At 39.9% G+C, this 144,179-nt stretch overlaps 3 long non-coding RNA genes across 3 annotated transcripts; all 3 read left to right on the top strand.

The window, feature by feature from the left end:
• The first annotated feature begins 56,313 nt into the window (after positions 1 to 56,313).
• On the top strand, positions 56,314 to 115,494 carry LOC114643367 (uncharacterized). The gene is made up of 3 exons (XR_003714769.2): positions 56,314 to 56,602; positions 114,391 to 114,497; positions 115,464 to 115,494. It is a non-coding gene; the product is annotated as an uncharacterized LOC114643367 (long non-coding RNA).
• Positions 57,802 to 59,604, top strand: LOC127527172 (uncharacterized). Its single transcript, XR_007934474.1, has 3 exons — positions 57,802 to 57,821; positions 59,173 to 59,232; positions 59,572 to 59,604. It is a non-coding gene; the product is annotated as an uncharacterized LOC127527172 (long non-coding RNA).
• On the top strand, positions 62,355 to 67,202 carry LOC127527170 (uncharacterized). Its single transcript, XR_007934472.1, has 2 exons — positions 62,355 to 62,396; positions 67,121 to 67,202. It is a non-coding gene; the product is annotated as an uncharacterized LOC127527170 (long non-coding RNA).
• Positions 115,495 to 144,179: the final 28,685 nt, after the last annotated feature.

Raw genomic sequence — 144,179 nt, forward strand, 5'->3', positions numbered from 1 at the left:
TAGTGATGCATTTTACTTAATAATTAATACACAAGTGTTGAGAAATTACTGCAAAAGACTGTTTTGAACACTATGAAAGCTACTGCCTTTGTCTCAGTTCAGGCATATCAGCATAAAATGTACAGATGAATCCTTTAATTGGGCTGAAGTGTCTTAATGTGAATTAGTGGTTAGGGGTTAGTGATATGGTCACTGACAACATGCAACTGTGCAGGTTAAGTTGATGAAAGTGTTCAAAAATGTTTATTTTGACAGTAAAAGGATAGGACATTTCAGTATAATGTGCCAATTTCTCTCTTTGCCCCCCTGTTGCAATGAGCCTGACATAAGAAATTGGTCTATTCATTAAAAATTAGAATAGAAAAACATTATACTGAAGCAAAATTCTGTTTAAAAATAATTAATGAATGTCATATTTTTAACAAAAACTGACTAATATTTGAATGCAATTGAGCTCAGTTCAGTTTATCATCACAGTACCCTAAAGTACATTGAATTGTATTTATTACCAGCCATGCTAGCACATCAGGGTCCAGTTTCAGTTCAATGGCCTTGACTCACATAGCAGAAGGCATTGTTTGTACATGGATAACATCAAATATGACAAAGTGACACTGTATTTACACACTTTCTGTACATTGCTGTTCTGGCATTGCTGTTTAGCTAAAATCTTTTTTTACTGTATATGCCCTTGCTAAAAATGTTGCTTAAAGCTCTAATAATTTGCAATAATAGTGGGTAAAGAATAAGATGTTTTTTAAAAGTTTTCATGAACTAACTAATCACATTTAGCTACTATTTTTGGTTTGCTTAAACATATAGCATTGAGTGAATTTACATCTTTTCTTTTGCAATAAAGGATGAGTAATTTTCTTACATAGGTGTAACCACATCTCAATTATGCTATCGGCTAGTTTTGTGCAAATTTCAAGCTAATTGTTTTCATTGCGTCACATTCAAATGCGACACGAGTTATGGGTGAGTTAGCCATGGTGCCTCACACCTCCAGGGTTCTGCGTTTGTATCACAGCCAAGGCTGGTCTTTGTGGTGTTTGCACCTTCCTCCTATGGCTGTGTGACTGTTTTTCCTTTGATTCCCATTTTCTTCCCAAAGCATGTACATTTAGTTAAATAACATGTCGACAGAATGCGTGTGTGGCGGTGAGTGTGGCTTGTGATGGACTGGTAGTTGGCTCCTGTGTGAAACCTGATGCTTGCTGAGATAGGCTCCATCCTCACAAACCAGAACTAGACACATTGGGTTTGATAATGAAGATGTAGATGTGTTAGCTATGCTTTGATATAAAGCTTTGAAGATTTGAGTGAGCACCTCTTCTATGTATTGCAGTTAAGATCATAAGGAGAATAAGGAATCAATCAATCAATCAATCAATCAATCAATCAATATCTCTCACTCTCTCTCTCTCTCTCTCTCCTAAAACCTAAAGCAGCTTCATTTATAAACCTACACCCCACCCATAACCCATGTGTGTCATTAATAAGCAACTTAAGTGGGTAATTAGGGCAGGACTCAACTAAGTTAAACATCAAATTAGAGTCTACAGTAGGTTGTAACAACACAAAGCTGCTGAAAATGTTCTACAAGTCCATAGTAACCAGTGTGGTGTTCTATGCTGCAGTGCACCAAAGAAGCACAGTGCATGAACAAACTTATCAAGAAAGCCTGATCCATCACAGGGAAAACCCTGGACACACTGGAAGCGGCTGTGGAAAAGAGGATGGTGGCAAAATTAGATGCCATCATGAAAAATCCCCTCCATCCCCACTAGAAGGCGTCTTCTTTCAGTACTTTTAGCCACAAGCTCATTCCTCCACGGTGTGCTAAAAGAAACCTCTGGGGGTCTTTTCTGTCTGCTGTTATCAGGCAATTCCTTGCTTCCTCCAAATGAACTCTTTAAATTCATTTTGTAATTTCTGCACAAGATATGTTAATTATTGATTGATTGTATTATTTGTCCTGTGAGTCTGTCTCCTTATTTTCTATGTTTCTACTGCTCTACACATCAAAATTTCCCCTTGGGTTAAATAAAGTTTATCTAATCTAATCTAATTTCCTAAAATGCATAGGGGTGTGTGTATGTGTGTGTGTGTGTGTGTTAGATTAATTTACATTTCCCAAGTGGACCTATGGGTTAGTGCATGAGTGGCTCCTGTGGTGGACAGGCATCCTACCTGAGGTTATGTTTTCTGCTTTGAGTTCACTGGACTCAGGATCGGCTCTGGCCTCCATGATTCCCTGAAGTAGATTAAGTGGCTTTCAGAATATTCTGTGTTTTTATTGCTGTACTGCCTTAAGTAGTGCACATAAAATCTTTTGAAATCACCTTTTTAATCAAAGTTTTAAGAAACGTAATTTTTTTTTACATGTTTTTAAATGTAGAAAAATTTGGCAGCTAGAGTATCCCACCCTTGTTACAATGTAAACGAGTTCTTGAAGATGATCAACGTCTTTGGCTATCCTCTACTAACATTGCACACAAATTCTCTGTAATTGCTGTCTTGGTGGTCTTCACTGCATTTGTTACAAATGATGTAAGTTCCACTTAATTTTTATTTTTTTGTAGTGATACTCTAATAAGGACAATTTTGATTAGACATATTAATTAGGCAATCAAAAAAATTCTAGAAAAAGTGTCAATACAAGCCATTTAATAAGAAAAGATAATAAAGAGACAAAGCTTAAATAAACATGAAACAGTGAATTTGACCTTTGTAGTGAATTAACCCTATAGAATTTGGGATAGAGACATGTACATTAAGACTTACGTTAAACGTTATGTACAGGTATGGCTATTTCTTTAAAGAATATTAGTTAAGCAGACCCTTCAGACAAAGTCTAATTTTGGATGATCCCTGCAGTGTAATAATCTACAGTATTAGTAGGGAACTAAGAGCTCAGAATCTGAAAACTGAGAGCTTTACGTTCTTTTGAAGTTAATTTGATTCTTCGTTTTTACAATTTATAGATGCATGAAAAAAAAAACTTTTTCAGTCTGATGCTCCCAACAATGGTGATGCAGTTAATGATTTTAGATAAAGACATAATGTCACTGCATTCTGATATTTTGTATTATGTACATGACAATCAGGGTGCACATCGTGGGGTCTGCTTGCAATGGCAGCTGCCCATAAAACCATATGAGTCTGGAACTACACTTTCTTACATTAAGTTATTTAAGTTATTATTTATTTAATTATTATGTATTACTATCCATCCATCCATTATCCAACCCGCTATATCCCAACCACAGGGTCACAGGGGTCTGCTGGAGCCAATCCCAGCCAACACAGGGCGCAAGGCAGGAAACAAACCCCAGGCAGGGCGCCAGCCCACCACAGGGCACACACACACACACACACACCAAGCTACCCACTGCGCCACCGTGCTGCCCCTATGTATTACTATCACAGATTTATTATTGATTTTTGACATTTATAAAGTCATGAATTCTTATTGTCCTTTAATTATTTTTCTTAAAGCTACAGTCATTAGAAGCACTTCACTACATATTGTACTTTAATAGTACTAGGGTGTTGGACCGTGTTGGCCATTATGGATGCAATGGGAAGTCAAGCAAAATGACACCTTTTATTGGCTAACTAAAAAGATTACAATATGAAAACTTTTGAGTCAACTCTGGACCCTTCTTCAGGCACTTTGAAATGTAATGTAATGTTATGTGAGTTGCCTTGACAGCTTGCATATGTAATCTTTTTAGTTAGCCAATAAAAGGTGTCATTTTGCTCAACTTCTACGTGACAAACAAAATTTGATTTGATCTGATATGCAAGAGAGAGAAAAAAATACCTAAAACCAGGAAAAGTCCACATTTTTACTGACAGTGTAAGCACTCCGAACAATCCGCTATCCAGCACACACTGTTATCTATCCAACCTGAATAAGAAGCCTTAAAAGAAAAGCACGAGTCCCGTTTATTTGATATGGGTGGGGCACAATGAGAGCAGCAGTCACTTTTATGAAATTGTATGAGTTACCGAGAGCCTAGCAGTGCAGCAAAAAGAAAAGGTAAAAAGAGACAGAAGCAAAAGGTGCTTTTCTGCTGAAAACTACACCTGACATTTACAACAAGAAAACCAAAATGATGATTTGAACAAGCCAGAAATACTGGAGTTGAGACTAATGAGAACAAACTCAAAAATCACCTCTTCAAACAGCTTTAGTATCAATATGCCGTCCAATTCTTGGGAGTCCCACCAACAGAGACATGAAAACCAATGTGGCAGGCAACAAGGCCACTGCAGAAGAAAAGGGGCACCGATTGTGAATAAAAGGTCACTTTTCTGGTCTTTTATTTAGTTTTACCCCAAAACATCCAGTTACATATCTTCTTTTTGCCACAGTGTGACATAGGCCTTTACAAAATGCTAACTTGATGTTCATTAACTGTACTTTTAGAAGAAAGATATGACATTGCACTCATCAATTTGTCTGTCACATTCATTGGAATATACAGATAAACAAAAAAGGAAGTTGACATAATAGAAAGTTTTGTATATTTTTTTTCTACTTACAGTAAATCCTGTGCCTGGCTTATCATTGACATACTGTATGTGATGTTCATAGAGTGTAAGTGTGCCTAGTGGGGTTGTGAGATGAGGTTGGGGGCCTTTGGAGCTTAGACACGCTGAGATCCACAGGGTCATTATCTTTTTTTTTTTATTTACATGTAATGCCTAAATCAAAACACCCACCAAAACAGCCCTTTCTCACTTCCAAAATTCTATTCATTGGAGATGAAATATGTATAGACTATGTAGTATAAAAAGACCAAGGCTGACAATGTTATTAAAATGGCAGTAGAATATAATTGGTCAGCAGTCTAAAAAAAAATTATTTCAGTGTTTTACAATAGTAGACAACATTTACATGGTCTTTGAATCTCATTTATAGAAACAGGCTTAACTGGTTCTCCTGTAAAGCTCATTTTTATCCATCTTATATGGTGTCAGAAGAATAACACGTATATTTCCCAGATGCAAAATCTGTCAAAAGACTAGATAGATAGATAGATAGATAGATAGATAGATAGATAGATAGATAGATAGATAGATAGATAGATAGATAGATAGATAGATAGATAGATAGATAGATAGATAATTTATTAATCCCAAGGGGAAATTCACATACTTCAGCAGCAGCATACTGATACAAAAAAAAATTAAATTAAAGAGTAATAAAAATGCAGGTATAACAGACAATAACTTTGAATAATGTTAACGTTTACCCCCCCTGGGTGGAATTGAAGAGTCGCATAGTGTTGGGGAGGAACGATCTCCTCAGTCTGTCAGTGGAGCAGGACAGTGACAGCATTCTGTCGCTGAAGCTGCTGTTCTGTCTGGATATGATACTGTTTAGTGGATGCAGTGGATTCTCCATAATTGATAGAAGCCTGCTGAGCACCCGTTGCTCTGCCACAGATGTCAAACTGTCCAGCTCCATGCCTACAATAGAGCCTGCCTTCCTCACCAGTTTGTCCAGGCGTGAGGCGTCCTTCTTCTTTATGCTGCCTCCCCAGCACACCACTGCGTAGAAGAGGGTGCTCGCCACAACCGTCTGATAGAACATCTGCAGCATCTTATTGCAGATGTTGAAGGACACCAGTCTTCTAAGGAAGTATAGCTGGCTCTGTCCTCTCTTGCACAGAGAATCAGTATTGGCAGTCCAGTCCAATTTATCATCCAGCTGCACTGCCAGGTATTTATAGGTCTGCACCCTCTGCACACAGTCACCTCTGATGATCACGGGGTCCAGGAGGGGCCTGGGCCTCCTAAAATCCACCACCAGCTCCTTGGTTTTGCTGGTGTTCAGGTGTAGGTGGTTTGAGTCGCACCATTTAACAAAGTCCTTGATGAGGTTCCTATACTCCTTCTCCTGCCCACTCCTGATGCAGCCCACGATAGCAGTGTCGTCAGCGAACTTTTGCACGTGGCAGGACTCCGAGTTATATTGGAAGTCCGATGTATATAGGCTGAACAGGACCGGAGAAAGTACAGTCCCCTGTGGCGCTCCTGTGTTGCTGACCACAATGTCAGACGTGCAGTTCCCGAGATGCACATACTGAGGTCTGTCTTTAAGATAGTCCACAATCCATGCCACTAGCTATGAATCTACTCCCATCTCTGTCAGCTTGTCCCTAAGGAGCACAGGTTGGATGGTGTTGAAGGCGCTAGAGAAGTCTAGAAACATTATTCTTACAGCACCACTGCCTCTGTCCAAGTGGGAGAGTGTTCGGTGGAGCATATAGATGATGGCATACTCCGCTCCCACCTTCTCCTGATATGCGAACTGCAGAGGGTCGAGGGCATGATGTACCTGTGGCCTCAGTTGGTGAAGCAGCAGCCGCTCCATGGTCTTCATCACATGTGACGTCAGAGCGACAGGCCGGAAGTTGTTCAGCTCACTAGGACATGATACCTTTGGGACTGGGGTGATACAAGATGTTTTCCAAAGCCTCAGGACTCTCCCCTGTTCCAGGCTCAGGTTGAAGATGCGCTGTAGAGGACTTCCCAGCTCCAACGCACAGGCCTTCAGCACTCGTGGCGATACTCCATCTGGACCCGCTGCTTTGCTGGAATGAAGTCTCCTCAGCTCTTTGCTCACCTGCGCTGCTGTAATTGTGGGTGAGGGGAAACTCTCTCCTATGCTGGTATCCGTAGAAGGATGGGTGGAGGGTGCAGTACTCCGAGATGAGAGTGGGTTAGGGTGGTCAAACCTGTTAAAGAAGTTGTTCATTTGGTTTGCTCTTTCCATGTCTCTCTTGATGGTGGCACCCCGCTTCAAGCTGCAGCCAGTGATGATCTTCATCCCATCCCACACTTCCTTCATGCTGTTATTCTGCAACTTCTGCTCCAACTTTCTCCTGTACTGCTCCTTCATCGCCCTGAGCTGGACTCTGAGTTCCTTCTGCACGCGCTTGAGCTCATGCTGATCACCGCCTTTAAAAGCCCTTTTCTTCTGGTTCAAAAGGCCCTTGATGTCACTTGTAATCCATGGCTTGTTGTTAGCATAACAGCGTACTGTTCTTACTGGAACTACAATGTCCATACAGAAGTTGATGTAGTCAGTAGTGCAGTCAACAACCTCCTCAATGTTCTCACTATGTGATCCCTGCAGGATATCCCATTAGTAGTTCCAAAGCAGTCCCTAAGAGCCTGCTCTGCTTCAGGGGACCACTTCCTGAATGAGCGTGTGGTTGCAGGTAACTCCCTCACTCTGGGTTTGTAGTGAGGCTGAAGCAGAACCAGGTTATGATCTGCTTTCCCAAGCACAGGCAGCAGGGTGGCGCTGTATGCGTCTTTAACGTTTGCATACAGTAAGTCAATAGTCTTATTTCCCCTTAGTGACTAAGACTTGTTTACACAACTGAGTCCAAAACAGAACTGAGTATCAACTTTAAGATGGCAGCTTTTAAACCCTCACGAGGGAAGTGATGTCATCAGGACTGGAGCCAGAAGTGACATCATAGGCTACCCCAAAACAGGGCGGGATTTCCCGAAAATGGTCTGTAAGGAATTGAGAGAGAGAATTAGCGCACTTCACCACTCCCTGGTCCAGCATGGAACTACGTTTATTCAGGCACTTTGGTTGTCCCCTAAATACGTGTGTGTGACAATGGAAATGTCAGGTTGTTACCCTTGAGTAATGCCAGTGCCATCCTAAATTAAATTATTCTTACATACATTCACACATTCTTAAACCTCCATCCATCCATCCATTATCCAACCCGCCATATCCTATCTACAGGGTCACAGGGGTCTGCTGGAGCCAATCCCAGCCAACACAGGGCGCGCAAGGCAGGAAACAAACCCCGGGCAGGGCGCCAGCTCACCGCAGGGCGTGCACACACACACACCAATCAGACACTAGGGACAATTTAGTATCGCCAATCCACCTAACCTGCATGTCTTTGGACTGTGAGAGGAAACCGGACCACCCAGAGGAAACCCACGCAGACACGGGGAGAACATGCAAACTCCACACAGGGAGGACCCGGGTAGCAAACCTGGGTCTCCTTACTGCGAGGCAGCAGCACTACCACTGTGCCGCCCCATTCTTAAACCTGTTTAATCTAATTCAAGGTCTATGTGAGCTTATCTGAGCAACCCTGAGTGCAATTCAGAAAAAAACAGACCTGATGTCAGTCCATCAAAGGCACATATTATATTATATTATATTATATTATATTATATTATATTATATTATATTATATTATATTATATTATATTATATTATATTATATTAAACACCTGACAGTCCATTACAGGGTGAACACACACACACACGCACACACACACCACACACACACAAATTGCTGTACCACCAAGCCCCTATATTATATTATATTATATTATATTATATTATATTATATTATATTATATTATATTATCCATCCATCCATCCATTGTCTCCCGCTTATCCGAGGTCGGGTCGCGGGGGCAGCAGCTTGAGCAGAGATGCCCAGACTTCCCTCTCCCCGGCCACTTCTTCTAGCTCTTCCGGGAGAATCCCAAGGCGTTCCCAGGCCAGTCGAGAGACATAGTCCCTCCAGCGTGTCCTGGGTCTTCCCCGGGGCCTCCTCCCGGTTGGACGTGCCCGGAACACTTCACCAGGGAGGCGTCCAGGAGGCATCCTGATCAGATGCCCGAGCCACCTCATCTGACTCCTCTCGATGCGGAGGAGCAGCGGCTCTACTCTGAGCCCCTCCCGGATGACTGAGCTTCTCACCCTATCTTTAAGGGAAAGCCCAGACACCCTGCGGAGGAAACTCATTTTAGCCGCTTGTATTCGCGATCTCGTTCTTTCGGTCACTACCCATAGCTCATGACCATAGGTGAGGGTAGGAACATAGATCGACTGGTAAATTGAGAGCTTCGCCTTGCGGCTCAGCTCCTTTTTCACCACGACAGACCGATGCAATGCCCGCATTACTGCGGATGCCGCACCAATCCGCCTGTCGATCTCACGCTCCATTCTTCCCTCACTCGTGAACAAGACCCCGAGATACTTGAACTCCTCCACTTGGGGCAGGATCTCGCTACCAACCCTGAGAGGGCACTCCACCCTTTTCCGGCTGAGGACCATGGTCTCGGATTTGGAGGTGCTGATTCTCATCCCAGCCGCTTCACACTCGGCTGCGAACCGATCCAGAGAGAGCTGAAGATCACGGCCTGATGAAGCAAACAGGACAACATCATCTGCAAAAAGCAGTGACCCAATCCTGAGCCCACCAAACTGGACCGTCTCAACACCCTGGCTGCACCTAGAAATTCTGTCCATAAAAGATATGAACAGAATCGGTGACAAAGGGCAGCCCTGGCGGAGTCCAACTCTCACTGGAAACGGGTTCGACTTACTGCCGGCAATGCGGACCAAGCTCTGGCACCGATCGTACAGGGACTGAACAGCCCTTATCAGGGGGGCCGGTACCCCATACTCTCGGAGTACCCCCCACAGGATTCCCCGAGGGACACGGTCGAATGCCTTTTCTAAGTCCACAAAACACATGTAGACTGGTTGGGCAAACTCCCATGCACCCTCCAGGACCCTGCTAAGGGTATAGAGCTGGTCCACTGTTCCGCGACCAGGACGAAAACCACACTGTTCCTCCTGAATCCGAGGCTCGACTATCCGACGGACCCTCCTCTCCAGGACCCCCGAATAGACTTTTCCAGGGAGGCTGAGGAGTGTGATCCCTCTGTAGTTGGAACACACCCTCCGATCCCCCTTCTTAAAGAGGGGGACCACCACCCCGGTCTGCCAATCCAGAGGCACTGTCCCTGATGTCCATGCGATGTTGCAGAGGCGTGTCAGCCAAGACAGTCCTACAACATCCAGAGCCTTGAGGAACTCCGGGCGTATCTCATCCACCCCTGGGGCCCTACCACCAAGGAGTTTTTTGACCACCTCGGTGACCTCAGTCCCAGAGATGGGGGAGCCCACCTCTGAGTCCCCAGGCTCTGCTTCCTCATTGGAAGGCATGTTAATGGGATTGAGGAGGTCTTCGAAGTATTCCCCCCACCGACCCACAACATCCCGAGTCGAGGTCAGCAGCGCACCATCCCCACCATATACAGTGTTGACACTGCACTGCTTCCCCTTCCTGAGACGCCGGATGGTGGACCAGAATCTCCTCGAAGCCGTCCGAAAGTCATTCTCCATGGCCTCCCCAAACTCCTCCCATGCCCGAGTTTTTGCCTCAGCAACCACCAAAGCCGCATTCCGCTTGGCCTGCCGGTACCTATCAGCTGCCTCCAGGGTCCCACAGGACAAAAGGGTCCCGTAGGACTCCTTCTTCAGCTTGACGGCATCCTTCACCGCCGGTGTCCACCAGCGGATTCAGGGATTGCCGTCACGACAGGCACCGACCACCTTACGGCCACAGCTCCGGTCAGCTGCCTCAACAATAGATTATATTATATTATATTATATTATATTATATTATATTATATTATATTATATTATATTATATTATATTATATTATATTGTGAATAGGGAGATGACTTCATACCTTTAAAGTCCTGGATTCAAGTGCTGCTTTGCTCACTGTTTGCATAAATGTGCATATTTTGTCCATGTCTTTGCCGGCTTCTCTCTGGGCACTGTGGATTCTACCCACATTGCAGAACTGTGCATATTAGCTGGGTCAAAAGTGACTTGGCATTAAAAAGTGAGTGACTAAGTAAGTTCAGGAGTGTGTCCTATGATTGGGAGTTGGTTGCTGCCCTGCTCATGATGTTGTCACTGTAGGCTTCAGTTGTATTTATGTACATGTATGTGTTATATGGGGAAACTAAAAACTAAGACAGAAGTCTTGATTTTAATATATCAGAGAAGACTAATTATAAAATGTGAAAAACATTTGTCAGCTTTCATGCTCATATGTGCAATGTGCAATGATGGTGTTAACCTGATTGTTACGGAACATTATTATCACCTTACAGTCCTTAGCACTGAACCATTCAGGAGTAATATGTGTGCACGTTCTCTTATCAATGTGCTCTCTGACAGGTTTTTCGTCACTCGTGATAACAGCCTGAACAAATGTACCAGGTGCTACCAATGGAGATGAAGGTGAGCAGTGCAGATCATGCTGGTTTGTTTTTTTTTTTGGTGTTTGTTTTTAAGAAACTGTTTATTTGTTTATTTTTTACTTGATTGCTGTTGTTGAGTGCTGTGTGATTAAAGAATTACAGTGACGTTTAAAGGTAAAGTTTTTAAGACAGTGGTAAGACCAGCAATGATGTTTGGATCTGAGACATGGTCAGTAAAGGGACCACAGGAGAAGAAGTTGGATGTGGCAGAAATGAGAATGTCGAGAAGGATGTGTGGAGTTACAAAAAAAGGTAAGAAATGAGACAATCAGAGGTGCAACAAAAGTGAGACAGATATCTGACGAAGTATTATTTGTTGAGCTGTGCTCCCCTTTCATCTTGTCATTTATTAAGACACCAGTCAGTCACGTCCCACACTCACAGTGGTGTTATAAAAGTCTATGAAACTCACGTAAAGCACGTAGGTCCCATAATAAACATTTGAATACAATACACCCCATGTGTCTCACGTAGGCACCCCTTTATCTCTTGTTTCGGTCACGTCCAAAGCGTATCTTTTGGGTATATAAACCCCTGGGTCTGGTTAGTTGTGGTACGCAGCAATCTGAACCTCTGTCTACGCGCTTCTCTTTGTTTTGATCCAACTATGGAAATCACTCACCTTGTAAGTGTCTTTTAAAGCTTTATTGTTTAATGTATACTGTCTGCTATGTATTGCTTTGTAAAACATTCTTTATTGTCTTTGGCAGCAGTTTTACAGATATTTTTACTGGACTGTAGCAGATAAGAGGGATTTAAGTCCTTGGGTAAAGATTTTAATTTACCAGTCACTCTGTATCCCCATCCTCACTTACATTATGGTTAAGAGCTCTGGGGTAGTGGTTAAATAAATGAGAGAATGGATATAGGCTTCTTAAATAAGTTTCTTCATCCGGGTTGCACTTCCTCTGTTATGATCATGTTTAGAGATATTGTCTGTTGGAGGGAATATGTCACAGGTGTCTGGTCACACTTACAGGTAATCTAACTTAGACACCATTAAAATATCCGACCACGCCACCCAGTTTTATTAAGAGACTGGGAACTCCTGAAATTTACCAATAATAGCACACAGGTTTCTTTAAATTGGGCGGTGAGTAAACACACAATGAAAGACACAACAGTAATTTCAGAAAAAGGCAACAGTAAGTTCTATTGTACAAGACAATATAAGGTACATTAAAAAGATAAACGAACATAACAGAACCTAAACATATCAGGAATTGATTTCCTTTTTTTAAAAGGAAAATACACAGTCCACACTCTAAAAGTCCGTAAAAACAAGAATTGGAGGATACAACCTTTAGTGGTGCAGAGTCCAGTTTGGGCACTGTGTTACCCCAACACTTAATTGTTCATGGATGCACTCTGTTCCCCGGCAGAAGTTGTGTCAAATTGTTGACTCCCTGTCAGCGTCTCTTCGTTGTTCCTTTTTCTTCCACTCTGGGCTCCTTGTGTGGCTAGGACCTAGGCACGCCTTATTCCTCGTCTGTCAGCTTCGCTTGGTCCTCTCATGCAGCTTCCCTCTTTCGCTGGACCCACAACTGGCGTCTCTTTGTGGAGCTGTCTCTTCCTCCCTGGAAGTAAATGTTGCCGTCCTTGTGCCTCACGTCGTGCCAGCCAGGTACCCTTGTCTGCCTGCGAGCCCCTGTGCCCTGTCCGAGTGTCTTGGCAGCGTTTCCTGTGGGTTCTCCCTCCTGCCTTCTGCTGGCCAGCAGTTTATATTTACTTCAGCCCCTGCTGTTGTCAGTCCTGGACAAACAGTTTAATCAATGGCACATCTAAATTGCCTGGGTTTAACAATTAATAAAAACACAAGTTAACAAAATGTATGGTTACCAAACATTAATAAGTACAGATATGCTGATTAGGAACCAATATTTCCAAGCCAGGTAAATACAGACATTCTTCTAAGGCCAAACTTCAAAGCAGTGACTCCCTTGCAGGACAGCAAATACCATTAATAAGTACAGACAGCCTTTTAACTTCTCACCCCCCAGTCCCAACAGTGGGTGCCTAATGGAACCACCCAGTGCACAAATAAAATGTAAAAGTGTCCCCCTCTGACAAATACAAAAGAAGAAAATTAAAGCTTGTCTGACCAGGGGATGAAATGTAATGACAGAAAAACTGGTACAATTGAAAGACGGACGGGGAACTGGAAGCTGGCAAGTCAGTCAAATTAACAATCGTCAAATATCAGTAACAATATGGAACTGTTTATATTTTGTGCTTATAGAGGAGGAGGCCTCCACCTTGAATGCACCCCTAACACTAAAATGACTTAAAAAGGCTCTAGGCTCCATAAGTTTATGTGCTGATCTAGATGGCTTGCTCCCTGGAACTTTGCAGCCTTTTGGAAGTAACTGTCAGTCCCTATCTTCCAAATGTTCAAATCACCTGTTTTTGGGACCAAATTACTCTTCTTCCAAAAAGGATAAATGCCCAATTGATTGTTCAAACTACAGACCACTATCCCTGATAAAATCCAATGCCAATCTACTTGTTAAGGTTCTTACATGCCAACTTCAGCTGCATTCTCACAAGACTGGTTTCAAACCCTGGCATATAGTTAACAATTTGCACATTACACTTCATGTCACCTGGTCCCACAACACCAGCTCTTTAGCAAAGAAAGCCCAGCAGTGGTTCTACTTCCTGCATAGGCTGAGGAAAGCCTATCTTCCACCATCTATTCTAACAACATTCTACAGAGGAACCAAAGAGACCATCCTGAGCAACTGCATCACTGTCTGGTTTGGAAATTGCATGGTCAGGGATCGCAAAGCCCTACAATAGATAGTGAAGACAGCTGAGAAGATCATCGGTGTCTCTCTTCACTCCATCATGGACATTTATACCACACGCTGCATCCGCAAAGCCACCAGCATTGTGAATGATCCAATATACCTTTCACATTCACTGTTTACACTCCTGCCATTGAGGAAAAGGTACCGAAGCATTCGTGCCCTCACCACCAGAATGTGTAACAGTTTCTTCCCCCAAGCAGTCAGACTCCTGAACACTCATAGGCCGGACTGATATCTGATATATGTGTTCTGTTCTGCAGTGTTGCACATGGCTGGACATGTTTGCACATTTGACTCACATGCACCTTGTTATATATTATGTTTCTTTATGTTATGTGTCGTGGATTCTTTGTTGTCCTGTGTTTTATGTAGCACCATGGTCCTGGAGGAACGTTGTTTCATTTCACTGTATGCTGTACTACTGTATATGGATGAAATGACAATAAATACTTTTGAATCTTGAATCTTATGCTGCTCCTTGTCTGTCTCACCCCTCAACACTGTTTTCTATGAATGCGGAGAAGGTGTTCATTTCTCTGAAAGGTGTTAGATGTAACAGTCTGTTTTGCCCTGATTAATATCCTGTGTTCTCCCTCTTCTCCTTCTTTTCCTAATATGCAAGGGGCCAGGTGGAGATGTCCTGTATCTCCACTCCACTTCAGCCTCTCTTTTGAACCCCTAGCAGCTGCTATCCACTCAAACAAAGATATTTCCCATATTTATATTAGTAATTCTTGTCACAAGATCTCCTTGTTTGCCAATGACACTTTATTGGTTTTAAGTGATGCTCTTTCTGACCTACTGCATGTCATTAATATTTTTAACAGTTTTGAAATCTTGTCTGGTTATGAAATTAATAGAAGTAAATCTGCTCTTCTCCATCTTAATCCTCTCATTCATCTTTTTTCTTGGACATATTTGTTTAGATAATTGGCTTAGGGTGTCTCTGCCTCCCTCCAGAGCTCAAAATTTCCGCCATGTCTTTAAGGATGGATTCTATTTCCTGCTGGTCAACCCTTTTTTTTGCTCTTTCAAGCCATGCTTTCAGTTATAAAGATGAATGTCCTACCACTCTATTATCCTCCTTTTTTTTGGAATTGCAAACATCCCTTGGTCAGATAGAGAGGTCTCTCTTCACAGCCTAGAATTGTGTTGGTTGGCATCCATCCTTAGACCAATCTGTCAGTGGATCAATTTGCATACATATTCTCCACTGTGTCTACCAATCAAAATCATTTATACTATTCACTTCTCTCTTTCTGCTGTCCTATTTCTAAGAAGGCTAAGAAAGGTAACCTTTGAAAAGACGTAGCACAGTAAGTGGGCACCTGCTCTTGTAAGGTACACAGATGTTGAGTAATACTCAGGTCTGAAGACAAGCTTTTTAAAGACATAGGACTATTTATTTGTTTGTGTCATGCTACTGATTTTATTTTAGCACTGCTGAACTAGTCTTTTTTTCCTTCCCTTGCTGTTTGGTACCGACTCCACCTTTGCTGACAGAAGTTATATCTAACTATAGTGTGTGTATGAATGCTGGGTATGTCTGGTTTATAGTACCCCACTTATACTGCTGTAGCTATATGTGGACAGATGCCTTAAGCAAAATGAGACTTCAATGTTTTGCTAGTTTATAGCACTCCACACACAGAGAGCTGTCCGAAGACAAAGAGATTTGCTTGTTTAGCATAAGTGATTGTCTTCAGACTTGGGTATTACTCAACATCTGCGCACCTTACAACAGCAGGTGCCCACTCACTGGACATGCATCTCCAGAATGTTGAAGGGTAAGCTAGTCTTCATCACAAATTTACAAAAAATAAGTGATGTGAAGTTTTAGACATGCTAGTTTTATTTGCAAATGCTAACAGATTTTTAACATGAATGAAATTTCAGCTTGTTTCTCTGCACCTGAAAACAAAAATGACACATGATAGAAATAAAAAATATTTTTATTCAAAAGATAAATGTTTTTGACTAATTTTGAGAAGCAGGCGACTAAATATATATATTCCTTTTTGAATAGGCTTGGAATGGCACAGTGTAGTGGTGTAACCCCTGTACTGCAATTGGAGGCAGTCTGGCGTTACAGTGATCCTGATGCATGCTGAAAGCCATAGTTCCACCCAGGTGGCTTTGCTACAATGGTGACTCACAAAACTAACTTGCATAATGTGACTCCTGCACCCAGATGCTATCTGTTTAGAGTGTGGATGTCCTCCTTGCGTCTGTGTGGGATTTCCTCCAGTATTATGGTTATCCTCCTTGGAGATAGGACATTTCATATTATGATAAGGCATGTACTTTTCTTGTCTTAAGAAAAACTTGTTCTGCTCAGAGAAACATAAGATCTTGTTAAGCAGTAATACAGTCATATGAAAAAGTTGGGGAACCCCTCTCAGCCTGCATAATAATTTATTCTACTTTCAACAAAAAAGACAACTGTGGTATGTCTTTCATTTCCTAGGAACATCTGAGTACTAGGGTGTTTTTACCGAACAAAGATTTTTAGTGAAGCAGTATTTAGTTGTATGAAATTAAATCAAATGATAAAAACTGGCTGTGCAAAAATTTGGGTACCCTTGTAATTTTGCTGATTTGAATGGATGTAACTGCTCAATACTGATTACTTGCAACACCAAATTGGTTGGAGTAGCTCGTTAAGCCTTGAACTTCATAGACAGGTGTGTCCAATCATGAGAAAAGGTATTTAAGGCGGTCAATTGCAAGTTGTGCTTCCCTTTGACTCTCCTCTGAAGAGTGACAGCATGGGATCCTCAAAGCAACTCTCAAAAAATCTGAAAACAAAGATTATTCAGTATCATGGTTTAGGGGAAGGCAACAAATGCTATCTCAGAGATTTAAACTGTCAGTTTCAACTGTAAGGAATGTAATCAGGAAATGGAAGGCCACAGGCACAGTTGCTGTTAAGCCCAGGTCTGGCAGGCCAAGAAAAATACAGGAGCGGCATATGTGCAGGATTGTGAGAATGGTTACAGACAACCCACAGATCACCTCCAAAGACCTGCAAGAACATCTTGCTGCAGATGGTGTATCTGTACATCGTTCTACAATTCAGCGCAATTTGCACAAAGAACATCTGTATGGCAGGCATGATGAGAAAGAAGCCCTTTCTGCACTCACGCCAGAAACAGAGTCGCTTGTTGTATGCAAATGCTCATTTAGACAAGCCAGATTAATTTTGGAACAAAATGCTTTGGACTGATGAGACAAAAATTTAGTTATTTGGTCATAATTAAAAGCGCTTTGCATGGTGGAAGAAGAACACTGCATTCAAAGAAAAACACCTGCTACCTACTGTCAAATTTGGTGGAGGTTCCATCATGCTGTGGGGCTGTGTGGCTAGTTCAGGGACTGGGGCCCTTGTTAAAGTCGAGGGTTGGCTGAATTCAATCCAATATCAACAAATTCTTCAGGATAATGTTCAAGCATCAGTCACAAAGTTGAAGTTACGCAGGGGTTGGATATTCCAACAAGACAATGACCCAAAACACAGTTTGAAATCTACAAAGGCATTCATACAGTGGGAGAAGTACAATGTTCTGGAATGGCCGTCACAGTCCCCTGACTTGAATATCATCTAAAATGTATAGGATGCTTTGAAGCAGGCTGTTACTTGCTCAGCAGCCATCAAATTTAACTGAACTGGAGAGATTTTGTATGGAAGAATGGTCAAAAATACCTCCATCCAGAATTCAGACACTCATCAAAGGCTATAGGAGGTGTCTAGAGGCTGCTATATTTGCAAAAGGAAGTATTGATGTAATATCTCTGTTGGGGTGCCCAAATTTATGCACCTGTCTAATTTTGTTATGATGCATATTGCATATTTTCTGTTAATTCAATAAACTTAATGTCACTGCTGAAATACTACTGTTTCCATAAGGCATGTCATATATTAAAAGAAAGTTGCTACTTTGAAAGCTCAGCCAATGATAAAAAAAATCCAAAGAATTAAGAGGGGTTCCAAAACTTTTTCATATGACTGTATATCTTAAGAATAAACTGTTTTACCCTAACCTGGTACAAGTTTCAAGGACATAAGCTGTACATAAACGGGATTGGTCAAAGAGAGACCTGAACATGGGAGAGGAGTCAGTCACCCACTATGACATCCCATTGGCCCAAGAAGTGCAGCAGGGAAGCACAAGACCAGCATAACTTTGGGCCCATAGAGCAACTTGGAGTCTCTATCATTCCATTCATACAGAAAGCAAACTGTGTCATATTGCTAAGAGCCACCTGGTTATCTAGTGCTTAGAGATCTAGCAAGAAGAACTGCTTTCCATCCAGGTTGTATTTGTCAAACTCCTTACTTTGCTTCTGTTTTAGGCACATTAGAAATCTTAAGTTATCTATAATGTATGAATACAAATGTAAACCATCTCTCTTGCTTGTTTTGATTTGTGACAGTATGGCAAGTATAAACATACAAAGGCTGTAGTGAGGAACTGGGACACTCTGTTCATATCCATGTAATGAAGAGTCTGAAAGTGAGAATAGAGTCATCATAGACCCTTGCACACACACACAAAAAATGCCACAAGCCAAAGATGTGAATTGGTTTAACTGGTAATTCCAGATTGGCCCAGTGTATGTGAATGCGCCCTCTGATGGGCTGGGGTCCTGAACAGCTGTTTCCTGCCTTACCATCAGTGCTGTCAGTATAGACTCTGGCAACAAACAAACCTAAACTAGATTAAGCAGGTTTGAGAATGTATCCATCTCTTAAATTTGAGGACTTCCTTAATATTATAATGGGTTATTAGAATAAAAAAATAATATTGGATCAAAGTAATCAATTAAAAAGTTTCAGCTAGTTTTACCACACTCTTTAATTAGAACAGGCTTGTATAATATTGTACATTTTATTCATCCATTCATTCATTTTTCCTAACCTGCTTATTCCAATGCATAGTCATGGAAGACTAGATTCTATCCCTACAACAGAGAAGAAAGTGTAGCAGTTGAGGTTCTGATCCACCTCTTGAACCCTCAGGTACCACTCCAAACACAAGGTAAAAGTCCAAGACTCTTTTATTTTACAATAATCACGTGCACAAAGCACCCTCCACTCCACACTACTCATATACTCAATAAACCAATCACAATACTCTCTCCTCCGCTCCCAGACACTTAGCCACCCTACCTCCCAGCTCAGCTCAATGTCTGGGCTTTCCCAGAGTCCTTTATACCCCCTGACCCGGAGGTGTTTCTGTTCCGTTACCCACAAGTCCTTATTCCTTCTGGGTCAGGGTAAACAGTCCTTATCTTTACCCTTGAAGCACATTGTTTCTTCCTGTCATTGGATTATGACTCACTTCTGGGTTATAGGGCATATATGAGTCCACGGGCCTCCCTACAGTGACTCCCAGTGGTCCCCAAGGTATCCAGCAGGGCTGTGCATAAAAACTACATAGTCCATGAGGCCCTGCTGGAATTCAGGGCCCGTCCATGCTGTCGGGAGAGCTCCTCCTGGTGGCCTGGGGGTGAGGGCCAGAATATGAAGCCGGCCATCCATCACAAAGGGAAGAGTCAAATCTGGACAGGGCATCAGCCTGCTACAGTGGACACTCATATATTCCCACCCTGACTCAGATAGTCAGGGCTGATAGTACAAGGGGATCATCACAGATATTCTGGATGACATTATTTAATGTGACAAGTGAGTTAACCGTAACACAAATGCATCAATATAACAAATGCAGTTTGATATTCTTAATGAAATATTTGTGCATTTCTGTCTAAGCTCTTCATAAATGGTGGCTTCTTTGAAATGAGCGAAATCTGAGTTTGTTAAAATTAAGATCTTTTTTTTCTTTCTGTAAGTATAATAATTAATTAAGTTACCCGTGTCTGAATGAGCTTTCCCTTTACAGATGAGACGTAGCAGACATACAGTAAGCTGGGATTCAGATCCGGGTGCAGCCCTGGTCCTTCATTAGGCACACTCATATTCATACCCAATGCTCAGTTGTACTAGGCCAACATACAAGGACATTCAACATAATGTGCAAGTCAGAGAAAACACACACAGGCTGACATTGAACTGGAAATCAAACGTAGGTCCCTGGAGTTGTGAAACACCTCTGCGACATGGTACGCCACTTTACCATAAGTTGAAGTGAGAAACACAATAATAACAGTAATAATATTAATATTATAGTTTGGAAGTGTGGCGTGTAATAAAAGCGCTATATAGGCGCCTGACCCGACACAGATTCACACTGGAGGCACGTATAAAATAAATAAACTTTTATTTTTCTTCACCTGTAGGGCACGTCTTCCGCGTAATCCCCACAGGCACAACACAGTCACAAGTGTACAAGCACCACCAAACACACCACACACTTCCACCACCACTCCTCCAAGCTTTGTCCTCCTCCTCCCGACTCTGGCCAATGAGTGGTGGTTGCTGGCTCCTTTTATTAGGCACCCAGAAGTGCTCCAGGTGCTTGATTGCCAACAACCGGCTGCACTTCTGGGTGTGGCGAAACTAGTGCCCAAAAGCGGCTAGCAGCTCCGGCTGTAGCACCCCCTGGTGGAGCCTGCGGAACCCAACCCTCCCATGAAGCCCTGTGGGAGTCCAAGTCACCGATGCAACCCAGGGAGGCTGCCATTTACCGTCCAGGGAGAGATACTGGGTTTCCCATCCTTGCTCACCCGGAACATATGCTGCAGGGGCATCCCGGCCGGACATGGGCCCTGGCTGCATGCCACAGGTGCTATGCCTGTAGTGATTTGAGGGAAATGAAAGCCAATATATTACGATAATTAAGGTTTATGCCTTTCTCATACATAATGATCACTACAATTTTGAGGTCAGTGGCAATCTTACTGTTATAAAACCCCAAATACACAACTTCTTGCCAATCCTCAAACAGCTTTGTGGCTCCAACTGTCTACATCTCTCTTTATATTGTCCATTCATGAGGCTTCATCTGTCTCAACTTTCCTTCTGAACAACAGCCGGTTACCTCTAGATTTTAAATCTGTGTTTTTTTTAATTGTAAGAATTTAATAGTTCTTGTTATTTATCTGTCCTATCATTGTAATTTTTTGTATTATTTAATTCTATTTCCATACCCAGCATTTACAGTAGAACACTAAAAAACTTAGTGTTATTAAAGAGCTCAGGCATCCTGCACACTTATTTTTCTTAATCTTCTCTTCCGGCAAATAGTAGGTGCAGTAATAGCTTAACTAGATTCAGAGACAGTTTTTATCTTCAACTCATTAGGATATTCAGTGGCTGTTTCGACTGACAACTACATGAGTGCTTCTAGCATGTGCCACACACGTGTGATTGGGAGGCAGCTAGAGGGCCTGAATAATAGTAGGACCACACTAGACCAGAGGGTGGCGAGCTGCACTAACTCTCTCTCTCAATCCTCTGCAGACCATCCACAGGAAATCCTGCTAGGTACCGTCGCCATTGATGATACCATGTCTGGTACTGGCGCCATTAAAGACGTCACTTCCAGTCCCAATGACATCACTTCTGGGTCCGGTCTTGAAGACGTCGCTTCCTGTACTGACCTTTAAAGCTGCCATGTTCTCACTATCAAATCATTTCTGTTTTGGAAATTGTACCATTCACTACTCATGAAAAAATACCCATTTTTCAGTCAAGGATATTATGCGGGTGTCTGCCCCAAACCTTTGATGTGTTCGGTGTCTTATTGTGACACATGTCATCTGAATGTGTATCTGTCCTTGTATTTATTATCTGCTACTGGTGTGTAATGGTCTGGGTTGGCTGTTTCTGCCATACTCCCTTGAACCCGGGACCATTAATAGTCATAATCAAGGATGAGCTGAGCAATAAGAACACATAACAAACAAGAGTAAGATACAACAAAGGTCATTGTGCTTTTATCTAGACAAAACAAAGTGTTCAAAAGTGCAGTGTTCCATCCATTATAATAAGCACTCAATCCAAGATTAAAAACAGTGTCTTTGGTGGGGGTTAAAAAGTCAATGAATAAATAGGTCCATAAATAAATCCATAAAACAGAGATTAAAGTCCACTGGCAGCAATCTATTCTTTAAAAAGCAAACTTGAGTCACAGTGTTTCCACTCTTAAAATCAACATCTCTTCTGCTTACCACCAACAGGGGCAGACAAGCTTCACATGGGTGTGGATCCCAGCCATCAACCCAGGCATTCAGTTGGCTGCCACGCCGAGTCCAACCCTGTCTTCTATAAGTCTTCTCCAGGAGTCCACGAGATCCCTAGGAGCCATCATGATTGTCCCCGCTCCTTCACAAACAGTCAGAGGAAAAAGCAAAACATTGTTCCTAAGACTGATATCAAAAATATTAAAAATATCATATTTTTATATGTATAATACAACTGCTGTTTATGGGCATGTTATACTATGTTTTGTTATTTAAGTTTAATGTCACTGTTCTCTGTGCCCACTATTATGGACTCATTCATACAGGCAGACCAAATATGGTACAGAGGGGCACAGCTTCAGTATTTAGAATTGCCGAGCCAAGCACAGGACTAGAGAGCCAAAAGACAACTGGAGAATTGAATAGTCAGCCTAAAGACAGACTAGTATATTTCTGTCCTCTGTCAGCACACTTTCCTTGTTGGGAGAATGAGAACTGTATGTAGGCATTGTGCTATTCCTGTATTTTTGAAGATGGGGTTTGAGTCCTTTCCTGTCCTTGTTTAGATCCAAGAGAAGGAGCCTGCACATGGAGCAACCAGAATATAAGGAAGGAACTACGGCCAACACTTTGAAGCTGCCGGGCAGAAGATTATGTCTTCTGTCTGGTTAAAATCCTTTCAGCATGGCAAACGAAAGATGGCAAGACTGAGTAGGTCAAGATACCCACATGCTTGATATGTCTGTCATAAGCTTCCCGTTTGTAATACCGCATGAACCCGTCAATAAAGAGCTAGATTATCCTTTAAGCTTCTCATGTAATCTTGTAACCGTCATATTGCATGAGGGGTGGGGATAATACCTTTTTTATTTATAATTATTTAAATTCAGGTTAATTAAAACGCCGCAATTCAAAAGAACACATTTCCAGAGAGCTAATGCCTCTCTCTCAAGGAAACATGGCAATAAATACATTTTTGTCAGGATGTGTGGGTCATGTGTTTAAGAATGCATATAGAAACCCAAGAGACAATGAGTTGGTGTAACAACTTTAGTAAGGACACGATAATAAAAGCGCAAAACTTCTGTTGCAGTCTCCTCATTATATATCATGTTGTATTATTATTATTAACTAGGGGGCTTCACTCGCCAACCCCCGCGTTTGGTTTTCCGGATACACACTTTTAAGATTTTTTTTTCTTTGAATTGTTGCTATTTCATTATTTTCACTTTTATTTCAGAACTTCTATAAAAACAATATTTGGAATCTTTTGAGTCCCAATATGATGAATCTTTTAAATGAGGTCAGTGAGACATGTGTACCATAATTCAGGATAGGTTTCTCTGTTTGGAATTTCAGCACAGACAAAGCGATCTACATCATCAGCAGTTAATAATTTTTTTTGCAAAGTAACCAATAAATGCATGTGAGGTAAAACACGTTTTTGAAATTCTCTGTCTTAAACTTCAAAGCCTTACAATATTTACATACTTCTGACATATCATCTGTGTACATATATTCGATCTCTGCGATGTTTACCTTCTTTTGTTGACACTGTCGTTTTTTTCTGCTTTCATATTCTGTATCTTGCTCTGCATGTGTTTCGCTCCTACGTTTTTTTGAGTCTTTTGAATTCCAGTTTTCATTATCTCTAACCTGCTCTGCATGTGTTTGTCCCCATTGTTTTGTAACCTCTTTATGACGTTTTACTTTGTTTTCTACTCTGTCTTTTATTTCTGACCTCGCTTTGTCCTGCTTTTTTTTCAATGACACCTGGTCCGTAGTGATTATTTTCCCTTTTTTGAGCAATAATTTCCACTTGTTTGCACTACTGTGATATTTACTTTCTTTTTTTTATACTTTCTAATTTTCCTACTTTCATATTCTTTAACTTTCTCCACATTTGTATCGCACAAACGTTTTTTTTTTTGAGCCTTTTGAATTCCACTGCTTTCATAATCTGCTCTGCATGTGTATAGTGCCAACGTTTGTGAACGTGTTTATAAAGTTCTACTTTGTCTTTTTACTCTGTCTTTTAATTCTGAGCCCGATTGGACTTACTTTGTTTCAATTCCACTTGTTATGGGCTGATAATTTACTTTCCTTATTTTCTGAATTTGCACCTAGATTATTTTTTCTTTTTTGCTCTTTTTTCTCTCCAACGCTTTTGAGTCTCTTTTCTCCGCACTGCTTTCTTCTTCGCTTAGTCATCTACGTTTCATTTATAACATATTGTTTATATGCACTGAGACCCTGGATCTGTTTGTGCTCAAATCCTTCACAAGACTGAATGTTTTGCTGCATCGTTGTCTTATTTGATATTGATTGTAAGTAGGGCGTGTCTTGCAAGAATCTCATGTTCCACGTCATCGCAAGACGTAGTCCTATGTCCTGGGTCAATCTCTTGGCACAGTGTCTCACGTTTAAGGTCCTCGCGGGTCTTTTAACTGTCTCCCATGATCTTAACATGAAGATCACGTCTCGACGCCCTACTGTTTCTCGCCAGGATTTTTTTATAATAGAGAGATAACCAGTAACGATGTACTGCACGATAACATGCAGTGAATACACTTGACTTAAAGTTTTCAGACTCTTTCTCTGTATGTTTAGCATTCGTTTGCTCAGAGGCTGATGTGCTTGTTGCTTCCTGAGCAGCTCTTCTTTTCTCCACCCTAGCAGCCCACTTCTTCTCTTCTTTCATCGCCATCTTTTCGTGTTAAAACTGATAAAGTCAGTGTTTGTGTACCAATTACTTAGTACCTTTTCCTTAATTTTTCACTTAAGCTAGCACTTAAGTCTTCAATCTGCCTAAAGAATGATTTAAGATATGAAGAGGTAGGGGAAGTGATGGCGAAGGTGGTAGGGATCAGAATGACACCTGTATGCATGCGGTGCAAGGCCGCCCTGCTGGCCGCTGCCGAGAGTTGAGCCCCCTCCCAGTTCAGGGTCCTAGGCACTTGCCTGTCTTTCCTGACGTGTTGCTACACCTCTGTCTAGAACTTTTATATTTCTTAAGAAAAGTTAAGATGTTGATTTAACAGAGTGATGTTTATAAACTTTGTGTTTTATGTCAGCTTCAGTGTAGTTAAAGCTGCTCAATAAGTGGCAAAAAATTAAATACTCTTTCAATGCCAGGCATTTTCTCCCATCCAATGCTGAGAAAAAAATTATATATATATATATATATATATATATATATATATATATATATATATACTAATAAAAGGCAAAGCCCTCACTGACTGACTCATCACTAATTCTCCAACTTCCCGTGTAGGTGGAAGGCTGAAATTTGGCAGGCTCATTCCTTACAGCTTACTTACAAAAGTTAGGCAGGTTTCATTTCGCAATTCAACGCGTAATGGTCATAACTGGAACCTCTTTTTTGACAATATACTGTAATGGACGGCAGCTCGATGGCCGTGGGAGGCGGAGTTGAGTGTCACGTCATCACGCCTCCCACGTAATCACGTGAAAAGACTGTGAACGCAGTAGGGAGAAATGAAGGAAGAGCCGCAAACAGCGAAGAACAAAAAATTCATTACACAATTGAGAAGGGAGCGAAACAATAAGAAGCGAGCGAGTGAAGCATACAAGCATCTTCATAAGGGAAACAAAGCACGGTGTAAAACGTAAGTTTAAATTAAGTTTATAGAAACGCTCCCGCTGCGGATTGCAATACAGTAATCCCTCGCTACTTCGCGGTTCACTTTTCGCGGATTCACGACTTCGCGGATTTTATATGTAAGCATATCTAAATACATAACGCGGATTTTTCACTGCTTCGCGGGTTTCTGCGGACAATGGGTCTTTTTACTTGCTTCCTCAGTTGGTTTGCCCAGTTGATTTCATACAAGAGATGCTATTGGCGGATGGCTGAGAAGCTACCCAATCAGAGCACGCAGTTAAGTTCCTGTGTGCTGCTGATTGGCTCAGCGACGGAGTGTTGCATTAACCAGGAAGTCTCATCTCACTCATTCATCATTAAACGTGCTAATGCTTCAGGGGCCGTGTCCAAGCACCAACAAAAGATGCAAATGATTGCAGAAAAGGTAAAAGTTTTGGATATGTTGAAGGAAGGGAACAGCTACACCGTTGCAGGGCATCGATTCTTTTTATTTAAAAAGGAGGAAAAGCATATAAGATCTACAGCCGCAGTGTCCTTTAACCAGGGTGCAAAACGAGTTGCAAGTGGACATGATAAGGCAGTAGTCTGGATGGAATCTGCTTTAGGAATCTTTGCAACAAGGTCGACGACATCATGACCGCCTACAAGCTGCTACGTGTACTTCGCTATACAGTAAGTGTAAACTTATCTACCGATTTCATATTGCTTAGCAGTTGTCCCTGTTTTTAATAGAGTAAACGGTGGGTTGTAAACAATACAGGGAGGGTTTAAAAACGTCCAAATACACGTTAAATAATTAAATAAATATAGTGTCCCTACTTCGCGGAAATTCAGTTATCGCGGTCGGTCTTGGAACCTATCTCCCGCGATAAGTGAGGGATTACTGTAACATATTCGCGAGATAAAAGTTTAATGAGAAGACACGAGGTATAAACGAACCACACGCCGTAGCGCAACGTTAGGGGCTTCACCTCTGGCGCTGACGTTCGAGATTCGATTCCCGAGAGGGGATGCAATGAGTGTGTACACATGAAGAGCACAGAATTAGGGCGAAACACGTGTCGCGTACTCTTTGCATAATTTGAAAGTAAACAATTTCAACCATTCTATGATCTGCTTCTGGGAACAGAAAGAGGGCACGTGGCGGACGTAAGGCGACTTCCTGACTAACCACAAGCGTAACCTGGCAGGTAACCACCCATACAGTCAGATTGTGATTCAGAAAATGAATGCCATGAATGTAATTACTACGATCTACATACTGTCAAATAAACGAAACACATGCCGTAGCGCGACAGCTGTGAAAAGCTAGGTTCACAAAAAAACAGATCCTTAACAAATTGTTATTGGTATATTTTCGATCCGTTTAAAAAGGTTTTCTTTCCTTCTTAATAAAAAATTAAAAGCAGTACTTCACCGCAACGAAGCGCGAGAATTTGGCTATATATATCTGCTTCTCGCAATTAAAAGAGGGCACGTACCGGATGTTAGACGACTTGATGACCAAACATAAGCGTTACCTGCCAGGTAACCACCCATACAATCAGATTGTGATTCAGACTAGGAATGCAATGAATGTAATTACCCCAATCTACATACAAGGCGAAAGTCTTGCAACATTCAAAGATGATGGTTTGGGATAAGTACACCATGGAACGTAAAAGAGCTTATGAAGCCTTGAACCGAAAAAAGCAAGATCTCAGAGATCGTAAAAAAAAAAAATAGGAGGTAATGTCGTTTTACTCGCTGTAGATTTTAGTCAAACATTACCAGTTATTCCACAAGGGAGACCAGCAGATGAACTCAACGCGTGTTTAAAATCCATGCTTCTCCCACGGTCGGTTATATATCGCGTGTTCTCGGGTAGGTACACCAAAAAATGTATACATTTAAGCATGTAATGGGCAAACAAAAAATGAGGTATACCCGAAGGCACTGCAGTAGTATTCAATGTAACTTTACTTCTTAAATGTTAATGTTTTACTGTTTAATAATTTATACGCTTCTTATATGTTGTTCAAATTCTTTTATCAAAATACCAGTGACAGCGCAATGCACGATAGCATGGAGTGAATACACCATACGCATCCGCCCACGGCCGCCCTGGTGTGCGCAGATAGGAGTTGATGCTACAATAAAATAAAATAAAGATAAAAAGAGTAATACAATCATCACCCATAAAGCGGATAGTAGACGTGATGTACTATATGTGTACCAGATTTCAAGTCAATAGCGAGCTACAGGTGATTTAAAATCCTGGACAGACAAACGAATAGCCACGGTAGCAAATTATAGAAGAAGATTTTACTGTTTAATAATTTATATTTATATGAAATGTGCTTCTTATATATTACTTCATATTCTCATATGATAATGATGTTAATGTTGTTTATATTGATTTCTATGTTATTGAAAGTGCATGTATGTGTGTATATGTATGTATGTATGTATATATATATATATATATATATATATATATATATATATATATATATATATATATATATATAATGTGTATATATATGTGTGTATGTGTATATCTGTGTATATATATATGTGTGTATGTGTATATATATATATAATATATGTGTGTATGTGTATATGTGTGTATATGTATATATATATATATATATATATATAATATATGTGTGTATATGTATATGTGTGTATACTGTATATGTGGATGTGTATATGTATATATATATATATATATATATATATATATATATATATACAGTGGTGTGAAAAACTATTTGCCCCCTTCCTGATTTCTTATTCTTTTGCATGTTTGTCACACAAAATGTTTCTGATCATCAAACACATTTAATCATTAGTCAAATATAACACAAGTAAACACAAAATGCAGTTTTTAAATGATGGTGTTTATTATTTAGGGAGAAAAAAAATCCAAACCTACATGGCCCTGTGTGAAAAAGTAATTGTCCCCTTGTTAAAAAATAACCTAACTGTGGTGTATCACACCTGAGTTCAATTTCCGTAGCCACCCCCAGGCCTGATTACTGCCACACCTGTTTCAATCAAGAAATCACTTAAATAGGAGCTGCCTGACACAGAGAAGTAGACCAAAAGCACCTCAAAAGCTAGACATCATGCCAAGATCCAAAGAAATTCAGGAACAAATGAGAACAGAAGTAATTGAGATCTATCAGTCTGGTAAAGGTTATAAAGCCATTTCTAAAGCTTTGGGACTCCAGCGAACCACAGTGAGAGCCATTATCCACAAATGGCAAAAACATGGAACAGTGGTGAACCTTCCCAGGAGTGGCCGGCCGACCAAAATTACCCCAAGAGCGCAGAGACGACTCATCCGAGAGGTCACAAAAGACCCCAGGACAACGTCTAAAGAACTGCAGGCCTCACTTGCCTCAATTAAGGTCAGTGTTCACGACTCCACCATAAGAAAGAGACTGGGCAAAAACGGCCTGCATGGTAGATTTCCAAGACGCAAACCACTGTTAAGCAAAAAGAAAATTAGGGCTCGTCTCAATTTTGCTAAGAAACATCTCAATGATTGCCAAGACTTTTGGGAAAATACCTTGTGGACTGATGAGTCAAAAGTTGAACTTTTTGGAAGGCAAATGTCCCGTTACATCTGGCGTAAAAGGAATACAGCATTTCAGAAAAAGAACATCATACCAACAGTAAAATATGGTGGTGGTAGTGTGATGGTCTGGGGTTGTTTTGCTGCTTCAGGACCTGGAAGGCTTGCTGTGATAGATGGAACCATGAATTCTACTGTCTACCAAAAAATCCTGAAGGAGAATGTCCGGCCATCTGTTCGTCAACTCAAGCTGAAGCGATCTTGGGTGCTGCAACAGGACAATGACCCAAAACACACCAGCAAATCCACCTCTGAATGGCTGAAGAAAAACAAAATGAAGACTTTGGAGTGGCCTAGTCAAAGTCCTGACCTGAATCCAATTGAGATGCTATGGCATGACCTTAAAAAGGCGGTTCATGCTAGAAAACCCTCAAATAAAGCTGAATTACAACAATTTTGCAAAGATGAGTGGGCCAAAATTCCTCCAGAGCGCTGTAAAAGACTCATTGCAAGTTATCGCAAACGCTTGATTGCAGTTATTGCTGCTAAGGGTGGCCCAACCAGTTATTAGGTTCAGGGGGCAATTACTTTTTCACACAGGGCCATGTAGGTTTGGATTTTTTTTTCTCCCTAAATAATAAAAACCACCATTTACAAACTGCATTTTGTGTTTACTTGTGTTATATTTGACTAATGGTTAAATGTGTTTGATGATCAGAAACATTTTGTGTGACAAACATGCAAAAGAATAAGAAATCAGGAAGGGGGCAAATAGTTTTTCACACCACTGTATGTATATATGTATATGTATATATATGTTTACATAACCTCTTTAACACACTACTTCTCCGCTGCGAAGCGCGGGTATTTTGCTAGTATATATATATATATATATATATATATATATATATATATATATATATATATATATATATATATATATATATATATATATATATATATATATATATAGTGCATCCGGAAAGTATTCAGAGCGCATCACTTTTTCCACCTTTTGTTATGTTACAGCCTTATGCCAAAATGGATTAAATTCATTTTTTTCCTCAGAATTCTACACACAACACCCCATAATGACAACGTGAAAAAAGTTTACTTGAGGTTTTTGCAAATTTATTAAAAATAAAAAAACTGAGAAATCCCATGTACATAAGTATTCACAGCGTTTGCTCAATACTTTGTTGATGCACCTTTGGCAGCAATTACAGCCTCAAGTCTTGTTGAATATGATGCCACAAGCTTGGCACACCTATCCTTGGCCAGCTTCACCCATTCCTCTTTGCAGCACCTCTCAAGCTCCATCAGGTTGGATGGGAAGCGTTGGTGCACAGCCATTTTAAGATCTCTCCAGAGATGTTCAATCGAATTCAAGTCTGGGCTCTGGCTGGGCCACTCAAGGACATTTCACAGAGTTGTCCTGAAGCCACTCTTTTGATATCTTGGCTGTGTGCTTAGGGTCGTTGTCCTGCTGAAAGATGAACTGTTGCCCCAGTCTGAGGTCAAGAGCGCTCTGGAGCAGGTTTTCATCCAGGATGTCTCTGTACATTGCTGCAGTCATCTTTCCCTTTATCCTGACTAGTCTCCCAGTCCCTGCCGCTGAAAAACATCCCCACAGCATGATGCTGCCACCACCATGCTTCACTGTAGGGATGGTATTGGCCTGGTGATGAGCGGTGCCTGGTTTCCTCCAAATGTGACGCCTGGCATTCACACCAAAGAGTTCAATCTTTGTTTCATCAGACCAGAGAATTTTCTTTCTTATGGTCTGAGAGTCCTTCAGGTGCCTTTTAGCAAACTCCAGGTGGGCTGCCATGTGCCTTTTACTAAGGAGTGGCTTCCGTCTAGCCACTCTACCATACAGGCCTGATTGGTGGATTGCTGCAGAGATGGTTGTCCTTCTGGAAGGTTCTCCTCTCTCCACAGAGGACATCTGCAGCTCTGACAGAGTGACCATCGGGTTCTTGGTCACATCCCTGACTAAGGCCCTTCTTCCCTGATCGCTCAGTTTAGATGGCCAGCCAGCTCTAGTAAGAGTCCTGGTGGTTTCGAACTTCTTCCACTTATGGATGATGGAGGCCACTGTGCTCATTGGGATCTTCAAAGCAGCAGAAATTTTTCTGTAACCTTTCCCAGATTTGTGCCTCAAGACAATCCTGTCTCGGAGGTCTACAGATAATTCCTTTGACTTCATGCTTGGTTTGTGTTCTGACATGAACTGTCAACTGTGGGACCTTATATAGACAGGTGTGTGCCTTTCCAGATCATGTCCAATCAACTGAATTTTTCCACAGATGGACTCCTATTAAGCTGCAGAAACATCTCAAGGATGATCAGGGGAAGCAGGATGCACCTGAGCTCAATTTTGAGCTTCATGGCAAAGGCTGTGAATACTTATGTACATGTGCTTTCTCAATTTTTTATTTTTAATAAATTTGCAAAAACCTCAAGTAAACTTTTTTCACGTTGTCATTATGGGGTGTTGTGTGTAGAATTCTGAGGATAAAAATGAATTTAATCCATTTTGGAATAAGGCTGTAACATAACAAAATGTGGAAAAAGTGATGTGCTGTGAATACTTTCCGGATGCACTGTATATATATATATATATATATATATATATGTATATATATATATATATTGTGATGGACGGCCGGCATCTCAACACAGCCGACACATCCAGAACACTAGATGGCGATTTCCCTGCAGCATATCGGTGCCCTTGATTCCTGCAGGGCACCATGGGATATGGAGTCTGGCTTCACAGCCCTACTGGGTACTGTGGGTGCCACCAGGGAGACACAGGGATTTCTGTTTCCTGTTTAGCCCTGAAGTACTCACAAGTCACGAGGACAGAAGCACCAAAGTACTTTCGGGCTGAAGAAAAGCTAATTCTCCATCTGACCCGGAAATGCTAGCAAGTCACATGGACAGAAGGGCAGTAGCACTTCCAGGTCAAGGACTATAGAAAGAAATGTTGGAGACCCAGCAAGCGAGCCAGAGTTGGAAGTGAGTGTGACAGAGCTTGCTGGAAGGTGTGGAGGAGAATTTAGAGAATTATTGTATTGATTTATTGTGTTTATTGTGGATGTGGTGCTTTGAAGGCACTATTTTGAGGAAAATATTAAAAGTCTTCTTAGTGCTTTTAAATCTATGTCCAGAGCATCTGTCTGTTGGGTTTCACGGGGCAAAGGCGCCCCCTATAGTTAGGTTTCTAAACTCTTTTGGGACTCCCCCAAAAGGACTGCAGACACTCTTTCAAGTTGGCGTTAAATGCAAAACAAGAGAAACTGACAAAAATGAAACTTTAGATTTAGAACAAGGTAAGCCAAATGCAGAACTGAAACAAAGGACAGAATCTCATGAAGCCAATTTTGATTTTCAAAAAACATCAGATCAAGTAAATCCTAATGTGATTCTTGCACAAAAGGTGAATGACGCGAATGTGGATTTGGAGGATGGAGGATATGTGAGAAAAGGTGATTTGGAGGAACAAGTGAATGTAAGTGATGAAAAGAGAAGTGAGGCAACGAGTATGTCAATGTCTACAAAATCTGGCCAAGGTTGAAGAAAAGAGTAATATTGGAATTGACATTGGACTTCTTGTAACAGAGGTTCCTTCTTAACTGGATATAGAAAACTATGTTATGAAAGGTCATATTGGCAATCCTAAACATTTCCCAAAGATATGAATAACCAAGTTTTTCCAGAAAGCATATTAACATTTCGAAATTTGAATGGTGAAAAACATGTCTGAGATTGGCTTGTCTGGAGTGATGTTAACCAAGCATTATATTGTTTTCCCTGTCGATTATTTTGGTACAATCTGTGTTACAACATTAGCTCCACATCCAAGTCTATGCTTGCATCATCAGAAGGATGGTAAACTGCTGGAAAGTGGAGATAATTATGTAGTTGCATCCCAGAACATGAGAGAAGTAATAGTCATAGGCAATGCTATCTGGCTTGGTGAGAATTAGAAAGACGCCTGTCTTCTGATAAGGGCATTGAAAGTCTCTTAGAGGCATCAATTGAAACAGAATCTGTAAAGTGGTACAACATTATTGAAACGAATCATTGATGTTATACTATTCTTTGGCGAACGTGGGCTTGCTTTGCGTGGTAGTTCACAGCGCATTGGTGACAAGGACAATGGAAATTTATTGGGGCTAATAGAGTTGTTGTCTCATTGGGATCCAATTCTAAAAGGACATGTATTGCAAGTTAAAGAGTCACAAGAAACAGGGGAACGACTTCAAATGCATTATCTCTCTGCTGATTCTCAACATGAGCTAATTTCTGAATGTTCTGAACATGTGAAACAACACATTTTGCAGGATAGAAAGACTGCAAAGTACTTTGCATTGATAGTTGATTTTACACCAGATGCATCTCATGTTGAGTAGATAACATTCCTGCTGTGTTATGTAATTCAAAATGAATCCCAGTTTGAAATTGTAGAAAGATTTCTGAAATTTGTTGACTGCAGTAACAAAACCGGATCTGACATAGCACAGATGATTGTAGATACATTGAAAGAACATGATATTCCACTCTCCACAACAGCTGGAAAAGTATGTGGAGTGATGCTAAGCATGTTGCTTCCAATTTACACATAGAAATTAAACTATGTGGTGGTAACGTGGTGACTCAAAACGCACAAAGGAGGTTCCATGATGAAGATGCCTGTTTGTCACAACAACATGAAACGAATGACTCCCCTGAAGAATCGTATTTCAGAAAGTCTGTTTTCTATGTAATGTTGGATAATGTTATTGGTGGACTCATAGTTAGTTTCAATGCTGCAGTGAACATTTCTGAGAAGTTCAGCTTCCTCTGGAATTACCTATCAAATCCTGTAGATGAGCTGAAAGAAAAATAAAAATCACGGGCAGATCAATATCCTGCTGATATCAGTGAGGATCTTGTAATGTAGATGAGTCATCTGCCAGCTGTTCATTGATCAAATTTTGGAGAGAACCAACTTAGCCCATTGGAGCTGCTGAATTGCTTGAAAAAGTACAAACTGGAAGGACTCTTTCCAAATATATGTGTCTGTCTGCGTATTCTGTTGACAATTCCTGCCACTGTCGCCTCTGCAGAGTGCTCATTCAGCAAGCTAAAGCTGGTAAAAAATTTTCTAAGATGCACTATGTCACAAGCGCGACTAGCAGATTTGGCAAGACTCAGTATTGAGTCTGATCTAGCAAAACTGATTAATTTTGATTATGTAATTAGGGTTAGGGTTTCACCATGAAAAAGGCCTGGAAAGCACCTTTGTTCAGCAGACAATAAATGCTATTATAAACATCTTTTACTATATCGCACACGTGTGCATGGGAGGCAGCTAAAGGACTTGAGTAAGGGCAGTACTGAATCATACCGGGATGTGGCAGAGTGCATTGACTCATTTTCTCCCTTTCCTGCAGACCATTCACAGGAGATTCCACCTGGCTCTCTTGACGTCACTTCCAGGACCGAGCCTATGGAAGGAGACCTTGCCAGCTCCGGCCCCTGTGATGTTACATCTGGCCTCGAACCAATGGCTGAAGACCTTCATGAGCCCGACCCCTATGATCTCACTTCCTGTCTTCCCCTTTAAAAGCCTGCACCTTTTCCCTATTCCCTCCAGTTCTGTTTTGGACTCGGTTTTGTTTTGTATTTACTTGCTCAACTTTGCAGCCAGGAAATCAATTATACGGGTGGCTGCCCCAAACCTTTTCATGACTCTGAATCGAGTTTCTGACAACTATTATAAAAATATTACTTTGTTATTACATTTATACCTATATATACTTATATAAATGTATCAATGTAATCTGCGATTGTTAGAAATAAATACAGTAATAATATACACACATACATGTATGTAGAATTTTGTATAAGGTCCCACACACCTTCTTTGTACCGGGGCCAGGATTTTCTCTTGGCGGCCCTGGACTCAGCCTCATGTTTTGGGGTGACTTACACTCACATGTCGCAATATTTTAATTTTCCTCTTATTTAAATATGAACCCACCATCTGTTATCCAGAAACTGTTATAATGATTTAAAAAAAATAAGGCTATGTGTATTACTGTGAATGAACACAGTAAATCATGAACCAATAACAGTCCACAAAATGGTGTACAGCAAACATAATGATTATTATGTAAAAGTGATCAAGATACATTACAAAAACATGATGATACTATGTACACTTTCATTTTAGATAGGTGAACCAGACATATTTAATGACACTCTCTGGACTCTCTGTGTCTCTGCTGATCAAGCCAGGAAAACTCTGCATAAACAGATCTTCAGGGGCCGAATGGAATCAGCTGCAAGGTGCTGAAAACATGTGCCGGCCAGCTCTGCAGGGTTTTTCAGCACCTCTTCATCTTTCTGTGAATTTGCAGAAGGTTCCCCAGCTGTGGAAAACATTCAGTGTGGTCCCAGTGCCAAACAAAGGACATTCCACTGATCCCAAGGTCTTCAAGATCTTTTTTTTTATCTTGACATGCCTATGGTCTTCCAGATCATAGACTACCTGACCAACAGACAGCAGTTTGTGAGGCTGAGGGACTGTGTGTCAGAAATGGTGACGTGTAATACTGGAGCAACACAGGGAACTGCAATGCCTCCCATCGTGTTTATCCTCTACACAACAGATTCCAGCACAATACCTTTCCATCTACAGAAATTTTGAGATGACTCCTCCATCATAGCCTGCATTAATAATGGAGACAAGTTAGAGAGTACCGAAGACTTTGTCTTGTGGTTCAGGGACAACAACCTGCAACTGAACAACATGGTGCTTTTTTACCCACAGGCTCATTCCACCATGGTGCACAGGCACTACACAGTCTGCAATGCACACACACACACACACACACACACACACACACACACACACACACACACACACACAGACATATATATATATATATATATATGCTGGTGGTGAAATTACAAGCAAACCTCTGAGATCTGTTACCATTCTGTGGGGCGGGGAGGGGCGATCTGGAAGTGGTGCAGTACAAGTACCTGAGGGTTCACATGAACAGCAAACTGGACAGGTCTGACAACACAGTGGCTCTGTAAAAGAATAGCCAATGTAGATTGTACTTGCTAAGGAGACTCAGGTCTTTTGATGTGTGCAGCAAGAGGCTGGAAATGTTCTACCATCCATAGTAGCAAATGTGGTGTTCTATGCTGCAGTCACCTGGGAAACAACTTGAGCACAAAAAAAGCACAATACCTGAACAAACTTATCAGGAAAGTCTACTCCACCACAGGGCGAACCCTGGACTCACTGAAAGCTATTGTGAAAAAGAGAATGGTGACAACATTGGATGCCATCTTGAAAAATCCCATCCATGAGGTGTTCTCTTGGTGCACTTTTACCCACAGGCTCATTCCACCATGGTGCACAGGCACTACACAGTCTGCAATGCACTCACACACATATATATATATATATATACATTCTGTATGCTTGGGAACATTATGTTGTTACCTAGAACATTCGGATTTTGTGATAGAACCCCTGTCAGTCTTAGCATCTGTTCCCAGGAGCTGCGCCCCGTACACTCATTTCTTTTTTGGGCTCAATTTTGGCTCCCAAAAAGAACCATCCACATGAAGGTTCTAGTAAGAACTTTTATTTATTTAGATCTGCAACAGGCTATAAATAAACTTGAATGAATGATAACCTATGTGTGAAATACCAGTGAGTTCCTGATTTTTAAAAGGATTCTTTCTGCATACAGTAACACAGACTAAGTTCCTGTTTTCTTGCTCTGTTAGTATCCTGCTAGGTAGTGAACTATACATTAAAGATTTCTCTTTTATCCCATATATGTAATCTTTTCAAAGTAAAGTGCATTTTTTGAACCACCATATGGCAGCTCTAATACAGTACCTTCTAGCCAGGAGATTTTGCATAACAGAAAGACTGCTTTGGAACTGCACTTTCAAGTTATTATGACTACCCATTCTGCAGTCAGATGACAAGACAAGCCAACACTGACTCACACTTTACATTGCTGGCATGCACCTTATTTAAGGCCCTGATCACCATGAACTTCATTAATGAATTAACAAAAGTGACAAGTTGCTGTTGTTTTCTTTAATATGTTTTATTTTCAAAAACCAGAACATTACAATGGCATGCTACTGGATCAAAGAAATAGTAATATCATAACAGACAAAATAATTTACTTCAAAATCAATAGAGAAAAACAAAAGAAAAATACAAATACAAAAAAAATAATAAAACAAAACAATAAAAAAACAAGATTCAAAGCCCAAAGTGTCAAGGTTAGATTTAGGACCAGAACCAACATCACCACAATTCCCATAGTTCAGCCGTAGTTCTATTGTAAAGCATTCAATAACACTTGTCTTGTCTTCATTTAACTAGGAGAAGGTAAGTTGTTTCTTATTTATCAAACGTAACTGCGCTTCACTGCAGTCTAATACTAGTTAGTTAGTATATCACCTCTTCAATCAGTGAATGTGATGTTCCTTTGATTTCTGTTCCTTTCATTATAATTCTCAGATGTCCATCAGTGTGTAACATTGGTAAAAGTCCCTATAAACATCAGTATTTTCCCCTGTTTCACAGAATCAATGTCCATCCTATCCTGCCAACTGCACCTGTAGGCAAGACTAGAATATCTGGACAAAACTGCTATCTTGTGCTTCTCCGTGACTAATGAATATTAGTTCAGTTTTTATAACAGCCCTGAGTCCTCATGCATCCTCTTGGGTCACTTCCACCTTCATTTAGAACTCTTTTACTACTAGCGTCTGCTGATCTTCTTTTTGGAGACATTACATTCAACATCAAGCTCTAGCATCCCTCTCAGTGATGCCACTACTTATGTCTCCAATCCTGCTACAGCCACCAAAAGTATGGAAGTAAAGGCGGTTATGTCAGAGGGGAAAACCATCATATATGAGACTAGTTCAGCAGCGCTAAAACAAAATCACCAGAATTACAAAGCATGTAAATCATCAATGCTGGTGTCATGATTAAGCCAGCATTTTCCCCCTGGCTGGTGTTTAAAGTTGTGTCCCTTGTTTGTTTTGTTTAATTCTATAACATTAATTCATATTAGGGCGGCACGGTGGCGCAGTGGTAGCTCTGCTGCCTCGCAGTTAGGAAACTTGCCTTGTGCCCAGTGTTGGCTGGGATTGGCTCCAGCAGACCCCCATGACCCTGAATTTGGATCCAGCGGGTTGGAAAATGGATGGATAATTCATATTAATGTTTATTTTATTTATTATATCTGTTTTTCGTTGTGTGGGTTGGTAACGGGGAATGCCCTTTGTTATGTCCCTTGTGTTTTGTTTCTGGCTCCCCAAGGGCGCGGGGCTAACTACCAATCACCACCAGGAATGGCCCTCCATCCTATTTAAGGGAAGCTCTCCCATGGTTCCTGGTGGTTCATTGAACATGCTGGAGTGGAGGGTTTTTGTGAGTATCTGTGTCTTTGCTATTTCCTTTTGATTTTGTGTATATCGAACCTGTGCTGTGTTTCTTGACTTCATCTTTGGATTCTTGTATTGAGACAGTGTAACTGATTTTTTCAACCTCTGCTCCATGTTGACTATGATTTTTTAGATATTGTATTGGGACACTGTTTTCTGTTGTTACCCTTGCCTTTCAGGCAACTATTTGTGCTTTTTGGAGCTTTGTGCCTGCACTGGCTTTTATGAAAATAAACCTTTTATTTTTATCAAGATTTGTCTCGGCCCTTTGGGATTCTAGTCAGGGTATTTTGACGGTTTTCCCCCATCTAGTGAGCAACTTTGGAAGTGTTTTTGCAGCTGTGTTTTTTTAACTCAGTCATTTCATGACAGCTGGATCACAAATTTACAAAAAATGAAGATGTGAAGTTTTAGAGATTGTTAATTTCATTTTAGGTGATTACAGATTTTCAATATCCATCCATCCAACCGTCCATCCATTCATTAAACCAGTTATATCCTGAGTAGGGTAGAATGAAAGTTCTTCTTGCTTGTCCATACCTGACAAAAAATGACACATGATAGGAAGTTAACAGAAATGGAATTTTTTTTTATGAACTTGAGAGTTCATGCCCACTAGAGGAGGAAAACATCAACCCTGGCTAGTGACACAAAAAGGGCAATGAGAAATCTTTATTTAAACAAAATGCTCTGAGACACAAAAATACGTTCCTGGGAGAACCAGACAAAAAAGCACATTAGGCAATGCCTTCAAAAATATGCAAAAAATCAAACATATTATTAGTCAACAAAATAGAGCAGGGGTTTACAATCCATAAAATTCACAAAAATCACAGAATAATCACAGATAAACTCACCACCACCATGAATGTGTTCTCAACGAATTGCATTTGCATTGGACTGTGGCTCTATAGGGCTGAGGACAGTCCCTTGATAGTGATGGGGAGGTGACCCACCCCTTGGGGAACCACCCAGAAAATACAAGGAACACCACAGAATGCACTTTGAGATAAACAAAATTCAGTAATTAGTATGGTTAAGATAAAATATGAGCAAAATAAACATAAAAGAAGCATTTGAACCTCATCCAGGGGAAGAACCCTGGCTGAAATATATCATTTTCTTAAAAGAGATAAGTATTTTTGGTAGATCCCTATGAAGAGCTGTCTAGATATATACCACTTTACTGTATGTGTATATTTGGAGTGGCACATATTCAGCTTCTTGAATTTAAATTTCACACTCAGCTGATGTCTGGTTACAGTTTAGATGTTCTCCTTGTGCCTGAATGAGTTTTCCTTCTTGACATGAGGACATATAATATAATGATAAAGCCTATTGAGAAACTGTTCTTGAAAGAAATATATATTCTCGTCTTAAGAAAAGGCATTTCTACTTAGAAAAAGATAAGATCTTGTAAACCAATAATAGATCTTAAGAAAAACCTATTCTACTGTGACATACTCTGTTCATTGCATACCACATCAGAACCAGTGATAGAACCATACACTTCAGCATGGAAGTTATAAAATGGAAGGGGCAAAAACACAAGTCTGGCCTAGCACAGTGGGTACAGTGAAAGCTGAAATGATAGAAGATTTGATGACATTATGGCTTTCTTCCTACATGCCAAAGATATGAGTTGGGTTAACTGTTAATTCCAAATTGGCCCAGTGTGTGTGAGTGAGCCTTCTAATGGAATGGGGTCCTAAACAAAGCTGTTTTCTTCCTTACCCTGAGTGCTGGCAAGAACCTCTTTAAGTGGGATTATTTAGGTTTGAGAATACGTGCATGTCTTAAATGTGATGCCTATTAGAATGTTTTTTCAGTAGAGTAATCAAACCATATTTTGTTGCTTATTTGTATTTTTCTATAAGAACTAGTCATTCAAGGGAATCAATTAAGAAGTTTCAGCTATTTCCACTTCACCTGTTCTTTAGAACAGGCTTTTCCAACACCCTCCTGCATATTTCATTTATTCGTTTATTTTCCTAACCTGCTTATTCCAATACAGAGTCATGGGAAGCCAGATCACATCCTGTTCAATAGAAATCAAGGGTAGAACCAAATCTAGACAGGACACCAGCTGTCTGCAGTTGGCACTCTCACCCACTCACCCTGACTTATGCCAGCTCAACAAAGAGACATGTGCATGTCTTTAGGCTGGAGGAAGAAGACATTGTCACTCACACAGAAGCTACAATATGGGCAAACTGGGCACTGCTCTTACATAAATCATATCCTTTCATACCTTTATACACTTTTTCTTGTTGTTACTCCTATCAACTCCCTCATTTTGTGTCACTGGTCTGTCACTTTCAGGTAAGAAGAATGGGATCAACGTCAGTCTAATGCCTTTCAATAAATGTTTTTCTTTTATTTTTATATATAAACCTTGCTTTACACACTTCAAAGTGTATGTAAGATTTGTTTGATACTTTGTTTTCCTTGCTCGTTAGTCATCCACTTTTTTTTTCCTGTCTGGGTAAGTTATTTGCATTTTTTGATTTATAATAAGTGGGATGGTTTTGCAACACAATTAGACATTGCTAAATATTCTTTCCCTTCTTCCCCATTCTCTGAAACTCTTTTCAGCATGTTCTTGATAATTTTCATCCTAAAATAAAAATAGCTTGTGTGGCGGACGGCCGGGGTCCATGCCCAGCCGGGACGCCCCTTCGTTATATGTTCAGGGGGAGCAGCCATGGACTGTGCAATACCTCCCCCTGGACGCTAGATGGCCGCCCCCCTGGGTTGGAGCGGTGCCTCGGTTTCCCGCAGGGCTCCATGGGAATTGGAGTTGGGTGCAGCCCTGTTGGGTCCTGCAGGCGCCACCATGGGGTGCTGTAGCTGGGACTCCTGAACCCGTAGGGGCAGTATATTTGCCACACCCAGAAGTGCAGCCGGAACTCGGCAGTCAACCACCTGGAGCACTTCCGGGTGAACTATAAAAGGGGCCAGCAGCCACCACACAATGACCAGAGTCGGGAGGAGGAGAACGAAGCTTAGAGGAGAAGTGGTGGAGCTAAAAAAGAGTGTGCTTGTGTGTTTATTTGTGTACTGGGGACTGTGTTGTGCCTGTGGAGGTCACGGGGAAGACGTGCCCCACAGGTGAAAAAAAAAAAGTTCTTGGGTTTTACAAGTGCCTCCGGTGTGAGTCTGTGTCAGGTCAGGTGCCTATATAGCGCCTTGTTACACTTGTAATAATTATTAAAAAATAAGTAAAATATGTAATCTTGAAAAAATAAATCTGTGACTATGTAACTTCTAGTATTAATTTCAAACACCAATAGGCCATTTCAGGGCTATGGAGTTAGCAAGGCTAAAAATTAGTTTTTTCTTATCTTTCTATGTGCCATACCATTATCAAACCTGCTCAATTCAATTCATGGTGGCGAACATCTATCCATTTCCAAAGTACATAATTATTAACAAATCCAGAACACATGCATATAGTTATAACTAATATTTTGAATTTTCTTGGTAGAATTACACATGAAGATAATGCTGTTACCTGCTTCATTGTTCTCAGAAGGAGAACTGTTAATTTTCATGCATCTGTGAATTTTAAAGCAATACATTATTTTTTAAACTCCAAAAGAGCTGGCTGCACCAGTCACTTGAGAAAAACTTTCATCACTGTTGCGTAGATTTCTCATTTTGTCTAATTATCTATAACTCTTATTAACTATTTAGTCTACTGCTTTACAGGTCTTCCAACTTGCAAGGAAAACTTGGGGGTTGGTGGCAGAATTGGCACTCCATCCACTGTAAAAAAATCTCACACTGTTCCACTCCATTCAAACTAGTGTGGCACTGAGGTGTCACCCATTGCATGGCTGTGCTTGAGTCCTAATTTGGGACCCTGAAGTGGTTCATTGTGTGGTGGGTGCGACAACATGCTGTATCAGTGCATATAGTAAAAATTTTATTGTGAAAGTTAAAGCAACAATGAACAATACTTTATATGTATTTGTTTGTATTGGCTATCCTGTGTTACTCCATTTTTCATCTTACATTTCCAAAGACTTGCATTTGCAACTCTTAATTGGTCCCAGTGTACAAGTGTGGATGTGCACCCTGTGATGGAATAGTATCCCTGTCCATGGTTGATTCTTGCTTTGTGCTGTGTGAGTATGTAGGTATGTATATTTCGTGCAATTGGTGTAAAGTCTACATAAGTGACTGGCTAAATATCTCATACTAAATTAAAGTCATGGACTGAACCTGCAGCTTTGTGGTTTAAACTGAAATGCTGCAACTTCTGCTCCGTTGAAGAAGATTATAGTGTTTCAGTGGTGACATGACCACAGTGAGATGGAATAATTTATTTGTATTCCATTTCCTTATTTAGGTACAGACAAGAAGAAAGTTGTTGAGTGTCCTGACCATATTAGACTAGGAACTTGAAGAAATGGCAAATCACTGGCCCGTTTGACAAAATAAAGACACATCCTCTTGTAAAGAACAAATAAAGCAATGTATAACTGATGTAGGAAAATATTCTCACATGAGACAAAATAAAGAGATAAAAATGTCTGGTGATCTTGACAAAAGAATGTTGCTGAAAATTGATCAAAACCATAACAGTTGATAGTCCTATACAGTTGATGGTGTGTTTAAATAGAAAATGGCGACCGGAAGGAAGTACTGATGGAAATGACGTCACCACTGTGCGACCGGAAGTGGCATCATCATGAGGAGACCGGAAGTGATGTAGGCGGAAGTGACGTCATTGGGAAGCGTCCGGAAGTGCCATCGTCTTCAGGGGTCAGAGGCGGAAATTATGCAACGGAAGAGGAGCCATTTTGGGAATTCAGGACTCTTGGTGAGTTAATTTATTTACTGTTTTTCTTCATTAATTCTGGTGAAAAAAGGAGAGAGGCATTAATACCCGATATTACCCCTTTGTCCTGCAATCTTTCACTCACCTCAGGGTTTGTTGGCTACCTTCTAAGCACACGTGTGTGACACTGACTAGAATATACTTAGGAATGTAAACATCTAGTTTCTGCAGATATAAGTGGAATACTATTTTTAAACTAGACAGTGAATGATGATTTGCATTGAGTAAGAATTGTGCCAACCTCAAAGAACATGTTAATGGTGGATGGTTACCTATATATAGTAATATGACCGCAGAGAGCAACATGAGTGTCACAGAGTGTGGTACCATGTGATTTTACACACCACTGTGAGTATTTGTGAGAGGTTTCTTTCTCTCTTGTATTATCAACATCACCAATGAACAATTTTAGATGTAACAGAGGATCACAAGCAAGGTAAAAAAGTACAGTAATCCCTCCTTGATTGCAAGGGTTGCATTCCAGAACCCCTTGCGAAAGGTGAAAATCCGCGAAGTAAAAACCATATGTTCATATGGTTATTTTTATATATTTTAAGCGCTTATAAACTCTCCCACACTATTATAAACATTTCCCGCACAATTATACAATTATAAACCCTTTGTATTCTCTTAGATATTAGGTAAGATTCGTTGAAATTACGGATGTAAACACACTGTTTATATACAATAAAACCTAAATATTATTTTAAAGATATCGAGCGTCTCCGATATCACATATGTTACAGCCATTACGACAGACAGGCCACCAGCAATAAATTCATACAATGCAAGAAAAATTGTATACAGTAAAATGTGTGTACAGTGACATTAAACTATGTACATGTAATAAGTACTGTACGTAGAAAATGAATTATGGTTAATCACCAACAATGACACAACGACTTGTCTGATCACAATGAGTTTAATTTTACTGCATAAAAGAGGAGAGCGTTACAGCTCTTCTAAAGGAGCCTCTTCAGGCGACTGTGTAGCACCGCCGTTGTTCTTCTTCCAGCACTCTTCAATCCAAATCCCTAAAGCAGATTCCATTCGGACTACCACCTTATTACATCCACTTACAACTCATTTTGCGCCCTTGTTAAAGGACACTGCGGCCGGAGATCTTATATTCTTTTCCTCCTGTTTACATAAAAAGAATCGTGGACTCATTGATGCCGTAATGGCGTCCTGCAGCGGTGTAGCCGTTCCCTTCCTTTAACATATCCAAAACTTTTACCTTTTTGGCAATTGTTAGCATCTTCCGTTGGCGCTTGGGCACAGCCCCTGAAGCAGTAGCAGGAGCATGTTGATGCTGAATGAGCGAGACGAGGCTTCCTGGTTAACGCAGCGGAATCGAATTCGGCACTCCATCACTGAGCCAATCAGCAAACGGGAACTTAACTACGTGCTCTGATTGGGTAGCTTCTCAGCCATCCGCCAATAGAGTCCCTTGTATGAAATCAACTGGGCAAACCAACTGAGGAAGTATGTACCAGAAGTAAAAAGATCCATTGTCCACAGAAAGCCACGAAGCAGCAAAAAATCCACATTACATATTTAGATATGCTTACATATAAAATCCGCAATAGGGTGAAGCCGCGGAAGTCGAAGCGCAATATAGTGAGGGATTACTGTATTAGTTTTTACATTTGTGTTCGCTTGTGAGCAGCAGCAGCACATTGAATGAAACTTTCACTTCATATACATTACTTAACACTGACCTCATGCCAGCACTTGTGCTCTTTGTTCTGTATCACAAATAATTTGTAAACAAAGGAGATCATCACAGGTATTCTGGATTTTGGTTCCTGACTCTTCTGTGCTGTCCTTGCATACCACTAATGCAGAAGAACCCCATGCAGTTTAATATTCAAAATTATTAAATGGGTATGTCCGCTTCCATTTGCAACACCATTATTGGTGTTCCCTGTCAAAAGAGTGAAATGTGGGTCTGCTAAATGTAAAACATTTCATGACATATTTTTTTCTTTCTCATAGCATTATGATCCATTTGTAAGTCCATGTGTGAAGCAGCTTTCCTCATTGCAGTTGTGAGGAGGCCCTGGCACAAAACAGGAAACATATCTGGACGTAACTCTGGACATTCTGTGAGCACACTCATACAAACGCTCAGGCTCACTAACGCTAGGCTAACATGCAACATACAGATCAAAGGAAACTGGGAGAAAGCCAACACAAATGAGGGCCGGGCTGACATGTATGATGAGTTGTATTGTGCAATCTGACATTCTGATGAGGGCAAACTGATCAGCAGGAGTCACTTTGGAACAACGTGCCAGTGGCTATACCTGCAGCTTTCATTCTGGTTGCCAAATGAGCGAAATAATGAATGTTTGCCTATAAATGTACAGCAATTTTAGTAATTCATAAATATGTTCTTGTATATAATTTTCAATTGCTGCCAAATGTTCTTCATATTGATGCTAAATATTTGCGTGTTTTAATTTTTTCAAGTATGATGTTCACATACTAATATGTTAACTTTTTTAATGTGAATAATGCCATTAATATTTTGTTATGCAATGCACACTTCATAACAATAATGTACTCAGGCATTGGTCTACTAAACATTACATCACAGCCTCTTTAGCTTTCTTAATAGCAGACACATTTTCTTTATGTGTAATTATAAATCAACTACTATTTCTTGTGTCAGCTGCTGAAAAGACCACCACTGTCCCTGTTGTTACCTTTTTGTCTATTTTACGACAAGGCGTCCTCAACTAAGTCTTGATTTCATAAGCATGCTTCGTGGAATGCTCCCAGTTGCTGACAACTGGAAATGACAATGTGTGTTTTGGTGTGGTACAGTGATGGAAAGTGGAACTGAAACCCACCTAAAAGACACAGCAATGAAACTGAAAAAAGACCCAAATGGGAATAAGATTTGCTACTTTCAGTTGGATCACACTAGTTGGTGTACAAAATAACATAAAAGATGAATGACTGAAAACATGCAATGAATGAGCTTAAATTAAATATATGGAAAAGCTGGAAGGTTGGGCAGATACTGTGTATGTCAAATGGGAGTGCAGGTCTCTTTATTAAGGAGCGCTAATGCAGAACAATGCACTATAGGCTCTTTAGTAGCTGAAACAAAATGGCAGTAACTTCTTAATGAACTGCATGAAATAAAACAATTATTTACTTTTATGCAATAGATTAAACATGAAGCAAACCACTGTAGTTTTGTCAAAATTAAGTCTTAAATAAATTGAACAATACAAAAACAATACCAATCAGTATCCCTGGAGCATAGCCTTTTGTAAAGTAAGACATTCAACAACTTTTTGTTTTATTTACATACTATGGGGCTTTGCCCCGTGCTCGCTTTGCTCGCCAGCCACTTTGCATCTCTGTTGCTCGTGTATGTAGATTTCAGTTTCACCAAACAACAAATCTTTTAATTCTTGCGCATACGCCTCTTCATTGGGAAGAAACACTACTTTTCCCTGATGGCAACATGAATTAGACAATCTACAAGTCTCCAACTTAAAGTTTAAATCCGAACAATATCTACATGCTTCTGTCATATCACCTATGTCCATATATTCAATCTCTTTTTACTGTTCCGTTATTTCACCGAGTAATAATTTCCATTTGTTTGCGCTAATACAATCTTTGCTATCATTTTTTTGAGACTTTTGAATTTTAGTACTTTCATTATCTCTAATCTGCTCTGCATGTGTATTGTGCCAATGTTTTTGAACCTCTTTATGACGTTCTACTACTCTTTGTCTTTTATTTCAGGCCCTGGGCGTGGTTAAATGTCTTGGCACAAAGTCTTGTCTTGCGGTACTTAAAAGTGTCTCTCTGAAAAAGTCATGTTCAGTCCCAGGCTAAAAAGTCTCGTCTTGTCCCAGGAATTTTTTATATAATAGAGTGTAAAACATTATTTCTGTGATAATCTAATTTTTTGTAAACCAGATATAAAGGTATATGATGCATCATCAGTGGAATAATTGGCTCATTCAAGCCCTTGATGTATTCATTGAAAATCACAGCTGAAGAACATCCCATAAAACAGAAGTCCAAAACTGCTTAATCCATGTCAGGGTCACAAGGACCATTCAATAGTACTGCAGCAAAATTCCATCAAAAAATGTGTAAATAATGTCTTTTTGACAAATGCGGACCAATAATTCAGTTGAATTGAGTTCCATTTCTCATCATTATACCTTTCAGTACAATAAAACACATTTGTTACTAGATTCATTTCAATTCAATTCGTTTTATTTTTGTTTATCGCTTTTCACTAAGGGCAGGCTCGGAGTGTTTTTAACAAGTTCACAGGAAAACATCAGTAGGCTGATTGAGGTGAACAACCTGCTCCCACAACTTTTTCCCACAAGGCGGGTATTATTTGTTCATAGTGTGATAGTCAACAGGGCTGGGCTGACCTCCTGGCCAGAATAAACCCTGTACCCTTACCTGGCAGAGAGAGACCAGTGAAGTGGATGGACAGAGGGGACTGCCTCCCAAGAGTACATGCTCACCCAGCAGACTGGATGGCAGTATTCCTGGACCAGTATGCCCATTCATGTATGTGCAGGGAATGATGGTAATTGTGGTCCCATGGGGCAGCCTTGCTGGATTCCCTGACCACCAACAGGGGGAGCTGCTGGTGAGGGCTGTCCCTATTTTCAGGGGTCTGGCATAAAAGGGGCCACCTTTGTCCACTCAGAGTCAGGAGGAGGTAGATGAGACTACATGGAAAGTGTACAAGGAGAAAATTATTGTTTGTTGTGTGGTTTAGAAGAGAGGAAATGGAGGTGTGGTGTGAAATAAATGCCATGTATTTGAATCCAAGACTGTGTTTTAAAATTGTGTCTGGGGGTTTGGGGCACTGCAACGCCTCTCTACAGGTCACAATAGATAATATCAAACATAAGAGATTGATACATGTTTACTCACTAATACACATGGATGCATTATCTCATTTATAAAAATATATTTGCTCTTTAAAGCACCAAAAATTCATAATGAAGTATGTAAACTCAGTAAGGATTAAGGTGTTATTTTTAAATATGTTTTACATGAGCTAACAAACCACATTTTGTCACTGTGTCCTGCCTAATATTTCCGTAAATTAGGAAATGTATAGCACTCAGTGAATTTACATCTTCTCTTTTGCAATACAGAATGAGTGATATTCTTACATGGGTGTAGTCACTTCTCCGTTTTACTGTCAGCTGGTTTTGAGGAAATTCCATGTCATATGCAGTTGTGTCATATTCAAATGCTGCATGAGTTATGGATGCTGAAGTGAGTTAGCGATGGTGCCTCACAGCTCCAGGGTTCTTCATTTGTATCGCAGCCAAGACTGGTATCTGTGGTGTTTTCTCCTTCTTCCCATGGCTGTGTAAGTATTTTTTGGGTCCTTCAATTATCCACTCACAGCATTATGCATTTAGGTCAGGTTAAGTGAGAAATCTGATTTGGACCATGAGAGCGAATGTGTCAGGGTCAGCCCCAAAACAGATCAGATTTAGCAGGAGGGCTTTGAGTTTTCATAGTAGGCCGATGTATAATTACAATACAAAAAAAAGCCCACTTTATTTTCGACTAACGTGAGATTATGCATGTAACAATGTGGAGCAAGCAGAAGGAATTTCATCCTTTACATGTAGCACTGCAGGTTAACACTGCTGCTCACCAAGCCCAGAACCAAGTAGAGGGTTTATGTATCAAACGCATGAAAGGTAGTGGGTCCTGCAAAAAAGAAAGGAAAGGGGTTTAACTTGCCAACCACCACAGATGGCAAAATGATATAGGAAAGAGGAAGAGAATTTTAACTTGTTTAATTAATTATCAGTTTTGTCTTATTTAATTAAATAATTGGATAAGACTCCTAATTTATATTCCTTTCCTTTCCCTGTTGTAGGAGACAGTCTCTGGCCATTAGACTTATATCAAGGTAACTGAAGCACACTCATTTTAAGAAACAGAATAATAAAACACAATGATTATAGAACTCTGATAATACTTTCTTAAAATAAGAAATTAAAATAAGACAACATTAGTTAACATCCGATGGCCAGGGTGGACAGAAAAAAAACAAAAAAAAAAAACTCAAGACGGCTGGAGAAAAAAATAAAATCTGTAGGGGTTCCAGGCCACGAGACCGCCCAGTCCCCTCTGGGAATTCTACGTAACATAAATGAAATAGTCCTCTTTGTAGTTAGGGTTCTCACGGAGTCACTTGATGCTGATGGTCATACAGACTTCTGGTTTTTAATCCATCCATCATTGTTGGAACATCACGGTGCTTTGAGTAGATGCCACCACCAAAAGGACACCGGAAAAGGAAACAGAAGAGAGAGTAGGGGTTAGTACAGATTTTAGAGCCACCATGAAAAGTTATTATAATGAATTGGATATACAGAGTATCAGGATTAAATTACACTGAAATTATGAGAAGGCCATGTTAAAATAATGTGTTTTCAGCAGTTTTTTAAAGTGATCCACTGTATTAGCCTGGCAAATTCCTACTGGCAGGCTATTCCAGATTTTAGGTGCATAACAGCAGAAGGCCGCCTCACCACTTCTTTTAAGTTTTGCTCTTGGAATTCTAAGGAGACACTCATTTGAGGATCTGAGGTTATGATTTGGAATATAAGGTGTCAGACATTCTGATATATAAGATGGGGCGAGATTATTTAAGGCTTTATAAACCATAAGCAGAATTTTAAAGTCAATCCTGAATGACACAGGTAACCAGTGTAGTGACATCAAAACTGGAGAAATGTGCTCAGATTTTCTTTTACTGGTTAGGATTCTAGCAACTTCATTCTGCACTAGTTGCAAACGATTTATGTTTTTTTTGGGTAGTCCTGAGAGGAGTGCGTTACAGTAATCTAGTCGACTGAAAACAAAAGTGTGAACTAATTTCTCAGCATCTTTCAATGATATAAGAGGTCTAACTTTTGCTATGTTTCTTAAGTGAAAAAATGATGTCCTAGTGATCTGATTAATATGCGATTTAAAATTCAGATTACAGTCAACAGTTACCCCTAAGCTTTTTACCTCCGTCTTGACTTTTAATCCTAATGTATCCAGTTTATTTCTAATAGCCTCATTGTATCCATTATTGCCAATCACTAAGATTTCAGTTTTCTCTTTATTTAACTTGAGAAAGTTACTATTCATTGTCACACAAATGAGACATACTCAGATAAAGGTTTGGGGCAGCCACCCGTATAATCTGGTATCCTGTCTGCAAAGTCATTTTTATCAAATAAACAGCACTGATGTGCATACAGTTGAGTCTAAGACAAGACTGAGGAATTAGGAAAAAGGGCAGGGTTTTAAAGGGGAAGACAGGAAGTGAGGTCATAAGGATCAGGGTCGTGTTCGTTCTCCATTGGGTCGAGCCCGGACGTGATGTCAGAGGGGCCGGAGCCAGTAAGGTCTCCTTCTATCGGCTCGGTTCCGGAAATGATGTCACGAGAGCCAGGTGGAATCTCCTGGGAATGGTCTGCAGGCAAGAGAGAAAAAGAGTCAGTGCACTCTGCCACCTCCCGGCATGTCTCAGAACTGCCGTCACTCAAGCCCTTTAGCTGCCTCCCATGCGCACGTGTGTGACATCATCCATTCTGAGATACAAGTTAGACATTGTGTTAGTGAATCAAGAGAATCGGGGTCATCAGGAGCTATTGATAAATACAGCTGTGTGTCATCAGCATAGCTGTGGTAGCTCACATTGTGCCCTGAGATAATCTGACCTAAGGAAAGCATGTAGATTGAGAAGAGCAGTGGACGCAGGATAGAGTCTTGTGGAACACCATATAGGATATCATGTGAGTTGTAATTACCACAACTAACAAAGAATTTTCTCCCTGCCAGGTAGGATTCAAACCAATTTAAGACACTGCCAGAGAGGCCCATCCATTGACTAAGGCAATTTCTAATAATATTATGATCAATGGTGTCAAATGCGGCACTCAGATCTAAGAGGATGAGAACAGATAAATGGCCTCTGTCTGCATTTAGTAACAGGGTTGATGTATCCTCTACATTAGACAAAGGAGCAGGCTCAATGGAGGACCTGATCTATCTTTCCTTTTTGTTATATTTTTATAATGCAATAGAAGTTCATTAAGTTGTTCTAGGAAAACAAAATTGGTAGAAATGTGCAAGTAAATGTGTATATTTACTGTATATGTCTTTTCTAGGACAAAGGATTAGTGTCAGGTCACCCTAAGAGGGAAATGTTTTAATCATGTGATAAGTTGCTTACTTTATGTTTCTTAATTCTCACAGTAACGTTCCACAGACTATGGGATGAATAACTGCTTTCTAGCTGTCATTTTTTATCTATGCCTTTGTAAGCTTAGGAATTTCTTTGTCTAGTCTAGCTAAGCAGAAGTGACCAGTTCGGTTGCTGTCCTTCTGTAGATCTGTGGTAATATAAGAAACTCATACTGCACCATACTGCACTGTAATATGCTATTCAGTTAATAATAAGAATAATGTATATAGAGCTATTCTCACTACTCAAAGCATTATTTATAGTGAGTGGAGGGCCACTTCACCCTGGGTGATGCAAGAGCAGCCATTTTGTGCCAGTATGCTCACCACACTTTAGCTGTTAGGTGGTAAAGTGGTGAGAGAGATAGCCAATTAGAGACAGGAGATGATTAGGGGGCAGTGGTGGGCAATTTAGCCTGGACATCGGGATACACCCTGCTCTTTACGAAGGATGCACAGGGATCTTTCATGACCACAGAGAGTCAGGACCTCGGTTATACATCTCATCCGAAGGAAGGTGCCATTTTTACAGCACAGTATCTCCATCACTGCACTGGGGCGTTGGGATACAAATTCAGACCACAGGGCAAGTGCCCCTTGGTGACCTTATCAACAACTCTTCCAGCAGCAACCCAAGTTTTCCTACATAGTCTCCCCTTCCCTGGACCCAAACACACTTAGCTTCAATTGGATGACTTGTTGTGAAGTGCATGTGGTACGGCTGCTGATTTGTTAAGATAATATCAGATGATATGAAGCTATCACAGATTACCTGATATAGTAAGCTTTTTATTACAGGTCAGGTCAGGTTGGAGAGCATGCACTGGTACAGTGTGTTGCTGCACCCACCACATGATGAAACAACTAGGGATCCTGGTTGGCAACCCCCCCAAGTAGACACACGATCCAGTCCCACCCTCCGGAAAAGGCCCTCTATCTGCCACAGCCAGGTGTTACGTGGGTGACCCCTTGGCCTGGTCCAGCCAATTGGATCATCAACAATGAGGATCCTGCAAGCTAGATCACCCTCAGGGAATCGCGCCACATGCCCATAGTGCCATAACTGATGCTCCCTTAAAATGCAGGTAATGCACCTAATTCGAGACTCCATGAGCAATAGCTCATTTGACACAATGTCAAATCAGTGGTATCCAAGGATTCTTTGAAGAGACACAGTACCAAAGGGTCCAGTCTTCGTCTCAGGTCACTGGATAGTGTCCATGTCTCGCAACCATATAGCAAGACAAGAAGCACCTGGACTCTAAAGACCTGGACCTTCATCCTTTTGCATAGAGCACCACACACCCCTTTCCAGCGACCTCTCCCAATCCATCTACTGACTTCATAGGAAGAGTTACCAGAGACATGAATGTCACTACTGAGGTAAGTAAACCTCTTGACAAGGTCAACACTCTCTCTGCAGACTGACACATTGCTGACGGCTGTGCCCAAGAGGTCATTAAAGGCCTGGATCTTGGTTTTTATCCAGGACACCTGCAAGCCCAGACACTCAGACTCCATATTCAGTCTCTTGAGAGCCACGATCAGAGCCTCCATTGACTCCACGAAGATCACAGCATTGTCAGCAAAGTCAAAATTAGTGAATCTTTCTTCAACAATTGATGCCCCACGACCTTGCCCAACACCCAGTCCATGCAAGCATAGAACAGAGTAGGATCAAGAACACACCCATGATGATCCCCAGAATAAACTGGGAAAAACGCAGAGGTTCTGCCTCCACTTTGCACAGCACTCACAGTAACAGTGTACAGGCCAGCCATGATATCCAGCAACCTTGAGGATATTCTGTGAAGTCTTGGGATGTCCCACAGGGCAGCTCGATCAACTGAGTCAAACATTTTATGAAAATCGACAAAGGCTGTAAAGAAACTCTGCCGATATTGTTTTTTGCGCTCCATGAGAACCCACAGTGCCAGGATGCGGTTAATGGTAAACTTCTTAGGCGTAAAACCAGACTGCTCCAGTCGCTGGTAGGTGAGCAAGTGATCATGAATCCTATTGCGGACGACCCTAGCATGGACCTTATCTTGCACCAAGAGCAGTGTTATTTATCCCCTTGTAGTTGCCACAATCCATGTGATCACCCTTCTCTTTCCAAATAGGGATGACAAGTCCCATTTTCCAGTCAGTTGGGAAGATGCCAGTCTCCCAAATGGAAGCAAAGATTGCTTGCAATTGCAGGAGGACTGCCTTCCCAGCAGCCTGGAGAAGTTCACCCCGGATACCACAGATCCATGCAGCCTTTCCTCTTCTCAGCTGGGTCACCACCTGTGCAATCTCAGTGAGATTTGGTGGTTCACAGCTAATTGGAGGATCAGCCTCAAGAACCGTGGACCCAGAGATATCCAACATCCTAGCTGAAGGATCAGCTTTGAACAGCAGTTTAAGGTAGCCTGCTCAGCGGGTCACAACTGCAGTGTCATCCGTAAGGACTGTTCCATCAGCCGCTTTGACTGTGACTCCGAGGAACAGATTTGGATGGACGTAATGCTTAGATCCCTTTGTAAGCAGAATGTGGGTCACTAGACCATAGATGGTATGTCGCTTGCTCACAGATTCCGTTAACAAACACCTCCTTATCTGCCCTCAGAGCCCTCACAGCCGTCCTTCTCAGTTCCCGGTGCAGACCGGAGTTGCCATCAAGCCGTGCATTGTGACTCTTCTTGATGATATTTAGAGTGTCCTGCGAGATGAAACACCTCCTTCTGGGAATACTGGTAACGCCAACACAACCCTCAGCAACCATCAGGGTCTTGTAACAGAAGGTCTCCCGCATAGCATAAGGATTGGCAGTCGTACCCAAATCCATAAGTTCCTCACACAAACTGTGCGCAAACTCATCAGAAACAGTCTGATCTTGGATTCTGACCAGGTCCAGCCTCATTTTCCTAGTAGGAGGTAACCTACTGGACTTAAGCTGGATCTTCAGAGTAGCAACAACAAGTCTGTGGTCAGAATTCACAAACTGGGCACTTTGGTAGATCCTTCAGTTTTGTAAGAGCCTCCAGAGACTGCTTACAAGGATGTGATCGATGTCCTTCACTGCACCATCAGTATTTGGAGTACCAAGTCCAACTATGCGGTTCAGGGCACTGGAACCAGGATCCAGCGATTTGCAGCCCCATACCTTTTGCAAAGTCAAGGAACATGGGGCTACTTTCACCATGGTCAATAGACTCATAGGGACCAGGACAATCCTCATAGCCAGCCCTGTCAGTGCCAGTGGCTGCATTGAAGTCACCCATGACCAGAGGAGTGTCACCTTGCAGGCAGCCATCAACCACTGAGCGAAGCTGCGATTAAAATGTCTCCCTCGCTGAAACATCACTCACCGCGGTTGGAGCATACACTAAGACAACAGACAAGGCACCCAGAGAGTTCCGTAATCTGAGTCTGAAAGGAGTGACATTGGACACCATTGAAAGAAGCCAATCCGCTACAGCAACAGCTACTCCCTGAGTATGACAGCCATTACAGTGACCAGACCAATAAAAGGTGTACCCATCTAAAGAGATCTAGCCGATCCCAGGTGTGCACACCTCAGAGAGTGCCACCACTGAAATGCGGAGTTTACACAGCTCCTCCGACAGGAGAGGAAGATGATCATCTTGCCGGAGAGACAAGACGTTCCACGTGTCTACCCAGATTCTATATATATATATATATATATATATATATATATATATATATATATATATATATATATATATATATATATATATATATATAGTGAAGCACAGATCAGCCAGAATGAACCAATTTGTCTTACCATTTTCTTCTAAGCAATATAAAGCAGCCAACAACCTTGCTGTCCTTTTGGATACCTATCAATGTGCAGTATTTTCTTACATTGAATTTCCTTTGAGTAAGTGGATTCTGAATGGACTTCTAATTATACTGCAGGCCACTTCCTCTTCTATCTTTGATGATTTAATACTCCAGCCACCAAACTGGCAACAAATGCAGAGTCCAATCCCCACAGTCTAGACCATGTCTGGGTTTGAAACTAGTATTTCTATGAAAGAAAATGTAAGTTCTCCATGTCTATTAGTGGGCCAATCATTTGCTCTAAACATGCAAAACAATATACAAACAAATTAATATAAAAGACACTGCGAGAGGACAGCAGACATTTTGAAATTAGCATTACTTGATGAACTTGACAGGTCATATTGTAGTTTGTGTTATGTTGTTCTCTTGACTCATCTGAAACAGAGGGTAAGGGCAGAAAATTGACCTGTTTTTTACAATTTTTTGCAAGGGATTCAGCTAGAGTTAAATAGTCTTTAATACAGGGAAAAATAAATTACACATTTGTTTTATTATGTGATAAATACTAATTCACAGTAGTTTTCCCCCATATACTGTATCCAAAGACGTTTGTGTATGTGTATGTGCATTAGATTCATTTATGATTCCAAAGTACACCTATAGTTATTTGATGGACTGGCACCCTGTTCGGGGTGCCCTTCTGTTTTGCACCCAGTGGTCCCAGGATTGGCTCTGACCTCCATGATCCCTTGAAGTAAAACAAAAGACTTCCTTTGCTGTCCTAGTTAGTAAACAAAATTCTTTTGAAATCATCTTTTTTCTACAAATTTTAATTGACAAAACTTTGAGTTTTTTTTACATGTTTTTAAATGTAGGAAAATTTTCCAGCTAGTGTATCCCACCCCTTTTGCAATTTAAAGGGAAGGTGTTCCTGAAGATGATCATCATCCTCTCTGCCAACACCATGCACAAATTCGCAGTAATCGCTGTCTTGGCAGTCTTCACTGCACTTGTCACAAGTCATGTAAGTTTATCTCTATCATTATTTATTAGTTTTGTTAGTGTTGATGTAATGATGATAATGTAATCAGATAAAGAAATAATAAATATCGTTTAAAAAGAATTAACATACTGTAAACTATTTAATAAGATGAGATAACAAAAGTTCTGAAGGATCAAGGGCAGCATCATAACTTAAATAATGAAGAAATGTGATATTTGTAGTTAATTAACTCTACAGTATTTGTGAGGAGAAGAGATGTTGGTATGAATGTGCACATTAAAATGTGTTTAAAAGTTATATACTATACTATACTATACTATACTATACTATACTATACTATACTATACTATACTATACTATACTATACTACTTGTTTAGCCTGAGGAGCTTACATGAATATTAGTTAACTAGACTTTTCAGACAACATGAAATCTGATTTTAGCTCCTAGAAGGGTCAATAATTTAACTTTGTAAAGAGGAGGGATCTAAGGGCTCTGGAATTTGAAAGCTTTGCATTCTGTTGAAGTTGGCAGGCAAAAACCTTGACTGCTGCATTTTAGATGTATGTATATTATATATGCATGTAACAATAAATATCTTTTGTATTTCAGTCTGATATTCCTGCCAAAGAGGAAACAGGTAATGCTTTTTGCATAGCTTCATATAACTGCTTTTTGGTAACTGGTATTGTATAAGTTTTGTATAAAACACCCACCTTTCTCACTTTCATGATTATATTCTTTGTAAGACATATTATTCATCGACCTTGTAGTATAAAAAGAACAGGGTTTACAACTTTATTAAAGTTTACAGTAGTGCAGTAGATTAATTTAATTGGTCAACAGTTCAATAATGATGTCATAAATTATTTCTGTCATTTGTGTTTTCTTTCTATAGACAACAGCAACACATTGAATCTAATTTACAGGAAACTGCCTTAATTGTGCCTTCAGAATTGTCAAATTGTCACCTTTGAGTAACACTTGCGCCACTCATTCATGAAAACATTCCCAAACATTAGTAAAGTTCACTGCATTCTGACTTAAGCCAGAGTTATACATTTTTTAAAAACATAAAAGAAGTAAGTGGTAAAAGTGACTATTTCTGATTTATTTTCTTTGCAGAAGACACAACAGCTCTGGTATGTGGTTTTTTTCATATTCTCTTGTGCTTAAACATTCGTAGCAAATTGTTTTCATATTCTGTATGTCCAGCACCACCACACCGATCAGATACAGCTACATACATTCTGCTTGTTGGCCTACTACTGCCTGGTGTGCACTATTCACATTGTATCTTATATCACACCTCAGTGCAGGTATTCATGTAGAGTGAGCAATTGCACTGAAGTGAACATCAATGAAAAAATGCATTTGCATTAAATCAGCTAGGCTGCTGTTGGCAATGAGCATAGCTCACAACGGTCAGTCAGTGGCCAGTAGTAATCACTTCACAACAATAAATATTGAAAGATGCAATAGTTTTTCCAATATTACACATCCACTACTTCGGGTCCATGTCCCCTGCCCTGTGTGATTCTTTAGAATTGCAACATGTGACTCTAAATTCAGGGGGCTTGACTGCTATAATGCTATAATGGGTTGTGCTGCTGCCTCACAGATTCCGCATCCTAGGTTCTTATTCTCCAACCCATTGTCATCTGGGTGAAGCTTACGTGGGAGTAATTTGCAATTCCCTCTCATGTCCATAAAGATAGTTAGGTAAGTTGTTGGCTCTAAATTGATGTGTATGTTTGGGTCCTGGTTGTTACCTGCATAGCACTGCCATAGTAGGCCCCAGACCCCCACAACCCTGAATTGGATTGAGTAGCTAGCGGATCCTTGAATGAATATATATTAGTCAGTCAGTCATTGTCCAACGGGGGTCTGCTGGAGCCTATCCAGCACAGGGCACAAGGCAGGAACAAACCCAGGCAGGGTGCCAGACCACCGCAGGGCACACACACACACTAGGTACAATTTAGGATCGCCAATGCACCTAACCTGCATGTCTTTGGACTGTGGAAGGAAACTGAAGCACCCGGAGGAAACCCACGCAGACACGGGGAGAACATGCAAACTTCACGCAGGGAGGACCCAGGAAGCGAACCCAGGTCTCCTTACTGCGGTGCTGCAGCGCTACCACTGCGCCACCGTGCCACCCTGAATATATATTATCATGTCAAATGTAAACCACATCCAGATTTGTTATATGTTACTAGCCAATGCTTTCAAATACAATATTAAACTTCAGAGAAACGTATGAGAAACTAATAACAAAGAATAGTTTGCCATCACCTACAAAATGAATACACATTAATGAAGCTATAAATGTCCTTTAGTGGAGTAATAAACTGAAGTGGTGAGTCGGATCTTGCTTTGTGCCCAATGCAGTTCAACACAACCTTGTAATACAAAAAAGGCAGAGAAAATGAACAGATGGACAAACTGATGAATTAATAAAAACACTGCTTTTTTCTTTTTTTTTTTTAGTTTCAGGAATTATACTTACAGAATGGAATCATAAAAGACTTATTCGGGAAAGCTGCAGAGGTACCAATTTCAGTTTTCAACCAAAAGTTGACTCAATTGTGTTTTGGTTGTTTAAAATACATTTCGTAGATTAACTATATTCAGAAAGCCAATTAGGTCTGGGTTATCTATTGCAGATTCATATTTCTATAGTATTGTCCTTCCCTTTATTAATTTAAATATGAGAAAGTTAACATTAGACACAATTAAGTATGACAGAATGCCTATTAAATTAATAAATGTTAAATTGTCAATGTTTTGGATTTGCATGTGACATTTATAGTCTACAAAAATTTAGAACACTGACTGTTGATATAAAAACTAAAGTAATAAATGCATTTTTAATATTGTATTTTTTAGGCAATTAAGAAGGTCAATAAGGTAATGTAGCATATTTACAATTATTCCAATGTTTATTGACATGACATTGTTACATTTGTATAAAGTGTTCGTAGATTACTACTTGAAGCTATCATTCTTGGTTTCTTGAGAAAGAGAAAACATTTACAGCAAACTACCACACAGGATTACTGTTTAGTATTTTGGAACAAAAGATAGGTGCCAGCTTCCCCCGATCCTCGAGAGCAAAAAGGGGGTCTGGAAGAATGGATGAGTTAAATGACTTCACTAGAAAAGACTTGATCTAATTGCTTTACTGCATTTACTAGTTTACTGTCCTGTGTGAGGAGCTCAGAAAGAACACTGACAAAATTGTGTCAAAAGATGATGTCTACTATCTAAATGTTTATAATATAGCATTCAAAGGATACAATGAGGAGAGTAAATCACACAGAAAAAAGAATTAAAACCGGGAAAAAATTAATGGACTCCACTGAGCCATCACTAACACATTTATAACACAAGAAAGCTAATGTGAGAGACAATCAAGTATGAGGGAATGAACATAAAAGGGACACATTTTCAATTGGTAATGTTCAGTCTTTGCATATGTCATTTATTCATTTAGTCTAAAAAATGTTTTAAACCCTAACCCTAACCCTACTGAACAGAATACAGATTGCTGATATTAAAAGAGAAGTAATGATTATTTTGTTTAATATTTTATCTTTCAGGCAATTAAGAAGCTCATAATGGTAATGCATTACATTTACTCTTATTCCATTGCTTACCAATGTCAATTATACTGTACATAGACTAATATATACTGATATCATTCCTAGTTTTCTAACCTTTATTTATTGTACAAAATCACAAAGAATTCATAATATACTATACCACACATATACATCTACAATCACTCCCTGTAGGCTAATTATTAACACATAAATATGCCACTGAGCAAGTGATATGGAAACTAGGGTACAACAGCTAAGTTGATTTGTGCTTTCTTTAGGAGAAAATGGAGTAAACATATGTGTATACATGAAATTCTTATTTGCATGTCTGACTAAAATGCTAAACGTCTCCCATCTCTGGTACCATGATGAATAAGAAATGGATTAAAATCTATTAAGAGATATTACTTCATTTTACTTAATAAAAGACACAAATCAGCTCACCAGGGGTACTCACTACCTCTGTTCCATCATCCTAAACCCCAAAATGAAATCCAAATAACAAAACAAGGATTAGAGCAAAGAAGAAAATCTCCTTAATAAATAAACTAAGTCAACAAATGTGTGAAACATCTTGGCAAAACTAAATAGTTACCAAAAATATTGAATTTAAAATTAACCCATCCATAAAAGGGGAAAATACCTCACATAATCTCATAGAGGGTAGCACAATGATGTACTTGTTTGAACTGATAGCTCGTAGCTCCAAAGTTTCAGTCCAAGTACAAGGACTGTTCGTATGAAATATGCAAGTTTCCCCCTTGTGTTTTTCATTGAGAAATCCAGTTTTCCTTCTAAATTAGAAGCAGAGTTAGGTTAATTGGTACTGTAAGTGTTTGAGTGTGGGAGTCAGTGCGACTATACATTACTCTGTTCATCATTGCTTTGAAGAGCAACATCACCATACAACCATGAACTGGATAAAACAAGGTGATATTATATTATTGTATTTCCCCTAGGGATTAATAAAGTTTACCTAATCTAATTTTAGATTATACTAGCTGCATGTGGACTTTGGGACAAAAAAGAACTTGAAGACTCCCTAGCAGATTTGCTATATTGGTGAACTTGCAGAATCGTCAGTTAATTTGGCTCGGACAGGTCGTATCTTGTCCGAGATGGATGTGTAGTCGAGAGCAGCTGTGGCACAAACTCAGTGGGACAGGCTGGAACCTGTCTCAGGCAAATGTATGGTAGCTCGTTGTGTGAACGTACAAAGTTCATGTACCATAAAGCTCGCCTGAATTGGGGATCCACCCCATAAATTATGCAGAATGGTGAGTAATCAATAGAGACTGATTGCTAGGGAAAACAGCAGGCTTTTATAGCAGATGAAGAGGAAGGACATGTTTTTAGGAAAGAAGTGGTGTGAGGTCATCTGAAGGTGCTGGCAATGATGTCATCACCGGGGGCCAAAGTGAGGTCAGGAGCAGGCGGAAGTGATTGGTTTAGGTGGACTTTTCTTCAAAGGTTCTGTAGAAAGAGGAGAAAGGCATTAATACTTGACGCCAACCCCTGGTCTTGCATCTCAGTGCCCCAGTTTGAACACTTTGACTGCCTCCCAAGCACACATGTGTGACATTCAAATAATTCTTTGGAAAAACGATTCAGAGTTTTGAAAAATGCTATGCTCTCTTTTTCTTGATATTTGTCATTACTACAACTTATCGAATATTCACATTAATTTTGCCAAAGGGAAGCTCCTGGTTTTCATTACATTTATAGGAAAACATATATAATGACCAAATAGTTTAGCATTATACAAAATTCATCTTTGTTTCTTTTCATAGCCAAAGTCAATTGACTCACCTCAGAGGTAAGTGGACAGTTCTTACTTCATTATTTGCAGCCTTGGTTTGTCAAAGAATTATGGGCTTAGTTTCCATTTTTCAAACAGAAAGCTGCAATACTGTGGTCTCCACCAGCAACCACGGATGTTTAAACACATTAAAAGCTTGCAGTATGTTTTGAAGTTGATAATTTTTTTGGTTAGATTTAAATTAAAATGACAAACTCAATATGTTTCTTTTGATCTGCACTAAATATATATAATTTTTTTTTTCTTGCAGTGGACAATAACAATGATGGAAAGAATCTAATTTAGCTTGAGTAAGTGGGAAAATAATTTTTGATAAGTTGAAAATATTAAATTAAAATTCTTAGAATTAGTTTAAAAATAATTATTGTAACGGCAAGACGAAACTGAAAGACAAATAACCAGAACACAAAATTGTACTGCTAGGGCTTACTTGGTTTTAAAGGTAATACCTGATAAGAAAAGCAAAGGAGAGTTGTACTCCCCAGGGATAATCAGTGTGAGATTACCATCATATTTATGTCATCAGTTCCTGTGATGTCAACAGCATGACAATCACAGAAATGGGACTGGGTTCATTGAAGAAAAACATGATTGTAGTAAAAATGCCAAACCCAATTCCAAACATGAAACAAACATCAGAATTAAAACCCTCACATGGCCATATTTCTTAGAGGGAGGAAAGGCAGGAGAATTTTGATTTGCCACCCAATAGCTATTATTTATAATAATAATAATAATAATAATACATTTTATTTATATAGCGCCTTTCCCATGCTCAAGGCACTTACAGAATATAATAAAGAACGGCAGTGTATACAGTATATAGCATTGTACAAACCAGATAAATAAATAAAGAAGATTAAGACAGTGAATTCTGAAAAAAAAGAAACAGACAACATAATTGATGGTCTAGCACACACACACACAGGTTACATGAGCATCTTGACAGAGAAGTACACTGAGAGAAGGGTAATAAAGTCAAGTAGAGCTAAAAGCCTTCCTGAACAGATGAGTTTTGAGTTGTTTTTTAAAAGAATTCATGGAGTCAGCTGACCTGATTAATTTCGGTAGGTCATTCCAGAGTCTGGGCGCTATACAGCTGAAGGCCCTGTCACCCATGGAGTGTAGATTAGTGTGGGGTACAACAAGATTGCCAGAATCAGAGGACCTTAGTGGGCGGGCAGGCACATAGTGATGGAGAAGGTCACTGATGTAGTTTGGCGCGAGGTTATTTAAGGCTTTGTAAGTTATTAGTAGGATTTTATATTCGATTCTGTAAGACACAGGGAGCCAGTGGAGACGGAGCAGGATGGGTGTGATGTGCTCACTGCTGCTGGTTCGAGTAAGGACTCTTGCAGCTGAGTTTTGAATAAGCTGGAGCTGTGATAGAAGATTAGAAGGGGCACCTGCCAGTAGGGAATTACAATAATCGATGCGGGATGTGATAAAAGCATGGACAAGTTTCTCAGCGTTAGAAAAGGAGAGGAAGGAGCGAACACGGGATATTTTACGGAGGTGAAAGTAAGAAAGTTTCTTAATGTGATTTATGTGGGTGGAATAAGAGAGGGAGGAATCAAAAATGACACCAAGATTTTTTAAATTAGGGGTAGGTCTGATGAGATCACCGCCAAGATGGACTGGGAAGGAGCTCATTTTATTAAGTTGCATTTTAGTCCCAATTTGCAGGAGTTCAGTTTTATTGCAATTTAATTTTAAAGAGTTCTGCTCCATCCAGTTTTTAATTTCACTAAGGCAGGTTGTGAGCTGAGAAAGCTCTGATGAAGTTCCACTTTTAACATTGAAATAGAGTTGAGTATCATCTGCATAAAAATGATAACCCAGTCCATAGCTACGGATAATATGGCCAAGGGGAAGCATGTAAATACAGAAAAGCAGAGGACCGAGGACAGAGCCTTGAGGGACTCCTTGTGTGACTGGCGCTGAGCTGGATCTGCTCTTGCCAAGACTAACAAACTCTTGCCTATCAGTCACATAGGACTTGAACCACTGGAGGGCAGTGCCAGAGATACCCAGCATGTTCTCCATTCTGGACAGTAGGATGTCATGTCTGACAGTGTCAAATGCTGCACTGAGGTCTAACAGAATTAATATGCTGGTTTGTCCAGAGTCTGCTGCCATAAGCAAATCATTGGTTACCCGTAGCAGAGCAGTTTCACAGCTGTGCAGCGCCCTGAAACCAGACTGAAAGGGTTTCATCAAAGTATTAGAGGTTAGGTAATTGGTGAGCTGGGAAGCTACAACACGCTCAAGAACTTTTGACAGGAAAGGTAAGTGGGAAATAGGCCAGAAATTGTTAAGATTGTCAGCATCAAGACCAGACTTTTTTAACATTGAGGTTACAGAAGCAATTTTAAAAGTGAGCGGCACAGAGCCATTGTCAAGGGATGAGTTTATTATTGTTGTAACAGTCGGGATTATGGCATGAAGGCAGGATTTAAGTAGTGTGGTGGGGATGGGGTCCAGTACACAAGTAGTTGGCCTCATCTTACAAAGCAGGTTATTAACAGACGCAGATGTGACTGGTGAGAACTTAGAGAAGGAGCTGGATGGAGTGGGAAAACAGGGAGAGATATAAACAGATGATGTATTTATGTTAGTTGAATTATTTAGATCTTTAATTTTGTTACGGAAAAAGTGGAGGAATTCCTCACAGACTTCAGTAGAAGAGGTAGTTGGGCCAGATGCGGGTTCGAGTAGTTTATTAACTACAGAGAACAGAACCCTTGGGTTATCATGGCCACTTTCTATTATTCTGCCGTAATGGGTGTTCTTGGCAGAAGTTAGTGCTTCTCTATAAGCTCTTTGGTGGTCAGAGAAAGCCTGGATGTGCACGGTGAGGCCAGTCTTACGTGACATTCTCTCAAGGCGTCGGCCAGCTGCTTTCATAGATCGCAATTCTGAGTTATACCAAGGAGCTGAGCGTTTAAAGGAAACCTCCTTATGTTTTAAAGGAGCTGTTTTATCTAATGCTGAATGAAGGGCTGAGTTATAGTGGTCAACAAGACTATCTAGTGTTGATGGAATAGGTGAAGACAGTTAAAGATCAGAAATGGATCCAGAAAAGATAGAGGGACAGATATTTTTAAGGTTTCTGTAAGAAATTTGTCGTTTACAGGTAAGAGGAGGGAAAGGCAGTGAAACAGTGAAAAATACTGCTTTATGGTCAGAGAGTCCCAAATCAGTGCTGTAAATGTTGGCAACAGATAGTCCAGAAGTGCAGATCAGATACAATATATGACTGCCAGAGTGGGTTGGAAAATCAACATGTTGTGTCAAGTCAAAACAGTCCAGTAAGGATAGGAATTCATTCCTCAGTTTAGATGTGGGGATGTCAATGTGGATGTTGAAATCACCAAGAAGGATAATTCTCTGAGAGTAAGAGCTTAGGTGGGTCAAAAGTTCAATCAGATCGGATAAGAAGGATGCATTGTATTTTGGGGGACGATAAACAACAATGAGTGAGACAGGACCTGATTTCGTTATTAGTTTAAGAGCCAGGCACTCAAAAGACAATGGACAGTCAATCGGGATTTGTTTAATGTTTAAGTCTGCTCTGACAATTACTGCAAGCCCACCGCCTTGTCTTGAGCTGTGAGGCTCTGTGTGGAAAGTGAAACCAATTGGAGTCGCCTCTGTGAGAGACGCAAATTTGTTTGGTTTTTGCCAAGTCTCCGTTAAACACAGAATATCAAGTTTGGTGTCAGTGATGAGTTCTTACAGCACCAATGCTTTGCCATTAAGAGACCTCGAGTTAAATAGTGCAATGTTAGTTAACGAGGCTTCTTTTTGCACAGAGCCGCGATCAGGGTTTAATTCCACATAATGTAAATTTGGCACACTGACACTTCTATTTCCAGGGTCATGAGAAAGACGGCGTATTCCTGAGCAAATGCTGCCGGTGGTCTTTTCATTCGCAGCCCGGCGGTGGCGGCGACCTGACCCGCGATGTATATATTTCGGGCGTTGCAAAATACCGGCGTCTTTTAGAATGCTCCAGTCAGACCATTTGCTCTGGACAAACTGTTTAATAAGAAGGAGTTTGTCATGAGAGTATTTTAGCATGATACTGGGCAATACTTATCTGAATAGCACTGGAGAAGCAGCACAGCACAGCGGAACCGGTAGGAAAGGCGGGTGTGGTAGTGTAGGTGAGCGGCGATAGCAAAGCAGCAGAAAGCATAGCAGGAGGAGGTAGCAGGATTTGGAGGTTCCAATACACAGCCACAAGGAGTAACGCTTGGTAATTTCAGGCGTGATCGCCCCGGAGCCAAAAGCCAGGTTAATATGAAAATCAGATCAATTTCCAGTCGTAGAGTACTGTAAGATGAAACGGGAGCAGATCAGCATAGCGAATTTAATATAATCACGGAGACAGATCATCCCGAGGTCCTAGATTGCCAGGTACAAAGAAATGTTCGTAGGTTCTCGTCCCGTGATCCACAGACTCAGCTGTTCCCAGTCAAAGTAGAGTCCATAAAATCTGTAAAAATTAAGCCAGATCCATACAATTCGAGTCAGCTGTATCCACGAACTATACGTACAATAAACAAAATAAAACAAGCGTAAGAAAGTGTAGAATTAAGGTGAATTTTCTGAAAAGTGTTGTTAACAGGGAGGAGCGGCAACAACATCAGTGCACCAGTGTCCCCTCACCTGTTTCGAGTGCAAGGCAAAAGGAAATTACTACGTGAATAGAAAATCAAATTACATAGCTAATACTACACAAAAGAAAAATTTAAAATGTTTCTGAAAACCTCAACCTTGGTTAACTGGAAAAATGTCAGAGAATTAGAATTTACAATTAATCCAAAACACCCATCTTTGGCATGGAAGTAAAAGTAGAGTATCCACACATCCAGACTCCACGCAGACAACGACTGGACTAAAACACATACAGCATAAAGCATATATCTGTTGGCAGTGACTAATCAAAAATGTATCAAAAAATATTTTCTTCTTTATTAACTTTCTGCTGTATGTCATTTCTTTTCAGGTACTTGGAAGCAAACTGAAGATACATTTCATTCAGCATATTAAAACTCTGTAATCATTTGAAATAAAATCAGCATGCCAAACACTTGCCATCATGTTTTGTTTCTTGTTACTTAGTGTGCATGAGATTTAATTTCTCAGAATAATGACATACTTAGTCATGAATAAATTATTATATGAAATAAAGTGCATAGGTTTGATATACTGTTATTGTTAACAAGACTATGGCAGATTTTGAGAAACGGATGTGTTGCTCAACACAAAGTTTCACAAATATTAAACATTAAAAGTGAATACTCATCACTACCACCCTATACCTGTTGTATGATCCTCGGACTATTACATCTAAAATCATTCAGCGATGATGCGGACAATACAAGACAGAAAACAGCATAAATTCAAAGAAAATGAACACTGGTATATAAAATCATATGTCAAAACAGTCTGTGACACACACATTGCTCCCTGTTGTGATTGTGGCATATTATGAACGTCGGCAAGTGTCCACCATTAATTTGCTTTTTAAGATCATCTCAATTTCAACCTAACACAGGTAATCCGCAGATAGTAAAAAATAATATGCAACTTTTAACTGCCAAATTTACATATACACATCTCTAAGGATATTCTAGTCAGACACATTGTTGTATTGTGCACTGATTTCTTCAACTCTTTTGGTCTAATATGGCCAGTAGACATAGCTTATAACAACGACTTTACTATTGTCTATGTGTATGGTACAGTATCCATTTCAGAACATAGTCGATTTCCACTTCTCCAGTCATCAAACATCACTATTACTCCTTATTATGTATCGGGAGTCATTCTTCACTTGTCACACATCACTACTCATTAGTCGCTTGTCACCATTACTCATCACTACTCAGGAGTTGATCAGTTCTGAGTATTGCTCATCGGGTATTTTTCATATCTTTTAATTGAGCCAATCATTGGGGTGAGTTGGTTTATTGGTTTACTGAAATATCAATCAAATAGTTCCTCTTTGTTGCCATCACTATACCTGCATGATGTGGGTGATAGAAAATGATTATAAAATTGAATATAATTGATTTTTTTACAAATTTGCAAAGAAAAAAGACAGTTGTGAGGTATAAATCAGTTTCCTGTCTCCTAAGTACAGCATAATATCTTGTAATGTCCTTCTCCATTCTTCTATGTACAGTATGAGTTGCTGTGTGGTAGATAGAATATAATATCTTGCACAAACAAGTTATTATTTTATACACACAAGATAAAATTACATTTAAAAATAAGCAAAGTGTGAGAGAATTGGTCCCACGAACATCTAGGGTTGAGCTCCGTTAGCAACTGTGTTATTTCACCCTTCTTTACTATCATTTACCTATTTCAGAAGCCATTAAGAAGTCAAACAAGGAGGTTATGTTCAAGATTTATAACGCACTGGTGAGGCCTCATCTGGAGTACTGTGTGCAATTTTGGTCTCCAGGCTACAAAAAGGATATAGCAGTGCTAGAAAAGATCCAATTTTGTGATTCCAGGAGGATTACTGGAACTGAGCATGGCTCATTTATCCCCACTGTCAACTGCAGCTAATATCCACCATGAGCCAGCAGCATCAACCCAAACCAGACTCACAACAGTAGTTATACAGATAGCTATTGTCACATGGATGATTGAGGACTTTAAGCCCCGCCCCAAAACAAGATGGATGACTTTAAGCCACGCCCCAAAATATAAAAATATGATTTATGAAAATATGACAAAATACAAATATGAAAATATAAAAATATGTAACTATGAAACTATAAAAATATTAAATATACCCCGCCCCTGGGGGTTGGACCACCGTCATAATTGATCATCTCTAAACCCCGCCTTTTAGGGTGGGTCACACCCCATTAACAATACTCACACCCCCGAGGTACGCCTTTATATCTCTAACCGCCTATAGGGTTAGGGGTGAGGCGTATCGCTCACCCCCGACTGTGGGAGGAGACGAAAGAGTTGTATAAAATTCTAGTCATTTAGTGAAAACGCCACGACACACAAAAGCAAACAGAATGGACGGTCTTGTGAACGCTCCTAAGAAACAGAAAGCAAACAGGGTGTCCAGAAGGACTGAATTACAGGAACCACGCTTCAGCACGGCCTGTTACGATTTTAACTGTGCTTTGAGCCGGGTAGAGGTAAAAAGAAATGCTGAGGGACAGCTCACGGTAGCGGTTTCCATGAAGGAGCTTGTCCTTCCCAAATATAAAGAGGCCAGTCACGAAGAGGGGGAAGAAGATCAAGAAAATGAGATAAAGGAACGAGTGAGTGAAATTCATTTTTCTGTAAAAGACTGGACTTTTTTTAAAGCTCTTATTCCAAATATTGATGAGGCTATTTATCAAGGAAAACTGTCCGACCAAATGAAAAGAATTAAAAGAAAATTGGAGGAGGAGTTTAGCCTGTTGAATAATTCATGCTCGGAGGAGGAGGAAGAAAATTGGGAGACAACCGCCCCCTAAGTGAGTAGAGATAAATACAGAGGTCTTTTTCATAGACTACATTAACCTAAAACACTATCGAGATGTCCTCAACTAACTACCCTACCGAAGCTGGTGCTAGCAGGGCCGGTCATCTCCCTGTTCTCTCGGCCTCTGAGGTGGCAGAAGTCCTCAACACTTTGATGCGCTCCGAAGAACCGAGCTCCGGTGGTATGGAACATACGTCCGCTGCTGACTACCTGTTTTGACTGGCTAACCCTCAAGCCAACACTGCCTACTCTACTCCAGACGAGATGATGATGATCGATACTAACCTACAACACCACTACTCTGCTGCAGACCAGATGCTGACAACCAACGATGTGTTTTGGTCGGGTAACAACCAGCACCCCGCCGGCTATGTTCCTGATCAGGCATGTTGGTCTATGGAACAGACAGCGCCCACCGATTGCCTGTTTTGGCCCTAACGACAACGTACCTAACTCCAGGTACTTTGCTCCTAACAACTCTCCTTCAGACCCGCCGTCTTGGCCAGATCTTCTGATGCCCTCAACTGACCAGATCTATTGGCCTCAGCCTAAGTTACCTGCCCCTGATGATATGTATTGGCTGGACAGTCTCCTGGAGAACCATACAGTACCTGACCTTTTTGTCCCTGCTGAGGATGCTCTTGGGAGCCTAACGGGTGCTGAGGAGACAGCCATGCAGGCCATGCGGCAAGAAGAGGCTGTGGACGAACTGGTAGAGGCTCTGTCCACTTGGAAGACATTGTCCCAGGATGCTGATTATGAGGGCATGGACCTTGAACAAACTGACGGGCCCCTGGGTGAAACACTTTGAAAGACTTTGAAACTGATCAAGAGTTTGATTGCGGCTCTGCTGGACATAATAGTCGATCGGGACCTAAAAAGCACCTGTCAAGGTTGTTTCATAGATCACCCCAGCCAGACGCAGCATACGTGTCTGTTTGAGCCTGACTCTGTATATCAGGTTGGCCGCTTTCAAGAGGTTCTGACTGTTTTCCGCAAACTGTGGCTCAGGAACCTGGTCATAAAGACTCTGGGTTGCTTCAACATCTTTCCGCCTTTTCACAAGGTTCATTCATTTGTTCAAAATGCTGTCGATGATCTGGAAAATGAACATTCTATTAACGAGGATATTGTACAAGCCTTTCACAACATGGTCAATCCCTCTTACTCAAAACTACATGAAATAGCCGATGCTTTCTCTAAAACGCATTTTTCTGTACCTGACATGACCGATGCACCTTTGGGGTTTTACGAGGAATACGACATAGAAAAATCAGATGAAGTGTCTAAAATCAATGTGCCTGTGCTATAAAATGTTTTAATAATGTTTTTAATCATGCTGTTTTGAAATTTAATAATGTTTTTAATCATGCTGTTTTGAAATTTTAATAATGTTTTTAATCATGCTGTTTTAATAATGTTTTTAATAATTCTGTTTTGAAAATTAACAATAAAGCCTCATTTGATTTTTAAAACATTGACATTTTTCTTTCACTGTCGATGATGGAGGGTTACATGAAAAAAGTTTATTATAACCCGACAAATCCTGGCAGCTTTGGGGGAAAAGACTCTTTGAAAAGAGCTCTTGAGGTTTCGGGTCAGAAAAGTAATGACCAACAGGTGTCGGATTGGTTATCCGGTCAATATGCTTATATAATTCACAAACCCGCTAGAAGGCATTTTAGGAGAAATAACGTTTATGTATCCGATATAGACTCGCAATGGCAGATGGATTTAGCGGACATGACAAATGTGTCCGAGCATAACCGGGGTTATAAATATTTGTTAACCTGTATCGATGTACTTTCTAAGTACACGTGGGTACGGCCCATGAAGAACAAAACGGGTAAGGAAGTGACAACGGCCTTCCATGACGTTCTGAGCGCCGGGCGAACTCCAAAGAAGCTCCAGACTGATAAGAGGAAAGAGTTTTTCAAACCGAGATTTTCAAAAGCTGTTAACGAAGATCAGAATACAACATTTCACCACAGGAAACGAATTAAAGGCCTCCGTGGTGGAGAGATTTAACCGCACACTAAAATCTAAAATGTGGAAATATTTCAGTGCGTATAATACGAGAACCTACATCGATAAATTGCCGGATCTAGTATACTCTTACAACAAAAGTTATCATCGAAGCATAAAAATGGCTCCTTCCGATGTAAACACGTTAAATTCCTGGAAAGTTTTCAAAAACTTATACGGCGTAGCCAACCCCTCGGGTCCGCCATTGTTTAAGTTCAAAGTAGGAGATACAGTTAGGGTGTCTAAAACCAGACATCCTTTTGAGAAAGGTTATGAACAAACATTTTCAGATGAAATCTTTACCGTATCTGAACTTGTACCTAGGGCACCGGTGGTGTACAAACTGAAAGACTACAATGGTGAAGAGATCGTAGGATCCTTTTACTATCCTGAATTACAGAAAATTAAAGTCAAAACCACAGATGTTTACAGGATAGAAAAAATACTGGCTAGGAAAGTTAAGAATAAAAAACGACTCATTTTAGTCAAATGGCTTGGCTGGCCAGAAAAAATTAACAGCTGGATATTAGAGAGCTAAGCCCAAGATGTTCAATAAAATCTAGAACGCTGCTAATCGACTCATCATTCTCTAGCGGTATACGATGGAGCACAAAAGTTTTTTTTGTTACTCTACCAAGCAACGCATCCTCAGACATTTTCCCTAACAACACAATTTCCAATTTCACTACGAAGCTTGCTAAACCCATAGAATTAGAAGGTTCTTGGGAAGTTGGTCTAGCAGAAATTCAGTACCCATATACGTGGAACACCATAGACAAACCGGATAACGAATTCTATGTTTCAGCTCCGGAGGTAAAAAAATATTACTATATTCCATGCGGATATTACGAAGGTATTCACGACCTACTGTCTTTTATGAATTCGACAACCTTAAGCCTACCCACTTTGACAGATGTTGCAGCTGGATCTGTCCCTTCTGAGAGCCCTGCGAAATTCAGTTATAATGCTGTGGAAAGAAGAGTCTATGTGGTACCAGGTGACAAGGATGAAACTATACACTTAAAAGGACAGCTGGGTGGAATATTAGGGGCGCATCCTGATCAGACTCGGGGGTTAACTTACAAGGCTCCTTTCCCCGCCGACATCAGGGCTGGCTTTTACACGTCGTACGTGTACGGGGATATGGTATCTCATCAGAGAGTCGGAGACAGCTACGTACCCCTTTTGAGGTGCGTTCATATAGAGGATCAGGCGAATAAAATTACAACCATCACATACGACAAACCACATTATGCCCCAGCCAGCAAGAATCATTTTGACACAGTGACTATTGAAATAAAGACGGACCAGAACAAAAATGTGCCATTTCAGTTTGGTAAGGTGATAGCGAAGTTGCATTTCAGACCCGTCAAGCATTGTATGCACGACTGAAACAATGAGGTCTTAGCAGGATCCGACACCTTACATCCAATATTCTCAGACCCAAGCGGTTAACAGATTACCGGGATCCTCTGGATCCCCTCTAATGTATGGTGGGGGGATTGGAAGTAGTATATTTCGAGGATTGTTTAGAAGAGCTTTACCTCTCCTGAAAAAAGGCTTTGACATCGCAAAACCACATATCAAACCCGCGGCTAAAAATACTGTAAAAGATGTGATCACAGGGGCTATATCCAGTGCAGCAGGTGGAGTCCTAGAAAAGCAGGAGGGAGCGGGCTTGATGGTAATGAGAAAGACAAAACGCAAGAGACCACCGGGGTCGCGTGAGGCACCACCAGCTAAAAAGGCAAGGCGCACTATTTTTACAGCATTTTCTAAACGTCGTCAGAAGAGGAACAAGACTAAAGCAAGCAAAAAGAAGAAGAGAGACATTTTTTAAGAGAAGATGGCTTTTGTACACAGAATGTCAGTCCGAAGAATGTGTCAAATTTGAACTGGACCTGTTTACTGTGCCTTTCACTCAAACGAGTGTAGATAAAAGTATATATGTTGAAGTCCCACCACTCTCAGCCCTCTCTGAAGTAGCTCCGCTAGAATTTCTCATAGCCGGAAATGGGGAAGATTACCTTGACTTGAATAACACTCTTCTACACCTAAGGGGAAAGATAGTGAATGCTGATGGGACTGACATACCTGCCGGTGCAAAGGTCGGATTTGTCAACTACCCTATAGCCAGTTTGTTTTTGCAAGTTGATGTTACCCTGGGGAACCGCCTAATATTGCAGAGTTCAAATTGTTATCCTTACAGAGCTGTCTTAGAAGGCCTGCTAAATTACAGCCAAGAGACTCTTCATTCTCAGTTTGCTACAGCACTTTTTTACAAAAATACACTTAACAAATTGGAAGAGACAGATCCCGATGGAGAAAACATCAGTTTTAATAACAGAAGCGCCTATACAGCCGGTAGCAGGACTGTTGAACTTCTGGGGCACATACATACAGATCTCTTTTTCCAGGAAAAACTACTATTGAATGGCATAGACGTGAAGATTAAAATGGTTCGGAACAAAGATGAATTCTGCTTAATGTCTGGTGATGCCGAATGTTACAAAATAATCATAACATCAGCCTCCCTGTTTGTAAAAAAAGTAAAAGTTTCACCTGCCGTGAAATTAGGGCACGCTCATGCCCTTACATCAGTCAATGCTAAATACCCTGTGGAAAGGGTGAATATGAAAGTACTCAGTATGCCCACGGGAATCCGAGTATGCAATCAAGAAAACCTGTTTCTGGGTCAACTACCAAAGTATGTGGTGATTGGCATGGTGGATAATGAGGCCTTTTCCCCCCGTTCAATTTCAAACACAACGATGTAGAGTTCCTGGCTCTGTACATGGACGGTGAACAGATTCCGGCCAAACCTTTTCAACCAGACTTTGTAAGCAGCAACAGTGCCACAGAATATTATAACCTGGTATTGGCCACTGGTAAGTATTTGAAGGATCAAGCTCGGTCTAGCGGCACGGTGGCGCAGTGGGTAGCGCTGCTGCCTCGCAGTTGGGAGATCTGGGGACCTGGGTTCGCTTCCCGGGTCCTCCCTGTGTGGAGTTTGCATGTTCTCCCCGTGTCTGCGTGGGTTTCCTCCGGGCGCTCCGGTTTCCTCCCACAGTCCAAAGACATGCAGGTTAGGTGGATTGGTGATTCTAAATTGGCCCTAGTGTGTGCTTGGTGTTTGTGTGTGTGTCCTGCGGTGGGTTGGCACCCTGCCCAGGATTGGTTCCTGCCTTGTGCCTTGTGTTGGCTGGGACTGGCTCCAGCAGACCCCCGTGACCCTGTAGTTAGGAATATAGCGGGTTGGAAAATGGATGGATGGAAGCTCTGTCTATCAGCCTTTCAGAGTTCTCGCAAGGATATACTCTTTTCGCTTTTGATCTAACCCCCGATCAAGAATGCAGTGATCATTTTTCATTAGTTAAAACTGGAAATATGAGATTTGAATTATGCTTCCGCGTCCCTCTCCCTCGGACCGTCAATCTAATAGTATATGCGGTCTTTGACAACATCATCAAAATCAACCAGAAACATAATGTTCTGTATGACTACTGATAAACACCATGAATACAAAACAATTAACAGAACTACTGTCCCAAGATCCCTACACCGAAAGATATTTCTACGGTGTGCTGGTGTGTGACCAGCTACCGGAAAAAAATAACGGCGTGCCGGTCATGTTTATAGTGAAAACTCACCGTCAAACCCAACCCGGAGAACACTGGCTGGGGATTTACCTCACAGAAGATGGAAAAGGAGAGTTTTTTGATTCCTATGGAAATCCTCCGGACTTTATCTACTTCCCGAATGACATTTACTGTTTCTTAAGAAAAAACTGTAGACAAATCATTTACAATAAACTGCAACTTCAAAGCTGGTTCTCGGACAAATGCGGTCAACACTGTCTCTTCTGTCTGAATCAGAGAGGAAAAGGTCTCCCGTACACCTCTGTGATAAAAAAAAGTATTCTGAGGACGTGAACAATAATGACGCTATGGTCTCTAAATTTGTTCGCTCCTGGCTTCCTTCACCGGGACTCTGCTTTTATCAGTACCCTTGCGTGCAAAGATCAGAGACCTATAAATATTTCAATAGACGGTTAAAGGATGACGACACTCTGTAATGAGATAAAATTGTATTTAATAAACAAATAATTTTACAAATTAATAAGCGAACCATTCCAGTCTTTTTTTTCTCGGTTTCCGTCGGTAGGGGCTAACTTCCGTTTGATGAACAGGGAGGGGGGCGGCGGGTGGCTTAAAACTTTCAAGGAGTTCTCTCGTTTCATCATTAGGTACGACAGAAAATGGAATGTTCAAACCGGCCATGGCATTTACAAATTCCTTCCAACCACGCGGTCTCCTATGCTCAGGCATTGTATGAGAAGCGGTCAGATTATGTACCAAATCCACCATGTTGGAGCCGACCAAAGGTTTAACTTCTAACAACAGCTCTCCACGATTATTCCAAAACGCGTGATTGGGATTAACGGACATTTTATGTAAAACAAATTCAACATTTTTCTTTGCTTTTACAGGCGCGCTTCTCAAAACCTCTTGCCAAACCTTGTCCTCAGACACCTTGACTGTTCTAGCGTCCCCCTCGGCATTTTCTTCTTTTGATAATACGAGCGTCAGACTGCTAGTTTCTTTATCGACCTTTTTAACTAGTGTCAGATACAGTGCATCCGGAAAGTATTCACAGCACATCACTTTTTCCACATTTTGTTATGTTACAGCCTTATTCCAAAATGGATTAAAACATCATTTTTTTCCTCAGATTTCTACACACAACACCCCATAATGACAACGTGAAAAAAGTTTACTTGAGATTTTTGCAAATTTATTAAAAATAAAAAAATTGAGAAAGCACATGTACATAAGTATTCACAGCCTTTGCTCAATACTTTGTCGAAGCACCTTTGGTAGCAATTACAGCCTCAAGTCTTTTTGAATATGATGCCACAAGCTTGGCACACCTATCCTTGGCCAGTTTTGCCCATTCCTCTTTGAACAAGAGGGCCCCGAGATAATTTTAGCGAAGGGGTGTTGAAGGTGTGCACCAAAATCTCTTTTAGTAGCCATAAGGTCTTGTGTTGTAATCTTTTAGGAGAACCCTCTTGTTATACACCACTCTGAATTTCTTCCTGAGTGGTCTGTTTTCTAAAGTGAAACGTTTTTTATTTCGACGGATCTGCTCACCGTGAACTTACTGTGAAGGACTCTTGAGGAGGGGCTTCATGAGACGTCACAAAATTCTGAACTAGATTGGTTAGTGACTCGAGGTTTACAATTTTACCGGTTTTGTGATTGATGGTGATACCTTTTACCTTCATACATGTTTTGCCTTGTGCCGTTTTATAACCGTACGTCTTTGGACCGCCTGATGCAAATTCTGTAATATAATCACCAGGATTTAACTCACTAGTGAGCTCGCCTAAATAGTCACCCAGGGGCGGATTTTACTGATCTCATTTTCTTTCTAACTATTTCATGATTGAGTAGAGCGGATGCCTTGCAAGCGCCACTAGCGCCCCCGCTAGGTGACCGAACAATCTGTGTGACTAGCATCAGAGACTCATCTGCTAACACACTCGCGTGACTCTGAAGAAGATTCTCTATCTGTTGAAGAAAATCGTCATTAATATTAGAGCCAGTCATCTGTATAAAAACGCTGATAGGTAAGGAATCAGCACGCAATTCTAACTGTACAACATCTTGCGGATTTAAAGTACCTGAAAAACTATCCAGAATTCTTTGCAGTGTCTGATGAATACTGTTAAACACCTCCTCGTAAGACTCTAGTTCATAGGCATCGGCGAAATTTAAGGGGTGTCTTATTTCAGTATGATTAAAAGCAGGTCTGTCAATCTGTTGAAAAATGCCCCGACCATCATCACTAGAGACAGCAGAGGGCCCGGCCATGCCTGTTACGCCTGAAGTAGAAGAGGGTGAAGGTTTAGATACCACAGAACCACCGGATATAACTGGCACGACTGAAGGGGTAGCCACAAATGGCTGTGCAATAGGAGCTGAGGAAGCAGTGACTGAAGCAGAGGGCAAGATTGAAGCAGAGGGGGTAGAGGGGCATACTGAAGCAGAGGACCCAGAAGTGGTAGCTACAGGGTGCGAGACTGAAGCAGAGGGGGCAGAGGAGGATACTGAAGCAGACGGCTTGGCAACAGATGGCAGGACTGAAGCAGAGGGCAAGACTGAAGCAGAGACGTTAGCTAATGGTGCTGAAGCAGAGGACCTAGAAGGGATAGAAGCTGGGGACAAGACTGAAGAAGAGGTGTCAGCAACTGGGGCTGAAGCAGAGGGCCCAGAAGGGATAGAAACAGGGGGCAAGACTGTAGCAGAGGGCCCAGAAGGGTTAGCTATAGCTGAAGTAACAGAGACAGAGGAGACTGGAGCAGAAGGTACAAAAGGTATAACTGAAACAGATGTAACCAAAGGGGTAGCTGAGACTGATATAACCATACTGTGAGAGGGGGCAGCGTTCTGGGTGGGTGGCCCAAAAGGCTGAGCATTTACAGAACCCACGGTGTTTCTTAAACAATGACCCATTTGAGCATTCACATTTTCCAACAAGTTATTTAATGTCTGCATTTCATCGGGGGTTTCTAAAAGGCAGTCAAGCTGGTCAAAGTCAATGGGAGATGGTAACAGGTGAAGGAACTCTCATGGTCGCTACTATATTATTCATTTGGAACATGTTTTGATTTTGCCAATTAATATATTCCAATTCATTAAAATATCGGGTGGTGGAGTAGGCAATTTTGGGAGCCGAAATAGAATAACTAAGTTCATTCACCATGTCATGCAATAACCCAGCATTTTGAGAACTAGTGTTTGAATCTAGTGTTTATAAAATGAAGCGGTGTGTCGTGAGCTTATAACTTAGAGCGTGGGAGTCAATAGCTTATATCGTTTTTTAGAAAGGGACGGCTATGAATGGCTATGCCGGCAAGATAATTGTATATTTATTCTCTTACTATTAGTTTTGATTCTAGTTTTGATTCTAGTGTTTATAAAATTAAGCGGGGGAGTCAATAGCTTATATCGTTTTTTAGAAAGGGACGGCTATGAACGGTTATGCCGGCAAGATAATTGTATATTTATTTTCTTACTACTAGAAAAGATAAATGTTTATTTCTTAATATTAGTTTTGAATCTAGTGTTTATAAAATAAAGCCACGTATCGTGAGCTTATAGCTTATATATCATATTTTTATAGTTTCGTATTTACATATTTTCATAAATTATATTATATTAAAGGGGCTTAAAGTCATCAATCATCCATGTGACAATAGCTATCTGCCTACGAAATGCACTTTCTGATCTGAAATGATATGAAGAATGATATAAATAAGGGTATATGGGATATAAAGAAAGGAAATAAAGGACTTAAACAAGAAAAACAGAATCATCATCATGATACAAAAGACCTGGAGAAATGTTTAAGTACTGAGTTTACTACAGCTTTTACAGAAATTCTAAAAAAAAACGAAAATATGAGGAAGCCAGAGAGTAAAATTAGAGTACTTGCTGCTCAGCTGGAAGCTGTTGAGCAAACATTTATTGTATTGAAATATTTGAACAATCAATATCCACCGCTGACAAAAAAAGTAACAACTGCAAAATCAGAATGCAAAATGCTTGCAGACAAACTGGCTGTTCTGGGAGACAGAAGGGACAACATCAAAATCAAAGGTCTCCCTCAAAAACATGAAAGACCAAACCCTGTGAAATTCACAGCTGAGCTATTCTCTAACATAACGGGAGAGAACTTCAAATCAGACACAAGATCTCAGTAGCCTATCGTATACATGGATCGAATGCCTCAATACCGAGAAGCCTGATTGTTTGTTTCGACAAAGTACCGGCTAAAGAAAATTTCATGTCCCTTCTCGGGTTGAAAGAGGAGATTATATTTGAAAACAACTATATTAGAATTTTCCCAGATTTCTCCCCTGCAGCGAATGCTAAACGCACAGCAAACTGCAGCATTAAACAGCGTCTACACGGAACTGAAATCAGATACAGCCTCTTGTACCCTGCCAAAGTGAAAGTGGCCATTGAAGGTCAGTTTTACATTTTTAGCTCTACGAATGAAGCAGAAAAAGATCCCAACATCCTTTTGAAACATGATCATGAGTCATACCGTGTTGTGGCAAGGCAAAGAAGATTCTTCTTGGAACTTGCAACTTGGACCATTTGTAATCCAACATTTACTGTACCTATACATTGTATTTCCATTTTGGACACCTTTTCCTCTTTTTTTAACTTCATTTATTATATTATATTGCATTGAAATTTCTTCCATTTTTTGTTGTTTAATGTTGTTAATATAAACTGAGGCTTCTGGACTAGTATAGCGTAGTTTGATCCATGTACATATGTTTGGTCCGAACCCAAATTTGTGCAATATGGTGAATAGGCAGTCCCATTCAACCATGTCAAATTCTTTTTCTTCGTCCAAAGATAGTAAGATATCTGGGATGTTAGATTTTATGGCTGAGAATATTACATTAAAGAAACGTTGAAGCTAAGTGTCTGCCTTTAATAAATCTGGTTTGGTCTTGTGATATTACAGAAAGGAGCACTTTCTCATTCCTTCTGGTTAGAACTTTGGAGAGTATCTTAATGTCATTATTCAGGAGTGAGCTTGGTCTGTATGATGCACATTGTAGCAAGTCCGTATTTTTCTTAGGAAAAATGGAAATGAATGCTTGGCAAAAAGTACAATTTTGCTGTTTTTAGCTTCTATAAACGTTGCTAATACTAGTGGATCTAACTTATTTGAAACTTTTTTATAAAATTCCACTGGGTAGCCATCAGGGCCAGCTACTTTCTCACTATGACGTGAGGTTATAGCGTGTAATAATTCTGAGAGTGTCAGAGGTTTATGCAGTTCTATAGCACTAAGTGTACCTAGAAACCACTCTTTACCACCATGTCAAACATGCACAGTATTTAATGCTTGGAAAATGTCTGAGATTGAAACATTTAGAGACTTGTACACAGATAATTCTTTTGCATCTTAAGAGCAATTAAGCTTCAAATTTAACTTCTCGTCAATACAGTTTTTCCACTACTTTCAAGTTAGAATGTTTGCTAATCAGAACCTGCCCAATTGTCCTCATCTTCCATCTATATTGATCAGTCTTGAAGTCTCAGATAGCATCTATACAATTTATAAAAACATTTTAAAGTCTCTTCCTTTCAAAAATTCCAGGGTACAATGGGGAAAGCATTTCTCCTTTAATATTTCAGAAAAGGAGTGGAAGGTAGCCATGCACAGAATACACTCAAGCTTAAAGCAATTAAAATCAACTTAAAATCTTTTATCGAGTGCATTTATATTATTTAAAGTTATCCAAAATATTTCCAGGGCAAGATTCCACCTATGAACGTTGCAATCTAGCTCCAGCCTCACTAAGCCACATGTTTTGGGTGTGCACCAAATTAACATAATTCTGAACAAAAATCTGTGAATGTCTATCAGATAGCCTTGGTGTCACAATCCATTAAAAAATGAATTTGGTGTACTCCCAGATGGGCTTAAAGTGGAGAAGGACAAACAAACTGTAATTGCCTTTACTTCACTGTTGGTACGTAGACTTATATAGCTCAACTGGAAGAATCCCACCCCATCACTTTTCAGTCAGTGGGTAACTGATGTCCTATACTATTTGAAATTGGAAAAAAATCAAATTCTCACTCAGAGGATCGGTTCAAAACTTTTGTAAAATATGGTAGGATCTAATCAATAAAATTTTAGAATAAGCTTTAACACTGGGGAAAACATTCTCTTCCTTCCTTGATGTTTTTAAAGATTTGCTTTGTTGGTTGGCCCTCTTCTATTTCTTTTCGGTGGGAGCTGAATTTTGGTTTGTTAAGTTTGATATTATTGTATGGATTGTTATTTTCTTTTGATTAGAATCAATAAAATAAAAAATAAGCAAAGTGTAGTTCAGGGTTAGCTATTTATGTAAGGGTTAGAGTGTTTTGTTTCGTTATCAGTTTTGTCCTTAGCGACTCTCGACAGGGTTCATATTGAAGTCACCATATCTCTTGCTGTGTTAATGAAGTGTCATTACTCAAACATTGGAGTGTCATTACTAAAACACATTCACAAGGGTTTAGTCCAAAGTTAGCAGACAGGTTAAGGGCATCTTTTGAAAGGGGAAAAATTGAAGAAAGCCCACACATTGAAAATGTATGCATATTATGCATGTGCCAGTCAAGAACTGAGATAGCAGATCTAACCCCATTCAAAAGGTGTGCAGGCTGGGCTAATGGCTCTAAATTGGGTCTTGTATGTGTGTGTATGTGTGTGCAAAGTGATGGTCTTTTACTCTGCCCAGGACTGGTTCGATGCTTCATTCAGTGCTATTGAGAAAGAAAGACTGCACACACACCATCATTATTGGCATAACTGGTTTTGGACAAATGGCAAATGTCCCTAGTCATTATGTTCGGAACATCTGCAATATATCTGCTTGTAGGGAATGTCCTTTTTTAGAGTATCTTGCAAGCATCTGCTGCAGGTGGAATAATATTTAATCCACGATCTATAATGCTGATTGCCTTTTGATTAGCTTTGAACACTTCTGAACACTTTGATCCTCCACCTACCCATTCATTCACCCAGGCCTCAGGAATAAGTTATATAGCATTAAACAGCTGGAGCACATTTTGGCATCAGGGAGCGAAAATTAAGGCGGGAGCCAACTTTGGACAGACAGTGAGAGAAACCAACACTATGGTGGTAAGTATCATGTTTATGCATCTTTAAACAAGAATGTTTAAATGTCTAGTTACGTCCTGCTTCTGTATAAAACACATGCAATCAAATAAAAAATTATGATCACTTTTGTTTTTTCTTTGTCACTGAACAATCTTAATGCATAGAGTAAGAATAAATAATGTACTTCAGGGTTCTAGATCATACTGCAATAATTTCTTGCAGAAAGTCTAATGTACAAAACAATAATGGTCCTATATGGTGCCAGATGATCAGTTATGGTGGCTTCGTCAATGTCTGTCCCAAAATAGACATATTTTGGAGGACAAAAATCTTTGATCTGATGTGCAATGATATAAACCCTTGCTGTTAAGGTCTATGTAACTAGATCAGATTTCTTTTATTTGCTCTTTCATCTCCTTAAAATGTGTAATTTTTGATAATCAGTCATAATCAGCCGCCATAGACATGCATTTTCTTGCCAAGATTGGAAATATTATAAGAGCCATAAAGTTAGACCCAAATTTCCAATGAAACCAAAAACACAGAAATAAAAGTGGGAACTACATATTTTGTGTCCATGGATAAAATGTAACAAATCTTGTCCTGTAAAGTGCCTCTTCTCCCCTTTTGAGCCACTGTTAACCAAAACGTCTGTGCATGTCACCGACCTGTTGAATGTTCTTAGCTCTGCTATCTCATTTCTCCAGATTCCTCTTGATTTACATATTCACAACGTACAATTTGCACATTCTCTTTCTGTGGGATTTATTCAACTTCTGTCATCTTTCAAAAGATCCCCTTAACCTGACTGGCAACTTTAGACTGACCCGTTGTGAATATATGTGTGTGTCCAGCGATCGACTTGCTTCTTGTCCAGGGTTAACCTGTTGCTTTTTCATTAATGATCTGGAAGATGACAATAAGTGTTTTGATTTGATTTTTGAATGAGATGCATATGTAAGAAGCCAACATTCAGTACCTATTGGAGTGGTTTACCATCCACACTGTTGGAAGCAGAAGGAAGCCGACCACCATGGCTACTGCTAGGGCAGCTTCTTGTGCTGCATACACTCTGCAAGTAAACACAAAAAACATGTCTCTTGTTTTGGCTATTATTTCATTCCCCCTCAATTTAACCAATTTTCACCACTACTTTCATTACTCGATCCACCCCAATATATATTGTTGCATCTTTCCTGCTTGACGGTTTGTTTTATGATGCTGTAAAAATATTTCAAAACCATATGAAGTTTTGATAATGTCCTGGCCTTGTCTGAATGTTTTCAAGAGAGGGCATAAGTCTGCCCACGTCAGGGACACTGTGCCAAAGCCAGTTGGGAGCAAACCTGAGCTCCTCAGGATTTTAAGATTGCACCTGATCTCCAAAAGTCTTCCAAGAGTGTGCTTGAGCTTCTGAGGTCTGTTGAGTTGCTGCCTGAGAGAACAGGAGGGAGTATGTCTGAATTGCATCCTTTGTCCCCTGGATGGGGTAAGTCCAGATTGCTACCTGTGACCCCAGGTATTTAACTCACAAATACCAAGGACTGTATTTTGTATTAATCATGCTGCAGAGAGCTATATGATTTATTATTTCTATATGATTTGATCTTCAATTAGAAAGAAAAGGAATTAAGTTTATGCACAGAATATGAGACTGGCTTGCATTCTTTTATGAGAAAATGCTGATCTCTTGATAATAACAGAACACACTGTGATATTATAAATCAATGTGATAGTTTCTGAATTCTTGCTAAAAATTATAAGAAATATGTCCCTTATGGATTAATAAATAAGGATTTATTAATCTAAAAAAACAAAATCTAAGATATTAATAGTATAAGAACGTAATTTCATTATAACTAATGTACTGAACAATAAGAAAATGCTTTAAACTGGTCTTGTGTGTGTGAGATGATAACTGCGTATTCCTTAGGAATGTGAGGGCTCTGATAACCTCTTTATCTGAAAGAAGCAATGTACAAATTCCAATTCGGGAGTAGTAAGCTATTATAAGTTACTAGCCATGTGCACCCAACTACGTTGCGCGTGTTAAAGTTGTCTGTGAAGGGCTTCCTGTTTAAACGCGGCTGCCAGTCGTGAACTGGGCCCTTCGTTGAACAGCATTATGATTTTTTATAAGGGAAACAAAATTACAAACCAAAACCCTTGGACATTGATTCGATAGGAACGGCCTACTTGGAATCACTGTCCGAATAGTAATTATGTGGTGGTGTAGTAGCCTTTCTGCTTCTCTCCATTCACAGTCCATCTCGTTTTCACGACACTGTCGTTTCCTCTCACGATCTCTACTCAACCTTTCTTCAATCTCGCAGGTTGCTTTGTGGCAATCCAAAGAGTAAGGCAATATACACAGAGCAATGGTTATGAAAGGGGGACACATAGGTATCCAGGCTCTTTAAAGCATAAATAGGGATCACTTCACTGACATGTGAGCAAGCCAGGGTACAACTGTGAGACGCGCAGCACTCGCCGTCTACAATGTAACAATAATAATTTCTGGAACGTGCTGTTACGTTGTCATTCATTTTACCCACTGTCTTTCTTTCATTCATATGTTACATAGGCACGTACCTTTTATCTTTGGCAATCTCATTCTCTAACCAGGCCTCAGGAGCTAAGCTAACCAGCATAACACTGTCCAACACCCCTTTCGTTATTCAGGCACATTGTTGACATCCGTGAGTAACAACAACGTACTAAACTGGAAGGTGGTCTACGCATGCGTGGAATTCACGGACAAACAAAGATCAAGATCCAAATGAAGATTATATATAAAGATTAGTTCATTTAAAGCACAACAATTTGTTTAGTTTGAATGTCTGTGTTTTGAGGTGTGACTGGAGTAATACAGTCTTCAGTAGTATAAGCCTGGAGGAGATTCTTAATGCAATGCCTATGTTTTAGCTGTCTCTCTACTGCCATCTAGTGCTTCTTCTTCTAATTCATTCCCGGACAAACAAAGATCAAGATCCAAATGAAGATTATATATAGAGATGTATAACCTCTAAATGAACTGCCATGTATATATTTTATTGTTTAATACATGAAGAAGGTATATAGAGGGAGGCCCCACATTAGACTGCAGATTGCCTGTTCTTACCAGGCAGTGGCACTGATCTGGGGGGGGCAGCAGTCTCTTTAACTCACCAAGAATAAAAGAATAAATAAATTGCTTTTTATTTTAAATTGGTATTTGTTATCCCATTGTTTTCGACTTCAGCATTCACAGCAGAAAGTCTCCTCTCAATTAAAGAGTTAGTTTTAACTGTGAAGTCGATTGGAAAAGCGGAGCATTCATAATAGTGATTAAGGCATAAGTGCTTTGAGTATTGAAACGTGAGAGGCTATTGCTCGTTCGCAGAATAAAGAAAGGCCCACAAAACCCCGGAGATGACGCAATTGGTTTTGTTTCGAAGCCAGTCATGCCTGCTTTAAATCGAATACAATTATATGTTTGGGGCTGTTTTGATTCAAAAGCAGGATGAGACTATAGTGTGCTATTTTGTTTTGCACTCCAGATACATTCCATCCTATTTTAAGCATTAATGTCCACATTGACTCTAAAGAGGTAGAACCCAGAGCTAAACAAATCCATTCCTGCTGTTCAGCAGCAAGCCTCCTCTCAAATAAAGGCTTAGTTTTAACTGTGAAGTCGATTGGAGAAGTGGAGCCTTCCTAATAGTGTTTAAGAAATAAGTGCTGTGAGTCTTGAAACGCGAGTGGCTATTGATCTTTCACGGAGTCTAGATCAGCCCACAAAACCCCGGAGATGACGCGTTTGGTTTAATTTCGAAGCCAGTCATGCCTGCTTTAAGTCAAACCCAAATATATGTTTGTGGCTGTTTCGTTTCACCTGCAAGATGATACTATAGGGGTCTATTTTGTTTCGCACTCCCGTCACATGCCATCCTGTTTAAAGCATTAATGGCCGCGTTGACTCTAAAGAGGTAGGACCCAGAGCTAAACGAACTCATTCCTGCTGTTCAGCAGCAAGCCTCCTTTCAAATAAAGGCTTTGTTTTAACTGTGAATTCGATTGGAGAAGCAGAGCCTTCCTAATAGTGTTTAAGGGATAAGTGCTGTAAGTCTTGAAACGCGAGTGTCAATTGCTCTTTTGTGGAATCTAGAATGGCCTACAAAACCCCAGACATGACGCGTTTGGTTTCATTTTGAAGCCAGTCATGCCTGCTTTAAGTCGAACCCAAATATATGTTTGTGGCTGTTTCGTTTAACCAGCAGGATGAGACTATAGTGGCCTATTTTGTTTCGCACTCCCGTCATATGCCATCCTGTTTAAAGCATTAAAGGCCACGTTGACTCTAAAGAGGTAGGACCAAGAGCTAAACAATCACATTCCTGCTGTTCAGCAGCAAGCCTCCTCTTAATTAAAGGCTTAGTTTTAACTGTGAAGTCGACTGGAGAAGGGGAGCCTTCCTAATAGTATTTAAGGGATAAGTGCTGTGAGTCTTGAAACGCGAGTGGCTATTGCTCTTTTGCGGAGTCTAGAACAGCCTACAAAACTCTGGAGATGACGCATTTGGTTTCATTTCGAAGCCAGTCATGCCTTCTTTAAGTCAATCCCAAATATATGTTTGTGGCTGTTTTGTTTCACCAGCAAGATGAAACTATAGGGGCCTATTTTGTTTCACACTCCGTTCACATGCCATCCTGTTTAAACCATTAATGGCCACGTTGACTCTAAAGAGGTAGGACCCAGAGCTAAACAACCTCATTCCTGATGTTCAGCAGCAAGCCTCTTCTCAATTAAAGTTTTAGTTTTAACTGTAAAGTCGATTGGAGAAGCGAAGCCTTCCTAATAGTGTTTAAGGTATAAGTGCTTTGAGTCTTAAAACACGAGTGTCTATTGCTCTTTCGCGGAGTCTAGATCGGCCCACAAATCCCGGACATGACGCGTTTGGTTTCTTTTCGAATCCAGTCATGCCTGCTTTAAATCAAACCCAAATATATGTTTGTGGCTGTTTCGATTCACCAGCAGGATGACACTAAAGGTTGTTATTTTTTTAATAGTCCCGTCACATGTAAGAAAGAAGGAAAACATTATTAAATGTAATGATTATAATTAATTACCTCATAAGTACCAAGGACTGTATTTTGTATTAATCATGCTGCAGAGAGCTATATTTTTTATTATTTCTATATGAATTTGTTCTTCATTTAGGTAGAAAAAGAATTAAGCTTGTGCACAGAATTATGTGATTAACTTACATTCTTTTATGAGAAAATGCTGACCTCTTGATACTAACAGAACACCCTGCGATATTATAAATCAATGTGATCGTTTCTTTACTCTTGTTTAAAAATATAAGTAAACATGTCACTTTTTAATTAATAAATAAGGATTATTAATCTAAGCAAACAAATGTAATCTAATGAAGATATTAAAGCTATAAGAATGTAATCTCTTTATAACTAATGTAATGAACTATAAGAAACTGCTTAAATTGGTCTTGTGTGTGTATACTGAGAAGGGCATATTCCTTAGGAATGTGAGTGCCTGGTGACTCTTTGTTTTGGTATACTCCTGTATGTCATAAATTAGGATGTAACCGTAACTTACAGCAATCTATGTATGACCTCAAAATGAACTGCTATGTTTTTTCTCTTCTCTCTTTGGCTAATGAACAAGCTAGGTGATAGAAGAGAGAACATTTTTTCTTTTAGAGCAGTCTGTCTGAACCCAAATCAGTTGACTGAGCTAGGGGCAGTCTCTCAGTCTTTTTAATTCACCAAGAATAAAGAATAAAGAAATTGCTTTTATTTTAAATTGGTTTTAGTCTCGTGTTCACAGTAGAAAATTGCACTGGCCATCACAGAGTTATAGATGATGTTAAGGATGTCTCTTTCAACATTAAAGGAATACAGTCTCCTAAGGAAAAGAGCCTGCTCTGACCTTTCTTTTATAGTTCCTCTGTGTTAGACAATCAGTCCAACCTGTCATTGATGTGGACCCCAAAGTACTTGTAGCAGTGCACCACCTCCAGATCCACTCCCTGCATAGTGACTGGACACAGAGACTCTTTGTTTTGATGAAAGTCAATATTTCCGTTCCGTTTCCTTGGTTTTTCTTATATTAAGTTGCAGACAGTTTTTATAAGGTGTTGTTATAAGCTATGTTTACTGGCCAAAGAAGTTAAAGAAATGGTAAATCCCTAATAGGACACAGGACATCCATAGAAATGAGTATATACACATTTTTCAGAAAATGCTGCAAATTATTTCTTAGTAGCTCCAGATTACTGGTGTTAGGCTGAAATTAGATGACCTCAAAGATCACATTACTGTACTGTCAGAATCATCACTGAACAAATTCAGATTTAACAGACAGTCTGATGATCACATGGCAGCTACCACGGTGTTAGTCAGTAATTTTACTTTTAATGTTTTATATTTATGTTAGTCTAACCACCCCATAAGTTTCTTTAAGTCTGCTGTAGTCTTGTTAATAATGGCTGCATACTAAAGCTCATGTTGTTTTTTCAGCATCATCACAACGAAGTATATCATTAATCTGAGTAATGAAAACTTGTGCATATTAAGTTACAAAAAACAAATGAAGTATGACAAGTTTTTTACATGCTGATTTTATTTCAGATGATTACATATTTTTAACTTTCTGGATGAAAATTAGCTTCAGCTTACTTCCAAGTACCTGAAAAGAAATCACATATAGTAGAAAGTTGATAAGCAAGAAAATATATTAAAAAAAGACTTAACATTTTTGATCATTCACTAGACACCGCTGGCTAAATATGTGTTTTTTATTGTATATGTTAGGAGGTGGAAGGGCAGCACAGTGGTCTCACAGACTCAGTAGATTTGGATCCAGCATCCAGTAATTCTTCATGTGTCTGTGCAGATACTCTGGTTTTACCTCCCCTATGCCAAAGATGGGTGTTTTGGATTAATTGGAAAATCCATATTAGCTCTTTGTGTGCATGAGTGTAAATGGGTCATGTGAAGGACTGTTACAATCAGTGCTCCTGGGACAGGCTCTGGCCATTAACATGCCTGAATTGGAGTAAATGAACTTGAAAATAAATGTATGTATGCCTTAAACACAAGGACTTCCTTAATGTTGTTTCAGCTTATTACTATTGAAACACATACAGTATGTCTCTTGCTTTTTCTGTGTTTCTGTGTAAGACAAACTTCAGCTACTTCTCTTCTACACCTTATTTTGGACAGCTTATAATGCATCTCACTCATTCATTCATACATTCATTCGTTCGTTCATTCATTCATTCATTCATTAATTCGTTCATTCATTCATTCGTTCATTCGTGATCTTAACCTATACTGTCAATAGAGCAAAAATGAAGGACCAGTTCTGGAGGACAGCAGTCTGCTGTGGTGAACACTCACACGCACACACCCGCACACTCTGATTCATACCAGTTCAAAAAATAAGACACAAATCAAAGAAACTACTGGAGAAACTACATGACTGGCAGATTAAATAGGGTGCTGCACCACCATACTGTCCCTTCATAAGTCATAACATTTTACTTAGTAATTCACTTTTTTAGGTGTTAATATGCTTTACTTTGTGTCCTGGGCCTTCCTTCTTTAGACACGGAAAATAGGATCATCTTCTCATTGCTTTTCAATAAACATTTCCCACTTTATAAGGAGTAAGTAAGAACAATTTAAAGGCAAAGGAGAGTGTACACTACTGGGAGATCAAACTGGGTGCTGCAACACCACACTGTTTGTTCATAAATCCAGTCCTTTCACAAAGTAATTCACTTTTGGTGCTGTCACTAAGGTCATGTGCTTCATTTTAGTCAATGGCCTCTAACCCCAGCCTCATGCTTTTCAATAAGTTACATTTTAGAAATCTTGCTTTGCACACTTCAAAGTTTCAGTGAGATCTCACTTGTTCCTGACTGATATCTTATTCTCCTTGCATTCTTTTCCTGTTTACTTTTGTCCTACTGACTGGACATTTTTCCTGCCCTTTTGATTTATTATATATAAGGTTGGACATTGCTGAATACCAACATTTGTGGGTATTTTAGTGTTTTCCATTTATTAACTTTGCAGATTGCTCCTGTTTTCTATATACATCTCTCACCACTCAACCTGACTTCATTAATTCATAGATGACAAGCTTACAGTAGCCAGCCACTTTACCATATCCCATTGGCAATTATCCTTTAGATCACAGGTGTCGAACTCCAGGCCTGGAGGGCCGCAGTGGCTGCAGGTTTTCATTCTAACCTTTTTCCTAATCAGTGACCAGTTTTCACTGCTAATTAACTCCCTTTCCCTTAATTTTAATAGCCCTGTTTTTAAGGATTCAGTCCTCTCAATTGATTCTTTTCTTCATTAAATGGCAGCCAAACAGAAATGTGACATGAAACGAGTCAACAGATAACCAGCTAAACTGGGGTTTCAAACTCCAACCAATTTCACTCCAACCAGTTTCTTAATGAGAAGCCAATTCTTGCTGTTAATTAAACTTGTTACTTAATTCCTTGGCTTGCTGCTGCTCTCTTTCTGCTACAGCAGACATTTCCCAAACTGTTGATTTTCTGTTTATGATTATTGACCTGAGAGATCAACCTTACTGAGACCCTCATCTTTCTTTATGTTCAGATAATGTGGTTAGCTGATCACCTGTTTGCTCATTTTGTGTCTCATTATTGTTTGGCTGCTAATTAAGGAAATAGAAGGAACTAAGGGGTCTGAGTCGAGTTAATTAAAACTAAGGCAAAAGAAGCTAATTAGCAGCAAAAACAGGTCAATAATTAAGAAGGTGGTTAGAATGAAAACCTGCAGCCATTGTGGCCCTCCAGGACCAGAGTTTGACACCCCTGCTTTAGATAAAACACTTAGGAAAATGTTTGGTCTCATTCTTTTTTGCATTTCTGAAGTCTGAATTTCTGAATTCATTCTTTTACTAGGAACAAGGTGTAGTGTCAGGACTAGTTTGGGTTTTCTGTTTGACTTCTGTCTTCTGTTTTTTTTTCTTTCTTTCTTTTCTCTTTCTGTTTTTCCTTTATATTTTTACAACCCAATTTTATCTGCTTGCCTCTGTGTTTACTGTTTCTTGTGTATTTAATTATTATTCTGTAATTCTTTTTCTTTTAGTTAATCGTTTAATAATTGCCATTCTCATGTGACATAATTGGTTGATTCTGTTTAAACATTTTCTATTTTGTGTTTCTTTCGGTAGAGCCCAATGGGGTGGGGCCACCTAGTTATAAATGTGAGGCGTTATTTGGGTGGCGCTCCATAGAGGTTTGCTTGCTGCTCGGTCTTTGGATTCCTACTTTTCGTCTTTGGCTGCATCCCCCGCCCCTCCTCTCTCTGGCTTTCTTTCAATTAACCAAGGTTGAAATTTTGATAAATATAAATAAGGTTTGTGTAGTATCAACCACATTTTATACTTGTCATTTGGTCTATTTTGTTTTTTTACATGTGGGACTTTTAATTCTAAAGTGTGTTGTTATCTTTGGAGTCGAACTGACAAAGTACATTTTTACTACCATTAATCTTTTCTTTATTAACAGTCATGTGACTGTGATTGTCGTGCTGTTGATGTCACTGGGAAGTGATGACATAAATATGGCAGCAATCTCACACTGATTTATTGTGCAGTGGATACAGTTCTCTTCTGCTCTTCTTAATAGTAGTTAGATGAAAATCAAGTAGGCCCTAGCAGTAGGATTTGGTGTTCTGCATATGACTTCTTCCTGTATTTGACTTTTGGCTTTGTTGCTGCCCTTTCGGTTTTATTTTGCTCTTGTGGCATTCTGACCTTTGCTTGTTTTCACCACGACTATTGACTGCTTAATCATTCCTGTTTGTAGCACTCACAATAATTCTCAAACAACTTGCTTGTCCAAAAAAGTGTGTTTCTTCCCATTATAATTATTATTCAGTAGAGACATGGGATTGGTTATTTCTTATTTTTGCAAAATTTTTATATTTTCCATTTTTATTAAGAGTTGAATTAGTATGCACTTTTTCTTCATTGACCTTTCTGTGTTGTAGATTTTTTCATTTACTTTTGTCTAATTATTTTATTTTTCAATAAAAGATTTTTCTTAGAAATTTGACATGTTTTAGCTCTCATAGTATTTTCCTTTTGTCTTGCACATACATTGTAACAGTTGGGTGGCAAATCCAAATTTTCCTGCCTTCCCAACCTTTATGAAATACGCATTTTTGTACTACTCTCATTTTTTTTAAGAATCTTTATTTGCCTCACTTTGAATGGAAAGAAGCATCCTTAAAATCACAAAAACAACACTGGTCTGTTTAGTACTGTAAGGTGGGAGACAAATGTTTCACCTCACAGGCCTCTCATACATTACAGATGACTATTAGGATGTACCTACTTCCTGGTCACATGACCCTAACGTCCTAGTGCAGATACCAGGATTTACTGTATGATTCTCTCAGGAACTGAGGAAGACTGGACATACGCTCAATCCAAGTCAGGTTGTGGAGTCTGGAGCCTATCCTGGTAGCACTAGACATGAGGCAGAAAAGAGCCCTGAATGGAGCACCAGACTACTGCAAGGCCCACTCAAGCACACACAATTGTCCAGGGGTTTATTTGAAATCACCAAATAAACTGACAGCAGGATCCTCAAATACACCCCCTTCAAAATGTTCTTTCACTCTTCTCATTTATTTGTTGACCCGCTTTGTCCAGTTTAGCGTCATGGAACTTCAGGAGGTTTTAACTGACAATTCTCCTGTTATTATTCATGTTATTGTGCATATAAAACTTTATATAAATTCTTCCATCTTTCTTATCAAAAATTATTTTCCTACTTACCTAAGCTAACTTAAATGTTTCCCTCATTGCTGTTGTCCACTTTCCTGACTGCAACAGAAAAAAATGTCAAATCTAATGAAAACAAATGTTACCTTCGCATAATCGCGTGAGCCCCTGATGTGTGTAAACATCATCTGTGGTTGCTGGCTGAGGCCACCATGTGGCAGCTCTTGGTTTGAAAAATGGGAAATGAGGCTTTAATTAGTTTACTAATCAGAGCCTTCAATAATGCAATAGGAAGTGTCTACTTACTTTTGGGATGAGTCAGGTGACATTTCCTATAAAAAAATAAAAATAAAAAACAAACATGAGTTTTATATAATGTTAACCTACACATTTTTTTCTATAAATGTAATGAAGACCGTGGGCATCCCAATTAGCAAAAATAATAAGCATTTTCCAAAAGCTGCAATCAGGACACATGCAAAAAAGAATACATTTCTTTTCAAAGTTCTTAATCATTTCTCCAAATAATTATTTGAATGTTTAATTATTTGTAATGCTTTCAAAGCTCCACGTGGAAAAACAATCCTTTCCTCTACGCAGACATCTGCCTACACAAAGATTGCTGCTAAATTTATTCTTATCCTAAAGTATTTGTATTGGGTTCTATTGCTGAAAGTGTACTTAACATTATAATATGGAATTTTTCTTTGATGCTCAATAATTGATAAAAAGGAAAAAATAATGTAGATGATGTAACCATTTTGTTAATATTATAGCATTTTAACACGTGCCAAATTGTGAGAGTTTGAGAATGTTATTTTTACGTTATTATTTTGGCCACTTTTCATGAAAGCACTCACTTTCAGGCAAGTGCCATTTATTTCATATTCTGTAAATTAAAAATATTCTCATTTCAAAGTGTACTGAAAAGTTAAGAGCAAAAAAGTGTTTATGTAATTCTCTGTGTTTAATTTTACGAATTCTTTGCAGTCTGAACTGGATATATGAAGTAAAACACTGTGATTGCTCATTGATATATACTGTACAGCAAAGTTTGGAAAGAACAGGGCTAATTTAAAAAAATACAATTATTAAAAAATGAAAAATCAGTCTACATTTAAAATTACAAGGGGTAAAATACTAGAAATAAATACATCAAAATGTGAAAGTATGTTATTTCACGGGCGGCACGGTGGTGCAGTGGTAGCGCCGCTGCCTCGCAGTTAGGAGACCCGGGTTCGCTTCCTGGGTCCTCCTTGCGTGGACTTTGCATGTTCTCCCCATGTCTGCTTGGGTTTCCTCCCGGTGCTCCGGTTTCCTCTCACAGTCCAACACATGCAGGTTAGGTGCATTGGCGATCCTAAATTGTTCCTAGTGTGTGCTTGGTGTGTGTGTGTGTGTGCCCTGCGGTGGGCTGACACCCTGCCAGGGTTTGTTCCTGCCTTGCACCCTGTGTTGGTTGGGATTGGCTCCAGCAGACCCCCGTGACCCTGTAGTTAGGATATAGTGGGTTGGATAATGGGATGGATGTTATTCCACTGAAAATGGAGCAGATACAAGCAGAAGATGAACTAGAAAAATTACAGGGTGGTCCAGATCTAACCCTGCAATTATTGTATTGTATTGCATTAAAAATTCCATAGTTAGATCTGGACCAGCCTATAGAATCAAGAAAAGTGCTGCTTGAAGACAATAAGAAGTATGCAAAAATTAAACCAAGAGAGGAATTTACAAGACTCTTGTAGTGAGCAGAAATATAAAGAATAACAGGTATAGTAAAAAAAAAAGAATTAAATTTTTAAAAATATGGTTTATAAAAAATATTTATTACATTATCACATTGGCAGATCCCTCCAATATTACACTTACTCATCACAGAAGACACACAAGCCTTTAATTTCTACTGTATGCTCCAGTAGTCTCTACAAAATAGGGATATTCTTGTAGCAAATCCTAAATAGTCAGTGTTAGATGAAGCAATAATGGCAGTACAATGTAAGGTACATACTGAGACCAAGAGAGTGTAAAGAGAACCATTTTAGTTTTAGGTACAGTAACATTTCACTCTGTTTGTGAGTCAGGAACAGAAAGGCATTTGGTCTCCACTCCACTGCACTACAAAACAGAACTGAATTTCTTTTTTTTTTTCCTTTATCTAATGTGCAAATTTTACATGGTCATTGTTAAAGGTAGCAGTTTGAACAACTGCAAAATCATGCTAACCGATATTATATTATATTATATTATATTATATTATATTATATTATATTATATTATATTATATTATATTATATTATCACCTTGTTTTATCCAGTTCCTAGTTGTATGGTGCTGCTGTCTTTCCCGACATTGATGAACAGAATAATGTATAGTCACACAGACTCTCACACTCCAACACAGACAGTAAAAAATTAATCTAACTCTATTTCTAATTTAAAGAGGAAAATTGAATTTCTCAATGAAAAACTTGCAGTTCTTGGGCTTGGAGTGAAACTTTGGAGCTATGAGCTGTCAGTTCTAACAAATGAATCATTGCGCCATCCAACATGATATTATATTAGTGTTTTTCCCCTTAATAGTTGGTTTAATTTTGAGTGAAATCTTTTAAGTAAACATTTAGTTCTGAAGGAATTATCTGTTTCTACCAGGAGTTTCTCCATTGCTTTATTCTTGATTTTGTTATTAGAATCTCATTTTGGGTTTTTGGTATCATGGAACAGATGCAGGGAGTACCTCAGTTGAGCTGATTTGAGTTTTCTATGAAGTAAAAAATTTTAATACATTCTTGTTCATCAAGGTGCCAGAAAGTGGGGACATTTTGCACATCAGTCAGACATGCAAATAAGAATTTCACTTTTATCTAAAAGTTATCTAGAATTTCACTTTTACCTAAAAGAAAACACAAATCATCTTGCTTGGTGCACTCCATTACTCCTTTTTCCATATCACTAGGTCAGTGACATAAGTGTGTGTATATAATCGACCTACTGTGAGTGATTGACTTTCAGTATGGATGCATATTATATTATATTATATTATATTATATTATATTATATTATATTATATTATATTATATTATATTATATTATATTATGATTTCCTTGTTAACAATTACATTCATTATTTTTGTTGTTTTTTACCCTTAATAAAAGTTTTCCCTGCTTTTAGAAAGCTAGTAATAATATCTTCATATAGTAATAGCAACTTTCAGTAAACAATAGAATAAATATAAATGTGCTGTATTACCTTTTTGTACTTCTTAATTTCCTGAAAAATAACATTTTAAACAAATTAATCATTACCTTGTTGTATTCAACATTTTTAAAATATTTTTAAAAATAGAAATGAATAATTGACATATACAAAGATAGTACATTAACGGTTGATTTCCTAATCCTCCATTGTCTCTAATGTTATTTTTCTCATGTTAAAAACGTGCTAGGAATGTCTCAGTATTCATTTTTCCTTGTTGATTCTTTTATATCCGCATTTTACTCATCATATCCCTTGAATGTGTGTACTGCTACAATGTCAACATTTAGAAAGTGAAGGTCCTATTTTTTCATTTAAGTTTCCCCAAATGGGAAATAATGGCACCCTTTGCTAGCATTCTGCATGAGCACCTTTCACACAGGACACATATTTATTATCCACAGGTAAGCAGTAAATCAGTCAGTTCAAGTCCTTCCTAGTGACGTCTTTTAACTCATCCGTTTGCCAGGACCCCCTTTTTTTTACTGGAAGACTGGGGAAGGTGGCAGCTACCCTTAGCACCAGTCAGAAACCAAGTGAATGCCAGTCCACTTTATGTAATGGCAAGATATTTTAATAAACGTACAACTAGTATTGTTACAAAATACGACATTGTAAACCTGTGTGATAGTTCAGAGTGAATAAAAGAAGAAGAAACCTAGAAACGACAGCTACAAGTAGCAATCTGCACACACTTTATAAACAATAAACATAACAGTTTCAAGTCCATAAAAAGTGGAATAGGCATAAGTATGCTACATTACCTTATTGACCTTCTTAATTGCCTAAAAAATACAATATTATAAAATGTATTTATTACTTTAGTTTTTATATCAGCAATCAGTGTTCTTCTAAATTTTCCAAATTTTAAGTGTCAAATAAAAATCCAACACATTTACAGTTTAATATTTGTTCAGTTTAAGTACATTCTCTCATATTTAATTGTGTCTAATTTTAACTTTCTTATATTAAAAATAAAGAAGGAAAGAGAATACTACAGAAAAATCAACGTACAATAAATAAGCCAGACCTAATTAGCCTTCTGAATATAAAAAATTTTCAAAATGTTACTTTAAACAACTAAAACACATTGGATGCAACAAATCAGTGTCAGATATAAAACTGAAATTGGTACCTTTAAGGCAGCTATAAAAATGTTTTTTAGTCTTCCATTCTGTAAGTTTAATTCCTGAAACTAAAAGAAAATGCAATGATTTGGTAATTTTTCCATTTGTCCATTTTGTCAGCCTTCGTTTTGTTTTACAAGGCTGCATTGAGTTTTATTGTACATAAAGTGAGACCCGACTCTTGGACTGGATACCAGACCACCACATAAAGACATTTACAGCTACTGCATGTACTGTATATTCATTTAGCTGTCAAGTGCAAACTGTGCCTTATTATTTCAAATGAATATGTTTAACCTCTGAAGTTTAATATCTTCTTTGAAAAGCAGTGACTAGTAACATTGTACAAATCTGGAAATGCCTTACATTTGATATATTAAATCATGATAATATATACAAATTGCAATATCCATCCGCTGATTTTTAAAGACACTCTTTCCCATGAATGCACACTCTATGTTTCATAACTTTTGGAACAACTATCATGTCTTCCAGTATTTATCGTTGTGAGGTGAGTACTACTGGTTACTGACTGACTGTTAGCTGATTTGTTGCAAATTAATTTTTCTGCACTGATATTTGTTTCAACACAAGCACACATAATGCATTCACTTGTACGGAGCTTGCTCTATGGAAATACATGCATTGAGGCACAGCTAGCAGTAGTAAACGAGCATGTGGAACACATGTAGTATCTGACTGATGAGAAGGTAACAGACATACTGTACATACTTACCAACACAGTAAAGGTCATGTACAAAGGAATATACAGTAGATACAGTTGTCTTTTTACTCACAGTATTTTTGCCTTACAGGCAATATTTGAGTTTTTGTCAATACAGTAGCACCCTCTAGATACCACCACTATACCAGTTAAGTGTATAAAGAATCTGATACGGCAGTCACAAACAAGCTTACTTACCTGCCCAGTAAAACTGTTGCATGATAGATATCATGTTTAAATAAATATATCTTTATGGACTTCCCAATCCAAGATGTCACTTTCCCAGTCTAGAATGGTTCAAGGGGCAATAACTGTATACTTTAAAGGTATAGTCCTTTGGCAGCTAGCACTGCCAAGTGGTGTACCACCCTCACATTTACAGAATGTCTCATATCAGAGAAGGTTGGACTCACATAAATAGACAAAATCAGAATATTCTCTTTAGAGTTGAGGCTAACCGCATGAAATATAAAAAATAGTTCTGCACCGAACATAGAACTACCAGAGTAAAATGTAATGACTGGACTTTTAGGGTGACCACTGACACTGAAAGTACCCCAACAAAATGCACTCTTGTTGTCAGAATATCAGAACTGGGAATGAAAAACACAAACCTTTTCTATTTCAGTTTTTTGGTTTCTGCTCTCTTAAACTCCCTCCCTGAGCCTTTACACGAGTCTTTAAATTTTAGGTTGAAGTTAAACACCCACCTCTTCTCTTATCATTTTTTTGAAACATTTATTAGAGTGTTACCTTTCTAAGATGGACTATACTGTACTAGATCTTCTGCAGTTTTAATTAATTTCTCTCTTTCCTAATCCTGGTATTTTTTCTAATCTTTCCTAATCTTGGTATTAGGTCATTACCATGGTTCTCATTGTGTCCGTCTTCTTTCACTTGTGTATTTTCATTTTTTTCCTCACTCAAGAGGTTTTTTTAATGTAATGCTATGGTGTAAATCTCATTTGCCTGGTAAAGCACCCTCAGATATTGCATGCTGTGATAGCTGCTATAGGAGGTGAACACAGAGTAACTGGTTTTTTTACAGTACCTTTATGTTAGTCATGTAGAAAGGATAGAGTTGAGGACACATCACACAGTAAAAAAGAATGAAGAAACATTTGGTTCATCATATAACAGTTGTGAGATCTTTTTATATTTCTGATGTACCTTCAGAACACCAACTGGTGTTGTGAAAATCCAACCAGCATGCTGCCCGGTCAAATTAAAAATAAATGTATTCTGATTTATTTCATTTTCTGATTGCACAAAGAGAGGATCAGAACATAGATAGATAGATAGATAGATAGATAGATAGATAGATAGATAGATAGATAGATAGATAGATAGATAGATAGATAGATAGATAGATAGATAGATAGATAGATAGATAGATAGATAGATAGATAGATAGATAGATAGATTCTATGAGAAGAGTATCCTTTCAATATTTAAGCATATGTAAATATGATAAAACCTCGTACCAGAGCTGTTGTATCTCCTGCAAAGAAAAAACAACAGAAATACCAACATTTACCATTTATTTCTTGCATGTTTATAAACAATGTACAACTTTGACTTACAGTAAGTTAGAATCCAGTGAATGTCTTTAATGTTTGAGTATGTATGTATGTACAGTATTGGGTGGCACTGGTTTAACTCAAAGGTGAGTTAAAGACCAACTCTGAAGACACAATTAAACCCATTTTCCTATAAATTAGATTCATAGAATGTGTTGCTGTTGTCTACACACAGAAAGCACAAATGGGAGAAATAATTTATGACATTATTATTAAACTGTTGACCGAATATACTCAACTGCTTCACTACTGTGACTTTAATAAAAATGTTAACCCTTTTCTTTTTATACTACAAGGTTAATGAATAATACACCTTACAATGAATATAATCATGAAAGCGTGAAAGGTGGGTGTTTAATACAATACTTATACAAATAGTGACCTATGCTTGCCTGGATAGACTCCAGCCCCCCTGGTGACCTTGCTCAAGATTAAGCGGGCTTATAAAATGGTATGGTTCTTATACAATACCAGCTATCAAAAAGCAGTGACAGTGTGTATTTATGCAAAAGGCATTACCTGATTCCTCTTTGGCAGGAATATCAGACTGAAACACAAAAGAGGTTATTTTAAAATACATCCATAATACACATAAATATATAATATACAGATGCATATTTGAAAAATCAATAATATCAAATCAAAAAAGCCAAAGATTTTGAGTGCCAGCTTCAACAGAATGTAAGCCTCTCAATTTCCAGATTCGGAGCCCTTAGCTGCCCTGTAAACTATTATGCTTGCTGGGATTATCTAAAATCACATTTTGTGTTGTCTGAAAAGTCTATTTTAGTACTGCTATATTCAAGCAAGCTTCCTGATCTAAACAAATAGCCAGACCTGTCTATATCTTTTAACCACAATGTACACATTTATTCCAGCGTCTCATTTCTTCACAAATACTGTGGTGTTAATAAACTACAAAATCAAATTTCATCTTTACTTAAGATAAGATACTGTACTTGGTCCTTCAGATCTTTTGTCATATTCTATTATTAAATAGTTTATAGTATATTAATTCTTTTTCAAAGATAATTATCGTTTCTTGGTCTAATTATACTATCCTCGTTACATTAACACTAAAAAAATCTTATATATAAACAACTACGTGTGGAAGTGTTTGTGTCTGTCTGGCCCGGAAGTGAGAGATGGAGTCGGGATAAGGGCTCCACCTCGGAGGATATGCAAGCAAGGCCAGCACATCAGCAAAACAAAACCTCCGAAGAAAGTCACTCACTTAGCGGCTAATACAGAAATGAGGCGAGCACATCGGCAACACAGTAACCCTATTACTTTTCCTCCCGCTGCTAACACACAAGAGAGGCGAGCACATCAGCAAAACAAAACCTCCTAGGATAGAGATGCCCAGAGTAGTTCCTTTCAATTACCTCGATCTCAATAGTTTCTAGGACCCTGTACTTTTTATAGCACGGGCTTACACAGCTAGTTATATATAAAATAATAACTGAATAAAACTTACATGACTTGTGACAAGTGCAGTGAAAACTGCCAAGACAGCGATTACAGCAAACTTGTGCATGGTGTTAGCAGAGGACAGCCACATTCAGTGATCATCTTCAGAAACACCTTGGCTTTATATTGTAAGAAGGGTGGGATGCATTAGCTGCAAAGTTTTCCTACATTTAAAAACATGTAAAAAAAAAAACCAAAAAGTTTTGTCAATGAAAATTAGATGAAAAAAGGTGATCTCAAAAGAATTTTAGTGTACAAACCAGGACAGCAAAGCAACGTAAGTTTCATAACATTCTGAAAGTCGCTTAATCTACTTCAGGAATAATGGGGGCCAGAGTCAACCCTGGGACCACTGAACACTGTGACCAGCAGGGGGTGTTGCAGAGCCCCAAACTCCTGAAACAAATACAGGCACACTATTCCGGGTACAAATACCGTGCTTTTATTCACAGGTGTCTTTCATTCAGTGCCATAGTGGCTCCCTGACGCTCCTCTACAGGATAACAAAATGTCAGACATTCCCTTACTCTTTCTGCTCTCCTCTATTCCTCCCAAATGAGCGTTGTCCCACACATGAGAAGTTCTAGGGTGTTGTACCGTGTTAGCCATTATGAATGTAGAGAAAAGCCAAGCAAAATGACACCTTTTATTGGCTAACTAAAAAGATTACAATATGCAAGCTTTCGAGGAAACTCAGGCCCCTACTTCAGGCAAGTCTCTGTATTACATCTTGCCTGAAGAAGGGGCCTGAGTTGCCTTGAAAGCTTGCATATTGTAATCTTTTTAGTTAGCCAATAAAAGGTGTCATTTTGCTTGGCTTTTCTCCCCACACATGAAATAAAGTTTTTTAAGTGTCCTTGACTTGTCATCACCTCATGCTAGTATCCAAACAAGCAGGCAAACATGCCTTTAATAATTAACTCTTATATAACCTAAACCTAGTTAATACAACATTTTTTTGCTTTACCTTGATTGAGAATGCATTGATACCTAAGTTTAAATTCTCTATATAAGTACCTTATCCAATACTAACACATTCTAATCATCAATACCAAAGGTTAACCAACTAGGTTGATTGTACAGATTCTGCCACCCAGTCACCATCTGTCGGCACAGTGGTAGTGCTGCTGCTTTGCAGTAAGGGGACTGTGGAAGATTGTGGGTTCGCTTCCCAGTTCCTCCCTGTGTGGATAGCGCTTTGAGTACTGAGAAAAGCGCTATATAAATGTAATGAATTATTATTATTATTAATTATTATTATCTGTGCAGTCCTTCCTGACCCCTAAGTCCATCCAGGGTGTCACTCAGTGGCTGTTAGGACGCCAGCCCAATGTAGCCCCAGTAATATCCTTCTGCATCTGGGTTTTGGGACGGAAAGGAGATATTGTCACTCCCTTCCTGATCCTCTTTTATCAAGACCTCCTGGCCAGGTAAGCGAGCGAGGTCCATACTGGCTGTGATGCTAGTTTGTCCCTCACAGCACACAGTCCATTGCATATCCATAAGTCCACTTTAGAACTGTAAATGAATCTAATGCACATACACACACAGACATATCTTTGGTTATGTGGGTAAAACTACAGTGAAAATTAATTTAACACTTTTATAAATCAAATTTGTAATTTATTTTCCCTGTATTTAACTCTACAAAAACTTTCCTCCTTGCAGTCTGTTTCTAAGGAGACCAGGCAGCAGCTTAACGCTGTGCAAACTACAATGTGGCCTGCCAAGGTAACCAAGTAATAATGTATGGCTGTGTGGCTCTGCAGTTGGATGCTTCTCCTTTATGGCGCTGTCTGATCTGTTTTATCCGTGTTAGCCCAATTTCCCCTTTCTCCTGTTTTGTTTTAGGAGGTACGAAAATGCAACAATAAGTAATGTGCCTTCCTAAAGCTAGGTATGCTACTCTTTACTATATGGTGCTTCTATTTTTTTTATTAACCGCACCACAATGAAAGAAGTGGTGCTGCAGTTTGCTTATCAGCTGTAAGCAGGTCCATGAAACATGGAGACTATGGGGTAAGATCATTGTCAAAAATAACTCTTAAATTATTATGAGTTATTTTTGACAATGACCTTACTCCATAGGAGACACTTAGCATCAATCGAAAAGTAATACAACAAACTTGTGTACATCACTGGTCCACAGGCCTTCATCACTCCCTGAAGCAAACCACCAATAGTAGAAACTAAATGTGCCAAACTGGCTGTTGTCAGAAGTTATTCATTGATCATGTTCTTTTTTCAGTCCTGATTATGTCTCATGGTAATATTTGATGAACTTGGGGACATAATAGCCTTGATAGCCATGTGAACGCAATGGTAAAATCTTGCTTTTTCCAGTAGAGGTGGCTGTCAAAAATCAAGCCTGTTTTGTCTAAACACAACCTTGAAACATTGATACATGCTTTTATAACCTCCATCTAGACTACTGCAATGCACTTCTTTTTGGAATTAGCCAGACCTCCATTGTTTGCCTACAGCTGGTGCAAAATGCCACTGTTCGATTTTTAACTGGTACGAGCAAGCAAGAGCACATTACCCCAATTTTGGCTTCCCTCCACTGGCTTCCAGTTCATTTTTGAATCCATTTTAAGATTCTTTTATTTGTGTTTAAATCCTTTAATGGTTATGCCCCATTTTATCTGTCAGAACTGCTGTACCCTTATGTACTGTCTCATTCTCTCAGGTCAGCAGACCAGATGCTTTTATTTGACCCTAAGACACAACGCAAACTTAGAGGTGATCGGGCTTCTTCAGTTGCATCTCCAAAACTCTGGAACAATTTGCCATTGCACGTTAGTAAGGCTCCTTCACTTGCTGTCTTTAAATCTTATTTAAAAACACACTTTTACTCCATGGCCTGTGTACTTTTTTATTATGAATTTCTTCAGCTCTTATGTGTTTCTGTTTCTTTTACCCCTTTGATTATTGTGTGTCTGATATGTTGGGTTTTATTGTACAGCACTTTGGTCAGCCCTGATGTTGTTTTTAAATTGCTTTATAAATAAATAAATAATCCTCAAAGACAACAAGTTGCTGTTTTGATCCTGCAAGGGTATCTGGAATGGAAAGATATACAGTAATACGCCTTGAAGGTTTACAGAATGTTCTTGATTGGCATGCCTTTGTTTGTCTCCTCCCTGAACCCCTTGCATACAGAATTGATGGTCAGAGCTTGAACTATGTCCTTCAGACTCAGTGGCAGGTTAAACGACAGACAATGAACTGTGATCATACACAATAGTCCCTTCGGTTCCGTTATCCTAGATAAAGTTTCTGTAACGGCATTGCCATAACCCTTCTGACAAACAACCCTTAATGAAAAGGCGATACACCCACCTGATTAACCAGGAAGAGGTCTACACGTGAATTAACACCCAGATCAGAGCATTGTGGTTGATGTACACTTTCAATTCAACCCCTTCCAAGGAATGGAACCATTTCTTACTGCCCACACTATGGCCAGACATACCTTTTCAGATGTTGAGTGATTAACCTCTTGACCATGCAGCGCCCAAAAGACATACGCAATCATGGCTTCTTCATTTCTCCTCTTCTGAGTAAGCACTGCACCAAGTCCAATGTTGCTTGCATCTGTCTGGACTTGGTACTTGAGCAGTGGGTCAGATAGTGCCAGGAAAGATGGATATTGCAGTGTAGCTTTCAGCCAGTCAGCAGCAACCTGGCATTCAGTAGTCCCTTTCTATGGTGTCTCTTTTTTTCAGATGGTTTAATGGGGCAGAGATATTGGCCAGGTTAGGTATAAACTTATGATACCAACACACCAATCCTAAAGATTTTTGTAGCTCCTTGAGATTAGTGGCATGAGATAGTCACATATTGCAGTATGTTTCTCTGGATCTGACTCCAGTCCTCTGGCTGACACCACGTGCCCCAGAAAATGGAACTGTGGTTAAAAGAAGTGACACTTCTTTGTGTTTAGTATCATCCAAACTTGCTGCATCCTGAGGAAAATCTCATTTATGTCTTGAAGATGCTGTTGAGGAGGAGATAATCACATCATCAATGAACACAAAGCAGTTCTTGCCAAGTAACCCCTTCAGGACTTCTTTTATCAGCCTTTGAAAATTTGCATCCACATTCTTCAATGCACCTTGAACTGCAACAAGTCTTCTGGTGTAATTACAGTTCTCATATTCTTATTTCCCTCACTCATTGGAACCTGACAGTAGCCACTGCAAAGATCCAAATTACTTAAAGTATTTGCTCAAGGCAGTGTTACCAAAATCTTGGTGCATGGGGAAGGAGTTGTGGTAGGTCTATGAGTTTAGTCCACATAAAAACAGAAAGACACATCAATTAATACTACCATGGCCACTCATGGCTATGTTGAAGGCTTCAGGATGCCTTCTGCAAGCACCATCTTCTCCTGGTTTTTAATAATGGCCTTCTTCTGAGACCTTGTACACATGGTGTTACATAAGGACCTAATTTGTGGTTTAGATATCATGAGAAACAATAGAAGTCAAATCCAATTGATCAGTCCATACATTCGGCCACTGGAACATCTCAGGGCTTACTTTTGGTGGTTGGTTCCAGATGCTTGCTGCTGTGTTGTCTTCATCAAGGCACACTTCAGCTGTAATGTGGTCTTCTTTAACCTTTGATAAAAGTTCAACCTCAACCGCTTGCACAGAATGCCTTCTTGGATGGAGAGAGACACTCATCTGGATGTCTCTGATAGAGTCCCATCCAAGGAGAAGGTGGTACTGTCAGGTGACTATCTTCTAGGGCATATATTTCCATCTTCCAGAGGGCTGTCTGGAGCTAGTACTCCATAAGGACTCTACCTATTTTATATTCATTCTCAACTGTCAGGACAAACCTAAAGATTCGGCCTGTGTGAACTCTTTGTGTGACCATCTTGCATTAACGTGTGAAGTGGCTTCCGGTATCATCTACTGTGTCCATCTGCCAACTCTTCACCTGTATTGGGACAACAAGGAAGGTCGTTTTGTCTTGCACAACATTGAGGCCAGCCTGATCTCCCTACAAGATAGTGGTCTCCACCGACACTGAAATCCTTTCTACTTAAGTACTGATCCACTCAAAAACAAACACCATCATCAAGTTTGCAGACGACACAACCATCATAGGCCTTATCACTGACAATGATGAGACGGCCTACAGAGAGGAGGTGCTGGCATTGAGTAATTGGTGCCTAGATAACAACTTGTCTCTTAACGTCAGCAAAACCAAGGAGATGATTGTGGACTATCGAAAACAACAAGGCAGAGAACACCAGGCCATCTACATCAGTGGCATAGAAGTTGAAAGGGTCAACAGCTTCAAGTTCCTCGGAGTAAACATCACCAAGGATCTCTCGTGGACCCTTCACATAGACACTGTGGTCAAGAAAGCTCGCCAGCGGCTCTACTTCCTGAGGAGGCTGAGGAAGTTTGGCATGAATGCCAACATCACCTCAAACTTTTACAGGAGTGTGGTCGAGAGTCTGCTAACGGGCTGCATTACCGTCTGGTATGGGAGCTGCTCTGCCAGCAGCCGGAAATCACTACAGAGAGTGGTGAAAGCAGCAGAGCACATCACGGGCAAGAGTCTTCCTGCCATTGAAGACATTTACCTCCATCGGTGCTTGCGTAAGACAAGCAGCATCATAAAGGACCACAGCCATCCAGCACGCCAGCTGTTCTCCTTGTTACCGTCCGGCAGACGATACAGGAGTCTGGCTGCTCGGACTACAAGACTTAAGAACAGCTTTTACCACCAGGCCATTCGACTCCTCAACAGCAACACCTGAACACTTACACACACTGACATTACATCTACATTGCACTACTCACACACAAACTGTACCTGCACACACTCTGAATACTGACTGGAGCATGCATCTGCACTTTATGGAATATGCATCTGCACTTATAAAACATTATCTGTGCAATAACTGTCATTTGTACTTGCTGCTCATTCAACTCATATTGCTCTATAACTTCTTTTAAAACATACACATTTTATTTTATATGACTTGTCTATTTTTAACTTGTAATCTTTTTTTAAGCTTTATTGGATCTAGGCTGAGTGACTTGTTTTTCTCGTCATACACATTTCATTGTATGTTGACCCTGTGTTAACCTATATATGACAAATAAACCTAAACCTAAACCTAAGCTCCTGGTCCAACTGTACTAAAGGCATTGTATGTGGGTGTGCTCAATGGGGAAATTAGAATGGAATGATACTGAAACTTTGTAATGTACCAAAGTCCTCAGAGAGAGTAGGCATTATGCAACAATTCACTCAAAAAAGACTGCAAACGAGTCATCACAATGCGTAGTTCAAATAAGAATCTGAGCTAGTCTATGTTCAAACTTAGCCAGTATCTCGCTCTTTCCATCTCCCCTCATCACCCTCAAACAAGATATATACTGTATATGTATCAAATAACATCTATAAACTGGACATTAGTAAGTGCTACAACATGAAGGTTCCACCTAACCACAGCGCAGATGTGCTGGCAGTACTCCCAAGCCCAGCTTGAAAAGGAGCCCAACTGGCTCAGCCATGTCAGGCAAGAGTATGCGGCTGCAACAACTGGAAGGTGTGGAGAAACACATGACCTGCACATTAAAAATTGTGATGTTTCACAATGCCCTACTTATGGTTAAGATTAGGGTTGGGGGAGGGATAAAAACAAGCTTGTGTTTTGGTCATGTGTTTCCTGTCTAGCGTGGAGCTCCACGGCTTGCACTGTATGTAGTGATACCCCTCTTAAGTCAGGAGTAGGGCAGAACACAGTTAATTTGGAGTAGAAGTAGAGAAAAAAGACCAGGAAAGACTAACAGATACTGTAGATAGAGAGAGGGGGAGTGACAGGGAAAGAAAAATTTCCAGTTTTGTTTTGAGTTTGAAGAACGCTTATGTTTGGAAAGGTTTCTGTGAAAAACAAATAGTGTTTTGGAGCCAGAGCCTTGTCTACTGTAATTGTGGTCTAGTTTTGGGGTCTAAGCCTCCCATTAATGACCACAAGGTGCACTCTTTTTATCAACAAAACAGCTTGTGCATCTATTCATCCATCATCACACTCATTTAGTCCAGTCTGAGTTTGTAATGGCCGGAACCTGTCCTAGCAGTATCAGATACAGAAGCCGAAACCAACCAATAAGTTGGCAAGGCACTCACACACATGCCCACCATTACTCAGCCATGCTAGGCCACTTTAGAATTGTCATTTAACCTAATCTGCATGCACCGGAATATGAAAAAAAACTAGAGCACAAGGCAAAAGAGTCACACAGCCACGGGAGGAACATGCAAACACTACACAGACTAGGCATGGCTGTGATACAAACCTAAGGCTCCAGAACTGGAAGGTAGCATCACTAAATTACTTCAGCACCCACAGCTCATGCAGAATTTGAATGTTACACAATTGCAAACAGTTAGTGTGAAATTTGCTCAAATTTGCTCAAAACTAGCTAATAGCATAATTTAGATGTGGCTGTATTCTTGTAAGAATATTACTCATTCTGTATTGCAAAAGAGAAGATGTAAATTAGGTCAATACTCTACATTTAGTTTTTTGAGCAAACAGAAAAATGTTTGAAAATGAGGATAGTTAACCTATTAATTAACTACTAATTTAATATGTTTACCTACTTTCATTGTGAACTCACATTGCTACGTATAATCATTATTTTTTAGAAAACCATTTTATATAGAAGTTAACAAATCAGTAATGCCTCCATGTCCACTTTGTGTGTCCAGTGGATTCAGACAGTTTTCAGACACTTTCACTTTCTCTGCCCACTTTATTATGTTTAAATTTCCTATTTTTGCTCATCAATCTACACTCAACCAGCAACCCCGCGATTCTCGAAAGAATCGCAAATCCAAGAATGGCAATCACTTTTTGTTCCCTCCGATATTTGGAGGGATGAAATATCATGGAGGGTGGGTGCGTCCTGGGAAATGTCATTCAATTAAATAAACATATTTGTACTAAAGCGGTTTCTTTTTGGAGCTGTGACTCATCTGGTTGTGGTGTTTCAGAAGCGTGTTGTAGGCACTTTCGTTTATTGTTTTTATCCATGCAGTCTCTTTTTTGTTTTTCTATGGCTGTGTCGTCAGGGAGAAGTCATTTGCTGAGGGCGGCGGATTCGCGTGCTGAAGTGACCATGGCGGCGGATCCAGGCATGGAGGGCTACATTACTAAACGAACGTGGTATATGTGGTGGTGTGGGCAGTCGCATTCAGGCTGCTGTACAACCTGGCGTGCACGCTTTACCTCAGGTTTAGTTCACAGGTCGTAGCCATTAAAAGGTTTTCATTTAATGAAATAAACATATTTGTACTACAGCGGTGTCTTTGTGTGGGCGCCTTCGTTCATTGTTTTTATCCATACGGGCTCGTTTACAGGTCGTAGCCATACGGGCTCATGTTTGTATTACTAATCGTTGAGCTCCTTCCATTTGGAGCCGTGACTCGTTTGCCTCTGCTGTGTCAGAAGGGCATTGTGGGCGCATTCGTTCATTGTGTTTATCCATACGGGCTCGTTTTGTATTTCCATTAGTTGAGCTCTTTCATTGTGGAGCTGTGACGTCTTTGCTTCTGGTGTGTCTGAAGCGCGTTGTAGGAGCCTCCATGTATTATTTTTATCCATGCGGTCTCGTCTTTGTTGTTCTGTAGCTGTGTCGTTAGGTAGAAGTCGTTTACTGTTAGGAAGCATAATCCAACTTACATTCAATACTGAATTACCGTTATGTGATTCACATATGCCACACTGACTGCTGGCACAGTGGATTAGAGCAAGTGTAGTTTACAGGTTGGCGGCACGTACTGACTCTGGGAAGTACTGGCTTGGTTTTGTATTACAAATCGTTGAGCTCTTTCCATTTGGAGCCGTGACACCTTTGCCTCTGCTGACACTGACTGCTGGCACAGTGGATTAGAGCAAGTTTAGTTTACAGGTTGTGTTGTTTGGGCGCCACCTACTGACTCTGGGAAGCCGCTGGGTTTGACTCTGGGGCACTGCGGCGCAGTGCACATGCGGTTATCCATGCGGTCTCGTCTTTGTTGTTCTGTAGCTGTGTCGTTAGGTAGAAGTCGTTTACTGTTAGGAAGCATAATCCAACTTACATTTAATACTGAATTACCGTTATGTGATTCAAATATGCCACACTGACTGCTGGCACAGTGGATTAGAACAAGTGTAGTTTACAGGTTGTGGTGTTTGGGCGCCACCTACTGACTCTGGGAAGCCGCAGGGTTTGACTCTGGGGCGCTGCAGTGCATGCGCTTCGGTGCGTCCGCCGTGCATAAATTCGTTTAGTAATATAGATAACCCGTAATGATAAAGTGAAAACATGTTTTTTTTCCCGAAAGGTCTGCAAATTTAGTAAAAAACAAACACTGATATCTGTCATTCATCTAACAGATGTGCTGTTAGATGAATGACAGGCACTCCAAATTGTGGTCAGCTGCATCCTGTTTACTTTCATTATTTTTGACATGTGTGAAGACTTTGATTGGACTCCACCTCTAGCAAACTAAATCAATTGGACACAATCTAGACAGGTGCATACCTGTGTATCTAAGGTCCTACAAATGCTGGTGAGGCATAGATCAGGGCAAGGGTATAAAACCATTTCAAAAGCTCAGAGTGTTCTCAGGAGCACAGTGGATTCAGTAATTGTGAAACGGGCGAAGTTTGGAACGACCAGGACTCTTCCTAGAGTTGCGTTTCGTGCTAAAGTGGAAGGGCTCCTTCCAATGGTTGATGATAAGCACAACTTTACTACTGCTTGAAGGTCATCCAAAGTTAGCATATTTGTTGCAGTGTAGAATAATTCCAACATTGGAAGAAAACACCTACACACCATCAGGTGTCTAGAGAGACCCAGTGGCTCAGTCGGTGGAGGAAGGCTAACAGACGGGTTATTAATACTCACTTCACATTTTAACATTTGTGTGCTACACAGCTTATTATTGTGAAAGTTCTTGGATGACTCTTCATGAAATCTTACCAATCATTTCCTTTTTACTGACTCTTCAGTAGCCCTTAATACTTTCTCTGTGGACAGAAAGCACATACTTGGCTACACAAAGTGAGATGTGGGTCTCACAATTTGACCTATGTTCTGCTTATAATACATTTCAACATCTGTCTAGTTACAGAAGGGAAAGGGGAACAGAGATTCAGGTTCCAACCAAAAAGCTGTTTTTTTTTTGGACTTGGTATGTGGTAGAAGTGTAATTCTTCCACTGCTTACATTTTTTGTCATACAAGTGACAAATAAATTAACTGGCTCAAGCACTTCAGTTAGTGGCGAACCTCACAATGGAAGCAAGTGATGAAATCTCTGCTGAACTGTTGCTTTGCAAAACTGAATGGCTCTTGATATGGTACTGGCAGTTTGGGAAGTCATCTGTACAATTATTGGATCATCTGAGCTGTTCTTACATTCTAGATTTGAGTTTTAACCTCTCCTCTATCTTGGATCACGTTAGACATGAGATGACCTGGACTTAACTGGTTGCAAGGGCCATTTGTTATTGTTTTAGAGTTGTTACTTATAAGCGTTATTTTCTTGATAATAATCAAATGCTGTATGTTAATGTGTTAAGAAAACAATAGCTTGTTGTATCCTTTATTTTTGACAAAGAAGTGGGCTCAAAAGACAGGTGCCATAGAAACTGATCAGGTTGTTCTAGGAGAACAAAAAGGGTGACATTGTGAAAGAAAATGTATTTTTCTATACACACATACACACATTTTTTTCTGTTCTGTTGTTTGGGACACTCACAGTAAATGGAGTACACCAGTTGGTACCCCAACTTTCCTTTGGGTCTACTCTCCCATATATAGTGAGGTGCAAATGAGGGAGAGTAGACCCAAAGAAAAGTTGGGGTACCAACTGGTGTACTCCATTTACTGCGAATGTCCCAAACAACAGAACAAAAAATGGTGCAAAAAATAAATCAGGTCTTCGGTTCTCTCAAGTAGGCCTGGATCTGGATCAGGGAGCTCCATCATGTGTGACTGTGTTCCTTAGCCTGAGTCAATATAATCTGGGAGACCTTGAATATATATCATTCTGACTGGAATCAATGGGGTATAGCTGTTGCTGTACTATACATACATACATACATACATACATACATACAGCTGAACCACTATAATCCAAGGTAATCTGGACCGATGCTACCTCAGAAAACTGAAAATAAAATGGAAGGCTGTAGCAATTTCAGATTAAAAATTATTAATAATAAAAAAGTTGTTGTTGGCAGGTGCAGTGTCTTTCTGCTGTTCAATATGCAAGACTGCAGTTTTGATCACTTTTAGTCTGCATGAGAAACCTTGTGTAATTATTTGTGCAGTCCTCATTGTTGTGTAAACACAAAAGTCCTAAGTGAACAAAACAGAAGAGCATGTGTACATGTTCAACACTGGCAAAAACACTGACAACAGCTGAGGGGTGCAGTTCCCACAATCACCAACTCCTGGAACGTTTGTTTGATACAGCCGAGTTTATAAGTATAATGTTTACGCGCTCAGTACAGTATTTACAGCAAAGCTTTTATGAACTATAAGTGAGTAGTTTATTACATTTATAGATTCACCTTGGATAATATGGTTAATCAGGGTGCATATTATTGGGGTTCTACTGTATATATTGTGGCTGGGTGCAGGAATGACAGCTCTGGGAAACAGCAAGGAAATTTTGGGGTGCCAACCGGGTCATCCCTTTTATTGTCCGTGAACAATGATATCAAAAAAACAAAAGAAATAATTTGGGTGTGAGCCCAGTATGTGGGAATTTAAAAACATTGTAGCTTTTATCAAAGCTCCATGCAGTGAGTTCCTCTGCCAAGTAACTGACGCTTCCTCCCAGCATGTTCAGGTTTTAGGACGGCTGGACCCGAAGGGGTGGGGTCAAATGCTTTCACTGGACAGTTTCTCAGCACCATGGGGCAAGAAGGAGATGACAATGTTAGCTGCAGCTCCCCATCTCATCACAGCAGGTCACTACATACCTCAACTGAGCCTGTGAGGAAGTCATTTAAGTCACATGTATAATAATTTACAAATGATATGAAGTTGGCGCAGATTGCCTGTCTGACATTGCATACAGTATTAATCTTCCTGTGCTGCTTACTTAAAATTTAGTCCATCCTTCAGTTGACTATTCATCTTCACACTGGGTTTCATACAATTTTATATGTACAGGGTCAGCAGGTCACTTTCTTTTTGGTTGCTCTCTGATTCTTAACAGACAAGAAACAACTTGTCTCACCATTTTCTTCTAAGCAATACAGAGAGGCAGCCAATCACCTCGCTGTCCTCACTCACGCCCACCATTGCACAGTATTCTCTCAAGGTTCAATTCCCACTGACTAAATAGATCTCGAATGTACTTCGACACTGTACTGCAGGACAGATTTTATACTCCATTCACAAAACAAGCAATAAACTGAGAGGCTGCTCTCCAGGGTCTCCCATTGTATGGGTTTGAAACCAGTATCTCTACGGAAAAAGCTAAGCTCTCCGTGTATGTTAGTGGGCCAATCAACTGCTATAAAAACCAACAATATAGAAGAAAAGCAATTAAAAGGGACCGAGAAAGGAGACAGCAGATATTTTAAATGTAGCATGTTGCTTGAGGATCTTGACAGGCAACATCATAGTTTGCACAGTATTAAGCTCTGAAACAGGAGAAAAAATTGACCATTTTTTAATAAATGTTTGCATTGTAAGTGTTTCAGCTACAGTTTAATAGGCTTTTATTTAAAGACGTGTGTGTGTGAGTGAATGTGTGTGCATTAGATTCATTTACGATTGCAAAGTAGACCTGTGTGTAAATGAAGGACTAGCGTCCTGTCCAGCGTGCCCTTCTGATTTGCACCCAGTGGTCCAAGGGTTGGCTTTGGCCCCCATGATTCACTGAAATAGATTAAGCAACATTCAGAATATTATTTGTTATGTGTTACTTTGCTGTCCCAGTTAGAACACAAATATTCTTTTGAAATCACCTATTTTCATCTAATTTTCATTGACAAAACTTTACTTTTTTTCATGTTTTTAAATGTAGGAAAATTTTGCAGCACCCTTGTTACAAATTTAAAGCCAAGGTGTTTCTGAAGATGATCATCATCCTTGGCTGTCCTCTGCCAACACCATGAACAAGTTTGCTGTATTCGCTGTCTTGGCAGTCTTCACTGCACTTGTCACAAGTCATGTAAGTTTTACTTAATTATTATTTTATTTATTATTTTTGTAGTGTTTAGGCAATAAGTACAATATAATTAGACAAAAAAAATATTTATTTGATAAAGAATGAATGTAATGTGATCTATTTAATAAGAAAAGATGGCAAAAGATCTGTAGGATCAAGTACAGCATAATAACTTAAGATGAAATGTGATATCTTTAATTAATTAGCTCCACAGTATTTCTGAAGAGATGAGCTGTTAATATAAATGTGTACATTAAAACTGTGGTTAAAAGTTATATACAGTGTGGATGAGTGGAAGGAACACAGGGTGAGTCCAGAGAAGTACTGGGATGCTAGCCGGGTTGCCCCTTTAATTGTAACAGCAGGAGCACGAGGGCACAAAACACAACAAGCATAAATAGCCTTCCGGGCTTCTTAAAGTAGTTGGCTCTTAAGAGTGGGCCGGGCTTGTGGAGTTCCGCCCTCTTATAAGTCCGGGTCCAAATGAGATGCCAGCATTAAAGGGCATCAGGTTTTTAGACTCCTCCAACTAGAAGGGGAAGGGTGAGTTGCCCTCAAGGTTTGCTTTCTCAGTGCTGTGGTGAAAAATAAAGGTGATAACGTTAGTGACAGCGCCACCTCTGACCCCATCGGGTTATTGCATACCTTAGATGAGCCCTGGAGGTGCTCCTCTGACACACATGCATAACCATAGGTATGGTTATTTGTTTAGTTTGAGCAGCTTACATGAATATTACTTAACTAGATTTTTCAGACAACATGAAGTCACATTTTAGATGATCCTAGCAAGTGCAATAGTTTACAGGGCAGCTAAGGGCTCCAAATCTGGAAACTAAGAGCTTTATTTTCTGCTGAAGCTGGCCCTCAAAATCCTTTCAATTACTTTTTAAATTTGCAAATATGCTTCTATATAGTATAGATGTATGTGTATTATAGGTACATGTAACAATAAACTCTTTTGTGTTTCAGTCTGATATTCCTGCCAAAGAGGAAATGGGTAATGCTTTTTTCACATCCTTATACATTCACTGCTTTTTGATAGCTGGTATTGTATAAGTTTTGTATAAAACACCCACCTTTCTCACTTTCATAATTATATTCATTGTAAGTTGTATTACTCATCAACCTTGTAGTATTGAAAGAACAGAGCTGTCAACTTTATTAAAGTCACAGTAGCGTCGCAGATGAATATAACTGGTCAAAATGTCAATAATGATGTCATAAATTACTTCTGTCATTTGAGTTTTCTGTGTGTAGTTCATTCTTTGAATGTAATTTATAGGAAATGGGCTTAATTGTGTGTTCAGAATTGTCTAATTGTCAGCCTTGAGTAACACCAGTACCACCCAAACATTTGTGAAGTTTTAAATTGTTTAAAAACATCCAAGAAATAAGTGATAATTGTTATTATTTCTCTTTTTCTTTGCAGCAGATGCAGCAGCTCTGGTACGAGGTTTTATCATATTATCATATGTTTAAGTATTTGAGGCATATTGTCCTCTATCTATCTATCTATCTATCTATCTATCTATCTATCTATCTATCTATCTATCTATCTATCTATCTATCTATCTGTCTGTCTGTCTGTCTGTCTGTCTGTCTGTCTGTCTGTCTGTCTGTCTGTCTGTCTCTGTCGTGTCGTGCTCGAATGGGTATAAAGAAGTGTTAGGATACCAACTGGATCATCCCATTTAATTAAAAGAAAATCCTAATAATGAAATAATGAAAACACAGACTACATGCTTCTTTTAACCTGTAACTGCTGCTTGGTTGAGTGGGTTTGGCTTTAAGGAGCTCAATCTTCTGGTCTGGCTTGTCCCAGAAGTGAGACGTCTCCTTCCGGGGAAGTCTGGCTTTATAGGACTCAACCTGGAAGAGCCAGAATGAGTTGCCCTAACTGGGTGTCTTCTTGGAGCTGAGGAGGAAGAAGGAGATGATTATGTTAGCAACAGTGCCCCCTCTTATCCTACATATCTACATGATGGTACTACATATCTCTATGACCTGGAACTGGTGATCCTCAGATATGTATGCGTGACACCATCTATCAGAATTAGAGTCAGAATCACAGAATCAGAATCACAGTTGGTTTCCTCTTTGTGAGTCCATAAAGTGAAATAAATCACATTATTTTTCATTTGAATGGGCAACTTGAGGGTGGCGCAGTGGTAGCGTTGTTGCCTCGCAGTTAGGAGACCCGGGTTCGCTTCCTGGGTCCTTCCTGCGCGGAGTTTGCATGTTCTCCCCGTGTCTGTGTGGGTTTCCTCTGGGCGCTCTGGTTTCCTCCCATAGTCCAAAGACATGCAGGTTAGGTGGACTGGCGATTCTAAATTGGCCCTAGTGTGTGGTGGGTGTGTTTGTGTGTGTCCTGCGGTGGGTTGGCACCCTGCCTGGGATTGGTTCCTGCCTTGTGCCCTGTGTTGGCTGGGATTGGCTCCAGCAGACCCCCGTGACCCTGTGTGCGGATTCAGCAGGTTGGAAAATGGATGGATGGATGAGCAACTTGCTGGGTGAAGCATGCACCATTTGGGATTCTGAGGGTATAATAAAAATGTAAAAGGTTTTACAGTTGTTAATACGATGAACTGTACTGAATGTTTCTTTATTCTGTTATTCTTACTGTGTGCTGTGTTTTCTTTTCTAACGCAAAGTTACTGTGAAGAAAACCAATTATTCAGTCCTTACCTCACAACGTGCAATATTTGAAGGTGTGTTATTGATTAAAGGAGATTACGCTACAGCATTACATCAAAAACTCTTGAGTGAGAAAAAAATTTAAACAGTAGCAGAAGTCAAAGTATACAGATACAATAGGGACCATAGTAATGACGTAATGCCAAGATATTGCACATAGGAAAGTGTATATTGGTCCATTACCTCCATTTTAATCAGATGCTACATACGTTCTACTTGCTAACTTACTGCTGCTTAGTATGCATTATTGATGTTGTATCTTATATCATGCTTCAGTGCATGTATTCATGTAGAACAAGCTCTGTACAAGTGAATGCATTATGTGCATGAAAAAATTTATTTGCAACTTCAGTCAAATTGCGCACAGCTCACAACAGTTAACGAGTAGTCAGTAGCAATCACGACACAACAATAAATGTTGGTAGAAATGTTAGTTTTTCCAAACTACACCTCTGCTACTTTGGGTCCATATCCCCTGCTCTGTGTGATTCTATGGAATGCAACATGTGACTCTAGACTCAGGGGGCTTGACTGGTATAATGTATGTGGCACATTGGGTAGCACTGCTGCTTCACAGACTCCGTATCTGGGGATCTTATTCATCTGCATGAAGTTTGCATGTGGGTTTTCCTTTGGGCATTAAAGGTTCCTTCTCATGTCCATAAAGATGTGCTGATAAATTGTTTGCTTTAAATTGGTGGGGGTATGGGCCCTGTGATGGACCTGGGCTGTGGCTGTTATCTGCCCACTGCTGCCATAATAGACCCCAGACCCCCACAGCTCTGAGTTGGATTTAGTGAATCAGCAGAGCATTAGGTAGATGTACAAATGTATTTATATTATCAGAAATTAATTTATGGAATATAAACCATATCCATATTTGTTATATGCTACTAGCCAATGTTTTTTAAATAAAATATTAAACTTCAGAGAAATGTAATAGTGAAATTCTAAAGAATAGTTTGTCATCAGCTAGAATATAAACAGATATATATGAAGCTATAAATGTGGATTAACAAACTGAAGTGAACTGGCATCCTGTCCACGAGTGGGCTTTGTGCACAATGCAGTTCAACGCAACCTTGTAATGCAAAAAAGAATGCTGAGAAAATGAACAGATGGACAGACTGATGAATTAACAAAAACATTACTTTTTATTTTAGCTTCAGGAATTACAATTACAGAATGGAATCATAAGAAGAATTTTAGGAAGAGCCATAGAGGTACCAATTAAAATTTTAAACCTGACGTTAACTTGTGTTTTGGTTTAAAGTACATTTTGTAGATTTATTATATTCAGAAGGCTAATTAGGTCTGGGTTATCTATTGTATGTTCATATTTCTATAGTATTATCCTTCCCTTTATTTATTTTAATATGAGGAAGTTAACATTACACCCAATTAAGTATGACTGGAAGCACTTAAAATGAACAAATATTAAATTGTCAACGTATTGGATTAGTTTATGACATTTATATTCTAGAAAATTTTAGAAGAACAATGATTGCTGATATAAAAACAAAATTATTAAGTACATTTTTAATAGTTTTTTGGAGAGAAGTGTGTATATTCAATTGAAAGCCTTTTTAGATGAAAGTGATGTGCTCGAAGTGTTTCAATCTGGTTTTAAGCCGCTTCACAGTACTGAAACCGCATTACTGAAGGTTTTTAATGACATCCTTTTGGCAACAGACTCAGGGGATTATGTGATTTTAGTTCTGCTCGATTTAACAGCTGCTTTTGATACTATAGATCATAGTATTTTATTATCTCGTCTGGAGCACTGTGTGGGCATTCGTGGTACTGCCTTGGCGTGGTTTAAATCATACTTGACTCAAAGAACTTTTCAGTGAGGCAAGATGAATTTAGATCTTCCTCTGCTTCACTATCATGTGGGGTTCCGCAAGGCTCCATAATTGGTCCTCTGCTATTTTCTTTGTATCTCCTGCCTCTTGGCTCTATTCTTAGAAAGCATAAAATTGCTTTCCATTGTTATGCAGACGATACTCAGGTTTATGTACCCCTCAAAACGCAAGGATGCTTATTCCATACAAACTTTGGTTATGTGCCTAGAAGAGGTGAAAGCTTGGATGGCAGTAAACTTCTTAAATTTTAATGAAAATAAGACAGAGGTTATAGTTTTTGGTCCTGGGGGCACCAGTGGGTCTATTTCTACTTCTGCTCCTGTGGATTTGGGTCCCCTTGCACAATATGGTACGCCTGTTATTACAAATTTGGGTTTTAGGATAGATGAGGATTTTAGACTGGACAGTCAGATCAGTGCGGTGGTGAAATCTGTTTTTTTTCAGCTAAGACGTTTGGCAAAGATAAAAAACTTTCTTTCCAAAGATCAATTTACAACAGTAATCCACACCTTTATTACAACCCAGTTGGACTATTGTAATTCATTGTATGTTGGTGTTAGCCAGTCCACCCTGTCTCGGCTGCAGCTGGTGCAAAATGCTGCTGCACGCCTTTTAACTGGCACGCGAAAGAATGAGCACATCACACCTGTATTATCCTCACTGCACTGGCTGCCTGTTCAGTTTAGAGTTCATTTTAAGATTCTTTTATTTGTTTTTAAGTCCTTAAATGGGCTTGCTCCGCCCTACCTCGCTGAGCTGCTGCATATGCACTCTCCTTCCCACTCACTCAGATCAGCTGGTCAGCTGCTTCTGGATGTGCCTAGGACTCAGCGAAAGCTCAGGGGGGATAGGGCTTTTTCCGTTGTGGCTCCAAGGCTCTGGAATTCACTGCCGATCCACATTAGACAGGCCTCCTCACTGCCCATTTTTAAGTCTGCTCTTAAGACTTACCTTTTTGGTTTGGCGTTTAATCCTGTGTGAGCAGTTGATTTTACTCTGTTTTAACTCTGTTTAGTTGTTTTTACTATGTTTTAATTAGTTTTATTTATTGTATTTTATTTACTTATTTATTATTTTGTTTTTGTTTAAAATTTATTTTAGTCTATGTTCAGCACTTTGGTCAGCGGCTGTTGTATGTAAAGTGCTTTATAAATAAAGTTGACTTGACTTGACTTGACTAGTTTATTTTTTAAGGTAATTAAGAGGGTCCATATGGTACTGTAGCATATTTATGCCTACTCCAATGTTTATTGACTTGACATTGTTACATTTATTGTGTATAAAGTGTTCACAGGTTACTACTTGAAGCTATCATTCTTTGCTTCTTGAGGCAGAGAAAACTTCTACTCACAGCAACCTATCATACAGGCTTGCTGTTTAGCATTTTGTTACAGACAGTTTTTTTACTGGCACTAAATACAGCTGCCAACTTCTCCCAGTACTTGGATGATGGAAGAGTTAAATGACTTCACAAGAAAGGGCTTGGACTAATTACTTTACTGCAGTTAACAGCTTACTGTGCTGTGTGAGGAGTTCATGCAGAACACTAGCAAACTGTGCCATACTTTCTCGTCTGGGGTAACTTAAGAAAGAGAATGAATACTTTCTGAAAGTTTAGAATAGAGCATAGTGCACACATTCAAGGGAGTAAATCATGAAGAAAAAAGAGTCAACACAAGGAAAAATCAATGGAGTCCACTGAGCCATACCTAACATGTTTATAACAGGAGAAAGCTAGCATAAGAGACAATGAAGTATGAGGGAATGAACATAAAAGGGGCACATTTTCGATTGTTAATGTATTGTTTTTGTATATGTCGTTTATTCATTTTTATTCTAAAAATATTTTTAAATATATTGAACAAAACACTGATTGTTGATATAAAAGAAAAGTAATTATTTATTTTGTTTAATATTTTGTCTTTCAGGCAATTAGGAAGCTTGTAATGGTAATGCATCATATTTACTCTTATTCTATTATTTACTGATTTTGAAGTTGTTACATTTGATGTGGAGTTTTCCAAAAGCAGAGAAAACCTTAATTCATTAAAGAATGCAAATGTTATCAAGGAACTCATAATCTGTATACAAGGCAAAGTTAACCAACACTCACTCATTAACAAAGGCATTACTTCCCATTTGCAAATTTGGCAGGATCTATTGGAGTAGATATATGTTAAGAAAAGACACATTGATATAAAAATATTTACCTTTTAAAACAACCCTTAAAACAGAAAAACTTATCCCAAAATCTAAAAGAGTGATTTGATTGACATTTGGTGCTTTTATAGAAAAAAAAGAAAATTAGAACATGCGATTTTTTATTTGTCGATAATAGTACTGTAGCGAGTAGGCCCAGTGCTGAGATGATCAGCTCCAGTATATGCAAATTAAGACAGCCAGAGGAAGGGATATAAGGGGAACAAGAACAGCGGCACTGATCAATAGGATTGACAGATGAGTGAAGGAAAGCGACACAGCATAAAAATGTTACGTGGGGAATGAACAGGATGAAAATTCAGCAAAGCTCAGGTAAGAGATGCTTAGCAAGAATGCAATAAATCTGAAGCCCGTGTGCCAGCCGCTGTGGCTATGAGCGTAAATGTTGCAAAGAGATCACTACAACACATTTACAAGGGTAAAACAACCCCAAAAGTAAAAAAAAGTTCAATTCATTGCATGTAAATCTTTAGTGCGTAAACATTATTCTGTTTGTAATCCGTTACAGTAAAATGTGAATCAGTGTTAGAACTTTACTCTCCAGCTGTTGTCAGATGAGAAATGGAGTGACCATGAGAAAGATATGAAACGAAAACAGATTAAAACTGAGAGATCAAAAGAAAAATGTGCATCAAGGCCAAAACAAAAGAGCAAGAAACAAAGCACAAAGTTTTTCAGTAAGAAATAGAATTAATTATATACAGTATAGTGTGGAACGAGCCCCGGACACAGACAGACAGACATGTTTAAAAGCACCACCACACGTTTATTTTACAGTCACTATTTACAATAATAAATGCATCACAAACCCACAGACTTCCCCAAAGTCCAGGCCAACACCACACTATGCCTCTTTCACTCTTCAGGCCGCCCCCTTGCCTCCTCCAAGACCTCATCTCTCGACCTCCCGACTCCAGCCCTGAATGAAGGGAGGCGGCCCCTTTTATAATCACCCAGATGTGCTCCAGGTGCTTCCCAGCAATCTTCCACTGACACTCCCCAGTGTGGCGGAAGTGCCAGCTGCATACCCAGAAGCACTCCGGGTGTCCCCGATCCTCTTCCCCCCAGCACTTCCGGGTGTGGCGGAAGTGCTGAGGTCTAGGGCTCCAAAGGCACTGGGGCGCCACCTGGCGGTGACTACGGTCCCCTATAGGGTTGAGCTTCACAGCTCTGTACCCGTGGTCCCCAAAGCAACCAGGGTGGTCGCCCCCTCGTGTTCTGGAGGAGGCGCAAACCCTCCTCCGGTCCTCCTGGGTGTCCCAGCTGGGTACCACCCCCAGCCGTGAGCCACAATATATATATATATACATATATACTAATAAAGAGATAGTGATAAAATGATATGAAAAGAAAAAAAATTAGAAACAACATGAGTCTCCATAAAACTGATTCAAGATGGCTTCCAGATATAAAAGTCCTGGGTCCAGGCCGGCAAAAAACTGGAAGTGACGTCAGATGTGTCATAGTTGTCAATCTTCCAGTCTGCAGAGAGAGAAAAAGAAAAGGCATTAGCTGACAGTGTCCTCTGGCAATTATCAAAGCCCTTAAACTGTCCTGAATTCACAAGCCTGTGACATCAAAAATCTTGGAAGGCTTGGAAGGAGACGATACGTGATTTTCTCAGAGACACTTTAACATCCTGTGAGACAAGGTAGTGAGACAAAAGGCCAACTGCTGTACAGGATTTTAAATGATCGACGCACAGTACGACAAGCAGAACATGCAGCGAGCCAGCAGCTGATCCGACCGCATCTCCTTAGCGTGCATTCAGTCCCCCCCACTTCACAACGCAAGCGGCAGAGATGAGAAGGGGGTGGGCGAGCAAAGTGAGCAGGGGGACAATGCCCCCTAGTATGTATATATATATATATATATATATATATATATATATATATATATATATATATATATATATAGTAGCATCTAGATGGATTCTCTGCTCTTTACATGGCTCTTTGAGGTGACTTGTTATCCTTAAAAGGACTGCCTCACTAGTTGGAAAAGCATGAGCCCGTGCCACTGGTGATGTAATGCCATACTTGGGTGACTCATCCCTGGCTGAAGCAACTTGTCAGCGCTATTACTATATATATATATATATATATATACAGTAATCCCTCCTCCATCACGGGGGTTGCGTTCCAGAGCCACCCGCGAAATAAGAAAATCCGCGAAGTAGAAACCATATGTTTATATGGTTATTTTTATATTGTCATGCTTGGGTCACAGATTTGCGCAGAAACACAGGAGGTTGTAGAGAGACAGGAACATTATTCAAATACTGCAAACAAACATTTGTCTCTTTTTCAAAAGTTTAAACTGTGCTCCATGACAAGACAGAGATGACAGTTCTGTCTCACAATTAAAAGAATGCAAACATATCTTCCTCTTCAAAGGAGTGTGCGTCAGGAGCAGAGACTGTCATAAAGACATAGAAAGCAAACAAATCAATAGGGCTGTTTGGCTTCCGCGGCACAAAGCTGTTGAAGGCGGCAGCTCACACCCCCTCCGTCAGGAGCAGGGAGAGAGATAGAGAGAGACAGAGAAAAACAAACATGCAAAAATCAATACGTGCCCTTCGAGCTTTTAAGTATGCGAAGCACCGTGCAGCATGTTGCTTCACTAAGCAGCTGCACAGAAGGTAGCAACGTGAAGATAATCTTTCAGCATTTTTAGACGAGCGTCCGTATCGTCTAGGTGTGTGAACAGCCCCCCTGCTCACACCCCCTACGTCAGGATCAGAGAAAGTGCAAGAGAGAGAAAGAGAAAAGTAAGTTGGGTAGCTTCTCAGCCATCTGCCAATAGCGTCCCTTGTATGAAATCAACTGGGCAAACCAACTGAGGAAGCATGTACCAGAAATTAAAAGACCCATTGTCCTCAGAAATTCGCGAACCAGCAAAAAATCTGCGATATATATTTAAATATGCTTACATATAAAATCCGCGATAGAGTGAAGCCGCGAAAGGCGAAGCGCGATATAGCAAGGGATCACTGTATATATGTATATATATATATATATATATATATATATATATATATATATATATATATATATTATTTTTATCCAACGCTCGGACATTGAAAAATCACTGCAACCGACAAGGACATGCCCATAATAACCATTGCATGTCCTAACATGTCGGTTAAAGCCATATTAATGGAAACTAAAAAACAAATTTCAAATTAAAAAAAAAATTTGAAGCTGAAACATACAACTCAAACATGTATGAGTCAATGACATAAACAGATCAAAATCATAAAAATCTAATAATAGTAATAATAATACTACAGTACTAAATTGCCCCTCACCCCAGGTGAATATATGACTGGCAATAAACTCAAAAACAAATTCTGGAGCGAATGAAGTAAAAATCCACATATGAAGCTGTGTTTATTTAAGCTGGTTTGCTACCAATTTATGTTACATATGTTAGCAGCTATTACAAGGTTAGATTTTTGGTTTGATGTACTTTTTATTTGATTTTTCCATGGTTTCCAGTTTTGTAAGTGTATTTTGGGTTTATTTTGGTACTTATCGGTTGCATTTTTAGCTCCCCACTTTCTCTGAGTAAACTGTAGTTCCCATATACTAGGCCTGTTTCAATTTGTATACTAGTTTTCATCTGAACTCACCAAAACCTTGTAATGATACCAGATGCAGATCAAAGTGTTAAATTCAATCCTGATTGAAGCTACCATTTTTACAGGATGTGCTAAAGAAGAAATTATATTTATATCCAAAATTCCCATTGTTCCCACTAATTATCTCTTTCAGTCCAAAATAATGCAGTTTCCTTTAAAATAAGTAAGGTGTTTTGCAGTTACCATGAACAGAACCCAAGATCACTCATCAGGAAAGACAAAAACTGATCTACAGCAGGAATGTTTCACTCGTGGGCAATTGTATGTAGCATATTCCAGAGTAAGGAGTGCCGACGAACTAATAAAATTAGTTTCTGGTAAAAAAAATACAGTAAAGTTCTCAGTTATCTCTTATATATATTTCTCTTCTGGTTCATCCTGCTTCCACTTCAAAACTGGGCCCGCCCACACAGCAACACGGCATTTCTCGATTCCTATTCGTCCTCTTCCAAACCCTTCCCCATGCTGCCTGCAGCCTCCCATACAACTTGCTATTTTTGTTATGCTGCAACGGTTGTTTCCTAAGCCTTTGTTATAAAATGAACGACAGTATCTTCTCTGTCGACGGGTTTTTGTACAACGTCATCTCTATTCCAGGATCCGACAACGGCCTGTTCCTATCAGTGGATTATTTCTTGACACAAACGGTTGACGAAGGCAATGCACTCTCACTACCGGTAATGTAGCTTTATCACCTTTGCGGGAGCCACCTGTGTCTTTACAACAGCTTCTTACACAGCAAACATCAGAAGCTAAAAATTATTGTGAACACATTCGAGAATAGAAATCTTCTCTAGCATTTGCTTCAATGGGTGCACAGATAACTCAACCTCCTGGCCACGGACCATACTGTTTTAAAATACACGGGCAAATTTATCACCAAATCTCTCCACTATACGTTAACACTTCTACCTCTCCAGGATATGGACAGTTGTATGTTTTTGACACAGCACAAGCTACTGAAGTACGCTTACAAAATAATGCAAACTCTGCATGCAGCGAAAATTTACTTCTCCAGCTAGATTCCATGCTCAGAACTATCAACCCCTTCGTTAAATCATACAAACACATGAATGAAATCGCTCAGTCCAATCCAACAGCATCTGTACGAATGGTTTTCAAGGAAAACCCTAGGCAGGATTTACGACGATACAATGCCCCGACATGTCACACCGATGTTGCAGCGGTTTTCGTCGGAGAAGATGGCGAACCGCTTGCCGAAAGGGACATTTGCCTTCTATCCCATAGGCAACTCCTGTAACAGATTTCCATGCTCAATATTAATTGCGATCCTATGGTTTACCCACTTTTATTCACTCACGGAGACATTGGCTGGCACAAAGATTTACAGCATGTTCCCGATAAAAGAACTGCGAAGCAAATAAGGCTTACTCAATGCCAATTTTATGCGTACAGATTAGCAATGAGAAATACATTTAGTATTTTGCACTCAAGCATCAAACTATTCCAACAGTACGTCGTAGATGCGTATGTTAAAACAGAGGGCGCGGATCTCAACTATCTCAGATTACATCAACAAGATCTGCGAGTGGAACAATACAAAGGACTATCAGATGCACTGAAAACAATGTACGTGTATACAAAATAGATCATATTACCGTCTAAATTTCCAGGAAGTCTAAGTTACATGCAACAAAACTATCAGGATGCCATGACCATTGTACGTAAATTCGGAAAGCCTGATTTACTTATCGCTTTCACATGTAATCCTGCTTGGCCGGAAATTCTACATGCACTGTCAGATACCCAAAGACCAGAGCACAGACCTGATACCAGTCTTCAGCTACGGTCAGTTGTACGTGGCTTTTTCTAGGGTTAGATCTTTTGACTCATTATCTGTCGTCTCCACCAAAATACCTATTCACAACTGCGTCTTTCAAGAAGTATTTATTTCTTCTTGATTTCTGAATTCCTTTCTCACCGTTTTCCATTCCTATTCTTACACTACCGTATGCCACGGCGGGCGTCAGCTAATTTAAATAATATTTCTGATACATCCAAATAACCAACAACATCATGAACAAGGTACATTGTCTTAGGAAATAATATGCAGCTCAACCACCTCAATAAAGGGATAAATATCTATGTGTCTTTCTGTGTGTCTGTCAGGTTGCTATGTCTCTGTCATTCCAACAGATGGCACATCACAAACATTTTAAGTAAGAAAATGCATTGTAGTTGTCATTCCAATAGATTGTGCCCCACATACTCATCTTGCAGTTAGCATCTTAACCCACTTTAATTAGCAGACGAGAACTGTACAGAATTTATATCCAAGCAAATTGATTGTTTTAGAGACAAATGCATCCTCTGAGGTTTCTGCAGGAATACTCTGGGAAACTCTGAAGGCCTTCTTAAGGGGACAGATTATCTCATATCTCTCCCACAGAAATAAATCTGAAACCAAGAAGGTATCGGAGCTAATCAGTGAAATTACCAAAACGGATCAAGATCATGCCAGGTGTCCAAAGAGGCACTTGATATGAAAAGATAGGCTCTGCATTCAGAAGTCAACCTCTTAAAAACAAAAGAAATGGAAGAACTCATTTTTAAATCAAGACATTAATACTATGAACACGGAGAGAAAGCGAATAAGATCTTAGCTCAACAAATCTACAAGCAGGAAGTTCGTAACGCAAACACATTTTAATGTGTTACAATTGACTGAATATTCAAACAATTATTTGCAAGAGGGATTAAGAGCTACGAAAAATGCTATGCGCTCTTTTTTTTCTTAACATTTCTCAAGATTACAACTTACACAATATGCTTATTATTTTTGCTAAAGGGAAGTACTTGGTCTTTATTACATTTTCAGAAAAACATGTATAATGAACAAATAGTTTAACATTACAAAAAAATTATTTTTGTTTCTTTTTTCAGGCAAAGTCATCCAGCGTGCCTTAAAGGTAAATGCACAGTTTTTACTTCATTATTTAAAGCTACAGTGGGTCAAATATTTATAGGCACAGTTTTCATTTTTTCATACAGAAAGCTGCCCCACAGTGGTCTCCACCAGCAGCCACAGATATTCACATATATTAAACGTTTGCACTCTTTTTTAAATTGACACTTGTGATTAGATTTACTTTAAAGGCATTTTTAACGTATGTTTCTTTGGATCTGTAGTAAATATGCATAAATATATTTTCTGTTGCAGTGTACAACAACAATGAGGGAAACATTTAATTTAGCTTTGGTAAGTATGAAAATAATTTTTAATATGATAGAAGTATTCAAATAAGGTATTGTACGTAATAATAAAATGAAGAATGAAAGAAGAATTTTTAAATATAACATACTGAAGTTCCACAACACTAAACTGGAAAAAGCACATCAGTAAACAAATGAAAGAGTGGAAGAACGTATTGGAATGACTGCATCTTAGGATACTTCTGTTATATTCTTGTTGTCTGTCCAGCATGACAGCACAGAGATCTCTGTCCATGTGACATCTAAACATTCTCCCTGTGTCTGCATGGATCTTCCCCGATCCTCTAAGACAAGAAGATTAGTTTAACTGGTGATTTCAGATTGTCTTGTATTTAAGTGAGCTCTGTAATGGTCTGGTGCCCCATTCAGGGTTATTTCCTGCATCATATCTAGTAAATAGGCTCCAGACTCTCATGCCCTGCGTGGGATTGGGCAGGTTAGGTTACGGATGCATAGCCTTTCTCAGTTTCTGAAAGAACCATACAGTAAATCCTGGTATTAAAACTGCACTAGGAAATTAGGGTCATGTGACCAGAAAGTAGGTGCATCTTAATAATCATCCATAATGCGTGAGAGGCCTGTGAAGTGTAACACTTGTCTTCCACCTTACAGTACTAAAAAGACCAGTGTGGTGTTTTTTGTGGTTTTGAGGATGTTTCTTTTCAATCAAAGTGAAGAAAATAAGGAAACAGAGATAACCAAAATAAGAATAAGCTGGCAATCAAAAGGTTGCCAGTTTGAATCCCGTAAATGCCAGAAGTGACTGTACTCCATTGTGCCTTTGAGCAAGGCCTTTAACCAGCAATTGCTTCATCCTGGGTGTGCCGTTTATATGCATCCAGCCCTGCAAGGAGGTCCTCCAATTTACAGAGAAACCTTGGGAGTTGGTAGCAGGATTGGCATTCCAGTGTGGTGCTGAAGTGTCACCTGCTGCACTTGGGTCCCACTCCGGGAGATTTGTCATGTGGTGGGTGCAGCAACGTGCTATCAGCACATACTCCCAACGTCTCTCTTTTAGAGGGAGGGAAATTTGGATTTGCCAATCAACTGTTATGATTTATGTGACTAAATTAAAGACATCTCTCTATTATAAAAAAAAAATCTTGGGACGAGACGAGACTTTTTTCCTGCAACGAGATGTGATCTTTTAAAGAGAGACGGAGACACACTTTCACATCCCGCGAGACGGTCAAGTCACATCATACTTACAATCTTTGGAAGCAAGTCCCGTGAGACGTTGACTTTTGCAAGTCATGTCCTACTTATAACCATTTTCAAACAAGACCATGGTCATCTAACCTCTCAGTTGTTGGAATGCTTTTGACAGACACACTTCCTGTGCTCTCTTTCTGCCAAGAGATTTAACCACGCCCGGGGCCAGTAAAAGACAAAGTAGAACGTCATAAAGAATTCAAAAACATTGGCGCGATACACATGCAGAGCAGGTTAGACATAATGGAAGTAGGAAAATTCTAAAGTCTCAAAAAAATGATCGCATTAGTGCAAACAAACGGAAAATATTACTCTGTGAAATAACGGAACAGCGAAAAGAGATCGAATAGTGTTTGAGGATGTCTGGGGGAGAAGAGAGACAAGGCAGTGAGACAAAACGACAGCTGCTGTATACGCTTTTAAACATTTAAAGCTCCAAACGAGATGCAGATCACAGCAGCAGCAGCAAGCCAGCAGCTAATTGAGCAAAGAGGAGGCAAAAAAAAAAACAACTGTATTTGTTTCCCATTGTATCACCATTTCAAAGGGGTTCCAGAGGAGCGACTGGGTCTCCTTGGAGTGCGTTCAGCCCCCCTCTTCACAATGGTGCATATTGCTGGTGGGGGGAGTGGGGGTTGGCAAGCAAAGTGAGCAGGGAGCGAATAAAAAAAACATGACAGTAATAAAAATTAACTTTGTCAATCAAATTCCAGACATGAAACAAATGTCAGATTTGAAATCATTATGTGTAAAAACCACAGAATAGACCACATTACATGTATAAAATGTGGCTAATACTACACAAAGTAAAATGTTAAATATTTCTCAAACTTTAACCTTGGTTAATTAGCAGAGAGCAAGAGAGAGTAGGGGCAAGGAAGGATACAAAGTTAAAGAGTAGGAATCCAAAGCCCACCAGTAAGACTGGGACCAAGCAAACTCCAAATAACAGTACACATTTATAAATAGGTGGCCCTGCCCCCATGGGCTCTACCTAAAGAAACACAAATGTTAAACAGTTAAGTGTTTTACCTAAAGGAGCATTGCCAATGAGATACGGTAAGGAGGCTAGCTAGAGTAAGTCAACGATTCTTTAATTAGAAACTGTAAGGCTCCTGAACTGAGGGTGATTTGTGATTTAAAGAAGTCAAGTTGAGTGATCAGAGGTTTATAGAGAAAGCAGGAGCAATCTGTAAAGTTAATAAATGGGAATACTACAGTACCAAAATATGATGGTATTCAGCAATGTCCAATCATTTAATCAGACCACCTTACATATGATAGATCAAAAAGGGCAGGAAATCTGTGTAGTCAGTAAAGTGAACAGAAAAAGAACACAAGGAGAGTAAGGTATCAGTCAAGACTGAGCTGGAACTCGCAGATACGTTAAAGTGTGTAAAACAAGATTTACATTGTAGAAAAGAGTAAGAGGAAAGGTGATCCCAAAAGCTGAGAGAAATGAACCAAGGGCATCCGCAAAAAAATTGGCAGATGTCTAACAGGTCACATTTTTATGAGATGGTACATTTGATGCATTAGCGTGCTGCAAAAAACAAAAACATCCACATGGAAAGTCATTCAAAACAAGAGGTCAGTGGGGCAGCAAAGATAAAAAAAATTAAAAAGAGGTAGAAACAAAAGACGTTGTTGTGATGAAAACTATACTAGACATTTTAAAACAGTTATTTGAACAAGTATTTTGAATAGGCTGTGGATAGTACAGACTAAGGAGAATGACCTTAACAGATCGTCCAGAGAGAGTTAGTATCACCAGTTCAAGCCGCTTTAGCATCAACCTGCACTCCAGTTCTGCAGAGTTGCCAACAAAACAATGAGGGTACTAAAGGAGATAAGATGCACCAATCAACACCAAACTTGAACAAAAGGTCCCCTTTTTTGTCCCAAAATGCTCGGTTACATATCACCTTTTTACCACAAAGTGTCACACTCCTTTCACACAGACACACACCCATCATTAAGATATCAATGTTTTCTGTAAAACATCAAGAATCTTTGAAAACCACAGATCAAAATTTTTGACCAATATAAAGCTTTCGTTCCTCCCCTATACATGATGGGTTATGGTGGTGGAGGGTGCAAAGCAAGAATGGACAAAGCAGATAAGAAACACAACTTTGGACCGTAGCCAGGGAAGAAACACTAGCTGAAACATGACATTAAGTAGTAAAAGCCCACAATACAAAGTAAAAGTTGAAAGTGCAATATAATTAATGATTGTGCCACAGTGATTCCAGTCCAAATCCATTAATGCAAAGCAATATTGAAATCAATTTAACCTACTGTACTGGTTTCCTCCTGTCATTCAAAGACATGCACATTACTTTGATTTGTGTCTTATTTATTGAACTGGCATGAGTCTTGCATGTGAGTGCCCACTGCAGCAGACTGGGGCCTACCAGACTTGGTCCTTGACAGGATAGGCTCCTGCTTCACATGTCCGTATACTGGAATAAGCAGGTTAGTACAGGAGTGAATGAATGGATAAATTATACGAAGTTGTCTTATAAGAATAAGAAATGTTTCATTGTTGATCTTAGGCCACTTGTATATAAAACCACAAATAAGAAACAATTATGTTTCAATAGTAATAAGCTGAAACAACATTATTGAAGGCCTCACATTTAGGGGTTATGCACATTCATTTTCAATTCCTATCCAGGCTTGTTGATGAACAGCGCTTGTCTCAGGGGCATTTAAGGTAACTCTCGGTGCCGTCCGTCATCGGAGCCATTAACACTCACACACACAGTGCTAATTTGGATTTACAAGTTAATCTAAACTATACATCTTTGGCAAAGAGAGGTAAATCCAGACTGTCCACACAGACACATGGAGAACGACCGGGAGTAGGATTCAAATCTAAGAAACTGAGCCTGTGAGACAGCAGTGCTAACCACCGCACCACCCTTCCACATCCTACCATCTCTGTATGTATAAAATCCAACGTCTGTCTGTCTGTCTGTGTGTCTGTCCGCTTTTCACAGGAGAACTACTAGATTTTGTGACTTCTATCATAGCACTAAGTATCATAGTTCACTTGCAGGAACAATTTAGGTGGAAGCGTGACGTCCCAGGCGGGGCCCCCCTCACTCACGTGCCAGCCTCCATCCAAGTCAGTCTACCTCACACCATGTTTTGGAGTGTGCGTTGCCTCTGCTTAGCTAGCGATACTTGTTTGTTTATTGATTTTTAAAGTTTGTCCTGTTTCACTACTGTACGGGTGGAGCTGTAGGAGAAAGCTAGTACACAATAAGAAGCACATATGTAGCCAGCTATGTCTAGTGACTGATCAAAAATGTTGAGTCTTTTTATTAAAAATCTTTTCTTCCTTGTTAACTTTCTAACATATGTCATTTGTTTTCAGGTACTTGGAAACAAGCTGAAGTTAAATTTTATCCAGCATGTTAAACACCTGTAATCATCTGCAATAAAATCATCATGTCAAAAACTTGTCATCTTTTTTTGTTTTTGTTTCTTAATTATTATAATATCGAACAAAGAGTGTGGGCGTTGGTATGAGGTCATTATTAAAAAGACTACAGTAGATTTTGTGATGCTCAACACAAGCCAATACAAAAGTAAAACATTAAAAATAAATACTCATCACTAACACCCTTCTACCTGTCCTGTGATCCTCAGACTGTCTGTTACCTCGAAAACTGTTCTGTGATGAAATTGACAGTACCAGACAGAACAAAGTTAACCCGCTGTGTATAAAGTCACTTGTCACTTATGATTTTTGGATATGATATAGTGATAAAGTTATTTGACACTTATTTCCAACAAATAGACCAGGGGCTCAAGTGAGTCAGTTTCTCTACTGACCACTCATTATTTACCGCTGGCATCTTATTTAACACAGGGGTGCTGATCTCCAGTCCTGGAGGGCTGCAGTGGCTGCAGATTTTCATTCTAAGCATCTTCTTAATCAGAGAGCCATTTTTGCTGCTGATTAAATTGTTTTGCCTTAGTTTTAATTGACGTGATTTAGACCCCTTAGTTGTTTCTTTTCCCCTTAATGAGCAGCCAAACAATACTGAGATGCAAAATGAGCCACTACATAACCAGTTAACCTGAAAGGTAAAGGTCGCAGTCATGTTGATTTACTCAGGACACCAAAACATCTTGACGGTTGTCTTAGAAAAAACAGAAAACCAACAGTTTTCTGTAGCAGAATGAGAGCAGCAACAAGTCATGGTATTCAATAGCGGCTTTAATTTACAGCAAGAATCATCTTCTCATTAAGAAGCTGGCTGGAGTGAAATTGGTTGGAGTTTGAAGCTCTGATTTAGTTCTTTTTGGCTCGTTTCACATCTCATTTCTGTTTGCCTGCCATTTAATGAAGAAACAAATCAATTCACAGCACTGAACCCTTAACAACAGGGCTATTAAAATGAAGCGAAAAGGAGTTCATTAGCAGTGAAACTGATCGCTGATTAGGAAAAGGATTAGAATGAAAAGCTGCAGCCACTGTGGCCCACCAGGACCAGAGTTGGACACCCCTGATTTAACAGAAATAGTCATGCACAAAAAATGATTTACACAGAAATCTCCAAATGAGCATGTAATCAAGACAAAGGGTGGTCAGATGTCACATTTTCTAAAGATCTGTGTAACAGAGATGTTGGCTCCTACTGCCTTTGTACTATTTAGTGTGAGAGTTTTGACTTTTCAGCCATCTTTAGATCCTAGTTGTGTTCCAATTTATCATTCAATTGATCATAGGGTAGTTATTGTCACATGCACAGAGTACACACAGTTACTTGCATTTCTGATCAACATATGAAACATCGCCACCCCACAGATGCCACAATTAGTCAGGAAAACTACTTTAATTCAACACATCCTACTTCCTTACCTTAAACCCCTACTGTACATTGATGATAATATTAATTTAGTACAATCGTTCTGTAAATTATAACAAAGGTGAGGTGACTATATGTCCCAAATGATATAGCGTTCCTGAGGGGTGAGATCCATGGAGGGTGCAGTACAAAACTGAATTTCTGTGATGGCACTGCAAATCTCCCAGGTCAGTTATGGCTGAAATTAGATTATGGTTATTTTTTGGGAATGATCAGCCAAGATCCTCATGAAAGAGCTACACAATCTTCAAATAACTGTTTTGTGCCTCGTAATGATGGAATGATTTTACGATAAACGTATTAATCTTAAGGACAGAAGACACTTGTTCATTTTTTACACTGTAAATTTATCATTTTGACTGCACCGTCCCCTCAAAGTCACAGAGAGGAACCCATTCTCTGGAGTGTGAGTGCTCATCTAGAGAAGTGTCATGGCAGGTGAAAGAGTGTTCCATGTTGTCTGCCCTGAGTGGAACGTGGCAGAGTGCAGCAGCATAAACGTTTACAGATGACTTACATGGCAGTGAGGATTTCAATCTGTGACAAAGATATGAAGAAAGTTCCCTATTAGGGCCTCCAGAACACGGCTTATGTTGTGGCCACCATCTTTTAGGGTCACTCATGTGTACAACCAGCAGACTTAGGCCTGGATTTTATAAATAGAAATAAAGAAGCCTGTCATGTGGATGGTAGACGTGAAAAGTGGGCTGGTGGGTGCTGAAGCAGGATAGCTGTCCTGCCATGATCCGGTGGACGGTGTAAAGTTCTGGATTGTAATGTGCAAGCAATGAAGACAGGCAGCTCTTCTATTGTGTTTTTCATTTGGTCATGATCCGAAAAAATAATAAATAAATAAATAAGAACACAAAGTCAGTGGATCTTATGCACTGAAGCACACTCACTTTATGTGATGTTTAATTAATCCATGACTACATATTTTGTTTTCTGATTACATATGTGATTAGGATAATGGAAGTATTGGGGGAGATATGTAGGTACAGAGGACTTTGTAATAGTAGATATCTCGCTTAAGAACATTTACTGATTTTGCAGGATTGTGTCAAATATCTATTCAAAAATACATTAAAGATTTATATTTACAGATGGAGGGTCCAAGCAAAGAAGACATAAAGCAAAGGTAAGCATTTGTGAAACATATATTATGAAAAAAGAACATATGGCAAGAAATTAAAGTGTCTCTTGTTAGCATTACTAAAAGTTAGCTTTGTTAAAAACAAATAAAGTGTTTAAAATTGGAGAGATCTTCAGGCACAGAAAAAGCAGCAGGTGTCACTCTGCATGTCTGCACACAGTCCAGCATGGGTCTTTTTATTTTGGTTTGTTTGTAATTTTTACTGCCACCTTGTGGACAAAAAATGCCATATACATGCTGTAAATGTTCAGCTAAAATTTCTGAAATAGATGAGAGGAATAATGAAAAGTCAGTACTTGATACTTTAACACAAAAATATGAAAGCCTAGTGAGAAATAACATAAAACATCAATTGGAGAAAACCACCATGTAATAGCTGGGTGTATATGAAAGACAAAATATGATCAACATTTTACTGATCTCAGAGGAAATTAGTAGAATATCATTTTCATTCTCATAATTTTACAAATCTAAAAAAATTAGGAATATGAAATGCACCCTTCTGCCAGCATATTACAAAATGGGGATATGGTATCATTTATTAGCGATTTGGTGACCATTTGTCATTCTGTTTTATGCACACAGAATACCGGGCAGAGACGTTTCACAACTACAGGTTCAACCCCAGACCCCACTCACACTTTCTTCTTCTTCATTCGTCTGCTCCCATTAGGGGTTGCCACAGCGGATCATCTTCTTCCATATCTTTCTGTCTTTTACATCTTGCTTTGTTACACCCATCACCTGCATGTCCTCTCTCACCACATCCATAAACCTTCTCATAGGCCTTTATCTTTTTCTCTTCCCTGGCAGCTCTATCTATAGCATCCTTCTCCCAATATACCCAGCATCTCTCCTCTGCACATGTCCTGCCACCTCCAGCTGTCTCCTGCTTTCTGGTCAGTGCCACCGTCTCCAATCCATCCATATAATATAGCTGGTCTCACTACCATCTTATAGACCTTCCCTTTCACTTTTGCTGATACCCGTCCATCACAAATTACTCCTGACACTCTTCTCCACCCATTCCAACCTGCCTGCACTCTCTTTTTCACCTCTCTTCCACAATCCCCATTACTCTGTACTGTTGATCCCAAGTATTTAAACTCATCCACCTTCGCCAACTCTACTCCCTGCATCCTCACCATTCCACTGACCTCCCTCTCATGCACACACATGTATTCTGTCTTGTTCCTACTGACCTTCATTGCTCTCCTCTCTAGAGCATATCTCCACCTCTCCAGAGTCTCCTCAACCTGCGCCCTACTATTGCTACAGATCACAATGTCATCAGCAAACATCACAGTCCACGGGGACTCCTGTCTAATCTCGTCTGTCAACATGTCCATCACCACTGCAAATAAGAAATGGCTCAGAGCCAGTCCCTGATGTAATCCCACCTCAAACTTGAATGCATCCGTCACTCCTACCGCAGACCTCACCACTGTCACACTTCCCTTGTACATATCCTGTACAACCGTTACGTACTTTTCTGCCACTCCCGTCTTCCTCATATAATACCACAGCTCCTCTTGAGGCACCCCGTCATATGCTTTCTCCAGGTCCACAAAGACACAATGCAACTCCTTCTGGCCTTCTCTAAAGTTCTCAGAGCAAACATCACATCTGTGGTACTCTTTCTTGGCATGAAACCATACTTCTGCTCAGTAATCATCACCTCACTTCCTAACCTAGCTTCCACTACTCTTTCCCATAACTTCATGCTGTGGCTCATCAATTTTATTCCCCTGTAGTTACTGCAGTCCTGCACATCCCCCTTATTCTTAAATATCAGCACTAGTACACTTCTTCTCCACTCCTCAGACATCCTCTCACTTTACAAGATTCCATTAAACAATCTGGTTAAAAACTCCACTGCCATCTCTCCTAAACACCTCCATGCTTCCACAGGTATGTCATCTGGACCAACAGCCTTTCCATTCTTCATCCTCTTCATAGCTGTCCTTACTTCCTCTTTGCTAATCCGTTGCACTTCCTGATTCACTATCTCCACATCATCCAATCTCTTCTCTCTCTCATTCTCTTCATTCATCAGCCTCTCAAAGTACTCTTTCCATCTGCTCAACACACTCTCCTCGCTTGTGAGTACATTTCCATCTTCATTCTTTATCACCCTAACCTGCTGCACATCTTTCCCAACTTAGTCCCTCTGTCTAGCAAATCAGTACAGGTCTTTTTCTCCCTCCTTAGTGTCCAACCTCTCATACAACTCATCATACGCCTTTGCTTTAGCCTTCGCCACCTCTCTCTTCACCTTGTGCCTTATCTCCTTGTACTCTTGTCTACTTTCTGCATCTCTCTGACTATCCCACTTCTTCTTTGCCATCCTCTTCCTCTGTATACTCTCCTGTATTTCCTCATATCACCACCAGGTTTCCTTTTCCTCCTTACTCTTTCCAGATGTAACAACAAGCACCCTTCTTGCTGTCACCCTTACTACATCTGCTGTACTTTCCCAGCTGTCTGGTAACTCTTCACTGCCACCCAGTGCCTGTCTCACCTTCTCCCTAAACTCAACCTTGCAGTCTTCCTTTTTCAACTTCCACCATTTGATCCTTGGCTCTGCCCTCACTCTCTTCCTCTTCTTGATCTCCAATGTCATCCTACAGACCACCATCCTATGACGCTTAACTACACTTTCCCCTGCCACTTTCCCTTGACTTTGCAGTCTTCAATCTCCTTCAGATCAGCTCTTCTGCATAGGATATACAGTGCATCCGGAAAGTATTCACAGCACATCACTTTTTCGACATTTTGTTATGTTACAGCCTTATTCCAAAATGGATTAAATTCACTATTTTCCTCAGAATTCTACACACAACACCCCATAATGACAACGTGAAAAAAGTTTAGTTGAGGTTTTTGCAAATTTATTAAAAATAAAAAAACTGAGAAATCCCATGTACATAAGTATTCACAGCCTTTGCTCAATACTTTGTCGATGCACCTTTGGCAGCAATTACAGCCTCAAGTCTTTTTGAATATGATGCCACAAGCTTGGCACACCTATCCTTGGCTAGTTTCGCCCATTCCTCTTTGCAGCACCTCTCAAGCTCCATCAGGTTGGATGGGAAGCGTCGGTGCACAGCCATTTTAAGATCTCTCCAGAGATGTTCAATAGGATTCAAGTCTGGTCTCTGGCTGGGCCACTCAAGGACATTCACAGAGTTGTCCTGAAGCCACTCCTTTGATATCTTGGTTGTGTGCTTAGGGTCGTTGTCCTGCTGAAAGATGAACCGTTGCCCCAGTCTGAGGTCAAGAGCGCTCTGGAGCAGGTTTTCATCCAGGATGTCTCTGTACATTGCTGCAGTCCTCTTTCCTTTTATCCTGACTAGTCTCCCAGTCCCTGCCGCTCTAAAACATCCCCACAGCATGATGCTGCCACCACCATGCTTCACTGTAGGGATGGTGCCAGGTTTTCCCCAAATGTGACGCCTGGCATTCACACCAAAGAGTTCAATCTTTGTCTCATCAGACCACAGAATTTTCTTTCTCATGGTCTGAGAGTCCTTCAGGCGCCTTTTGGCAAACTCCAGGTGCGCTGCCATGTGACTTTTATTAAGGAGTGGCTTCCGTCTGGCCACTCTACCATACAGGCCTGATTGGTGGATTGCTGCAGAGATGGTTGTCCTTCTGGAAGGTTCTCCTCTCTCCACAGAGGACCTCTGGAGCTCTGACAGAGTGACCATCGGGTTCTTGGTCACCTCCCTGACTAAGGCCCTTCTCTCCCGATCGCTCAGTTTAGATGGCCGGCCAGCTCTAGGAAGAGTCTTGGTGGTTTCAAACTTCTTCCACTTACGGATGATGGAGGCCACTGTGCTCATTGGGACCTTCAAAGCAGCAGAAATTTTTCTGTAACCTTCCCCAGATTTGTGCCTCGAGACAATCCTGTCTCGGAGGTCTACAAACAATTCCTTTGACTTCATGCTTGGTTTGTGCTCTAACATGAACTGTCAACTCTGGGACCTTATATAGACAGGTGTGTGCCTTTCCAAATCAAGTCCGATCAACTGAATTTACCACAGGTGGACTCCAATTAAGCTGCAGAAACATCTCAAGGATGATCAGGGAAAACAGGATGCACCTGAGCTCAATTTCGAGCTTCACAGCAAAGGCTGTGAATACTTATGTACATGTGCTTTCTCAATTTTTTTATTTTTAATAAATTTGCAAAAATCTCAAGTAAACTTTTTTCACGTTGTCATTATGGGGTGTTGTGTGTAGAATTCTGAGGAAAATAGTGAATTTAATCCATTTTGGAATAAGGCTGTAACATAACAAAATGTGGAAAAAGTGATGCGTTGTGAATACTTTCCGGATGCACTGTAATCTACCTGTGTGCATCTTCCTCCACACTTGTACGTAACCCTATGTTCCTTCCTCTTCTTAAAATACGTATTCACCACAGCCATGTCCATCCTTTTGGCAAAATCCACTATCCTGTAACCTTCTTCATTCTTCTCCTTGACACCTTACCTACCCATCACCTCCTCGTCTCCACTGTTCCCTTCACTAACATGTCCATTGAAATCCGCTCCAATCACCAGTTTCTGTCCCTTGGGTACACTGTTCATCACTTCATCCAACTCACTCCAAAAATCTTCTTTCTCACCCATTGCACACCCAACTTGCAATGTATATGTACTAACAACATTCATCATCACACCTCCAATTTCCAGCTTCATAACCATTACTCTGTCTGACACTCTTTTCACCTCCAAAATACTCTTGACATACTGTTCCTACAGAATAACTCCTACCCCATTTCTCCTCCCATCCACACCATGATAGAACAATTTGAATCCACCTGGCCTTACTCCCCTTCCATTTAGTCTCTTGCACACACAATATATCAACCTTCCTTCTCTTCATCATATCTGTTTAACTCTCTCCCCTTACCAGTCATCCAAAAATATTCAAGTAATAGAAACATAGAAATAGCGGTATGGAGGTCATCAGGTAAGCTGATTTGTGTTTTCTATTAACTGCAGTAAAGTTTTGTATATCAATACATTTTTATTCACTATGGTGTGAGAAAGTGGCAACATGCTGCAGGCTGATCAGACATGCAAGTATTTCTCTGTACTCTTTACACATCCCAATACTACTACTACCACCCTGGGGAAAAAAGCTAAGACTATATAATTTGATTTATGCAGGTCATTACTGGTGTGTGTTCAGACCATAGTATGTGTATATACAGTATGTTTATATATATATATACATATATATTTATACAGTATATATGTAAATATATAATATATATACAGTGATCCCTTGCTATATCACGCTTCGACTTTCGCGGCTTCACTCTGTTGCGGCTTCACTCTGTCGCGATTTTTTCTCATACACGCTTACGTCACTACGCATGCGCTTTCTGAGAACTTTTATCTAAGCCCCACGATGGCTCCTAAACGTGCTGCTTTTTCTAAGCCTTCTGACAATGAAACTAAGCACCGGAGGAAGATGCTTACCATCCAGGAGAAGGTGAAACTCTTGGATATAATCAAAGATGGCAATACCCTACAAAAGCCTCCTCACGCATATGAAAAGACAGCACCAGCAACTGCCTATCAAGATGTTCTTCAGCTGCGCACCCAGACACCCACTGCTTACTCCTAATACTCCTTCAGCGGAAGAAGACAAAGACGCACTTGCTGAAGATACTGCACCACCTTGTCACGCTTGGGTCGCAGATTTGCACAGAGACACAGGAGGTTGTAGAAAAAAAAAAGAACTTTATTCAAAGCACTGCAAACAAACGTTTGTCTCTTTTCAAAAGTTTAAACGTGCTCCATGACAAGTCAGAGATGACAGTTCCGCCAGGAGCAGAGAATGTCTGAGAGAGAGAGAGAAACAAAACAACCAATTCCAAAGCTGAGAGGCGCTGCACAATACTTTTAAGTAAGCAGAGTACCGCGTGAGAGGTTTATCACGCGTTATAGTGCAAGTAAGAAGGGTAAGGAGCAATGTGAAGGTAGACTGTCAGCTGTTTTAGGGGTTTTCCCAGGGGCATCTGTGTCCTCTGAGGGTGAGATCAGCGCTCCAGCTTACAACCTGAAGACTCTCCTACTGAGCTCGTGCCTTCATAGGTTAGTGGTTGTGTGTAAGAACTGTGTGTGTGTGTAATTAAATGTACAGTACAATAATAATAATCTGATATTTGTAACGTCTAATATGTCCTATTTTCTCTTATTTTGTCTAATATATTGGGTAATACGAGTGTAATGGTGACTAAAGGGTGTTATTTCATGTCTAGAGGGCTCTAATAATGTTAAAAAACGTATTTAGAAGGTCGTAAACAGGTTTTCTATACTCTCAACTGCGAAAATATTCGATTTATAAATAAAGAATCCTACTTCGCGAAAATTCATTTACCGCGGTAGAGTCTGGAACTGATTAATCATGATAAACAAGGGTTCACTGTACTGTCAAAGATGTGACAAGAGAGACCAAAAAAGGTTTGGGGCAGCCTCCCATATAATTGATCCTGGCTGCAAAATGATTGAATTTTGTGTACAGGTATGTAGAGGTTGGAGTCCAAAACAGAACTAATTGGTGAGGTTGAGATGATGGGTTTTTAAAGTGAGGCAGAGGAAGTGAGGTAATTATGAGCGGAGCTGGAAGTGACATCATCGTGCTTGTGACCGGAAGTGGCATCATCTGGACTGGAACTTGCATCAATAGGATCCTGACTGGAAGTGACGTCATGGAGGCTATGCGGAATTTCCCATAATGGGCCTGCAGTGGAAAAAGAGAAAGGATCAGTGCACCTCACCACCCCATGGTCTGGTGTGGAATTACCTTCCTTCGAGCACTTTATCTGCCTCTCATGCGCACGTGTGTTACAATACATATATACACATATATACATTGTTCATATATTATAAATATATATATATATATATTTGCTATGTATATATATATATATATATATATATATATATATATATATATATATGAAACTGTATATATATACTTATATACTAGCCATGTAAGCCTGGGCTGTTTCCTACAAACTATTGAAATCATCAGAAAATAAACTGAACTGTAGAGATGTCAGGTAATTGAAAAAAACTACTCTGGGCATCTCTCTCTTCGGAGGATTCGATTTGCCGACATGCTCGCCTCGCTTGTGTATTAGCAGTGGGAGAAAAGGTAAAAGGGATACCGTTTTGCCGATATTAGTTGCTAAGTGACTTTGTCCTTCTTCTGAGGTTTTATTTTGCTGATGTGCTGGCCTCGCTTGTGTTATTAGTGGCTAAGTGAGTTGTCTGTTTCCTTGAAGGCGAAGCTCTTACCCTGACTCCACCTCTCACTTACATATTGTGGAAGCCGGCCTGGACACAGACAGGCGGACACGTTGACGTCACCCACAACACATTTATTATACATATTTCTATTATTTACAAGTCAATAAGTGCACCACAACACCCCCAAATACTCTCCCAAAGTCCTGGCCAACACGAATGCCTTTCTCTCCTCTTCAGGCCGCCTCTTTCCCTCTCCACCCGAGCTCTGTCCTTGTCCTCACCCGACTCCAGCTCCCAAATGGAGGGAGGCGGCCCCTTTTATCATCACCTGGATGTGCTCCAGCTGCTCCCCAGCAATCTTCCACCGGCACTTCCAAGTGTGGCAGAAGTGCCGGCTGCGCACCCGGAAGCACTTCGGGTGTCCCTGCTTTTCTTTCTTCCAGCACTTCCGGGTGTGGCGGAAGTGCTGAGGTCCAGGGCTCCAAAGGCATTGGTGACCACGGGCCCCTACAGGGTCGAGCTTCAAAGCTCCGTACCCGTGGTTCCCATAGCAACCAGGGTGGTCGTCCCCACGTGGTTACAAGCCCTCCTCCGGTCCTCCTGGGCGTCCCGGCTGGGTAACACCCCCAGCCGCGTGCCACACTATTTATGTAATTATTTAAAGAGTTTCTGTTCCTGCTGCATTCAGTTCCCAATCCAGGTGGTTCATCATGTGGTGGGTGCAGCAATGCGCCATCAGCACATGCTCCCAACCTCCTCCTCCTCTGTAATAAGCCAAATTGCCCTCTAGGAAAAAGTTCTATCTATCTATCTATCTATCTATCTATCTATCTATCTATCTATCTATCTATCTATCTATCTATCTATCTATCTATCTATCTATCTATCTATCTATCGTGACAGACGGCCATGGCCCTTTCCTGGCTGGGAGGCTGTCATAAAGGAAGGACTCGGGGAGCAGATGTGCACAGGGTACTGTCTCCCCCGGAGTTCTAGAGGGCGGTCTCCCTCAGTTGCAGCAGTGTCTTGGATTCTCTCAAGGCTCCAAGGGCTTTGGAGATGGCATAGCCCTGTTGGGTTCCGTGGAGGCCACCATGGGGGGGGCTGCAGAGCTCTACTTTGGGCTTCCACCACACCAGGGAGTGCTTCCAGATAATGCTAATAAGCCACCTGAAATACTTCCAGGTGCAGCATAAAAGGGACCACTTCACTTCACTCGAGGAGTTGGAGTTGGGAGGGAGTAGACAAAACCTGCTGGAGGAGTACTGGAGGTGGAAGAGAGAGAGAGAGAAAGAGAGAGAGAGAGAGAGAGAGAGAGAGAGAGAGAGAGAGAGAGAGAGAGAGAGAGAGAGAGAGAGAAAGAAAGAAAGAAGAAAGAAAGAAAGAAGAAAGAAAGAAGAAAGAAAGAAAGAAAGGCATTTTTTTTTGCTGTTTATTGTGCTTTACTGCACTGTGCTGAGTAGGTGGGAATGATTGAATAGTGTTTCCTACTAAATAAAGCCTC

The sequence above is a fragment of the Erpetoichthys calabaricus genome, chromosome 3, assembly GCF_900747795.2.
Source record: "Erpetoichthys calabaricus chromosome 3, fErpCal1.3, whole genome shotgun sequence".
In the NCBI taxonomy this organism is placed as follows: Eukaryota; Metazoa; Chordata; class Cladistia; order Polypteriformes; family Polypteridae; genus Erpetoichthys; species Erpetoichthys calabaricus.